The 135589-nt window shown below is 35.1% G+C and overlaps 15 protein-coding genes and 1 pseudogene across 18 annotated transcripts; 11 read left to right on the top strand and 5 right to left on the bottom strand.

Moving 5' to 3' along the window:
• The first annotated feature begins 2622 nt into the window (after nucleotides 1-2622).
• LOC147558944 (uncharacterized) lies at nucleotides 2623-9797 on the top strand. The gene is made up of 9 exons (XM_086660697.1): nucleotides 2623-2928; nucleotides 3036-3262; nucleotides 3644-4015; nucleotides 4092-4351; nucleotides 5408-5549; nucleotides 6046-6417; nucleotides 6527-6658; nucleotides 7120-7248; nucleotides 7376-9797. The coding sequence occupies exons 2-9, from the start codon at nucleotides 3113-3115 to the stop codon at nucleotides 9599-9601; spliced, it is 3783 nt and encodes a 1260-aa protein (XP_086516823.1). The 5' UTR covers nucleotides 2623-2928; nucleotides 3036-3112; the 3' UTR covers nucleotides 9602-9797.
• A 3995-nt stretch (nucleotides 9798-13792) lies between these two features.
• LOC147558943 (DNA (cytosine-5)-methyltransferase CMT3-like) lies at nucleotides 13793-21871 on the top strand. Of its 2 annotated transcripts, none has more exons than XM_086660696.1 (20): nucleotides 13793-14506; nucleotides 14606-14716; nucleotides 14983-15090; nucleotides 15879-16001; nucleotides 16098-16197; nucleotides 16323-16537; nucleotides 17334-17399; nucleotides 17485-17730; nucleotides 18233-18291; nucleotides 18453-18519; nucleotides 18634-18963; nucleotides 19159-19227; nucleotides 19308-19394; nucleotides 19493-19580; nucleotides 19878-19999; nucleotides 20210-20314; nucleotides 20395-20438; nucleotides 20635-20704; nucleotides 20805-20908; nucleotides 21452-21871. In XM_086660696.1, exons 1-20 carry the CDS (start codon nucleotides 14183-14185, stop codon nucleotides 21627-21629), a joined length of 2616 nt encoding a protein of 871 aa, XP_086516822.1. In that variant the 5' UTR covers nucleotides 13793-14182; the 3' UTR covers nucleotides 21630-21871. The 2 variants fall into 2 exon arrangements, with proteins under 2 accessions (XP_086516822.1, XP_086516821.1); XM_086660695.1 differs by having other exon boundaries at nucleotides 13986-14506; nucleotides 16320-16537.
• Nucleotides 21872-44054: 22183 nt separating this feature from the next.
• On the top strand, nucleotides 44055-45106 carry LOC147558942 (zinc finger protein GIS2-like). The gene has a single exon (XM_086660694.1). It carries the CDS (start codon nucleotides 44198-44200, stop codon nucleotides 45059-45061), a length of 864 nt encoding a protein of 287 aa, XP_086516820.1. The 5' UTR covers nucleotides 44055-44197; the 3' UTR covers nucleotides 45062-45106.
• Nucleotides 45107-46631: 1525 nt separating this feature from the next.
• LOC147558941 (F-box protein CPR1-like) lies at nucleotides 46632-48876 on the bottom strand. Its single transcript, XM_086660693.1, has 2 exons — nucleotides 48641-48876; nucleotides 46632-47983 (listed from the first exon to the last, which is right to left on the bottom strand). The coding sequence occupies exon 2, from the start codon at nucleotides 47978-47980 to the stop codon at nucleotides 46802-46804; it is 1179 nt and encodes a 392-aa protein (XP_086516819.1). The 5' UTR covers nucleotides 47981-47983; nucleotides 48641-48876; the 3' UTR covers nucleotides 46632-46801.
• Nucleotides 48229-49729, top strand: LOC147558940 (zinc finger protein GIS2-like). The gene is made up of 2 exons (XM_086659128.1): nucleotides 48229-48238; nucleotides 49048-49729. Exons 1-2 carry the CDS (start codon nucleotides 48229-48231, stop codon nucleotides 49698-49700), a joined length of 663 nt encoding a protein of 220 aa, XP_086515254.1. The 3' UTR covers nucleotides 49701-49729.
• Nucleotides 49730-59895: 10166 nt separating this feature from the next.
• On the bottom strand, nucleotides 59896-60748 carry LOC147558939 (dirigent protein 22 pseudogene; annotated as a pseudogene).
• Nucleotides 60749-63344: 2596 nt separating this feature from the next.
• LOC147558938 (uncharacterized) lies at nucleotides 63345-63875 on the top strand. The gene has a single exon (XM_086659127.1). The coding sequence runs from the start codon at nucleotides 63345-63347 to the stop codon at nucleotides 63873-63875; it is 531 nt and encodes a 176-aa protein (XP_086515253.1).
• Nucleotides 63876-72108: 8233 nt separating this feature from the next.
• LOC147558937 (carbon catabolite repressor protein 4 homolog 1-like) lies at nucleotides 72109-78286 on the top strand. Of its 2 annotated transcripts, XM_086660691.1 has the most exons (13): nucleotides 72164-72480; nucleotides 72622-72910; nucleotides 73702-74458; nucleotides 74968-75054; nucleotides 75140-75223; nucleotides 75308-75394; nucleotides 75524-75610; nucleotides 76533-76586; nucleotides 76676-76767; nucleotides 76867-76981; nucleotides 77067-77214; nucleotides 77365-77530; nucleotides 77858-78286. In XM_086660691.1, exons 2-12 carry the CDS (start codon nucleotides 72753-72755, stop codon nucleotides 77508-77510), a joined length of 1815 nt encoding a protein of 604 aa, XP_086516817.1. In that variant the 5' UTR covers nucleotides 72164-72480; nucleotides 72622-72752; the 3' UTR covers nucleotides 77511-77530; nucleotides 77858-78286. The 2 variants fall into 2 exon arrangements, with proteins under 2 accessions (XP_086516816.1, XP_086516817.1); XM_086660690.1 differs by having other exon boundaries at nucleotides 72109-72910.
• Nucleotides 78287-78822: 536 nt separating this feature from the next.
• Nucleotides 78823-79955, top strand: LOC147558936 (uncharacterized). Its single transcript, XM_086660689.1, has 2 exons — nucleotides 78823-79404; nucleotides 79695-79955. The coding sequence occupies exons 1-2, from the start codon at nucleotides 78871-78873 to the stop codon at nucleotides 79719-79721; spliced, it is 561 nt and encodes a 186-aa protein (XP_086516815.1). The 5' UTR covers nucleotides 78823-78870; the 3' UTR covers nucleotides 79722-79955.
• Nucleotides 79956-84940: 4985 nt separating this feature from the next.
• Nucleotides 84941-90197, bottom strand: LOC147558935 (uncharacterized). Its single transcript, XM_086660688.1, has 4 exons — nucleotides 89632-90197; nucleotides 87121-87733; nucleotides 86758-87043; nucleotides 84941-85835 (listed from the first exon to the last, which is right to left on the bottom strand). Exons 1-4 carry the CDS (start codon nucleotides 89765-89767, stop codon nucleotides 85782-85784), a joined length of 1089 nt encoding a protein of 362 aa, XP_086516814.1. The 5' UTR covers nucleotides 89768-90197; the 3' UTR covers nucleotides 84941-85781.
• Nucleotides 90198-91767: 1570 nt separating this feature from the next.
• On the bottom strand, nucleotides 91768-94557 carry PPD6 (thylakoid lumenal protein (Mog1/PsbP/DUF1795-like photosystem II reaction center PsbP family protein)). The gene is made up of 3 exons (XM_086660685.1): nucleotides 93806-94557; nucleotides 92580-92896; nucleotides 91768-92051 (listed from the first exon to the last, which is right to left on the bottom strand). The coding sequence occupies exons 1-3, from the start codon at nucleotides 94236-94238 to the stop codon at nucleotides 91881-91883; spliced, it is 921 nt and encodes a 306-aa protein (XP_086516811.1). The 5' UTR covers nucleotides 94239-94557; the 3' UTR covers nucleotides 91768-91880.
• Nucleotides 94558-95544: 987 nt separating this feature from the next.
• LOC147558933 (mitochondrial import receptor subunit TOM40-1-like) lies at nucleotides 95545-102163 on the top strand. The gene is made up of 11 exons (XM_086660687.1): nucleotides 95545-96018; nucleotides 97024-97105; nucleotides 97195-97294; nucleotides 97414-97509; nucleotides 97649-97699; nucleotides 98116-98181; nucleotides 98485-98586; nucleotides 100740-100808; nucleotides 100911-100994; nucleotides 101222-101317; nucleotides 101788-102163. Exons 1-11 carry the CDS (start codon nucleotides 95880-95882, stop codon nucleotides 101842-101844), a joined length of 942 nt encoding a protein of 313 aa, XP_086516813.1. The 5' UTR covers nucleotides 95545-95879; the 3' UTR covers nucleotides 101845-102163.
• Nucleotides 102164-106852: 4689 nt separating this feature from the next.
• On the top strand, nucleotides 106853-109395 carry LOC147558932 (WAT1-related protein At5g07050-like). Its single transcript, XM_086660684.1, has 7 exons — nucleotides 106853-107307; nucleotides 107415-107477; nucleotides 107587-107703; nucleotides 107797-108046; nucleotides 108319-108477; nucleotides 108567-108718; nucleotides 108859-109395. Exons 1-7 carry the CDS (start codon nucleotides 107102-107104, stop codon nucleotides 109139-109141), a joined length of 1230 nt encoding a protein of 409 aa, XP_086516810.1. The 5' UTR covers nucleotides 106853-107101; the 3' UTR covers nucleotides 109142-109395.
• A 9813-nt stretch (nucleotides 109396-119208) lies between these two features.
• MAP65-5 (microtubule-associated protein 65-5) lies at nucleotides 119209-126192 on the bottom strand. The gene is made up of 11 exons (XM_086660686.1): nucleotides 124035-126192; nucleotides 123606-123809; nucleotides 123281-123517; nucleotides 122981-123196; nucleotides 122389-122544; nucleotides 122158-122317; nucleotides 121257-121408; nucleotides 120895-120982; nucleotides 120429-120502; nucleotides 120279-120353; nucleotides 119209-119811 (listed from the first exon to the last, which is right to left on the bottom strand). The coding sequence occupies exons 1-11, from the start codon at nucleotides 124119-124121 to the stop codon at nucleotides 119488-119490; spliced, it is 1773 nt and encodes a 590-aa protein (XP_086516812.1). The 5' UTR covers nucleotides 124122-126192; the 3' UTR covers nucleotides 119209-119487.
• A 2419-nt stretch (nucleotides 126193-128611) lies between these two features.
• LOC147558930 (uncharacterized) lies at nucleotides 128612-132646 on the top strand. 2 transcript variants are annotated; one of them, XM_086660682.1, is made up of 6 exons: nucleotides 128612-128950; nucleotides 130894-130966; nucleotides 131112-131205; nucleotides 131560-131676; nucleotides 131768-131828; nucleotides 131972-132646. In XM_086660682.1, the coding sequence occupies exons 1-6, from the start codon at nucleotides 128918-128920 to the stop codon at nucleotides 132419-132421; spliced, it is 828 nt and encodes a 275-aa protein (XP_086516808.1). In that variant the 5' UTR covers nucleotides 128612-128917; the 3' UTR covers nucleotides 132422-132646. The 2 variants fall into 2 exon arrangements, with proteins under 2 accessions (XP_086516808.1, XP_086516809.1); XM_086660683.1 differs by lacking the exon at nucleotides 128612-128950 and adding an exon at nucleotides 129220-130129 and having other exon boundaries at nucleotides 130310-130966.
• Nucleotides 132647-134147: 1501 nt separating this feature from the next.
• LOC147558929 (zinc finger protein 1-like) lies at nucleotides 134148-134849 on the top strand. The gene has a single exon (XM_086659126.1). It carries the CDS (start codon nucleotides 134148-134150, stop codon nucleotides 134847-134849), a length of 702 nt encoding a protein of 233 aa, XP_086515252.1.
• Nucleotides 134850-135589: the final 740 nt, after the last annotated feature.

Here is a 135589-nt window from a genome sequence, read left to right as displayed (position 1 = left end):
CAATGTTCATTCACTCTAGTCAAACTAATAGGCCGCCTGCGTATAATATAAAGGTCGGATGTTTTTAGCAACACCCTTTCGCAATTGGGATCGTCGTTTATTTTCTCGACATATTATTAGTCAGAACTACCAGTGACAACAACAACATTGGTTATGATAATCAATTAGATTAGGTGGCCAATATATGGACAAATAAAATGATTTTTTTGTTGTTGAAGAAAATAAAATGCTTATATAGACAAAAATTTTAAGTGTACAATGTAAAACTTAGAAACCTTATATAAAAATATATAATAGCTGCACAAATATACTACATTTAAACTGTTCTAGAAGATTTATTTTTTAAGATAACTCCATCATCCACTCGTAAACAATAGACTTATGTTTTTTCTTTTGTAGTTACTAAATTCTTAAAGGGAAAAAGTGTGAGGAGAGCACTGTTAAAGGTGACAATATCAAAGAAACCCACAGTTGAAGAAGCTTCACATAGAGAGAAAATTACTTTCTTATCAAACCCAAAACTTCAATCTGCTAGATTATTTCTTCATCTTCATAATTGAGTTTTTGTTGAATAGCTATAACTGTTAAAGGTGACAATATCAAAGAAACACAAGACTTCGAATATTAATCTCTATCCTCATCATGAAGTTTCTCTTGCTTATACTTTTACTCACCTTTTGATGATAGCATTGGCCTATGGTGACCTTATAGATTTAACTATGTTGACTATTTCTGTAACATGTTCACTTCCGCCCCTTTTCGCAATTTTATTGCGTGCATTTGTCGGATTAGCGGAGTATTTATACTTGGGCTATAACGGCGATCCCAATTTCCAGGTGTCTGACCTGTGTCTACTTTGTAAAATTCGATCAGATACGGTCTCTGAATATAGAGAATACTGACGGGATACCCCGGAATCATTCTATGGTTCCATCTTGCAGACACCTTTGTTTCTTCTTGAAACTATGGGTGTATGTTTAATCCATGTTAAGTGTTACCAGAAGTTAGGTACGGGTTTTATCTTTAATACAACCAGACGGACTCTCATGATCAAAGTTTTCTTCATGCTTAAGAAGAGAAGCCAGCTTTGCAACTCACAGAATGAAGAGTGTTATACAAAGCGAAGTTCTATTCTGCACTTCTTCAGCTTTGTTATTTTGGTTTACTACTTTATGTATTGTAATTTTGTGTTTGTGCTTTGGATACTGTATTAGACTCTTAATGTTAATGTATTTCCTTTCAACAAAAAAAAACTATAACAGTCTTGGTTTTCGAGAAAATACTTGAGTTTGGTGATACTCCGAAAATTGGTCCTCAGTCAACTATGTCAATAAGTCAAGAAAATACCAAAAATCCAACCCGTGTTAAAGTCATTAGGGAGGTGAATCTGAAAGAGCTCTCATACTCAAACCCAAAACTTGGGGGCATACACGAGTGTCCTAGGCCCCTAAACCATGCTCTGGATCTAAATACAATTGGGTATGCCTGGACTTTGGTAAAGAGAAAGGAGGTCAATGGAAATGGGGTCGATACCTTAATCCCGAAATATATGGGATAGAAGCATGCCTAATGCTTCACGACTTAAGCCCGAATTTGATCCGAGATCTGAGGCTGCAAAGATCTTAATTTCTTAAATAACTTGGGATACAAGAGTCAACGGGGAGGAAACTTCCCCATAAAATATAAAAGATCGGCAATACGAATATACGATCTACCCGAAAATACTGAATCTCTTTAAACAAAAAAACTTATATCTATCAAATATATAGGATAAACCCAAAAGAGGAATCTCAATATCTTACGACTGCGAAATAACAGTTTCATCATAAGACAGTGGATCCATGCCGCCTCATCATAGCCACTCATCAACAGTCGGATAAACAAGCCTACATAAAGCAACATACTCGCTTTACATTAGGCACGCAGGCATAAGAATCACAAGCTGAACTTCGAGCCAATACAATCAATCGAATGTCCAATTCCTAAACTCGGAACTTCATACTCAATAAGTCCTAACTAACTTGAGTTTCGAAGATGTTTCCGAGTTCTATATAGGTTTCACCCCTAATTCGTGAGGGGGAGATCGAGTTTCAACAAAGCAGTCTCTTGTCTTGATTGATGAGATATCATCACTTAGTTACTAAGGTTTTGGAACCCTAAATACCAAACAATATATTATTCATAGTCACGTCTCGTGAAAATCTCACAAAAATTTGGCCAACTATGAGATTTCCCACGAAATCTCGGTGGAAGAAAAATTGTCAGATTATGTGGCAACTTTACCCCTGACATGGCAAATCATGGAGGGCGTTTATGTTAATATTATTGTAAAAAAATCTCATGCTCTTACTGCCCATGATAAATTTGGTAATAACTAGCATATATATTATTCGCACCTGTTACCATCGACCATGTTAATAATGCAAATTATCAACCATTCAGACGAATAGTAACCAAGTGTATTATATGTGTATCTTTTCTACTATGTAGTGTTACGTGTTTTTTTATTGTATGAATCTGACTCGTCTGACTAATCCGAAACAAATAGGCCTATGATCAATCCAAACAAATAGCCCTCCAATAAATCTATATCAGGTGTATCATATCTGTATCCATTCAGATGATCAAACAAAAAGTTCTCCAGTCAGATTTCATATCTGACTTGGAGATAAAAACAACCATTACCTTCTGAGTGTGTTTTTCCTTCTTACTTACTATCACAACAACACTAGGTAAAAGGAAATACACATAAAGCACACACCCAAATCTTCACAAAATCTGGCCCCTTCCTCATCGCCTCCTCTTTCTTCTGCCCCAATTATCTCCTCCAAAAACCAGATTCCTAATTCTCTATCCGCCATTGATCTAATTGATTCTCATCAAATTTTCAATCTCAACACAACTTCACTCGGTTCACTTTCCCTCACTGTAAGCATCATCAAAACCTTAAGTCTTTGATTTTTTTTTTTTTTATTATTGATTTTTCGTATTCAATCAATTTGTTTTCTTCGTTTCTATCGGTTTTTGATTCGTAGATGATGGGAAATAAAGTGAAGATTCATCAGGAGAGATGAAAGGATTGAAAGAAGGAACATTTTTTAGAACTTGAAGGATGCCTGGACTACAACAAGGAAATTCCCAATTTAATGAGGTTGAGACGGTACAATACTCATCATCATCTTCGTGTTCAGGTGGACCGGTTTCTGCTAATGGAATCTGGTCTAAGCATCGTAATGAAATGACATTTGATCGGCTTCAGAAGGTATTTGATCTTATGAAAGATGTAATTTTAGTACCGAATTGAATGTCAATGATAATTAGAATTTGGAATACGGATTCAATTTTGAATGTTAAACATGTATTATCAGAGTTTAATGTGTGTATATATGAACATCTTATATGGGTTTTTATTAGGTTTTATGAGATTTTATTTGGTTAAATGACTAGAAGCAATAGTAGGAGCTAAGAAAGTGGTAAGACTAGATAAAGCTAAAGCCTCTACCTTAGTTGGTGAATTAGTAAGGGGAAAAAAAGAAATATTTTTTCAAAATTTTATGTTGTTCACTTGTTTTTTATTATGGAAATGAGAGTTTGAGCTAGTTTAGAAAGACTTGAACTGATTGATTGATATCTTTTCGTGTAGTTCTGGGTAGAGTTGCCTCCCCATGCAAGGAAGGAGCTTTTAAGGATTGATAAACAAACACTTTTTGAGCAAGCTCGTAAAAACCTTTACTGCTCTAGATGTAATGGGTTGCTGCTCGAAGGGTTTTCGCACATTGTTTTGTATGGGGTGTCTATGAAGCATGAAGGTGGAGCAGTTATGCATCTTCCCCCTATCAAACCGGGAGCTTTGAGAAGTGATGGTACTATTGGGGATACACCTCATTTGAGCTTTCAAGATGACGTCCAAGATCCATTTATCCACCCTTGGGGAGGACTTACTGCAGCAAGGGATGGGACACTGACACTTTTGGACTGCTTTTTAGAAACAAAGTCATTGAAGGCACTTCAGAATGTAAGTTTTTACCAAATCACTGTCCGTCTACTAGATTGGTTCTTTCTCTTGGTTTGACTTCTCTTCTATTGTTCAGGTCTTTGATAGCGCACGCATGAGGGAAAGACAAAGGAAATTGCTTTATCCTGATGCATGTGGCGGGGGAGATCGCGGATGGATAAGCCAAGGGATGACAAACTATGGCAGAGGTCATGGAACAAGGGAAGCATGTGCCCTCCATACTGCTAGACTTCCTTGTGAAACGTTGCTGGGTTTCTGGTCTGCACTAGGAGATGAAACTCAGCAGTCTCTTTTACGAATGAAGGAAGAGGATTTTATTGAGAGGCTCATGTACCGGTAAGTTTGGAATCCTCACTAGATTGTATTTGTTCACAAGTCAAAAAATGGGATGATGAGAAGTTGCATGGTCACTTTTTCGAAACAATAGCTATCCTGCTGCTCTAGGATTTTATATGCTTGACAGCATTGAATTTTATGTCTGAGGATTGGAAAACCCATAGATCGTGAATTTGGGGTTATACATGACATTTGTGTGAAAAATTGCAAGCATTAGCATTCCATGCAATGTTTTAAAATATGTTTTTACGTTTCAAGGCGGTTCGGCCTCATAAGGCGAGGCAGCGCCTTGAGGCGTACGCCTTGTTGCGTAAAAGATGTAAACTATTTGTTTCTTTGAAGGAAAATGATATCAATTATGTAAAATCATAGCATAGTTTTTATAATTTACTACCGTAATATAAAGTCGTAAGTGTTAAATAAACAAAATACTAATATTTTTGTGTTACCCAACAACTCCAAAATAAACGGTGACTTCATATGCAAACGTTTTAGTCTCGAGTTCAAATACGTACACCTCGAGGCGTTAGGTGCCCGCCTCGCCTCGATTCGCACTCCTGGAGAGTGTTTCAAAACACTGATTCCATGTGGTATATAATGAAGTGTAGATAAACTTCAAAGAGGTCAAGTTTCATGTGGTTCCTTAAGATTTCCCTTTTCCTTTCCTTAACTGTCAGTTTGGACCCTTATTATTAGCTATACTGTAATATTCTGGCTTCTGAAGTTCTACAAAGGTGCATATCAGTTACAAAAAGTGGAAACGCGTATCACTCATATGGAGAAGCAAACAACACAGAGCTACTCTCCTACAATAATTATACATTCCAAGTGCTTAAAATACAAAATCTCAAGTGGTCAAATCTCCTATAACAGTTTTAAAAGAATATGTAGGTTTTGATTGAGCAAACAGAGATACATATATCTCAGTACAGAGAAAACTTGTTTGTTGTTTTGCTTTGAGGCGTCTCAAGGGCCTTTGCCTCGAGATTTTTTAAACTTTGGCCATAATTATCAGGTCCAAGTGAGTAAGTTTAATAACATGCGTTGACGTCACAGGTTTGAGAGCAAAAGGTTTTGCCGAGATTGCAGAAGAAATGTTATTCGTGAGTTTAAGGAGCTAAAGGAGCTGAAGCGCATGCGGAGGGAGACCCGCTGCACAATTTGGTTTTGTGTTGCAGATTTAGCCTTCGATTATGAGGTGTGTTCTCCAGCTTTACTGGCCTTACTACGTTGGCCACATTTACTTACATTTGTTAAAGATTACATTGGAATTTTGGTACACAATCTTCTTTTTTGAGACCATTAGCTGTGAAAATAAGGATTATGAATTTGTGGATCACAAGCTTGAACTAAGCAAGATAAGGAGAAAAAAGAAGGGGGTAATGTAGTATAACGTTAAAGATTCACATAAATTGGTTATGAGGTGTGTTCTCCAACTTCACTGACCTTACTACGTTGTCTGCATTCACTTAAATTGGTTAAAGATTACATTGGAATTTTGGCACACAATCTTCTTTTTTGAGACCATTAGCTGTGAAAATAAGGATTATGGATTTGTGGATCCATTAGCTTGGATTTGTCGCGCACAATTTTGGCATGCCTGTTTATGTTCTGGAAACTTTAATCATAAGTTCAGCATACAACTTACTGAACAGATCCTTTGATGACATTTATCCTTTCTCTACTGTTTTCAGGTATCTGATAACACAATCCAAGCTGATTGGCATCAATCATTTACAGAATCTATTGGAACGTACCATCACTTCGAATGGGCTGTTGGAACTGGGGAAGGAAAATCAGATATTGTAGAATTTGAAGATGTTGGTATGAGTAGAAGCGCTCAAGTAACAGGCCTTGATCTTGGTGGTTTGACATCATGCTTCATTACCGTGAGGGCTTGGAAGCTGGATGGGCGTTGTTCTGAGGTTTCTGTAAAAGCCCATGCATTGAAAGGTCAACCATGTGTTCACCGGAGACTTCTCGTTGGGGATGGATTTGTGACTGTAACGGAAGGTGGATGTATAGGAAGATTTTTCGAGCAAGCCGAAGAGGCTGAAGAAGATGAGGTAATTTGAGGATTGGCTTGTCTAACTTGAGTATTATTTACTAAGTTTGCTTTTCTGAAAATAAAATATGGAGTACTTTTCCATTTCTAAAAATGCCTATACACTTCAGGATGATGATTCCATGGATAAAGATGGAAATGAGCTGGATAGAGAAGGTTCCCGTCTGCAAAAGCATGCGAAGAGTCCTGAACTAGCTCGAGAGTTTCTTCTTGATGCTGCAATTGTTATTTTCAAAGAGCAGGTATATATGATTTACAGGCGGGGACACTGCAATCCTTCTTTTCATTAGTTCTGTACTTCTATATATTCGGATATGCAATTTTATTCAAATCTTCTTAGGGAGCACTCCCAATTTATAGCTCTTAGGTTTATTTTTTCGTCACCCAAGTAAGTCAGTCACCAACAAAAACTCCGAAAAGAGATGAGTGATTGAGATTGTGCCAGATGATGTTAATTACACAAATGAGTTTGTCCAACTGTTCAACTTTAGACAGCTTCTAGAAGTATCCTATTTTAGCTGCGTTCGCAATAGAAAAATCCCTATGAGTTGGGGTCGTAAGGACTTTTTTCTAAGGGTTTATATAGCATGAGCCGAGTTTGTGCATCTTTAGGTAATTTTGTGCATGAAAATTTGAAGGTTATTTTTCGCATCGTATCTTGTTCTATTCTCCATCTCTGAATCTCATATGGTGTATTTTTCAGGTAGAGAAAGCTTTTAGAGAAGGAACTGCCCGTCAAAATGCACATAGTATATTCGTTTGTCTTGCGCTAAAACTGCTGGAAGAACGTATTCATGTTGCATGCAAAGAAATCATTACATTAGAAAAGCAGGTGAATTATAGATTATGTCGATAAGTTCTACAAAGTTTTTGTGTTGGTATTTTAGTTCATTTTGTAATGAGAAGAGGTAGAAGTGCCTTCTTTCTCTAGGTATCCTGATGGGATGTTCTCTCTACAGATTAAGCTTCTTGAAGAAGAAGAAAAGGAAAAGCGTGAACAGGAAGAGCGAAAAGAGAGGAAGAAAACAAAAGAGAAAGAGAAAAAACTAAGAAGGAAAGAGAAACTGAAAGGGAAAGACAAGGAAAATGAAAACAAGTGTGACGAGTTTAATGAAGCTTCCACTGTTCCCGATGTTGCATTGCCACAGTCATCCCCAGATACTAAGAAGTTGCCTGACACTGTCAACTCTGAGGACTCGCATAGTGAATCAGGAGATATAATGCTAGATATGCCTCACTCTCCAGATATCCAAGACAAACAATATCCAAATGGGACATCGAGCATCCAAAATATTAATGATGATAGTGAACAGTTTTCATATGTAAGTGCTGACAGTGGGCATAATTCAAGGGACGTGAGTGGTAGGTTAATGTTTGAGCACTCAAAATCTTCTCACAAGCTGAGATTCGGGAGAGAATATGAACTGGATTCTTCTTCAAGATGGTCTAGCAGAAGCAGGATTAATGATGAGAGTGGTTATTTGGATGATGAATTTGAGTCAAGATCTCGTGGTGATCGCACAGAAATCTCTAATAGACGTAACAACAGCTTTAATAGGCAACCAAGAAATAATACTCCCAAGTTCAATGCTAGAATTTGTGGCTCCAAGTATGGGGAGAAGTTTTACTGTTCAAACTACAGAGTTCGTGATAGATATGAATCCAATTCCAAGGCATGTGGTTGTAATATGCAAAGTGATTGCAGACAAAAAGATGGCCTGAATTCTTCAATCACAACATCCGATCACGATATGGAAACTAAGTCAGAATCTTCATCAGATGTGTCCCGCTCGTTATTCCACAAAAGCAAGTATACCAATGGATATTACTCGCCTGATAGTTGTAGAAACCCCAGAAACAAGATTGTTACGGGCAGAATTACAAATAGAGATTATGTTCATACTAAGCAAGTCTGGGAGCCTGTTAAGTCAAGGAAGGGATGCCCCAGAAGCAATTCAGATCCTGACATTGCCTTAAGGTCATCCAATTCCGAGGTTGATGCATGTAAGGAAGATCAAAATGATAGCAATGAACGCCAGCAAGTTGTTAACCTTCTTCAGCCCTCAGGTATTTCGTCTTCGTACGAACATTCAGAAAATTCGGATAATATTTCGAGTCAGAAGGATAATTGCAGCCCAAACACAAATAAAAGTACGAGCTTTGTGTTAGAGGCGAAGTCACCTTGTGATTCAAATAATTCCTCGCCGGGTCTTATTGATGAAGCTATCAGTGTGATCGATTTGGGTAATCGAAACACAGAATCTTTGCCCATCTCCGCTTCAGACGACGGCACACAACAATCTCAAGGAAGAGAAACATCTACATCTCAGGAAAATGAAACACAAAATTGCTTGAGTTTTGGAGAAGGGAAGTCTGTCCCAAGCAAGACAACTGAAAATCAAGATGGTGGCTTTGAAGTACAAAATAATCTCCAACAAGACCTACCATCACGAATTGTTCATAATCCTGACAATGATAGAATCATGGACCATACAAATTCACAGCAACCATATGTGCTTCCTTCGATAAATAACGCAGGTATATCTTTCCCAGTTTTTCCTGCTCCTTCAACTTTGGCTTACTACCACCAAAGTCCTGCTTCTTGGTCAGCAACACCAGTTAACACCCTAATGTCGTTCCCCCAGCCGGGCTGCTTCTACTTACCTACTCCTTTTGGATATGGTCTACCAGAAAACCAACCTGCACAATTTCACATGCAGTACAGTACTATACAACCAGTTATCAATCTAGTTGACTTCAGTCAACATCCGGCGGTTCCGTTGGTCGAGAAAACAAATATTGTGAACTCTCAGGAGCAAACCAAGAATATTAACCTTACTGGAGTACAGGAATCGGCTACTATACCAGATAGAAGACCAGTTTCAAGTTGCCAAGAAGCACCATTAGGTCAGGGTGGGAACTATGTCTCGTCGAATAAGGACAGTAGTAACTTTTCATTGTTCCATTTTGGTGGGCCAATATCGACAGCAACAGGAAATGACCCGAATAAAGGATATATGAAAGAGAAAACTGTTGGTGATACTTTTTCACACTCACCATCTGTTGATTCTCGAGCTCAATTCGATTGCACTGGGAAAGTGAAGAGTGGTGAAGAATATAGCTTGTTCGCAGCAAGTAACAGTTTTTCGTTCTTACTGAACGAAGTGGTACACGAAGGCTGTTAGATAAGCATTACTTTTATTTAGAACTCATAAATTAGTCAATAATAAACGAAAGTATCTTTGTTTAGTTGATAGATTGATTGATTTTTATTCTGATTATGTTATGTCGTTTTCTATTTGTTGAGTGCCATAATAGCGAAGAGTTTCTGTTTTGAGGCGAGTTTTCTTTTACACTAATGCTGAAGAATATGTTTAAATATTATCATCTTCACTTATGTTTTTGTTGCAATTTGGTAATAGAAAGTTTAACTCCGGGCTCCTTGGATGAAAGAGTTCTCATGAAGTCCTCTGAAAATTGTACATGACTATGTGCATCGCATGCACGGTAGACGGTTATGTCTTGCGCGTTACGCTAATGGGAGCGTGCAACTACTTCGACCGATCGCATGACGCTCAAACAAAATAAACTATCGATATAGGCGGAGTTACTAATTTCTCTTTCTTTTTCTCTCTTTTCGGCCAAGTAAGAGACTCGCTAGCAGATGGTAGATTGATCCTTCTCCATTGGCTCATTTCCATGAGTTTTGAAGAAGAAAAGTATAAAGAGGAAGTTTTTTAAACAAAAGGTGTAACATATATACAGATCGATATTATTTGAAATTCAAATTAGGTAACATATATACAGATCCATGTTATTTGAAATTCAAATTTTGTTTTAGGTTCTCCTTATTGAGACAATTATGTCTTGCACATTATGCTAAAGGGAGCGTGCAACTACTTCAACGGATCACATGACGCTCAAAGAAAATAACTACTATTGATATAGAAGTGATATAGAAGGAGTTACTAATTTCTCTCTTTCGTCGAGTAAGAAATAATTGTTGATGTCAAAAATGGCAATCCCAAATATCAGTCAGGAAATAGAGACTTGATGTTGAATCACGTCTGAATGGTTGATATCCCGTCTGGATGAATCAATATGAATGAATGGTATAGCTCCTTTAGCTCTCGCTCTCCTGGAAACTTGGGAGAAACCTGCAAAGAGTTCGGAAATTCCTCGGACGCTCGAGATAGTCAGATTGCGCTTTGCAGTTAAAGCATTGAGTATTGATTGATCCTTAGGGAGCGTACCTTGGTGAAGGTGATGTGATGCCGTTTTATAGGTCGCTTTGAACCGACAGTAATAGGCGGTGGGATTGAGGTGGTTCGGGTCTACCGTGTTGTATTGAGCTACTATTTCGTAATTAGGGTTTTCTTTTGAGTTTATCTCGTATCTAAGATAATTAGAAATTCTTCTGTTCAAAGATCCTTCGTAAATATTCTGCCGAGTTTATAGATCTTCAAGAAGATGTTTCCTCTTTGAGACTCTTAAAGCCCAAGTTAAAACTAAATCTGAAACGTATAGTAGTTGTACTTGAAACAAATTTGAATTATAGTTACGAGATAAAATAAGCTTTTCTAATTTGTTATATGGAGTATAAAGTTTTCTCCTCAAACGACAGCCCAACACACTGATGGAGACCGGGTAACACTGAATACCCATGTAGTTTTTCTCTTGCTTTAGGATTGGACAAAATTATTGATCAAATGCTCATGTAGCACCATTCAAAGCATCTCCAATGTGTCGCTCAATTTTAGAATCTCTGAGTATCACGTAAATTTTTTTCTTTAGATATTCTCGAATGCAAACTCTATTTGAATGTCTAAGATGATGTAGCGGTAGTTATGTAGAGATATTTCAATAGGGCACTCTATTTCTAGAGAATCCTGTCCAAAATCTCTGATAGTCGAATTCGTAAATTTTATAGATTTGAGTCAATAGGATCAAGTCTTCATATATCATAAATATATCTAATTATATTTTTGCAAGAATAAATATACCACTTAAGTAAACAAAACAAGTTTTAAGATTATGTATAAGGGTCACAAAAACACTGAGGGTATCTGCTCGAACGACTAGAAATAAAAATCTCAATTGGAACTTGACAAATAGGACTAATAGAATTTTTTACGGGTCTTGCATTGGAAATGCCTTGGAACAAACCCTATAATTAGGGGTTGGGCCCCCAAATAAAAAAGGGGAGATTTTATAGGACCCCCTTATTTTTGTTAAAAGGCCTCCCCTCAGTGATAATTTAGCAAGTAAAATGGTTCACGGGGAGGCCTTATAAAACTTCCCATAAAAAAAACTTGGGAGCTTAATCCGTTATCGGATCTGCCCATCAGGAGAGTCCGAAGATGGGTTCCTCGAGAGGTTGGGACCCTTTCAAAGAAGGTCCTCGCCACTTCCAACTAGTCACTAGAAAGGCCAACAACTAGTTTGAGATAGATCCCCTAGAAAATGAGATCCACACCCACTGTTTTTATTTTCTATATTTATTTATTCTTGTTAATTTGTTTTTTGTTTTTCTCATTTTTTTGTCATCTCGATAGGTTTCCCGATACAATCTTATAATTAAAAAGTCAATTTTTTTGAAACAAATAATCAACAAATTTTAAGTTTGGAGCCTCAAAGCCGACCCAAACATTTGGAGGCCCGAAGCAAAAAATAAAAGTAGGGACTCTGTATTCGCATAGTAAAAAAATTTACTAAGGTGTTTTTTATTTTTTTTATTTTTTCAGATCTGAAAACTGGATTGGGTCTCAATTGAATCCTAATTCAGATTTCAGATGTTTGTTTCACAATTCAAGAAAATTTGAAAACCAATCTCAATTCGGCTGAAAAATACCCCACAAATTTCAGACTTCAAAACAAGTCTGAAATAAGGTTTTAACAGCTGAAAAATGTCAAATAACGTTTATATCCCTTAACTTTGAAAAAATCTTTCTCAGTAAAATGTTTCACACCACCACAATAAACAAGAACACCACCACTGCCACCACAAAACCGTCACCACAAAACCCCCACCCGAACCACCGCCACCAAACCATCACCACCTCTGACCACATAATAGACCACCACCACCATAGACCAAACCAACGCTCTGATCACAACACCACCACCACCACCACCACAGACCAAACCAACGCTCTGATCACAACACCACCACCACCACAGACCAAACCAACGTCTCAGATCACAACACCACCACCACCACCACCACCAAATACCACATCACAACAACCACAAATCGCACCACCATCACAAAGGAGAGGAGAACCACCACCACTACCACACCAGAAATCACACGACACCAGAAATCACCACAACAGACACCAGAAATCACCCTCGTCGAATCTGGCGAGGGTTTAGCTTTGATGACCTTCGGCTGGAGAGATTCAGAGAGAGATATTCAGAGATCCAGAGAAAGAGAGAAGGAGGCGGATGGTTTTGGTTTTTGTTGGAGGGAGAAGTGAAAGAGAAACCCTGATATAGGTTTTAGGGTTTCTTTGTTAAGAAGAATAAGAAAGAGATAGGTTTCATTCCTTTTTGTCCAAAATATCAGTTAGGGTATGATTGTCAAAATTTTAAGTCAGACCTAAAAACTCAGACCTAAAAAACAAACATCTAATTTGTAGTATAGTTCAGCTAATTCAGTTCAGCCAATTTCAGATTAAACCAATTCAGACTTAGACACAAGTAAAAAAACAACCAACACGTAAGATTTCAAACAATGCTCGGTAGATGTAGGATTGTAAACGGTAGCTTATCGGATCGGATATAGACATATCCGTATCCGAATCCGATAAGCTATCCGAATCCGATAATTATCCGAATCCGATAATTATCCGATGGATATTAGAAATCAATATCCGAATCCGATAAATATTTGATATCCGAAACTTTAACAAAATTTCAAATTTGTTTTTAAATTTTTTAACCATTAGATCTAAACAATAAATCTCAACCATACATTTTTTTATATTATTATGAATAAATTTAATTTTTTATATTACTTATCGGATAGGGATATTTATCGGATCGAATATGAATGTATCCATATCCGATAAACAGATATCCGATAAGGAATATCCGAATTCGAAATTTCGCATATCTTTTTGAAATTCGAATACGGATGCGGATCGGATGTCGAATATTCGGATATGCATTGACATGCTTAAGTAGATGACTCAAACCTTTAACCTCTTGCTCATGTTCTACGTTCTTAACCATTTGAGAGCCTCTATGAGTCAACCAACGTAGTGGAGCAATGGAGTTGGCTTGTCTGTCCACTTACCCACGTTCGTGGGTCCACGTTACCCACGTTAAAAACAGGCTTCTTTTTATTATACGTGTTCTTAACCCGTTCTTTTGTTACCCTTTCTAGCAAAAAGACAAGATTTCATTTCTTTATATTATCTTTTACTTCCATAAATGTAAATATATCCACTAGTCAAGTAAACAACTTTGTTATATTACACATACCCCCTAATTCTGACACGTATTGAATTTTTGAGTACGGACTTCAATTTCCCTCTAAAAATGAAATATTTTCCTTTCAATTCCGTTTCCCGCCCAATTATTTTCTCTCACAAATTTCAAACTTTTTAGCTTTTGCTATTAATCTCTTCATTCCGCGCCTCTTCCTATTCCTCCTCTCATTTTGCTTTTCCCCCTTGCCGCGTTTTGTGGTCTCTCTTTCTTCTACTCTTCTTAGGGTTCCGGTGATCTTCCGACGATCTTTCGTTCCCGGCGGTTGATCAATGACGACGAAGGGTAAGAAACGTAGTCAACAGTCTTCAAAGAAGAATGGCGAATCCTCTTCTACTTCTTCGAAAAAATCGAAGAGATTGAAGGTTAAAGAAGAAGAATCAGAAAATTTGGTGGATGATTTTGAGATGCCTGAGGAACTATGCGATTTTGATGAATCAGAGCAGAAGAAATTGTTCGCTAATAATGAAGAATTGGTTTCTAAGAAGAGGAAGACAGTTAAAAATGATGATAATTCTGATTGTCGATTATCTGGGGAACCATTTTCAGATGAGGAAGCTAGGAGATTATGGCCTGAGAGGTATAACCCTATAAAGGTACGATTTTTTTTAAAACCCTAAATATTTTAGGTTCCCTTTTCAATTTAATAGTCTCCTTTTTCATCTTTTGAGTTTTTATTGTGATTTATTGTTCAGTTGAAGCAGAAGAAAGACGAGAATGAGGAGATTTTAAAAGTAAAACGCCATTATAAGATGGCTGAAGTCGATGGTTGCATGTTCAGCCTAAACGATGATGTTTATGTCAAGGTGAGTGGATTTGCGTTTCCACCCTAAATTCTAAAATATTTCATTGTGATTTACTACTAAAGAACAATTTTATTTTTTTGGGTATTACTGTATATAATAAGATCTACTTGATTTTCCCTTGAAGGGGAATTCATTCACTAAGATGATAAAGCTATAAAAGTACTAAAGATCTGATCTTTTTAATGCATTTTTATTGGAAATTTTAATTAGCTGGTGATTTATGCCCAATTTTAACAATTTATCTGTTTACCCTTGTTTTCTAACAGGGGGAAGAGGGAGGACCTGACTATATTGCAAAAATAGTTGAATTGTTTGAAACAACTGATCAGGAGCCCTACTTTACGGCTAGGTGGTTCTACAAAGCTGAGGACACAGTAAGGCCGTATCCCTCTTATTGCATATCAAATTTGTTTGATTTTCCCATGGTTAAGTATCTATGAGCTTGTTATCTAGCATATAGTTAGAAAAGAAAATGATCTTTTTGACATTGTTTTGAATTGCTTTATATCAAACAATAACCCCATCTATATCAAATTAGTTCCTTTCAAGTTGAGATTTATTAATGCAACTACATACAACTATTTTACATAACAAAAGCGGAGAAATGAACATAAAAAAGAGTTGCCTTTTTAGCATCTGTTATTAGGGTGGTGGTGGGTTATGGCCCTATGGGGTCTGGCGATGGAACATCTTGTTGTGTGAGCACTTTGGTGCGGTAGTTTTGAAGAGTATGTAGAACTCAAGAGAATTGGTGCTATGGGTATTAATATGGATCTAGTGGTTAGTCAACAATTAGAGATTTTTCTGTTTTCTTTTTTCCAGTTGTTTTTCTTAAAATCAAGTAACTGTCTGGTACAGCGACTAAAAAAACTCTTCGTCTATCTTTGGTTCATAAGCTTTCTATTGGCACACAGTTAAATTTTTCGTTGCATCTCTTATTCAAAATCTTTTTGGTTGCACTACATTTTTAGCCTACTAGATGATATACATGTGTGTGAAGCATATAGAGTAATACACTTGGGCTCAAACATTCAGTTTCTTATGATTAATTTATTAAAGAAACAGGCAGTATGATTGATTTATGAGTTATGACATGATTATACTGTTCTGTAGTATTAAGTTTTAGCACTAAATAGTTTTTATGTTATTTGGATGTTTTCAGGTTATAAACAAGGATCATTCCGGTCTCATTGATGAGAGGCGTGTGTTTTATTCTGATCAAAAGGACGACAACCCACTTAATTGCATCATTTCCAAGATCACAATATTTAAAGTGCAGCCTGATGTATGATTTTCAATTTTACGTTTGTTGACTCCATGATATTTCTGTTATTTTGTTTGTTCCTGCTGTCAGTAAACAATTATATTGTTCTTCAAACAGATAGATGTGGCTGCCAAGGAGGCAAAAATCCCCCCATGTGATTTCTACTATGATATGTCCTACTCAATTGCCTATTCAACTTTTAAAAATCTTCCTACAGGTAACAACTTAATGTATTCAGAATCAAAGTCGTGTTTCAGATATATTTTTGTCGACCATTTATTTTATTTGCTTGGTTTTATTCATTTATGTGCTGTTTCTGTAAATGAACTCAATATTTAGCAGAAAGTGGAAAAGATGGCAACGAAACATCTTCAACTATATCTAGTGAGGCTAGTTGCGAGGGGGCAGCTAATGGAGTTGTTAGTTGTGCAGAATCTTCTGTACTTTCAAGGCCTGCAAAGCCTGATATGGCTCTGCTCGATCTATATTCTGGTTGTGGAGCTATGTCTACTGGTTTGTGCCTTGGAGCAGCATTATCTGGTGTCAATCTTGTCACTGTAAGTTAATTGTGGCTATTTTTTTTCCTTTGACATTTGCATAATTAGTAAAAACCACACAGAAGATCTATTTATGCATGTCTTTTGGAACCGATATGCCGTGAGAGGCTCACACCTAAATAAGACTAAACGAAAGTAAAGCTTCATCGTGACTGATGTTTGAATTGAAGTCTCCATTCTTATCCTCCAAGAGGATGACCTTTAGTTGATTTGGAGTATAAAACAAATTTGAAACTTCCTGCATGGAACCCTCACATTATGATTCACACACAACCTTAGGCCACATGGTTAGCCAAAAGGGGTCCTTCCATAGTGGTATTACGTTGCTACTAGGGAATATGTTTGTAGAGATTAGGAGCTAAGGTATGTAGGAAATCGACAATGTATTATGATACGTCATTCCTATGTGTTTATTTGGGCTGGGCTAGAGGTTGGAACATAATGTTTCTAGACTGTGTTTTAAGGTGAATTACAACATCTGCTTTCCATTGCGATTGATCCTAAAAACCTATATATAGCTTGTCTCATGTTTTAAAATATTTTCGGATGAACGAAAATCCATGTTGCTGTTACTCCTTTTTCTTTATCTCTATTTATGCCTTCTGAATCTATTTGGCCCTGAATAATTTGCTATTCTTTCTCCCCATAAGTGTTATGTTAAAGCATTGAAGCTAGCTTTGATCGCATATAAATCAACTAATTATTGTGCACATTCTAGCACATGCACGTAATTCTTCACATTCAGCTTATTACTGCAAAGTTTTCTCACACAATTGGTTGCTTTGGGTTTGTATAGAGGTGGGCAGTTGACTTAAACAAATATGCTTGTGAAAGCTTAAAGTACAACCATCCTGAGACTGAGGTACAGTGTTGTTTCATCATACTCCCTCAATTCTCTAGTTTGTGCAGGTGGACTTTCTGGAATTTAACGTGGAAACTGGCTGCAGGTTCGAAATGAGAGTGCAGATGATTTCTTGATTTTATTGAAGGAATGGGCGAAGCTCTGTGAGGACCACTCTTTAGTGGGGACTCCACATGTTCGTACTGATGGCTCAATCCAAGTTGAGGAAAATAAGGAAGAAGAGGATGAAGATGACTCTGGTGTTCCATCAGGGGAGTTTGAAGTGGCAAAATTTGTCGGTATTTGTTATGGCGATCCGAACGAACTTAAAAAACGAGGATTACATTTCAAGGTATTGCTTTTATGAGAACTATATCTTTTTTTATTTATATCCTTTTTATACTCTCATGGCTAGTCCTCATTTTTATTCTGCTTATTTAATGCTTGTCAGCCTTATTATTTGGTACATCAGTACTATAACCCTTATTGATTGATTGATGAAAAAAGAATATCATTTTTCATATCTAGTTCATCTTCTAGAGCCTTCATGTTTTGGTTTGAAGGATGAAATACATGTCTGTCTTTGTGACTTACTCATGTGCTTTGACAGTACGTGCTGTTATATGATATTTGGAGTGTCTTAATGTTTATTGTAATGCGGTCGATTGGATTTCTAATTTCACCTGAATCTGTTTAAAATTAATTCTATAAAGTAGATATACACGGACAATCAGATTTTAGCTGGGCTTTCCCTATCAAAGTAGGAAGAATTGCAAGTTATGGTTGCAAATCTTAACATCCAAACCTTGGATTTTGTAAATTCTGAACAGTTTGTTATTTTAATGTACATTCAGGTGAGGTGGAAGGGCTATGGTCCTAGTGATGACACATGGGAGCCTTTGGATGGTCTTGGGTATGTTTACTTATGTAATGAGTTTTTTTGTTAAAAGATGTAATGAGTTTTTTTTGTTAAAAGATGTAATGAGTTACTTAGATGTACATCGTAAAAAAATGTCTATGCTAAATCAATTAGTTTTGCAAGTTGTGTAGTATTAATTTTGTCAATTTCTGCAGCAAATGCGATGAAAGAATAAGAGACTTTGTAACGACTGGATATAGAATGAACATCTTGCCACTTCCAGTAAGTTTGGTGGCATTGACATTTTAACAACTAGAAACCTTTTCAGTGTAAGTGCAAATTTGTTGCTGTTACTGGTGCATTGTTATACTTATTTCTTTCTATATTTGTCTTTAGGGTGATTGTGATGTTATATGTGGCGGTCCACCTTGCCAAGGTGTTAGCGGGTTCAATCGCTTCAGAAATAAAGATAAACCGCTGGATGACCCAAAGAATCATCAACTTGTCGTTTTCATGGATATTGTTAATTACTTAAAGCCAAAGTATGTTTTGATGGAAAATGTGGTTGACATTTTAAAGTTTGCTGGTGGATATCTTGGTCGATATGCGTTGAGTCGTCTTGTTGCTATGAATTACCAAGCAAGGTTAGGCATGATGGTTGCTGGATGTTATGGCCTTCCTCAGTTTCGAATGCGAGTGTTCTTGTGGGGTGCTCGACCTACTGAGGTATTGGGTTAACTTTAGTTTTATCAATTATAACTAGTATACAAGTTTTCTAACAGTGAACATTGAGTGACTTGGTTAAGTAAAACTTTTATGTCGAAGGTTCTGTCTAACTTCAAAAACATAAAGCTAGCTAATGAATAAACAAAAATTTATGGATTACCAACTTGCTTATTCATGTTTTTCTTCCTGTTATAGATATTGCCTCAATACCCATTACCAACACATGAGGTCGTGAGTCGTGGTTTTGCCCCTGTTGAGTTTGAGGTATGGGTGTATTTATCTGGGAACATTTTTTTTATAATACTTTGGTAGGTTTTAACAAATTAGTTTTTCTGTAAATGTAGAGGAATGTTGTTGCATATGATGAAAATCACACTAGTAACCTTGAAAAGGCTTTACTTCTCGGGGATGCTATCTCTGACCTTCCTGCGGTAACCAAAATTTGTTTATTTTTTACACTTACTGTTTATTAAGTTATAAATTTATAATATGTATAAAGAAGCTCATACTTGCCTTGTATTATTTGTAGGTCACCACTTATGAAACGAGGGATGAAATACCTTATGAGAGCGAGCCTTTGACGGAGTTTCAGCGATATATCAGACTACCCAAGCATGGTGAGTTGTTGTTCTTGGCTCTTTAATTACTGAATGTGTGATATAGGAAAATAATATATCTAGTGTCAATCACAAAATTTTCTGCATTATATTTCAGAAATAATACATCAGCTAAACATTCTTAATGCATATTATATTTATTAAAACACAAGTTGAAATGAATAATAGTAACAAAACTATTACCTATATAACAGGTCTTTAAACGATGCAGTATATAAGTGAAGTGGTTATTAAGATAATTTTTGTGAACTTATAGCAACAAACTTTATGACATTATTTGTTCTTTCTATTTTGCAGAGATGGTGGGATTGGCTGCTGCAGGGTCAGTAGCACTAGAGAAGCCAATGCTATTTGACCATCGGGCCTTGCAGTTAAATGACGATGACCAGCAAAGGGTTAATCAAATTCCTAAGAAAAAGGTTCTTATCCCATTATCTTTTTAATATTGTCCACAATTATCTGCAATTAAAGATATGAGTAATATTCTGCTATGTGTTGATTGGTTGGTTCTTTAATTGTTTCTACATTTACTAGTGGTTAATTTCTTTTGCTAGCTGACATACAAGAATTAAAACTCATTAAGATATATTCTTGGATACCATCGTTAAGGATTTTTTTTCTTTTTGTAGGGTGCCAACTTTAGAAACCTACCTGGTGTGATGGTTGGTGCTGATAATAAGGTCGAATGGGATCCGACAGTTGAAAGAGTCCTCTTATCTTCTGGGAAGCCACTGGTAAAACCATTGCTATTTATCTTGTTTCGGTTTTCACTTGTTTTTATGCAAACTCTTGAGTTCTTCTTATGTTATCCTAGGTACCTGAATATGCAATGACGTTTGTCCGCGGCACATCATCCAAGTAAGTAATTACTTCCCTCTTTCTACAACAGTCTACTTATATTGATTAGCCTTTGCTTGTTTAATTAACTGCTTTTTTTTTTTTTTTTAATTGTTCAGCGTGTCTCGAACCCTTGACCTCTAGGGTGGAAGATTATACCTCTTACCACTCCAACCAAGGGTTGTTGACTAATTAACTGCTTTTTGATTGGTTTCAGGCCGTTTGGTCGTTTGTGGTATGATGAGATTGTCTCGACAGTTGTCACTAGGGCTGAGCCCCATAATCAGGTTCTTCTCCTTTCCTCTTCCACCCTTTCCATCCACATCTTATGTGATTGATGTTGTATTTATGAACTAGTATACTCACTTGTGAAATTAAAACTTATAGGCAATACTACATCCGGAACAAGATAGAGTACTTTCAGTTCGTGAAAATGCACGGCTACAAGGATTCCCTGATTATTACAAGCTCTTCGGTGTTGTTAAAGAGAGGTACTTCATTCTCACTCTAAAAGCTCTTGTTAACACAATTTAAAACAAATATTTTAGCTAATCTGTTCTACATAATTTGAAACTTAACCGAAATGGGTCATGAACATAAGTAGTAGTGCAGATTCAGTTTTTTTTGTAAAGATCAGCAGACAAATAAGGGTAGTTAGAACCCATTTACAACAAACAGACAAATAAGGGTAGGCTAATACTCCATCTTTTAGAACAAGATAGATTGCATCAGCAAAGCCAGACTAACTTCCTATTTGCATCCAGTATGGTGGTAAACAAGTGTCCATGTACTATAATGCAAGTAGTTCCTTGCCAAATCACACCAACAATATCTTGAATCAAAATTAAGCATTGCAGCTGTTTTATCGATGTCTTCAAAAAGAATAACTTCGAACCCAATTCAATTCTTATTCGAAAACAAATAGCAGTAACTTTATTTATCTTCGTTGGAAACACCAGCTGCATTTCATGAGGTTTTGCAGTTTACTCGTGTTTCTTGTATTTGACTAAAAATTCTTACTTTTCCTCTTTAAGGTATATTCAAGTAGGGAATGCGGTTGCCGTTCCAGTTGCTAGGGCATTGGGTTATGCACTTGGATTGGCATCCCAAGGGAGTTGTTTAGAGGAAGCCCTCTTTACTCTCCCGCCGAAGTTTCCTTGTTCTCTTGAACAAGAACAAGCAGCTGCTATTGATGTTCAAGATACTGCTTAAGAAGGGCTTGTCTTTAAAACTTTATATGTTCTATCATTATTTCTCCCGATTTGGGTATGTCATTCTTAAACTTTATATTGTTGTTTCACCTAGGACCATCAATTTGGTAGAGTTTGTCAGGAAACAACATTCTCTTAGTACATCTTGCTCCTCATGTTTTAATTTTTTAATCAATAGAGTTGTGTACTAGTACAATTAGATCTTCATCTTATTTATAGTATTGATTCTTCGGAATGATAAAACTGATATCTGTATGATTTCTCAATAGTTGCAGAATTATATCAATCATTTAATTTTGTGAAAATTTATGTGCTTAAAGCCTTAATCTATCTTATAATATAATGATCCTTCAAAAATGAAACCATGAAAAAGAAAGTACCTAATCTGGGTTCCACATTACAAAACCAAACACATTCTGTATGATTTCTCAATAGTTCTAGAATTATATCAATCATTATGAATGTTTCTTAATCCTGAAGAATCAATAGGTTGAAACCACATCTGGATAATATCATTAGCCCTTATCAAAATGCTTTTGTCCTTGGGAGACATGGCACAGAAAACCATGCATGGGAATCAGAAATACATGGGTCTCAAGCTTCATAAGTTCAAAAGTTTTTGATAGAATCGAATGGAAGTTTTTGATGCACATTCTTCATAAGCTAGGATTTGCTGAATCTTTCTACACACTTATATCACAATGTATCTCAACTACTTCAGTTTCAGTCCTTCTTAATGGGCACCCAGGCCCATCATTTTCTCCCACTAGAGGACTAAGACAAGGGGACCCTCTGTCCCCTTGTTTATTATCTGCATGGAAGCACTAAGTAGACTGTTAGGGAAAGCTCAGTCTAATGGTCTAATCCAAGGCTTCAAGTTCTCTGACTCATCATGAATCCTTATTCACCTGTTTTTTGCCGATGATTGCTTACACTTCCTCAAGATGGACATCCCTGCAGTCCACCAACTTCTAGAACTTTTAAATCAATTTGGGAAAGCCTTTGGCCAGGTAATAAATTTCCAAAAGAGTGGTATATTCTTCAGCACAGACTCACACCGTAAACATTGTAGAATTGTCTCTCGTATTCTGAAAGTTATGGCTATAAACAAAGAAGATCATTACTTGGTTATCAATATCTTTATTGGCAGATCTAAAGTTAAATCTTTCCTTCCTATATTAGACAAATTTCATCAAAAACTTAGTGTGTGGAAGAAAAATATTCTCTCTCAAGCTAGGGGGGGGGGGGGGGGGGGAATTGATCAAATCTTCCGTAGCAGCTGCCCCTAGATACCAAATGGCCATTTATGATCTTCCTATCAAGATAAAAAATGCCATTACTTCTCTTCAGAGGGAATTTTGGTGGGGATCAAATGGAAACAAAAAAAAAAAATATATTTCAAGAGTTGGAATACTATCTGTAAACCAAAGTCTCTAGGTGGTTTGGGATTAAGAAACATTCATAATGATAATCTGGCACTTAGAAGCAAACTCAACTGGACTATTAAGACTAAACCAGACACACCTTGAGTTAGGCTGCTGGAAGATAAATATCTTTTCTCTACTAGGCAAAGCAGGACTAGCTCTTCCTGGCTCTGGAAAACCATTAGGAAAAACCATGACAAAGTTGATAATCTTATTGCATGGGATATTGGGGATGGCACAAATGTTAACATATGGACAGATAATTGGATACTTGGAATTTAGAGATTGGGTAGGCCAAATAATTCCCATGGATTCATGATGGTCTCACAACTTATTACTCAGGACCGTGAATGGAACTTACAAACCCTATCCCTCCTTTCCCCTCCTCAAATCCAACAAAGAATACAAACAATTCCTCTCACTGCCCATCATGATCAACAAAAGTGGACTATATCAAATTCAGGGGACTACTCTGTCTTCTCTCTTTACAAACACTTGATATACAACCAAAATACATCACTTGCATCAAGCTTTCAATATTTGAAAGAACTATGGTACCTTAGGGTTCACCCTAGAATTCTCCTATTTCTCTGGAAATTTGTCAATGGTATCCTTCCTGTTAACCAATACCTTGCTAACTCCCCCTCTGTAAGAAGGAAAAGGAAAGTATTCCACACTTCATTCAGAATTGTGAATATGTTAAAAGAGTATTAGGAACCTTTCAAGCGATCTAATTACCACATATCTCTTGCAGCAACTTTCACAAATGGTTTGATCATTTTCAGATGCTAGACTCAGGACAAGATACATCTACACTCTTAGGGGTATCGAAAAAACATCTACTGCTCTTGGCATATATGGAAATGTAGATGCGACTTGGTCTTTAAAGAGAAGCAACCTCATATTGCTTCTTTGGTTATAGAAATTAAAAGCTACCTTCTGTCTCAAACAACAATCTTGAAAGCTCACTCTCTCAGCCAATTGTCCAACCCACAACAAAGGATTCCTCCACCAGCAAGAATTATTAAAATCAATTATGATGTTTCATTTATGAAATCCACTATAACTTCAGCTCTGGCTATTATCATACATGATCATACAGGTAACGAAATCGACCGAGAATCAATCCTCACCAGCTCCAGATCAGTAGATGAGGGAGAAGGGAAACCAGCAGAGCTAGGTGTTTTGTGGGCTCAAAGACATGGAGTGAGAAAGCTTATTTTGGAGGGAGATTCAGTCAACATCAACAAATTTTTGAATGGCTTCGCCAACTCGATGTACTGGACAACTAGACATCTGCTAAAAATTATCAAAGAATACTTCTCTTCGTTTGATATGATAAAATTTTTGTATGTAAATAGAAGCTTCAATGCTAAAGTAAACTCTCTAGCCATTAGCACTAGGAAAAGATGATGAAATCACCTACTTGTCTTCCTAATTGCTACTTCTCTCATCATAGCAACAATGTACCTAACTATCTTATGAATGAATAGATGCTGTGGTTGTTATAAAAAAAAACATGGATACACTAGTTTAAGCTTCCCCTAGGTTACAATATTTTCTTTTTCACTGTTTGTTGTCTTTCATGCCTAAGCGGAAACATCACTTGTTTCAATATCGAAGTTACTCTGTTGTTTCATCAAAAGATTCGATTTTTGTGGTTCATAAGAAGCCATATTTTTCTTAAAAACCAAAAGAAAATAATAGCCTAATTAGGTTACCTAATTCCTAAATAGGTTGGTTAATTGCTTTACATTTTGGGTAGCTTGCCAAATTCATGTTTCAAACTTTTATTCTATATTGTTTACAAAAAATGAAACCATCAAAGATTCAATGGTCTAACTCTAACACCAATGTGGTTTTTTCTTTGTTCATTTTTCAAGTTGAAATTTGAGATCCAGATTGACTCGAGTTAGATTCCAAAATTTTGGTTTTTCAATCTGACCTGCACGCCTTTTTCATCTTAATGGGCGACTGAGAGTGATATTGGGTTTATCTGAGTTAAAAGTAAAACAAACCTACTTTAAGAGCCCATCACCTAAAACATCTACAATTATGATCATGCACTCAAGCAAAATAAATTAGACTCACACAAGTTAGACACAGGTGAGTCAGATTCACACAATAAAAAAGAAACAGATATTAAGTTTGAATTTATAGTTTCATCTTATGTGAACTGAATAATAGTGTTATGACAATTGGGATTTGTTGTGACCTAAATCCAGTAATCCAAAAAAAGTAAAAGGAAATAAAGAACAATCACACAAAATACAAGAGATTTACGTGGTTCGGTTGGTTAGACCTACTCCACGGCAACAACGCCGCGTTGATTTCCACTATTATAAGTAAACAAGTTACACAGGAGATTCGTGAGAATTCGACACAGATATCTCTTAGGTTTTTAGTTTATATAGCCACTAAAACCCCGATCCCACCGTCTCACCAACTCTCTTTCTAAATCCGAAATACACATGGATACGCTAACACTAATAACCGACATAGCTCTGCTCCGCATTCCAGCTCTGCCTCGGAACCCTACTTCACGTACCAATTCTGTCTCAGTAAGCGGATTGGCGGATCGTAAACCGGGTTCGATCTTAACCCATATTCAAGCCACTTTCAACAAGTAGAAGCAAGACATGGGGTGAGTAGTAAAATGGCATCATGGGTTTCTAGCTTTACATTGATATTAAATCCTCAACAACTCTGAGGAGTGAGGAGAGGTTTTAACATAAAATTTGGGTTATGACATCATTGTCCATTTCAGAATGGATTTCCTCATAAGTTTCCCTTTCTAAAAGAAGTTTAGATTGAATGAAAAAGATTGAAACCAACTTCCAAATTCTACCTCCATACAACACATGGAATGATATTATTTCCGTCGGCCACACTACTTAATCTAACATAATGGAGTTCTATTTTACTCCCCCACTTCCAACGTAGGTGAACGGGACTCGCGAGATAAATTGGTTATGTCGTTGTCTGAAAAGTTTAGTTCATGATTTCAGTCTTATGTTATCTTCTAAAATTAGGTAACAACTAACAAGTAGTGGGTGTGGTTCATCCACTTTAAGATTGGATGAATGAAACCAGCCTCATCATCTCAAGTGTATTACATCAAATTCCCACTCTATGGAAATGAAATTGCACAACATTTTTTTTTTTTGTATGTCTCACATTGTCCCCCTCAAAAATCTTCTAGACCTCTCCTAGAGAAGAAATAGGGTCACCTTCACTTTGTTCGTTTAAGGAGCTATCGATCTTTCGCTAAAGATTTATTGTTTATGCTAGTTGACTTACCCGATTAGAAAACGACTTATCTCCAATTCACTTTTATAGTTGTCCTTTTTCTTTATTATAAAATACTAAATCTCATTATGATTTTCACTTGTATAATATAAATGCATTAGGTCCTATAGAATTGCTCATATCTATTTCATTTCAACAAGTTCTTCCTTCTTCTAAAACCTCCATTTCATTTATAGCAAGAAAATGGCCACAAAGTTGGAAATTGAGATACAAATTGGTAAAAGACAACTCTGTCAACAACCCATTTGAAGCATAGGTGAATTATAAAGAAGAGGAAGATATGGGTACCTCGGTTCGAAGAAAATTGAAGTAGATAATGGTTTGATACAAAGCTATTTCCTTTAATGGAAGGAATCACATAATTCAGCAACTTGGGTATGCAAAAATCAGTTCAATAACTATGCAGCATCACAAGCTTGATTCATAAGATTTATGTGTATTTAGGGAAGCTAATCTTAATGAGATTACTTAATCATAGGTTTGATTATGTTATTATCTTCTATTTTGTTCTATTTTTCCTATGAACTTGAGAATATTATTGATAAGGAAACTATTCAAATTTGTATATTAACAACTTCTTCAGTCTCAATTATGTCAGGTTGCAAAATCTAAGGAATACCCAACAAACAAAATCATAAATTTCGATGAAGAATGAAATGATATAGAGTTATTGAAGTTAATTGCTTTACAAATTGAGAGAAAAATATTGAGAAGCAGATCAAAACCCCAATGAATCTATTTTTATAAATAATAGAGGAAATAGAAATGAGAGACATATAGGAGAGGTTTTGTTTGATCTTGAACAGCTTTGAATGGGCGCTTTAGTCTTTTGATCTTTTCGTATTATTTATCTCTTATCATAGCTTCTCTCCAATCTCTTGATTTGATTTGAATTTGAATTTCTGAATCTTTCATGGTGGTTCTGATTGAAGGTCACTTTTTCCTTTTTTGTTGGGAGGAGGCTGTGTTAGGGAAAAAATGTTGGGAGGAGGCTTTGTAGACAGAGTGATGCATCCTGTACCTCCCCTTACACATCTTATTGCACCCTTTTCAACCATGTCACTCTCTATTTATCGTCATATGATAACGGTCGAGTGTGCTTAAGAATTTCAAAATTAACCGTAAAATCTGTACAGGAAGATTAATCGTTCCATGAATGGATATTGCATGATTTATATGTACGAAGGCCCACCCAATTATCTTTGAGGGGTTCCAGGGCCTAACAGATTTTACGGTTGGCCAGACAACCTTTCTTTGACTTGGTGTGAAGACTTGGACCAAGTTTTAGTTAATCTCACGCACCAGGCCATGAACAATAGCTGAAAGAAAAAAGTTTATCCGCAAACCGCTTCTGAAAGAGAGAAAGAAAGAGAGTTGTTGTTGGAAAAAAAAATGAATTTAGAGAGATAGATAGATCATGTTGATGATATTACTAAACCAAATATTGTTCAGTTTTGACCAGTCAAGAAGTCAACATATTGAGATGGGTCACATGTGTCCGAGCTCGCATGTACATGAGCAAGCCCTGATAGAGCTACCAGGGAGGAGAATCAGACAAAGCTTTACCACCTAAGTCGAACTCTAACCAGAGAGATTGTTGGGAGGTCGACATGAGTCTCCTAGACACCTTGAACTCTGCACTGACTTAAAGGCAAGCAAATAGGTGGATTCGAGCAAGCTTTCTCCTTGAGCCCTGCTTAGATTGAAGTGGTTGAGTAGGAAGGTCTATGGAAGCTTGGCACCTTGAGCTCTGCACTGCCTCAAGGGCGAAGCAGAGTGGTGGATCCAAAGTAGTTTTAGCAAAGTAGGAAGGTATGCGGAAGCTAGCTTGACCCCATGAGCTCTGCACAAGTGGTTGACAGTTGTACGGAGGGTCAAACAGTGTCGAAGATCTTCTTTTCATACACGAACTGTTATTATCAAAAGATACGCACATGATTAATGATTATTCTCCTGGCCCTCATACCATTTGTCTGTCACCAAGTCAGTGTGTCACCACCGCATCATCTCAATCGGGATTTTACCACCACCATCCAAACCTATATAAACATATCAGATTTGCACTAAAAGGGGAATGCAATATTTTTTCGTCACTGGGTTACTTCTTTAACATACACACTTAACTGACTTGAGCGTTCTCATCAAAAAAAAAAACTGACTTGAGCGTTGGGTTGTCTTTGTTGGTACCCCCATCCGCCTTCTCAAGTCATCATCATAGAAGAGGAAGAATATTCACGGACGGATTACAAGGTTGATTTTCTAGGGATATCGGAAAAATCACTTTTTAGATTATCAAATATCACTAGGGTACTTCTCCGAGACTAAATACTCTGATAGTTGTAACTCTCAACAGTACAGTACTACTGATCGGTGAAGTTATCTTGGTACTGTCCAAGTAGTAAGGGTTCCACCTACTACTCTAATGTACTGGTAAATTCCGAGGTGTAACACTATATCTTGTTGAGTTAGAGAGGGAGAAAGAGTGAGACATTTTTTTTAAAAGTGAATTGATTTCATTACCACAAAAGAAGATCACACTAGTTCATCACCAAGAAGGCTGGGTAGAGACGTAGAGTGCCAAACTTGAGAACATTTAGCTAACCTAGTTTGCTTAGCCAACAATATCTGCCTTGCAATTAGCTTACCTATTTACAAATTAAGGTCACAATTATGTGATGTTTATAGATATAATGCATACCCATCAAAATATGTAAGAATATAAACATCACATAATTGTGACCTTAATTTTAACCAAATGAAAGTATTAGATAATCAAAACAAAATATAATGCAAGAATTAATCATACCCTTCAAGGGTCAGCTTCTATTGGGTTTGACAGTTCCGCGGTTCGAGGTTACTATTGAAAGAGCTCCAACATTCCGTTGTCGATGGCCAAGTGAGAAACAAATGGTCTATAGATTCTAGATTAGCATAGCACATGGTACATCTATTGGGAATGTTCATGCCTCTTCGTTGGAGATTGTCAATAGTAGGAAGACGACCGCCTTTGCTTACTACCCAGACAAGTATGGAGTGTTTGATATTTGTCCCGAAGTCCTTTATAAGCAATCGGACGTAAACGATTGTCTTTTTCATGTCTTGGTATAGAGATTTCGCCGCTAACCCTGACTACTGTGATTCATTGATGATGAAGCTCTCGGTGGAAGATCCTTTAACTGCAAAGTTCACTTTAGTTTGGTGATACATATGTAAATTTCCTTACCAGGGAAGCCAATTTCTAAATTTTGGGTGTGGTGATAGATGAGTATTTATTACTTGAAAATAATGGGAAGTAAGTGCATTATCAAACAATAATATATCTTATTGCTAGATAACTTGGTCCTATAAATTAACCTTGTTCCACAATAATGTTTCCTTCAGTTTTGTTTCTCCCAAAGATTAAATAGGATACATTACATAAGGAGGATCGAAAATAGGAGATCCGGCGGTCAAGATAAGTTGCAGAAATAATATACGTGTGTAACACGTGTATGTACGTGACGGATCGAGAAGACGAGATCCGACGATCAAGAAGAATTCGGAATATATTTGAAGATACGTGAAGATATTAGAAGATATGTGAAGATATGTAATATTAGTATAATATATTCAGAATATCTCTTGTAACTATCTAATGGTAATATTAGATAGATTTTGTGTTATTTCCTAGTTTAGTAATCAGAAAGTAGGAAACCCTAAACCCTAAGTCATCTATAAATAGGAGAGGGTTCTAGGATTCAAACTCATCGAGTTATGTCTGACCAATGTAACCGATCAACTCCCACATACAATTGTATGTGGTGAATTATTAATAAAGAAGTTGTTCTCCGTGGATGTAGGTGTTGAGTAATCGACCGAACCACGTTAAATTATCGTGTCTTTTACTTCATGTTCATCTATCTCCGATTATTATATAATCGTGAATTTAACATGGTATCATGAGCAGGTTCATGTTCCTGATTTAAGCTTCTGCAAAATTTCCAACGTTCTTTTTTGTTTGTTGTGACATAATAATCGATCAATTACTTTGACGATTCTTTTTAATTCCCAAGTTATTCTTGTTCCAATGATTTTTTTATATATCGTTGCGATTAAATAATCGATAAGTTATTTCGTCGATTTCTTTTCCCAAGTTAATCTTGTGATTTCTTTTCCCAAGTTAATCATATTCCAATGATTTTATGCTTCCGCAAAATTCCAACTTTTTTTTAGTTGTGATTCCTTATTACTCAATCGTCTTGCCGATTTGTTTATATTTTGAAGATTATTCTTGTGCTTCTATTTTCTCTACAAGACGAGAAAATAAAGTGAAAGAAGAAGATATTTTTTTGTACGAGAATTGGACTTGATTTGCTGGAGTTTATTAAAGTTCATCAAATAATCACCAAGGATTTACTCTTCAACAAAGGTAACTTGTCAATTAATATTTTGATTTATTTTTGAATTTTTTCGATTTTTTAAAAAATTTTAAACCTACAATAGGTCTGAAAATTGAAAAACATACTTCTGGAACCAAAAATGTCCAGATCTGGTTTCTTTTCGTTCCAGTCGAAACCAGAACTGAGTTCCGGGCTTCATACTATGCATGCTGACTTAGTAAGCCAATTTTGACCACGCTGACCACAGTCAGCGTGCTTTGACCCGAAAACACCATATACCACGCTGACCGAGTCAGCACATGTTGACCCGACCTTCTTCTTCATCTACCCAGCAAACAAAACCCCCAAACCGGTTCTTTTTCTTCCGGCGAAATACAACTCGCCTATGCAAAACCCTAAGGGTTATTTCCTCTCGGGTTACTTTGATTCGATCGAGATTATCATTACCAATCGATTGATTCCATCGATTTGGACGTTATATACTAACCACCAAAGATCTACCTTTTGATTTGGTGAAGAATCGAGAATTTTATAACCCGAAAATTCATAATTTTTTTGGAGCTTTCTCTCTCTAAAGACTAAACAATCTATTGAAGGTCGTTTTTGACCGAATTTGATAGCTATGGTCTATATCAATCATCGATTTGGAGTTTCTTACAAATCACAGATGATTTTATTGTAAACTTCTTGATTCGGGAAATCCAAATTTTGAGAAATTTCTCAATTTTGATAAACCCTAATATAGAAGTTCTTAAATTCCCCCAAATTAAGTATTTGTGACAGTTTCTCATCCCACTGTTTTGTGACAGCTTTTTTTGCCACAGTTTATCTGTCGAAAATTTATTTTGTGACAGACTTCTAATGTCACCTATAACCAACTTTTTCTAGTTGTGACACAATTTTTCTGTCACTTTCTATTCTATTTGTGACACTAAAAATAGATTAATTTCATCTAATTTTCTTTCCGGATATACCCGTGATATTTCCAAAGTCATACTTTCTTTATGACGACTTTATTTCTCTACCAAAATGTTGGACTTTCTCTTCAACGGATAAATAATTCCTATTTTGGATTTTAATTCCGGAATTCAACCCGCGAAATTTTCATAATCATATTTTTCTTATGATTATTTTATTTCTTCCAATTATATTTTAGATTTTCCCACCACAAATAGAATATATCTATTTTGATCTTTATTTCCGGATTCTCCCGTGACATTTTCCAACTCATACTTAATCTATGATGACTTGTCTTTCCTACCAAATAGCATTTTGGAATATTTCTCCACCGAATAGAATATCTCTTCAATGAATATAATATCTCTATTTTTTCGGAATTATATCGATCTTGCATATTTTTGGCAATGAATTTAATGTTGACCATCTTTTTGGTTGTTTCTTCTCCAATATTTTTTGGCAATTACGACAATGATTTCTTGTTGATTTTAAACAAAACAACATTATTTTGTTGTCACTCCTAAAGTTCATACTTGACGTTTTTATACGACAAGATATTGATCATCACAACCTTTTATAGTTGACATTTTCTTCATACAATGACCAACTTTACATACATGAGAAAAACACATGTAGTTTCGTTGTCATTGATTTTCGCTCAATTTTTTGACCGCAACTACTAACCTTTTGATTGTGACTTAATCATCGTTCAATCATCTTCCAACGCATCCACAATCCAAGAGTTGCAAGAAGACGAATACGACGAATCAAGAAATATTTCCTTTTTCTCTCTCCAAGTCGGACACTTCAAAATTTACGTGCTCCAACTTGCGGGGGGTAATAGGATACGTTACATAAGGAGGATCGAAAATAGGAGATCCGGCGGTCAAGATAAGTTGCAGAAATAATATACGTGTGTAACACGTGTATGTACGTGACGGATCGAGAAGACGAGATCCGACGATCAAGAAGAATTCGGAATATATTTGAAGATACGTGAAGATATTAGAAGATATGTGAAGATATGTAATATTAGTATAATATATTCAGAATATCTCTTGTAACTATCTAATGGTAATATTAGATAGATTTTGTGTTATTTCCTAGTTTAGTAATCAGAAAGTAGGAAACCCTAAACCCTAAGTCATCTATAAATAGGAGAGGGTTCTAGGATTCAAACTCATCGAGTTATGTCTGACCAATGTAACCGATCAACTCCCACATACAATTGTATGTGGTGAATTATTAATAAAGAAGTTGTTCTCCGTGGATGTAGGTCTTGAGTAATCGACCGAACCACGTTAAATTATCGTGTCTTTTACTTCATGTTCATCTATCTCCGATTATTATATAATCGTGAATTTAACAGATTATTTGAGATTTGTGGTTAGAAAGGAATAATTGGTCTTGTTAGTTGTCTATCTTATGGAGCTAGAGAACTTTCTCTTTAGTACAAGTTATGAATTCTACTATTATCCATATCTTTAATTGACCTACTTACTCCGTATGATTCAAGAATGTAATATAATTATTGAGTGATTTTACTTGAGTTGTATGTACTATACACTTATGTGTCTAAGAGATTATTTGTAGTATTTGAATACTTTCTTGACAAGGGACTACTAAAACACCCAAACCATTGTGCTACTAGGGAAAACTATGTTATTTGACCCAGGTCAATTTTGTCTGACCCACATTCTCTCTTTGCACCCAGATATGATGGTGGGCAGTGGCGGACCCAGAAAAGTTTCATTGTGGGGGCACTTTTATTTATAATAAAGTGTAAAACATTTAAAAATCTTGACGTGACATCAGCCAATGATCTCTATACATTACCGTATTATAAGCCAACTCAACTACTATTGAGATACAAGTTGTGTCAGTTTTAACCAATACAAATAAGTAGTCTTATACACATTCGAATTACATAAATAAGTTAAAGAAACATAGATGGCAGACTCATTTTACAAAAATAATTAGATAACACTAGTTAGAAAATAACATTAGTCTTTGATGGGATAAGAATGATATAGAGAAAAATAACTCTACCAACGTTTATGTGAGTCAACAATGAAGTTACAAAGAAAAGGGACCAAAAGATTAACTTATCTTATGATAGAGGGTCAAAATAGAATAATAGAGGGTTGATAGGAGAGCTAATAAAAAATAGGGGGCATATGGACTTTGCCTGTGTGGGTTTTTCCATATTATACAATTTACTCTGTTTAGATTAGACATAGTAGTGGTAACTTTGTACGGGATAAAGGAGTGGTTCATGAGTTTTTATTATGAGTTTATAAAGTTTTAAGTGTTGGTTTAATGGTTTTGATTCTTGGGGTTAATCTCAAAAGTTAGGTTATTGAAATAGACAAATTGAGGAGTCCAAGACACTGTAAACTAAGATGAGGGGTCAGTATTTGATTTAGACGTCTTAATTGAGACAGTTTGGGACATCTCAACCATTCGTACTGGATAAACCGTTTCATATCACAAGCAGTCAGACTGATCCATCTTGAATGGTTTAGATTTTAGGATTTTTAACGTAATATTTTCTTCTTCAAGTGCTGTTGGTTTTCAAGTCATTGTGATTCTTTTACTTCTTACTCGAGATCTGTAAGAAGAGAAATGGATGATGAAAAAGATGTTGAAGGCCAAGAAGAAGATTAATTGGTTGGGCGCGGTTTTGTTTAAATGGGTAACAACCAAGGGCGGAGCCAGGATTCGAAACTATACAGGACTAGCCTAAAAATTTTATAACCAAATTTTTACTTGCGCTAAATATATGATAGCCGAAAATAACATGCAAAGGCAATTTTTTGGGTCAAAGTAAAGTTTTGCATCATTGTTGTCACAAACCACATACGCAATGTTGGATATAGAAGGTGAATGTTCTAAATCTTTTTTGTTGTTTTCTCTTGTCGAAATAAAAATGCGAATAAAGAATTTTTTTTCTTTCGCTTGGGTACTTGAGAGGATTTTCGGACATTTTAGCCTAAAGTTAAATCAACATCAAAACAAAACAAAACAAATTTACATGAACTCCTACACTCAAGTTACAAAAATAAAAAATCATGTATTCTATTTGGTAAAAGTTTTGAGTAAAAATCATATATCCCCTAAACTCATAAAAGCCTCAAGTTTCAATCAAAATTCAAAATTAGGTATCAACAATCAAAGCCAATCACCCAAATGATAAAGATTAGTAGCTCAGTTTATCAAAATAAGTAACTCTTACAATAAAGTAATGGACTATGAATTAATCAAAATCAATAATCCACCTAAAAAATCAAAATAAATAAACTAATTAGTAATACACAAAATAATCAAAATTGAAGCATTAGAAGTTTTAATAAGAATAAAAAAGAAGAGGGAAAAAACATTACTTTAACTAGATAGTAGAGAAAAAGCCTTCAAAGTTGAATCACTTGATTAGTTGATTTTTTTTTCTTGTTAACAAAATAAAAGATGATCTCATGAAGAACCCTAGTTTTGTAGATTTCACTTGAAATCTTCAAATTGCGGAAGCATTAAGCAGAGATGGCAATGTTAGAGGAGTTGGGATGAAGAAATTGATGGAATTCCTTTAATCAAGTATTCGGATTTACGATTCTCTCCATTTCTAGGGTTCCTCTCGACTTAGAACCAAGGAATCAACTCTTTGTCTCTCTAGTTCTTCTCATAACAGATTAGTAAAAGAAAAAAATGAACCCTGGCTGCTTTTACCAAAACACCCCTATCTCTATGGGAAATTAAAGAAACTACCCCTGACTGTAGCCAGGGGTAGCCTACTAGTGGATCCGCCCTTGGTAACAACCGAGCTAACGCCCTTATCCTTCCCCTGAGGTCAGCGGGTGCTTGTCCCAAATGTTGGGTGCTTATAGAATTATTCGAAAATGCTCGGGTGCTATTAGAGCTTTCCGCTTATAGCCCTAAGTCCGGGTGCTTTTAGCAGCACACTCTTGCCAATCCTCAGTCTTGAGTTTAAACTCTTGAACAATAGCTAATTACCTATTTGCAGGTAGGGTTTTAATGAAAGGGCTTCAAGTAGGTTTTCTTATAAACCCTTGTGGCTTATTGACAAGGGCGGATCCACTAGTAGGCTACCCCTGGCTACAGTCAGGGGTAGTTTCTTTAATTTCCCATAGAGATAGGGGTGTTTTGGTAAAAGCAGCCAGGGTTCATTTTTTTCTTTTACTAATCTGTTATGAGAAGAACTAGAGAGACAAAGAGTTGATTCCTTGGTTCTAAGTCGAGAGGAACCCTAGAAATGGAGAGAATCGTAAATCCGAATACTTGATTAAAGGAATTCCATCAATTTCTTCATCCCAACTCCTCTAACATTGCCATCTCTGCTTAATGCTTCCGCAATTTGAAGATTTCAAGTGAAATCTACAAAACTAGGGTTCTTCATGAGATCATCTTTTATTTTGTTAACAAGAAAAAAAAATCAACTAATCAAGTGATTCAACTTTGAAGGCTTTTTCTCTACTATCTAGTTAAAGTAATGTTTTTTCCCTCTTCTTTTTTATTCTTATTAAAACTTCTAATGCTTCAATTTTGATTATTTTGTGTATTACTAATTAGTTTATTTATTTTGATTTTTTAGGTGGATTATTGATTTTGATTAATTCATAGTCCATTACTTTATTGTAAGAGTTACTTATTTTGATAAACTGAGCTACTAATCTTTATCATTTGGGTGATTGGCTTTGATTGTTGATACCTAATTTTGAATTTTGATTGAAACTTGAGGCTTTTATGAGTTTAGGGGATATATGATTTTTACTCAAAACTTTTACCAAATAGAATACATGATTTTTTATTTTTGTAACTTGAGTGTAGGAGTTCATGTAAATTTGTTTTGTTTTGTTTTGATGTTGATTTAACTTTAGGCTAAAATGTCCGAAAATCCTCTCAAGTACCCAAGCGAAAGAAAAAAAATTCTTTATTCGCATTTTTATTTCGACAAGAGAAAACAACAAAAAAGATTTAGAACATTCACCTTCTATATCCAACATTGCGTATGTGGTTTGTGACAACAATGATGCAAAACTTTACTTTGACCCAAAAAATTGCCTTTGCATGTTATTTTCGGCTATCATATATTTAGCGCAAGTAAAAATTTGGTTATAAAATTTTTAGGCTAGTCCTGTATAGTTTCGAATCCTGGCTCCGCCCTTGCTTATTGATACCCCTAAAATAGTTTTTGTAGTCAGACATCTCAACTACAAACTCCACAAAAAAACATAACCAAGGAATCTCCTTACACTACTACTCTACAACTAATTTTTTTTATAATTTAATAGTAAACTTACTAGTTTTAAGATAATGGAGTAATTAGAACTTAACAAAGAGAGTACACACTATTATCAATTAAAGTAAACAGTAATACATTTGTCAATATTCTCAAAATATAGGAAACCCTAAAATGAGGAAAAACAAATAATTGTGGAAGACTTCCATACTTAGTTTTATTTATGATAAGGGTTTTAACTTTATCATCATTTATGTATACCAAGTACCTATCAAGGGTCCTACTTTCTGTTTTACACACATTTAAAGGAGAAGTCAATAGGTTGTTGTTGCAGAGATTTTAGTGTTTAAAGTGGTCATGAGTCTCTTGACAATTTATGCCAAAGGGCATTGGTTAGAAAGGCAAGTATCATGACCCACCAAGTTCAGGTACCACTGGCCCCACCATCTGCTCTTACTCTTTACTTGTCTCTATAATTTTATTTGTACCACAACTTCAACCACAAAAATATCACAAGATTCTAGTTCAATTAGCTATCTATTAGGTATCCAAGTTCATCAAAGGCAGGCGAAAACGATTGAGATTAGTAGTAAAATTACAAAAATGTGCTATGAGTGACGTTGTTGCTCACCTTTTTCTTTTATCAGCCGTACAGACCGTAATAATAAGTACGAACAATAACAACAATATACTTTCTTTCATAAAAAAAAAAACAACAATATACTTTAATGTATATGTAATTTATTTTGTGTAATTTGATAAAGCAGACTCATTTTGATGAGATGCTTTATGTGAAATTCTCAAGAAGAATAAAATTTGAATTTCACCACGAAAATGAATGATAAGAAAGTAAATGTGAGTATAAGAGACAAATAATCTATTTACACATAATTGAGGTTAAACTAAAAAAGAAAAAGGATTAGAGTGGGGGGTGGGGGGGGGGGGGGGGGGGGGGGGGCATTCATGATTCATGGCCCAATGGGATAATGATGGCCACATAGATACTGTAAAATCTGAAAAGAACATGCTACATTAAGACACCTTTAAACCTTGTTCAATCTCTCAACTTCAAGATGCCTTTGTGGTCCTTACTTCAATTCCGACAACATGAACATTATTGTCATTCTGGACCTTCATACAATATGACAATCTAGCCTTAATGAGTTTGATAGACCCTTTCATATATATTATTGATATGACAAACTTTGCTAGGGTTTTAAATGATTATAACAACAATCATGGTTATCAGCGTAAAATTCCCTGCTTACAAAAATTTCATCTTATGGGACTTTGTTCAATTTCTTGATGCATGTACATTTTATAACTTATAATGTGACCTTTCAAGGTTGACACAAGGTGATTCATAGAGCACTCCACATTGTTGTAAAATCGTTAGGACAAATGGTTGTGATGGTACCGTAGATAAAAGTAATAATTGTGATAGATGCAGTAAAATGGAAGTGCTATGGCCACTTGGGGAAGTTTTTTTTTTAAGTTAGGTCTAAAATCCGACTCGAGGTTTAAATTGACTCTAATCAAATTTTATAAAGATTACAACGTTTCATACAATGATAGAAAACTACAACACCGTCAATTTAGACTTTGATTCTGAGTCTTAGTCAACTTAGCTAATGACACATAAGTTTTTTTTAACTTCTATTCTACATTTACATGACATTAATATATATATCATGAATATAACATAACATATACATCTATATAACAAATTAGCTAGGTTTTGGTGCCATGTCATAACTTTGATTTATAAATTTCGGTTGTCCAAATTTCGTTTGTAAATCACGACCCTTCTTTTAAACGGATTTTTAAAAGATAAAAGTGTAAAAGTTAGAATAACTACCCACTCCTTATAAACTCTCTAACTATTTTTTTTCTCTTTCTTCTTTTCTCCTTTCAAACAACTCAATGTAATCTCGGTTATTATTTTTAATATATATTTTTATTACTTCAAAATCTGTAAAAGACCAAAATATTTAATAATTTTGTATAACATAAATATAGAAATTTCCAGGGCACGGGCTATACCCTAGTTATGAATTAAATGAACAATATAAGACCACCATTATTAAGACATCTTGCCCCTTACCTCATATAAAAACTCTTAAAGTCATTATGGAGGGCTTGAAAACCCATACATCCTTACCTTTGTTTATTGCCTTCATTACATAGGATAAATGATAAACCGTTAATTTGTACCGAAATTCGATCACAGGACTTCATAGACTTAAGAAGGGGTGTCCAACCACTGCACAAAAAAGTGACTGACAGATTCTTTTAACTTTAAATCATCAAAATTTACGAAAATCAAGTGATGAAAATATTTAGTATTAAAAAGTACATAAGTTCGTATCAGCTTAAACCCTGAGTAAAACTAAATGGATAAATGGTATCTCTCGTTTTTCCGTTGTCTGCAGCAAAAGGGCTCTCTACTAGCGAGTCTTCTACGTTTATCTTTTGTTTTGGACTTGATAAGAACTTGGTGCCAAGAATTGGACTTTGACCAAGCCAAAGATGGATGCCGCTTTGGACTCGGAAAGCTGGTAGCAGATATGTTCTCAAGTGAGATAAGTGATTAGTATTGGAGGAGTAATAAGTGAGCTCATAGTTGGTCAAGCCATCTCTGTATAACCGTTTCCACCGAAATTCGATCACCTGATCTCATGTGCTTAAGAAGGGGTGTTCAACCACTACACCAAAAGGTGACTGCCAATGACAGGTTCTTTTAACTTTAAATCATTGAAATTTATGAAAATAAAGTGATGGAAATATTTAGTATCAAAAAGTTCATAATTTCATATCAACTTTAGAGTAAAACACTTAAACCCCGAGTAAAACTAAATGAATAAAAGAAAGAACCATTTTGGAATTAAAGAAAGAAAGTATAGAGTCATCATCAGATCAGATGGCCTGGAGCACTCTTACATCAGTTGTGATATATATGTTGGTGTGTAATGAATAACAATCACAGATACATAGGGTGTGTACTGTAAACATCAAAATATGGTCGTGGCCCCAAACTTGACAAAAATAACTCAGAGAGACAGTGAGAGGCAAAGTCTCCTTCAACGCCAACTAACCGAAAGGATGAGAATGTGACAATTCCATCAATAAAAAGCTTCAGCATCTCTTCTAGTGGATGATGGTCATGAATGATGCCATGCTGAAGAATGGCAGTAGAGAGAAAGAAAGCAATCCTAGAGAATTAGGGTTTCTGAAGACAGTGACCCATTTGGTGGGGAAATTAACTCCAGTATAGCTAGCTACCTGTTTCAGTTCATGATCATCAACAACTCTCTCTCTCTCTCTCTCTCATCACACTAACCAAAAATTGGTCCCCCCCAAACCCCACTTCTTATAGCAATAACTTCCTTTAGTTTGTACAATAAAGTTGGATGAATTCCTTACTTGATTGCCTCCTCGACCCTCACAATCGATATCAATCATATTCGAAATTAAATACCACCATCTCCATAAAATAACAGTACTACAAAAATTTGATTTTACGATATTTTTAATCAACTGTTTTGTGAAAATCTCAATAAACAGTTTGTATAATAGCTATATTGAGGGAGATTTTGAGCCAAATTCTAAATATTAAACGGGGTCTTTTTCTTTTTAAGTTAATTAAAAGAAGTCTTGGGTCTTTTGTTTTATTCTGTAGGAAATGTTGTTGGTATTGGGCCATATGCCCTTAAAAGAAGGTACTGTCATTTAAGCAGAAATATATGCTTGTGACCACAAACCTAAGATAGGTACATTTTAGAGAGAGAGAGAGAGAGATACATAGAGATAAATAGATGGGGATTGGGGACAGTGACTTGTCTTTGGATGGTTTAATATATTGAAAGAGCTAGATTTATCTATGTTTAGATGTAAACAGTTGAGGCTAAGAATAAATATTGTAAAGGTGAAACAGGCACAATTAAAGCAAAATATATATATATATATATATATATATATATATATATATATATAGTTGTTTGAGAGACTCTTTTCTTTTTCTTTATATCATTAAATAACTATTTCAATTTCAAAGACTAAAACCCATGCATGATTTCAAAAAACACCTAAAATTCCCTAAACTAGAATTACTATATATGAATCCAATAATATAACAAATTGTAGGTGGATAATTGTTACATCTAGACATCTAGTTATGGGCCAAAGATAAATATGCAATTGCATGTTAGAAATGGTTAGTAAAGTTTTATGTGAAATTTTGTTGAGTTTGTGATCATCTAACTCAAAGTCAATTGACAATGATTGGAGAAAACTTAGACATTATATATTGTAATTTGCTAGATAATCCTTCTCCTATGTGGGACTACTCTCACACGTCCCCTCACGTGTGGGGTGGTTAGCCTAGCACGTGTTTTTTTTTCGGATGACGTGGAAAACGTGTGTTCATAGCTCTGGTACCATGTTAAGTTTGTGGTCATCTAACTCAAAACTAATTGACAATGAGTGAAGAATACCTAGACATTATATTTTGGTTTGCTAGATAACCCTTCTCCTATGTGGGACTATTCTCACACTTTTTACGTATAAATATTATACTATATGTTTATACGTTTTTTGGCACCACCAACAATATTTAGTTAAACATAGGATTACAATATTTACTTACACTTTGGTAGCCATTAGAAGAGTGCAATATGTGACTCAAACTTGGGAGGAATTAAAATTTGGGGGACTCATTTGTAATTATAAATAGGATTACAAGGAAACTGTAAAGGCAAGTGACAACTACTAGTCGACTGAGCTACAAATTCAATTCATAGGTTTCTTTGAAAAGCGCAGGGACCCACCATTGAAGTTAATTCGTCATTTCTTTCTTCTGCAACTTAAGGAGCTTTCTGGTTGACTGATAGATACAAGTACATGAAGGGATCATAGGAAGAGAGGGAGAAATAAATAGAAGGGTAGTTTAGCAACGAAAAGTGCCTCTAAGGAAGTTTGAACCGGTTTCTTAGAAGAAGGGTCAAGATTTAAATTGGACAAACCAAGGGACCAAAGAGGCCCCAAGTAATAAATTAAGGACCAAACACGAGAGGCGGACCAAACACGGGAGGCGGACCCGTTGGTGCCTCTAATAAGTATCTCAGTCCAAGAGATCGGGTTTTATTACAAATGACATTCATACATTAGAATCAAACCCGATCCAGAATTTTGGAGTACATAAATTACCAACTCAGCTATCAGTTGTTGGTCAAAGAGGTTAGCGTTACAATTACTAATTCACCACATTACTTTTGGTTTTGCTTTTTTTTTTTTGGGTTAGGTGCTGTTTGTTTTTTTAAAAATTCAGATCTGAAAACTGAATTGATCCCGATTCAGATTTCAGATGTTTGTTTTTCTTATTTACAAAAATCTGAAATATTGGCTGAATTGTGTAACTGTCTTAATAGGCTGAAAAGTAGCTCACACTTTTCAGACTTCATAACAAGTCTGAATACAAAGGCCCAAATCTGAAATAAGTTAAATGACACTAATAGCCCCATAAAATATAAATATTCTCATATAGCCAAACATTTACAGCCACCACCACCACCACTGGAACAAGCCACCACCACCACCGGAACAAGCCACCACCGCCACCACCGGAACAACCACCTAAAAAAACCACCGAGACAGGAACAATACTCTCCTTCCTTTTTTTTCACTTTTCAATTTTCCATTTCACCCCTTTTCTCACTTCAACAAGTTAACCCTAGAAAAAGCTTCATACCTCTTCTTCTCAACCAATCCAATATCCTAAACTTACTGCACTGTCTCTTTTAACCTTGGAAGCTTTTGGTTTACTCATATACTGGCGAGTTGGTATAGCTGCTGCTGGATGTGTTTCCACCATTGTTGATGATCATTTAAGCACCACCACTGCACCAGAGCCCATCTCTACCAAAACCACCACCACCACCCAAACTATTCATGAAATGAGTGTTGAAGAGGTTGATGAGGACGGATCTTTCTTTGACTTGATATTTTAGAGAGAGAGAGAGAGGGTTCACTCGCGGATCTAGAGAGAAAGAGAGCTCCATAGCCGGAGCTCCATCCGTTAGAGAGAGAGTCTGGGAAAGAGACGGTAGAGAGAGAAATGGTAATTAGGTTTAGGTTTTGATTTTCTCCTTATTTCACTCAAATGAGAATTGAGAAATTAGGGTTTAGGCTGTAGGCTTTGTTTGTTTAGATTATGAAACAGGGTATAAATGTCAAAATCTTAAGTCAGATTTTGTAATTCAGATTTAAAAAACAAACATCCAAATTGTAATATAACTCAGTCATTTCAGATTCAGCCAATTCAGATTCAGCCAGTTCAGATTCAGACCCAAAAAGAAAAACAAACAGCACCTTAGTCTTCTTTTAGCTGTATATTTTCTCATCAACTTCATTTTGACCCATACATTTTTATAATCTCAAATTTGCCCCCTCACGTTAGTATAAGTTAAACTTAATTAGTTTGAGTCACTAGTTTTGTCATTTTGTTAGGATTTCATCATTTTATATCTCTTTACATCTTCAGGGAGTACATTTTCACAACAACTAATAACATGAAACTTCTCTTCCACAAAAAAAAATTACATGAAACTTGAGTATCTCGAGAACATAAATGAAAACCATATTAATACAAAACAATTTTAGTGGCTTATACATCAAAACAACTATTGTTACAATAAAGTTACAACAATATGTAATATGATTCTATTTCATGCATAAAAAAATATATTCTATTTATGTAAGCACAATATTTTCTCTTTTAATTTTTCTTTTATTTAAGAAAAATATGTTGAAAATAAACGGAACCCTCCAAATAAAGTTTATTATGAAACTGTTGTAATTTGTAAATTTGTTGTATCAATAAAATTACTGCAAGAGAATATACTGCACCTATATGTCACTGGAGATGTTTCAAACAAAAAAAATGTCACTGGAGATCTAATTATCCTTGTGGTCCTGTCAGGTTTGTCCTCCATTGGGTTAGCTCCCATTGTCATACCACTCCTTTTATGATGATGTCCTACTATTCCCCTCTCCCTCTTTATCTACCATAAAAAGAAGTCATTAGTAAGTCCTCTCTCTCACCCTCTTTCTAGCTCTCTGTATCCCTCAATATCTACTCCCTTATCTCTATCTCATAATACACATTCTATTCCTTCATACCTTAAAGAAACATTGAACTGCACACTTCATTTATATCCCCTTTCATTTCTCTAGTAACTCAAAAATCTCCATGGACAAGACTAGTGAAAGTCATGATTTCATGAATGTTGATTCTTTTTCTCAACTACCCTTCATACGTTCCGCCCCGTCCGTTAAACCTCCGGAGAAGAGCATTCGTCTTTTTGGTATTGAATTTGGAACTAAAGCCCAAACCAACAGCACAAGCAACACCACAATCATCACTACTACAGATCAAGACTGTCAAGAGTCATCGTCTGGTGGTAGTGGTGGTGGTACTAATGTGAGCCAACATGTCAAAGATAGCGAAAACAACAACAGCAACAACATAGATAGTAGTAGAAAATTCGAGTGTCATTACTGTTGCCGTAACTTCCCAACTTCTCAAGCTTTAGGTGGTCATCAAAATGCACATAAACGCGAACGTAAACACGCTAAACGTTCCCACCTACAGTTCACCACCACGTCTCAGAACGCCATCACCGCCAATTCTGACGTCCGCCACCACCACCACCTCTACGGTCTTCTTAATTACAGCAGGATTCCTACCTCACAGATATCTACACCTTACCCTTCTTGGAATTGTGTCTCCACCACGGCGTCTACCCCCACCACCACCACCACCAACAACAACAACAACAACAGGTATAATGGGTTTTGTGAAAATAATAGAAGTTCATTTGGTTTATGGAAAACCCCAGATGTTCATCAAAACAATTATCAGAGTTTTAACGGAGAGATCCGTCGGAGTCAGGTAATTAATCCGTTGCCGTTATCCTCAGGTCACCATCATCTTAGTTATCATAAAGATTTGAAATCTATGCAGATGATCCAGGGTTCTGATTTATTGAACAGACATGTATATGAATCAAAGGCTAATGTACAAGATCATGTGAGTTTGGATCTTCGCTTGTAATTCATTTTCATTGATAATAATTTCTATGCACACCCACCTTCATAATTTATTGAAGTTTAGTTTATTTGTTTAGTTTTAGTTTGAATTTTGACCTAAACAAATGATTTCAATCACATTAATTGCATATACCACAACCACCATAGCTGCCATTACAACTGCCACTGTCATCGTCACCGCCACCACCACCAGAATAAGACATTGTTATTCGGCCGAAATCAAGTAGAAAAAAATAGAAGTGAGGTTAAAAGAAAATGACGAAAATGGAATTAAAAAAATGGGATATTATTATTATTTATAGGAAAATGATAAAGTTACAAAAGATTTTGACAAAAAAAGGTTCCCAGCTGATGTGGCGGGTGTGGTTTCAAACTTTGACCAAATCTAGGCCGTTGAGAGATGAAAATCACAACCGCCACATCAGCTGGGAACTTTTTTTTGTCAAAATCTTTTGTGATTCAAGCATCTCTCTTATTTATAAGGAGATTTAGTGATGATGAGATAGTGATGGTAAAGGAGGAAGCATCCAATAATGGCAACACTAGGTAGTATGCATCTGCAGTCAAATTTGTCTTAGATAATCTCTCAAATTTTTTACCTTTATACAAGAAGATTACGTCATTTTAATACAAAAAAATTCTTCCATTTATTTTCTTGCTCTTTCTGAAAAATGCAAGGTTAGAAGGAACCTCTAGATAATAGCCGCATATCGTTACAGAATGTAGGAGTTCCTTGGTTGGACTTTTGGAGTGGTCACCAAGTTTTTTTTTTTTTTTTTTTTGTTGAGGGGAGTGGTCACCAAGTTGATTTCCACTTTTTAGGTTTCCGGAGACACAAACATTATATTACTTTTCTTAAAAACACAATGTGAATGTCGATAGACAAGTAAAAGAACTAGCATCCATATAAAAATTGAAAGATATATTAGACAAAGCTCAAACTTTGAAGCGTTCTTTCAAGCTCACTAAATCGAAGTAATTCTTAGTTATGTTTTGAAGTGAAGTAGGGTTTGTAATTATTTTGCAAGAATATAATGGGAAATTTTGTGGAAGAGTCAAATTTTAAATCTTTGTAGAACGAGCCTAAATCTCAACTAAACTAGTCGCCTGAAGTCCTGTGAATCGAACCTAGGACCTCTAGGGTTTTGGAGTACATGCACTATCAACTGAACTATAAATTGCAGGCCAGTGTCTAAATAATTGGAACATATAGAGGTCACAGCGACCACGATCAATATGGGTTCTCGGAAACCCTATAGGCGCCTCTTAATATGTTTCTTTTCCTTTCCATCCATTTTTGAATCAAGGTGTTCTGTCTCTTGAGAAATTTTAGACGCCTTCCATTGAAGGTAAAACTCGATGACTTTGATCGCGGCCAACCACCACCCTCATGGTTCCTTGACTGGTTGGCACTCCGTCTGCATGGTCGAACCCTAAATTTCATTTCGAACCACCATTAGATCATTACACATAAATGGAGCATTGGAGCTCATATCTCTGTGATGATTTCAAGTTTCATTTTCTAAAGGAAAACTATAGACTAAAATCAACCTTTAAAGTATCTCCTATCAAAATGCTAGAGAGTAAAACCATTTGTACAAACTTAGAAACAAAAATGTATGTACAATCAATCTCATATACTGCAAGTAGAAAGAACAATAAATTCACAATACTAATCAACAACTTTTTCTAGATTTCACCACAACTCATTATAACTTTCACCATTACAATTTCTTGTTTTCTTCTATGCCTTCTTCGACTTCTTTCTCACTGGCTCTATTACTTCTTCTCCTTGTTCTTCCTTGACGTAAGTACGTGAATTAAGTGAAACTAGGCTTTCTACGTAAACAATTGTATCCAAACATCCTAATATACCACCCACTTTTGCTATGCTTGTAATACTCTCTTCCTTTTGATTGTATGTAACTAAAGAATTGCACTTGCTCTTCCCTTCTCCAAAATCCGCCTCAAATACGATATCACCATTTTTATGAATATACAATGGCCTTGTGAAGTCAATCGATTCAAAACATCTTGGTTGAGAAACAGTTAACAATTTACTCCAAGATTCGCTCACTGTGTAATCCTTCAACACCCAAATAGCAACATTATTGATCTCATAAGAACTGCAACACACAGAAAGATGACCTCCCAAAACACCCAAACTTGTCTCCCCTGTGGTGTCATCATCAAAACAATTATAAGGCAGTGGAAGTTCATAGAATCTCTCTTCTCGAAGATCGAAAGAAACTATAACTCCTGAATTTTCCGAAATCCAATGAAGAGCTCCATTAACAAATACCCCAATGTTATCAAAAAAACTATATGGAATGGGTTGAATGTTTTTCCATGTATTTGATCTTAATGTATAGACTTGAACTTCGTACAATCTAGTACAAGTAGTAGTAGTATTCACAATTCTTACCAACTTATAATCCTTTTCTCCGTCATCATAACCAAAACCATATACCTCTGCTTTCGAAAGGCTAATTTGTGGTGGAGACAGTATTACCTTGTATTCCTTTGTTGCTGGATTCCAAATACATAGAAAATTTGGCAACCCTTTTATACAAATCAAACCTTGACAAGAACCAATAATATCAACAGAGAGATGATCACGCTTCATTGGGTAATTGATCTCATGAGCATCAACATAAGATGATAATGATATTGCATTATGATTTAGTGAGTAGAGTTGTCTAGCACTAAACATGAGATGAAAGTCTTGATTTCGTTTAGCAAAGTCATGGTGTTTTTGAATAAAAGTCGGATCATCAAACAACTTACTCCATGATTTGCGTACGCATCTGGACCGTACGATGTATTTTACCGGCAACCGTAAAAGAATATGGGTCATGATATCATCTCCCAAGATCTCTGCCATAGGTAACCTCTTCTTGCTTTTCTTAATCTTCTTCTTCATCTTCTGCAATTTAAGATATCAATTTAGGTTTAAAAATAAAACCACAACAGTATATATATATATATATATAGGTTTTACCTTTGATCCGAGTTGAATTTAGAAGTAAAATCTTAAAAAAGGGTAGATTCCATACTAATGTCAAACACTTATCCACAAATGGAAGATTAATAAGAAGTTTCTAATTAAAACCAACGCGTTACACTAGTAGTTGGTCATACTCTAGTCGAACGATTTTATTGTGTTCTAACATGATAATCGGTATGTACACAAAAGACTGGTAAGTGTTGGTTTTAGTGATGAAGCCTAAATGAAGACTTGCAGTGAGTGAATACCATAAAAGTTCACCAAAATTTCTTATATTAACTAGGGATTTCTCTCACTCACAGAAGGTTAACCCAAAACTCTAAGATCAAAACTGACCAAAGACTACCATATTGACAAAGATCACTTGACCAACTCAAAATTTAAAGAAAGAATAACAATCAAGCAGCAGGAATTATTACTTAAATTCAATATCTAATTGTTGAAATGATAAGTAAAATTTCACTATAAGCTTCGGATTACAAGTAATATTGGATGTTCTTTCGTAGTATAACATCATACGAGACAAATTTACAAGCAAATAAAACCCTAAAAAAAGGATGGAGATATGATGTATACCTTCCTTATGAACTAGCATTCCCCATTTAGAGAGAGAGAGAGAATGGCCTAAAAGGCAACATAGTTGAAGAAGAAGGAAATCATAGGGTTAAGAATGGGCTTCCAAATGTTAGGGCATATTCTCATTTTCCTTGTCTATAAGGAGGTCCGAATTCTAATATCTATGTACAACTATCATCTAATGGCAGCTAGGCTGCACATTTGTGAAGACTTATAAAACCCTAAGGTACCAAAGCAAGCAACAATACTATCAAAATATCAACCTAATGGCAGGCTAGAGGATATGATAGCCTACAACAGGGTGTAACTTTAATGTATGAAACAAACCCACATTTTAATGGGCATGTGTTCATAAATGCATTGACATTCTTTAGAAGAAAACAAAATTACTTGAAACACACACAAAGAAAAGGATTTAGAAACAAATTGTAAGAGCAAATTCCATCTTAACAACAACAACAACAACAACAACAACAACGCACATAGTAGTAGAAAATTCGAGTGTCATTACTGTTGCCGTAACTTCCCAACATCTCAAGCTTTAGGTGGTCATCAAAATGCACATAAACGCGAACGTCAACACGCTAAACGTTCCCACCTAGAGTTCACCACCACGTCTCAGAATGCCATCACTGGGAATTCCGACGTCCGCCACCACCACCACCTCTACGGTCTTCTTAATTACAGCGGGGTTCCTACCTCACAGATATCTCCATCTTACCCTTCTTGGAATTGTGTCTCCACCACGGCGGCTACCCCCACCACCACCACCACCACCAACAACAATAGGTATAACGGGTTTTGTGAAAATAATAGAAGTTCATTTGGTTTATGGAAAACCCCAGATGTTCATCAAAACAATTATCAGAGTTTTAACGGAGAGATCCGTCGGAGTCAGGTAATTAACCCGTTGCCGTTATCCTCAGGTCACCATCATCTTAGTTATCATAAAGATTTGAAATCTATGCAGATGATCCAGGGTTCTGATTTATTGAACAGACATGTATATGAATCAAAGGCTAATGTACAAGATCACGTGAGTTTGGATCTTCGCTTGTAATTCATTTTCATTGATAATAATTTCTATGCACACCCACCTTCATAATTTATTGAAGTTTAGTTTATTTGTTTAGTTTTAGTTTGAATTTTGACCTAAACAAATGACATTTAATTTCTTTTGATTTTATGTTAAAAAATTAAGTATAATTTGTTAAGAAAATATTAAATGAACAAATAATTTCAATGACATTAATTGCATATACCACAACCACCATAGCTGCCATTACAACTGCCACTGTCATCGTTACCGCCACCACCACCATAATAAGACGTTGTTATTCGGCCGAAATCAAGTAGAAAAAAAATAGAAGTGAGGTTAAAAGAAAATTACTAAAATTACGAGAATGGAATAAAAAATGGGATGTTATTATTTATAAGGAGATTTAGTGATGATGAGATAGTGATGGTAAAGGAGGAAGCATCCAATAATGGCAACACTAGGTAGTATGCATCTGCAGTCAAATTTATCTTAGATAATCTCTCAAATTTTTTACCTTTATACAAGAAGATTACGTCATTTTAATAAAAAAAAATTCTTCCATTTATTTTCTTGCTCTTTCTGAAAAATGCAAGGTTAGAAGGAACCTCTAGATAATAGCTGCAGATCGTTACAGAATGTAGGAGTTCCTTGGTTGGACTTTTGGAGTGGTCACCAAGTTGATTTTCACTTTTTAGGTTTCCGGAGACACAAATATTATATTACTTTTCTTAAAAACACAATGTGAATGTCAGATAGACAAGTAAAAGAACTACCATCCATATAAAAATTGAAAGATATATTAGACAAAGCTCAAACTTTGAAGCGTTCGTTCAAGCTCACTAAATCGAAGTAATTCTTAGTTATGTTTTTAAGTGAAGTAGGGTTTGTAAGTATTTTGCAAGAATATAATGGGAAATTTTGTGGAAGAGTCAAATTTTAAATCTTTGTAGAACGAGCCTAAATCTCAACTAAACTAGTCGCCTGAAGTCCTGTGAATCGAACCTAGGACCTCTAGGGTTTTGGAGTACATGCACTATCAAGTATAAATTGCAGGCCAGTGTCTAAATAATTGGAACATATAGAGGTCACAGCGACCACGATCAATATGGGTTCTCGGAAACCCTATAGGCGCCTCTTAATATGTTTCTTTTCCTTTCCATCCATTTTTGAATCAAGGTGTTCTGTCTCTTGAGAAATTTTAGACGCCTTCCATTGAAGGTAAAACTCGATGACTTTGATCGCGGCCAACCACCACCCTCACGGTTCCTTGACTGGTTGGCACTCCGTCTGCATGGTTGAACCCTAAATTTCATTTCGAACCACCATTAGATCATTACACATAAATGGAGCATTGGAGCTCATATCTCTGTGATGATTTCAAGTTTCATTTTCTATAGGAAAACTATAGACTAAAATCAACCTTTAAAGTATCTCCTATCAAAATGCTAGAGAGTAAAACCATTTGTACAAACTTACAAACAAAAATGTATGTACAATCAATCTCATATACTGCAAGTAGAAAGAACAATAAATTCACAATACTAATCAACAACTTTTTCTAGATTTCACCACAACTCATTATAACTTTCACCATTACAATTTCTTGTTTTCTTCTTTGCCTTCTTCGACTTCTTTCTCACTGGCTCTATTACTTCTTCTCCTTGTTCTTCCTTGACGTAAGTACGTGAATTAAGTGAAACTAGGCTTTCTACGTAAACAATTGTATCCAAACATCCTAATATACCACCCACTTTTGCTATGCTTGTAATACTCTCTTCCTTTTGATTGTATGTAACTAAAGAATTGCACTTGCTCTTCCCTTCTCCAAAATCCGCCTCAAATACGATATCACCATTTTTATGAATATACAATGGCCTTGTGAAGTCAATCGATTCAAAACATCTTGGTTGAGAAACAGTTAACAATTTACTCCAAAATTCGCTCACTTTGTAATCCTTCAACACCCAAATAGCAACATTATTGATCTCATAAGAACTGCAACACACACAAAGATGACCTCCCAAAACACCCAAACTTGTCTCCCAAAAAAAATATTTGTGAAACTAAAATATTACGAAAAAAAAGAAACTTGTGAAACTAAAATCTATTCATCTTCGTGTTAGTTAATAATATATACTCATAGTTCTCGATTACATTTCCCCAAAAGATGTTAAACACGTGTGAAACTAAAATCTTACGAAACTCAAAAAAGTAAAACTAAATAATAATCATAGGATCATCAAAACTTTCTATCGGACCCGTACCAACCAAATCCTTATAACCACCAAATTCTGCTTCAAATAACTTGTACCAAGCCCAGTAATGTTCGTTTTTAACTTTTTCGTAGAAAGTAAATGGTGGGACAAAAGGCAGAGCTAAAAAATTCTTCAAAGTGACCCAAAGATAATGATCATTTTTATGATGAGCAAGAACGATCGTTTCACATTTGTTGTAATTCGATGGCCCAGTCAAAGTCGGCAAAAATGTGAAATTCATGTTGATTGATAATATCACCACCGGACGTGCAAAAGTCTCTGCTACAACAAATCCACATAATGGCATACAAAACCAATTTTTTTGGGAAGCAATATCATCCGTGCACATGATAACGTCTTTTAGTTGGGAAATGATATCATCATGCCACATTAACTTGTAAAAAGCTTCATTCGCGACAATGTGATCATACATCTTACGTCGAATTTCTTTACCCAATGTTTGACGTCCTTCAGTAATTGCTTTACTTACAACATGAAAGCCACAATGCCCGTCCCCCGGGACATTCTCTATATTGTAGATAAATGGTTGCATGTGATTAGGGACTGATTTCAAAAATTCAGAATCTATCATTGGAGGATATATCATTCTCGACTGGCATCTTTGTGGAATGAGTTTACGTCTTTCAAAATCCTCTCTCTTGTTTTTTATCTTCAGATCAAGTTCTTCTTCATTCATTTGGCTAAAGTGGGTAATCCTATTTGATCCTTTTATATCAGACATAATCTCGGCATACCCTTTTCTTTGCACAACATCATCATCATCTTTTTCTATTTTTATCTTCACTTCTTCTCCCTTTTGCATATCCACCGTTTCTTTTTTGGTTTTATCCTTTGCAATCTTTTTATCTAATCTCTCCTTTAATGCTTTTTCTTTTTCTAATTTCTTCTCTAATTTCTCTGTTAACGCTTTCTGTTTTTGTAAAATCTCAAAGCTAGATGGATTCCTTTTAGTCGACCTATCATTCTGACTTTGCTTTTTTGAAGGCCGACCTTTTCCAAGAATCGGTTGTTGAGGTTCTCTCATGTTTGTCGTTTTAGGAGCACCGACTAACCGTAGGTCAATTCTCATTTGCTCCTTCTCTGGTTGTGAGGCTTTCCACCACCTTTCTCTGACAATCATATGTTCAGGTAGGTCATCATAGTTTGTTTGCTGGACCTCAATCAAGACGTCGTATGACAATTGTCTCCAATATCTATCGATTGCATCAAGTGGTATAGGAACATTACTAGCAAGTTGCTTCATCAACTCATGTTTACAGAGTAAACCATGCGTACGCCTAAGTATACAAAGGCAAACATTCTCACCATCATAATCAGCTCGATTCAACTCTTTCAACATCATATCCATCGCACGGTGTGCAACCACGTTCCTTAATTTGTCGAAAAGCTTAATTTGATGGGCATGCAACACCTTTCTCAAATTATTCTCAAATGAGCCCGTGAGGCCAATAAACTGAACATCTAAGCACTTATGAGCAGCTTCCCAACATGAAACAAAATTTCCTAACGAATTATTCAAGAAACACTTGAGCCTCCCGTGTTCTCCCTCAGCTCTACTTGTTGATGTGGTGCCGTAATGTCGTATCTGGTTTGTCCAAAAATTGACAAATCTCTCTTTGTAGAGTGACAACCATGTATCTTGACAATAACTTACTAACTCTATGGAGAATTTTCTCCATTTCTCAAAGAGTTTATTAACCCGAGTCTTGTATAGTTCCTCGGTATCTGCCCACGTGACAAGCTGCCATTCATTGAAAAACTCATCAACCATTTTATCTTTCTCAAGTTTCTTCTCTTTTGCATCCATCTTCTTATCCTTATTTACAATCTCTAAGTATTTTTCAGCCTTGGCCCGGACATTCTTGTTTATATGCCATATACAAAGCATATTTTTCGCATCCGGAAATATGATCTCAATTGCATTCATCAATGCGAGTTCCCTGTCAGTAATGAATACAGTAGGAGAGTCACCAACACTATATAACTCTCGCAAACATTCCATAACCCAAGTATAATGTTCCGTCTTTTCGTTGCTTATAAATGCGTTTGCCACTACGAAGGTCTTCCTAGTCGAAGTAGCTGAGACTACCTGGAGCAAAGGGTGTTTGAACTTGTTGGTTTTATAAGTGCAATCAATGACAACAAACTGAGGGAAACACAACGCAAGCTGAACACTCCTAGGGTGTGCAAAAAACAAGTCCTTTACCTCTTCGGAATTTTCATAGCATCTATGCTTGACTACATAGTGGTAATCCATGCACAACTTCATAAACTGTTGCATTGCTGACCTACCTTCACTTTCCTCACACTTTAACTTTCGTTGAGCATTGTACACAGTCCTCATTGTAGAAAAGTTAGGCCTATCTTTCTTCATTTGTTTTATATGCAACAATATATCTTTAGGGCGTGATCCACTTTTAGTTAATGCAGTAACTAATTCTAGCTCATCTATTTTAAACCTAGCTGCATATGGATGACCTGTGAGGCTCTTCTCCAACGGGTGGTTGTGGTGTCCATCGAGTAATTCAACAATCCACTTGTCGTGAGGTACGCTATATTTTACCTTCATACCAAATGGGCAATCACATTTAGAAGAACCCGTACGCCTCCTTTTACTTGGTTCCGTATTAGAAACCCAATTTTTTCCTTTGTGGCTACCAAAAACACCGCTTCGACTACAACGAAACAAGGTATACGATCCCTTTCCTTCATTGTTTACTGACCTCACTCCTTTTTTCACAATAACAAATCGAGCTTCTAAAGTAGTTTCGGTACACCAAACTATTGCGTCATTCCTCGAATCAAACAACTGCGACATATAAAAAAATACATTATGTGTTTCACAAGAATGAATCGATAACATCGGTAATAACGTTAACAAGGTGTACCACAAATTACATACCATGCCTTTTGGAAATAAATGTGATACATCGACAAACACTGGAATAGGTGCTGCATCTCCGGACATTGAAGAAGCATTTGAATCAAGTTTAAAAGACTGACAAAAGAATGAAACGGAAATAAGTACATACAAAAACTAAAGGAAGTTAAAAGTGCACTGAACCATTTCGTGGAATGAAAACCCACGAAACAGTTCGTGTACACGAAATGGTTCGTGGTCCTGTAACCCACGAAACCACGAAACTTCTCACGAACCAGCTGGGGGTTTAAGGAGCTGGGGTTTAAGGGTTAAAAAAAAATCGTAAAAAAATCATTACCTCTTCAATGTCATCTAAACCCAACCATGATTCTTGGTCTTCTTGATTGATGTTATCATTAGCTATACTTCCATCACCATTATCGATTTTGTTAGGGTTTTTCTCCATATTTTAGGGTTTTAGATAGGGTAACTAATCTGAGATTTTTGAAGAAAAATAAAGTTGTTTAATGGTTCAAAGATGAAGATGAATAGTAGTTATTAATAAAAGATGACGAAAAATCATGGAGATGAAGAACTTGAAGAACATTAATGGAGGTTTAATGGGGAAGTTTTAAAACACAACTTGCCTTTTTGTTTGATCCCTAGGAAGATTTTGTAGGATTTGTTTGTTTATTGAAGTCCATCCAAAATTTGTATTTTTTTTAAAGTCCCTAAATTTATTTCCCTATAACAACTTACAAAAGAAATAGGTCAACTCAAAATTGACCAATTTTTGACCAAGTCTTCACACCCCGGAAACTATTTAGCTTTCCCCAAAGCGCTGGCCTAAATCATTCGATTACTAATCAATCATTGTAACGAATCACCACAATTGTGGTTAATAAAGTATGTAGCCATTCTGGCTTTCTCCGAGGATGTAGGTCGTGAATGTCCGACTGAACCTCGTTAAATATGGTGTTCTTTATTTATGTTCATCTATCTCCAATCATCACATTTTCGTGAATTTCTACAGATCCAACGCGAAGTATAAGTGAAGTTTAAAGGATAGCATTGATGTTCATGTGACCAATTCAATAAGTTGCTCAGACAGTCACTTAATCGACCCTAACCGAACCGAGCCACTGATGAAACTGGTTCTTGGTTTGACTTCATTAGTAAATTAATTAATACACTTCCATTTCGAATTAACGGAGATAGACTAAGAAAGACAACAATTCAATATCTTTCGTATTTTTAACCAATAGTATCCGTTATTCAGAACAAATGATTCGTAGTCAAAGTGCACTATCAATATAAAATTGGAAAGAAGAATTATAGTCTTTATGTGTTTTTTGATTGATTAATTATAAATCAGTAGACTTTTTGATTCAAACAATCAGAATGTCATTGATGTGAAAATCAGTAAACTAAAAGAAAAAAAGAAACATCGAAGGATTAGAAAAAAAATGTTTTAGTCGATTTAATTAATAGATTTAACAGGATGCTCTTGTAACTAGATTCTAGACATAGGGGAGTGCTTTCGAATCTATACCCTAGACATACTAGAATGCCAACATAGTAAAAATGCCTACATATGCCTTAGATTCCATGTTCTTAATTACATCTTCTGAATGAAGGCTTATATTTCATACACACGTGGAACTCTTAGGCCATGTTTGGCGCGCGGGAATGGAATGTCATTTCCGGGAATCACATTCCCGTAATGCGATTCCCGGGAATCAGATTATTTTGGTTTAATGTTTGGTTCAACCAGGAATAGGAATTCCATTCCCGATGGATTCCTAACTTGTTGTTTGGTTTGTGTAGGAATAGGAATGTAAATTTTACGAAAGTCCTGTTATATCCTTTTACTCAAACTACATAAATTATAGGTCAACTTTGTTATATATATTTTAAATAGTATTGTCTATTCAAATTTATAGATATGAAATAATAACGCAATACACTAATTTAAGTTGTATTTAAAGATTTATTTAAAATAAATAAGGTCTCGACTAATTTTTTTAAACGTTATGAAATCGATTTTTAACGAACAAAGAGCAAGAGAGAAGAAAAAAAAACTAGAGATATGGAGAGAGAGTTACGTTTGAGCGAGAGAGGGGGTGGGAGAGAGAGAGTGTGTTGGTATGGTGGTAGTTGAAATCCTAGATTTTTGAATTTTTTTAGTAAAAATATTATGAGAATTCTAATATTTTATCAAGGATTATTTTGTCCAAAAATATTAAATGAAATCATTCCCGGGAATGGGAATCACAAACCCACCCCCTCCCTGGGTTTGCTATTACCCCATTTCGGGGGAATCCCATTCCTCCGGGAATAGGATTCTCCCTACATTCCCGCGAGCCAAACAATAGTCGGGAATGTGATTCCCAGGAATCACATTCCATTCCCACGCGATTCCCGCGTGCCAAACATGGCCTTAATATATTATAAGAGGATAGACTTAATGGAATGCGAAAATGGAGTGGTATTGGGCCTTATTTAAAGGTTTCGAGTGAGTATATAGCAAATACGTGCACCTCTTAGCTTTTGGAAGGACTATTGGTGGTTGTGGGGAGTAATTTGGTGATTTTCGGGCATAAAAAAGATAGGTTGCGCTATGATGCGTTGGATCTTAGGCAAATCACAGAATAAACGCAATTCGTTATGTCCTGACGAGCAGAAGAGTCATAAGATCGCACGCTTCGGGACCTTCTAGAAGGTTGTTCGAAGCGCGAATGCATGTCGTCCAATTTCTTGCTTCGAGCGACACTCTATCAGACCAATTTACCAATTACTTGATTTCTCTTTGCCCCCATATTAACTATTCCACTTTTCCATTCAGTCCCCAAGTTCACGGAACTTGGTTAACTTTAACTATTTTTCATCCAAACTAAAAGTTGAATATCTCATTCATCCGGTTTGGAATTGAGTGATTATTTGCTCTAAACTTCAGAGCTCCACGAACGTATTGACGAGTAACGCTTTTGACTTGACGAGTGAACAAATCTTAAATTAACTATGATTCCAATAATCCCCCAAATAAATGAATTGAATGAATATTTGGGTTTTCTAAACTATACTGACAATAATAGAGTTCATATGCGGAACTTTGATGCATCGTAAGAAGGTGGACTTTTGACTTTGAACATTTCCTATGAGTTTCTATAAGGTCTACACCATCGGCAGTGAACTATAAGTCTTGAACTGAGTTCTGGTTTGTAAACCAATGTAGCTATTACACAGGTAATGCTAATCCCTTACTTAGGTTCTCGATTGTGTTCATTTTGACTCTGAACAATTGCAGTTTCGTGTGTGCTCTAGAGCAATCGGCCAATACGACATTCTCACAGTACAGACACTAATTCACACACATATAGATTATGCATAATAAGGTATCATTTTATACCTCATGTTAGCATCAAGTTTTTGTTGATGTTAGAATCGATCTAACAAAACTATCAGATTTTGTACACATTACATACTTTGGATTGATTACTTATTTATCTTCTTGTATGATAAGTCTTACTGGAATTCAAAATAAACCATCTATATATCTATTTATCTATTTGGACTGATTATCATCTATTTATAGCATCTCCAATGCAAAATTCAAAACAAAATCTTAATTGATCCTCTTTGTCAAGTCTAATTGAGATTCTCATTACTAAGTGGCAAAAATAGAGATCCTCATTTCTTGTATGTCTCCAATGCAAAACTCAAAATTTGTTTTTATTTATTTATGTGGAATGATTAATTTTGTAAAGAAACAATTAATTATTTCGGAAATATATGAAAACTTGATTTCTATTGGTTCAAATAAAAGAACGGATGAGTTGGACAATCAGAGATATCTCATCTCTATTTGACCCTTGACACTTCATCTTTGAGATCTTAGTTAAGTTTTGCATTGGAGAGGATTTTTATAAAAAAATCCTACGGTACTGTGACGCCCCAAGCCTTAGTAGTTGCCACTATTGTCACCGCTTTAACCACCTCACACAGGTACAAGGTTTTGTTCTTGGCGAAGGCACTACAAACCCACCTAAAAGGCCTCGGTGTATGGGTGACGACATACGATTTGCCCGACCATCAGAGTACGCAACGACATCGTGGACCCCCACAACAATATTGTCTTCACTTTAGCCACCACCTACCGTGGTATGAGGTTTTGTTCCTACTGGAGGCCTCGGTACTTACTAAGCTTGAGCGTACACCTATAGCCCAGTCTCTGGACACTCTTGCGAGCAATGAGAGACTATTACAATCCCTCACCCTTAGCGAAGAGCCGTCCTCGGCTTTGATACCGCTTTGTAACACCCCAAGCCTTAGCAGTTGCCGATATTGTCCCCTCTTTAACCACCTCACACAGATACAAGGTTTTGTTTTTGGCGAAGGCACCACAAGTCCACCCAAAGGACTTCGGTATGGGCGACGACACACGAATAGCCCGACCATCAGAGTATGCAGCGGTCGTGGAACCCCACAACGATTTTGTCTTCACTTTAGCCACCACCCACCGTGGTATGAGGTTTTTTCCCCATATGAGGCCTCGGTACTTAATAAGCTTGAGCGTACACCTATAGCCCAGTTTCTGGGCAGTCTTGCGACCAATGTGAGACTATTACACTCACGTTCTCTAATTTTTAAGATTGAGTTTTGCTTTGGAGATGCTCTTTATCTATTTGTCCACATTGGAGAACATGGTGAAGTTATGATGGATCCTTGGGAAGAAAACTTTCCTAAGGAGCTAGGGACGATCTTGCTCAAAGACAGGGGTGAGCCTTACCTTTGTTCATGGAAAATCAAGTAGAAATTAAGTTGTTTTGTAAGTATTCAAGTCATGATTTTTTCTTCATAATGAATAGATAACCAACAAACTTTTCTCATGTTTCATTGTATTTCTAATCTTCTTTTTGTAATTCCTCCACAATGAATAGAGAAATGAAAAAAGGCTGAAAATTAGGAAGAAATTCATGCTCTAATTCCCCAAAGTCCATCTAATTAGTGTTTTTTCCCACATTCACTGATATTGGCTGAAATTTAGAAGAAATTTAGAGTTTATATGTTGCATTGAAGATGCTCTAACAAATCTTATATTCACCAAGTATGAAACCCATAAGGAAATTACAAACATATCAGTAAAGGAAAGACTCAGCTGAAACAGATTTCTAAAAATCAATAATGGAAAACATAAATATTGTACTCAACAATAGCATCACGAGTTATAGAGTTCACTTTGTAAGTCTGGGCCTGGACATATCCCCTTGCAAATCGAAAAAGCCCACTTCCACCAATAATCGACATCTCCCTCACCTTTGAAAACACCGCGTTTTTCCCCATAATACTAATCGTACTTCCATTATATTTTCCTACCATGAAAACAAAATTCATGTTCATAAGTAATCCCACATCATTTATGGATGAAATGGCGTAGAATCCTTGGGCCCGTCCGACTTGTTTCGAGCTTAAACTTGGACCTTCCGTCAAAGGATCATCGATCATAACCAGAGCACCAAACCCGGTTGCCGATTTATTCGTAGATGGAGCTTCGGCTACTTGAATCGCAGTTGGATTTGGACCACTAACAATATCATGCCAATAGACACGAAAATGACTAAGTTTTTCTTTTCTAAGTCCTATTTTTATGGGATCTAAAACTCTTCCAAAACTATTGGGTTTAGCATTTACCATTTTATGGGAGATGAGGATGAAGGTGAATAGAATAATTAGAGTGGATATTAGTGTAGATTTGGAGTGAATGATTTCAGCCATTGAAAGTACTAGGAGGAAAGAAAATGGAAAGGTAGAGTTGAGAATTGAGATCTAAATTATAATAAGAGTTTTAAAGAGATGTGGGAAGTTAGGGCTCTTACAAGGTTAAGAGATAGGGAAAAGTAGGTGGGCAGATGAATGAGTGGAAAAATATATAATTCATTTTAGGTTCTTTTGGTTGTCAAAGTCTGTCAAATATATAATTCATCCATAAGACATGTAAACTAGAATACTCTTAAAAATAGGTCACTAGTCAAGTTCTTTTGATTCAACTCTTTGTCTTTCCAAAACTCAATAGAGTCCAAGCTAAAAACTTGACTTGAATCACAAGTTAATAATCCAATCATTGTTGTCAATAGTTCAAATTCTTGCAAAATATACATGGGTATTATTATTAAATACTCTAAATTGAGAAAAATCCAAGATCAAATCAAATATGAGAGAATCAAAATAAAATGGCATAAGTTCATACGGGAGAAGAAATACCAACAAAACAAATATAATGAAGTGAAAGAGTAAAATGCGGGTTAGGTCGATTCTTTTTTATTTTTTATGTTGAAAAAGATGGCTTGATGGGGTAGTAATAATGTTTGTGTCCATAAAATTGCAAGGAGAAATAGTGAAGTCATCATTCATCTCGGTGTTGCGGTGGGTGGAGAGAGTTGGTGAGGTTTAAAAAGGGAGATTGAAGTTTTAGGAGGGAGATTGAATTTTTTTTTTTTTTTTTGGTTGAAAGAGATTGAAATTTCTTTGACTCATCTATCCCAACTAGTTCTTTTTTATGCTAGACTTTTAAGTGGCCGATAAATGTAAATTAAACCTAAATGTTTCTTTACTTGGTCTCTTAATTGGAGTTTGACATTAAAAAAAAAACTAACGCGACATCTTCCTGATTATATATTCTTATTGGTTATTTGTTAAAAATACATATTTTGTCATTCATAAATTGAGTGATAATTGTTGAGGACTTACTATATATATTGGGGTTTTGGGGAATAAAGAAAAATCTCTAGAGAATAAAGACTTAGTCAACCATGATTGACTTAGAGGGGCACATTTATTTTTTTACCCAAAAATAACTGACTTTTTTCTTGCCCCCTAATCTTCATCTTCCTCAAACCTCACCTACTACAAATTTCGGCCACCAATAATTTCGGTCACCCCAGCTGCCATCTTCATCTCTCACCTTCTTGCTTCTTTCTCTTCTCTCTCCCTTATTCTTCTCTTGTCCTCCTTTTTTTTTTGTTATAACCCACCCGTTACTCATGCACAGTTTCTCGGTATCTTCTCGTGCAAATAGTATCGTTGATTTTCTCCCTCTTTTGCTTCCCTTTTCAAAATGGAACTTCAGGATTTCTTTGAATCTCCTTTCACGAGAGTTGTTATTTAATGAGCCAATTAGTTTGTTAGAAAAACCCAACCAAGAAATAAAGATAAAAAAAATATTACTCTAGTTGATGCTTAAGAGAGAGAGGGAGGTAGAGACAGAATGAAAAAATGGTGCATTTGAGAACTCTAGTTCTGGGTGAATTGACATGAAGTTTTGGTATGAACATCGGAACACCAATCTGGTGAGAAACCCCTTCACCTCCATTAACGGATGAGATGAAGGGAGTTCCCCTTCATCATCTTCTTCAACTCAGATTTGAGTTGAAGGAATAGGCTTTAGAAAGAGGAAGGGGAAAAAAGGAAGACGAGAGAAGAAGAAGGGAGAGAGAGAGAGAGAGAGAGAGAGAGAGAAAGAAAACGAATATAAGAGATAAAAGCGGCGGCAGGAATAACTTGCGGTGGATGAAGTTTGAAGAAGATGAAGATTAGGGGACAAAAGACAAGTTAGTTAATTTTTGGATAAAAAATAAATATGTCCCCTAAGTCAGAGCATCTCCAATGCAACACTCAATCTTAGAAACTCTTAGTGCCACCTAGGATTTTTAGAGTTTTTTCTTAAAACTCCTCTCCAATGCAACACTCTATTTGGATCTCTAAGATGACGTGTCGAAGGTGGAATAGAGATATCTCAAGAGGACACTCTACTAGAGTGTCCTCTTGAGATATCTCTAACTGTACAACTCGTCAATATTTGATTTTCAACCAATAGAGATGAGATCGAGTCTTCTGTATTTTCTAAAATAACTAATTATTTATTAACAAAAATAACTATGCCACATAAGTAAATAAGATAAGTTTAGAGTTTTGCATTGGAGACAAAAAAAATTGAGGATCTCTATTAACGCCACCTAGGAGTGAGAAACTCAATTAGAACTTGACACATAGGATGAATAGAGATTTTTATGAGTTTTGCATTGGAGATGCTCTCGATCATGCTCGACTAAGTATGTATTCCCTACATATTTTTCTTTATTTCAAAGTGACGGCCACAAATTGTCCAATCTCGTGGAAGATATGTTTTTGAACTTCCAATCACATATTTAATTTATTATTAAATGTTGTTGATTTGACATCAATACGAATTGCCCTAATTGCAATTCCATCGAATCTATTGAACATGCTCTGTTACACTGTGCACTAGCGAAAAATATTTGGTTCCACTATAACATTATCTCGGAGAACATCAATTCCGTTACGGATTGGATCTTTTCCTGGGAAACCCACCCTGATAGATGTCAAACAGAGGAGAACGTACACTTTTCTACTATTCTCTGGATCATATGGAAAACCAGATGCAACCACTGTTTTCAATATGAGATCAACGGTATCCAAAGAATTATAAAGACGATAGACAATTTCCCTAAGATGAATAAGAATCGGTCAAAGAAAGAGCAAAAACCTAAAGACACATGGAAACCCCCTACCAATGGCTATATCAAGATTAATGTGGATGCTTCATTCACCAACCTTTCTTCCAGCGTTGGCATTAGTATGATTGCTCACGATGAGAATGCAAAATTTATTCAAGCCAAGGTGGAAACTACTAGAGGCAGAAACAGCGAAGAGTGTGAAGCTAAGGCAATCCTTTTGGGAATGGAATGGGCCAAATCTCAGCAGCAAAAATCAATTATCATTGAAAGTGATAATTGTAATCTCATCAAACATCTTTGCAACAATCACCACACAATCCAATGGCAATCGCTGATTCATATCAGGAAGATCCGTGATAGCGAGAAGGAATTTAACGAAGTTCAGTTCCACTACATTCAAAGAACAACAAACTCAATTGCTGACAAACTAGCGAAGTGCGCAAGAAAGCGGAATAGAAGCAAAGTATGGGACAATATTCCTTGTATTTTAATTGACAGATATTGTAATAACGCTTTAAGTCTTTAATGCATTTTCAGTTCAACAAAAAAAAAAACTACATTCTTGATTTGGCAATTACATATTTCATTTGTGAATTATTAGTGGGATTCTAATGATGGGGCATAAGACCAAAGGGAATTTAATTGGAAAGTTAATCATTATTAATTCATGTTTAAAATTTGAATGTGAGTTGTCCATAATCATTATCGATTTTCCAACTCGATTTTCATATGAATCAAGCGGATCTAAACATTTTAGGACATTTTTTTGTTGAAAAACATGTTAAGAATTGGTATAAGAGGAATGTGGAATCTTGATTCGACAAAAACAAATATGGTTACGGACTTAACATATATATGACATAATATTAGAAGATAAGAGTGAGGAAATACCTATAAATGAGAGATTCCTAACCTTCAAAGTGTACAAAGAAAAAAGAAATTAGAAACCAAATACTACTTCTTGAGGCAAAATATGAAGCTGTTGGGAACATCCTGTGCTCTGCTTGCTCTTCTCCTCATCTCCTTTGGTAACTATCTACCTAGTCTCACATACTTATTTAGTAAGATTACATATTAGTTGGTATTAGAATACCTTATATGTTTGACTAGTGACATTTATTTTTTTCGAATCGTATTTGTGTAGTTGGAGATATCGAGCCAACAGCAACACCTGAATTTCAAACATGTACCATATACTTGGACATAAAGCCGTGTGAGAGGTTCAAATGTTCAACAAAGTGCGATGAATACTACCGAGGAGTAGGACGATGTGATGAGAAGGGATGCCTTTGCTCTTATAATTGTTGATGATTGATTGTTATTTCCAGTTTGTGTGTTCACTTTGAATTTTAATAAAAATCCGAGTATGGTCGTAGTTTTAAACAAATGGTGTCCATTGTGTTTGAGGAGGTTGATTAATTGTGTTGAACTAAAGAAGGAAAATGTTCAAATAATCAAAGACGAAGTTTGATAGCGATATAGACTATTAAAACTTTCAATTGAATATAAAATTAAACCCAAATTCAACTTTCAATTGAATATAAATTAAACCCAAAGTCAATAGAAGAAAAAGAAATAGACAAAAAAGCAACATAACCGAAAAATTCGGTATATAAAACTCGTGCTTCTATCTTCGCTAAGCCTCGATGATTTGTCTTATGGGGCCTTGAATGTCATGTTTATCGATCGAATAAGTTGAGATAAAATAAAATTGTAACTGTAATCGTATATATAAGAAATCTATGGCTCTTCAAGAAATCTTGCATCATGTTATGCTCATGGAGGTAAAGGAGAGGGAGAAAGGAGTGGTTGTGAAGAATATTAATTAAGGAGTTGAAGTCTTTGTGAAATCATTAGAAATCTGAGATTAGAGTTCAGAGTGGGCCTTATAAGGTTGATATGTAGGCTTGTGTTTTGAATTTAGGCAGGCTTAGGTCTTACAACTTTTGACTAGGCTGTAGTTCGAGAGACCTTTCGAGAAATATTATGGGCACACAGAATTTTATACGTTGTCCGTACATGGATAAGGGCAGACTACTCTAATTCAGATCTTTGGACTTCATAAGTACACTAATATTAGAAATATAAAGTGTTAGAAATGATGGAGTTAGTCAAAGTGGAACTGTAAATAAGACAGCAAGTAGGGAGTTTGTTGTGCATGGAGACACTGCCTTAAGAGTGATTTCAGAACAATCTTGGTGTAAATTGTATTTTCCGGTCACTCTCGAATGATTTACCACAATTTCTGTCTTCTTTTCGGACGGAAGAAAATAGTTTTTCAAGGAAAATCACTAACTCCTCAACAAAAAAAAGAAGGAAAATCACTAACACATGTGACCACCTTTTGTAATTCTTTCCATCAAGTAGACTCAACTTTGACATATCACGTAACATTTTCAGATAAACAACCGTCATTCATTGGATAATCACTTTCAACTTGTTAGAAGTAATGGAGTAGATCAAAGTGTCATTGTAAATCAGAAAACTAGTAGGAAGTTTGATGTCTAGTGTTATGGAGTGGCCTTGAAAGTGATTATGGAACAATTTTGGCGTCAATTGTATTATTTATTCCGTCACCCCCCAAAATTTTATCACTACTGTTGTCTTCTTCTCGCACTGAAAAATTAGTATTGCAGATGGAGAAAGTCTACTCGGTATTGAGAAGATGTAATTAAATTACTCTTTGTTATGTTCTCTAACTTAATTTTCCTTTTATAGCTGGCTAAACCCTAGCATTTTTCAAAGGCGGAATCAATTTCAAATGGCCAGCGTTTTGGGGAAAACTAAATAGTTTCCGGGGTGTGAAATTTTAAAGGGAATATGTAGAGTTTTAGAAATTTTCCGGGGAAATAAATTTTAAAGGGAAATAAAAAAACACTCCACCTCACCTCACTCTCTCTCCACCTCGCCTCTTTGTCTTCTCCGATTAGGTCGCCGACCGGAAAATTTTCCGGCCGGCGGCCATGAAAAAAAATTCACTCTCTCTCTCTAAAAACTCCGGCGAAGGGAAACCCCTTCGTCGGAGTTTTTAGAGAGAGAGAGAGAGTGAATTTTTTTTTTTTTTTTTTCATGATCGCCAGCCGGAAAATTCCTAATCGGAGAAGATAAAGAGGTGAGGTGGAGAGAGAGTGAGGTGAGGTGGAGAGAGAAAGAGAGAGAGCTGAGGTGGAGAAGTATTTTGCTTTCCCCCTAAATAAAATTGTCAAACAAAATTGACCAATTTTTGACAAAGTCTTCACACCCCGGAAACTATTTAGCTTTCCCCAAAGCGTTGGCCTTTCAAATTGGGAAAGAATCATGAGAGGAATCTGACTTCAAGTCTGATTAGTTGTCAAAACCACACTTTTGGTCTCCAAAACAATTGATCATGTAAGAAGGTAACTTGCAACGACGGGAGGCTACTCGTTGGAGCATCTCCAAACGTGCTCTAAATATGTATATGTAGAGTTTTTCAAGCTCCAAATGAAGCTCTATTACTCTATAATGTAGAGATTTGTGAATAGTAGACCTTCACATTTGAAGCCTCACTACATCTCTAGATTATAGAGTTGTTGAGACATAATATATTTTTGGTCATTGGTTCCCATAAACTTTATATTTGAGTCCTTAATATGTTTTATAAATTGACACTTTTGTCCTATTAGTTTTGTATTCTAATAAACTAATAATACTATTTAATTAATTATATAATTATAAATTACCATAATTAAAATTTTATTACCAAAATAAAAAATTAGATAATAAATAAGATCATATTGTCTCGTAGAATTTAATCATTTTTCTAAGACGAAGCATCACCCATTTTGCCCATAAATGCTCAACCAAAGCATTTCAACGCGTAATGACCTTCTTTATCTTTAATTTTTTTTTTTGTCGAGATATCAATTGTGTAAACAGAGATGGATATAGAAGTGGAGACGGAGGTGCGGAGTTATCAGAGTACTAAATAATTTTACATTAACAATATTAGTTTATATTTTCGTATTTTGTAGTAATGTACGCATTGTAATATCTTATATTATATATTTTTCCTAATATAATGCTTTTATATATAATCTATATTAATTATATTTAATTTATCAAATTTTAGAAGTTATAATAAATAAAAATAATAAGGTAGCGATTTAAAACTAATAAAATAACAAAGATGCCAATATAGAGACTTGAATATTATTTTGTGTTTTGAGTAAAACTCTGTTTAAGGAGTAAAAATATAGAGGTTATGTCAATATAGAGCTCCAACGTTTGAAGATGCTCTTAGAGCTTCCACTTAAGTTTCGTGAAAAGTTTAATTAATATGTTTGTTGCAGCGTTTGAAGCTTATAATAATTTAACGAAAACCGCAATAAACAATGGTTTACATGCGGAACCCCGAGGGTTTGTTCATTACAGTATTAATCTACGGACCATTAACTAATACATACAATAGTATAAAATAGAAAACATAATTGTCATTCATCTGCATCATCTTCATCTTCTTATTCTTGTTTGTTTTATTTTTGTTCTTTTACGGCTACTACAAGTAAGCTACAGTTTCAACCACTTCACTATCTTATTTATTGAACTCTAAATGGACGAGGAAGATAAAGAATTTTTGGGTTTATAGCCCAAAAAACGGGTCCTAATAAGACATTTAGTCCTCTCTAATCCTATAAAGGGTTTCAAAACCAAAAAAATAATATAAATGGATATCTAGTCCATTTGGTGTCATCTAGAGAAAAAACACAAATCCCTATAATACCAAATAAATCATAATTCCTAATCTAACCTTCCTCATATATTATAACTGATTTATCTTCAAAATCCATAAAGATCTTCCATTTTTATCTCCCACATTCTCTCTCCAATCACGTTTTTAAACAAAGAAATATATATTATAACTAATTTATCTTCAAAATCCATAAAGATCTTCTTCCATTTTTATCTCCCACATTCCCTCTCCAATCACGTTTCTAAACAAAGAAACGTGATTCATTATTTTCAGTAACCGAAATCTCTTTATTCTCTCTCTCTCTAAATCCGATTCACATAACAAAACCTCCATTAAACTCAGAAATCTTGTTTCATCTTCATTAGATTGTTTTTCAAACATTCGTCTTCTAATCCAATACACAAGCTCAGAACTCCATTTCCATTTATGTCTCTTCATATCAAGTTAATCAGGTAAAACATAAATCAATATAAGTTTTTGTGATTCTATTTCAGTTTATAGTAGTTGATTCTCTCTCTCTACATCTTAATCTACTGAAAATCTTCCATTAAAACAAAGAAATTGTTTCATATTCATTAAAGTTTTTCAAAATCAGTTTCTTAATTGTTAATCAGGTAAACAAAATTCTTCTTTAATGATTCTGTTTCAAATCGAGTATGTTATTATTGTATTTCTCTTTCTAAAAGTTTCTTTAATGATTTCGATATTGATGAGATAATCCTTCATTACTAATTCCTAAAAATTGAGTATACTTATTGTTGCAATCAATCATCATATCAGATATCTTTAGATATGTAGTTTAAACCTAATGATATTCGTACTTTTTCTTCAGATCTGGTTTTCAATCCGTACAGATTTATGAAACGTGGTTTTTTCGTACTGTTACGGTTCCTCATAACAGAATTAACAGTACATGTACTTTATCATAAATTACCATAATTTATAGTAAATTATGCAAACATCTCCCGTACAATGTTTTTCAAAATGAGAACATGATATATGTATTTTCTGACAAATTATATATACTTTATCACGAATATCATGAATATTATATGGAACATTAATTATGCTTTAATCTCAAAAACAGTACTCGTTTCATTATTAGAACAACTTCGCTTATATATGTAAATCCCGTGTACTTTGAAATAAATTACATATAATTTACGTAAATGTTCATGTAATTTATTGTAAATAATATACTTTTTTATATAATTTATATGTATTAATCTCTCTCCATTTGTTATCACAGATGGAGTTCCAGGCAGAATCATCAAATCAAAATAAGCAAATCAAACTTGAAATACTCTTGTTCTTGTTACTTGACTTTTTGATTGGCTCCTCGAAATATTTTATAACAAATGCACACTTGAATGGATCTTGATCATGATTCCTTGCAAAAGCCTCATATTCGGCCCCCTCCATTAGCATTCCAAACAATAGGGCAACATGGATGGGCACCATTATTGAACCAGAGAAGATTTTGTACGTTTTTTTGTAACAGAATTTAAACGATGTGTTATGTAAAAGAAATTATGTGTAATGTAAAAGAAATTATGTGTAATTTACTGAACAAGATCCAAATACATTTGATAAATTACGTTGTATACTTGACAAATGATGGTTTATTCGTCATAAATAATACATAATTTACGTATTTATTTCATAATTTGTATTCGATGAGTATTTATGTATGAGTAAAAACGAAAATAAATGCTGCTTTAATGTTCCCAGAAAAATATACTATTTCCAAAACTAAAAGTTAAGTGAGAGAAAGTGACATATATGTTTTGTATATTAACCCCCAAATCACGCTAAATTGATCCTAGATTATATACTATTTCTAAATCTGAAAGTTAAGTGAGAGAAAATTGTTTTGAATCGAAAAAAAATTTACATAGTAAGATAGAGAAAATTGATTTGGTTTCCAAATCTGTAAAGAAGAGAGAGAAAATTGATTTAGAAATATCCGTGGTGATGACGTTTTGGTTTTGGTTAGGATTTTGATTTCTGATTGATTCGGATAATAGAAAAGAGAAAATTTGATTTCCAAATCTGTTTAGAGGAGAGAGAAAATTTGATTTCCAAATCTGTTTAGAGGAGAGAGAAATTATGATTTGTTTCTATCCATTTGTTTACAATAAATCTCCATATTTTTGGCTAATAAATCTCCATATTAAATCTGTAAAGAAGAGAGAGAAAATTGATTTGCAAAAGTTTGGATTTTGTTTCTAAACAGATTATAGAAGAAAGAGAAAATTTCGTGAGAATCTATCTGTTTTTTTCTAAATTTATCCTAAAATCAAGGTACATTAAACCGTTTGAAAATTTTGTCCGGCCCCACATATTAAAATCCCGCGAAAAACGACTGGGACATGGAAGGAATTATGTAATATATATTAAGGGTTTTTAGTCCCAAGAGCAAAAGGACTAAAAATCCATTTTTTGGAAAGATTGGACCCTAAATCCTTTTTGAACATTATTTTGGGTTATATATCCACGGACCCGAAGATAAAACCCCTCACTCTCCACTCAAAGAAGAGTTTCTAGTCGTTTCTATAGTAGGAATCAATGATATTGATAAGGTAAAACCCTAAGTTTTATTATTTTATTTTGTGTTAGTTTGGAAGAATACAAACGATTTCATGAGCAAAATCCGAAGTGAAAGAGACAGCTACCAGAATTTCGTAGAAAACCTACGAAAACTTACTATTTTTTCAGGGTTTTCCCACGACAATATAGGCAGATTTCTTGTAGTTTGTCACGAAAATATAGGCAGATTTCTTGTAGTTTGCCACGAAACACAAGAAAATTTGTTTGTTGTTTTGGTACCAAAAAATCAACTTTCTAGGTTTTATTTTTTTGTTTCAAGGGGTTCCAGGGTTAGTGAAGAAGACCAGATCTGCCATGGAATGGGTTGATTTTGTTCAACAATTCATATTTGGGAAAGATTCTTCAGTAGTTTCATTTGATTTTCTTGGTGCCATGATCAACAATGTTTCCAAAGTTTCTCTATCTACAAATTTTGTCGGTGATGAAGTAGAAGAAGAAGTAGAAGAAAAATAATAATGTCTAAGATTTATGGAAGAAAATAGGACCAACTTAAGAAAAAAACGCTAATTTTTAGAGGACGGGAGTGAAAAATAATAAAATGATGTCCTCTTAAAATTGATTGTCCATATCTTGACCACCATTATCCATTAAGAAGATACTCTTTTACTGCTTCAAAATCATTGTTGAGCGATTGTTTTGCTACCACTTCATACATCTCAACTTCTTTAGGATATTTGGAATAGATGGATAAATTGTTAGCATGGCATTAATGTTTTTCTCTCATTATATAAACTGTATCAGCATTAGTATCTTAAAAACTATTCTACGACCAAGCTCAAAAACATTGTCAAATTAACACAAGAAACTGAGTTCCATCGAAAGCTTTTAAGCCTCAGAAAGTCGAAAATAACTTGCTTTGCAATTCTGATAGGTCATATAAATTATATTTGTGCATAATTACATAATGTAACGTGTATTTCATGATAGAAAAATAATGTTGGGTTGTTGAATTTGAGTTATTAAGGTATAAATAATGTTGTTGGGCTCTAGGTCATATTTTAGTTGGGCCATAGGCTCGTTCTTTGTTAGAGTTTGAATTCCGCAGTTTTGTTTTTATCACATCTTTGATGTATCAATGCGAATGTATTAACTATCGTAGATCGTAGTCAATTTCCAAAAAGAAAGATAGACAAATTGTACAACAAACCAATATCTTCGTTCTTTTAGCAACCACTACAAAATTTCAGGTAAACAAACATGACGACCACTACAAAATTTCACTCGTTTACGATTCTTTTTGAAATTGTTTCATTTCTAATTAATAGTTTTTCAATAACTTTGGAAGGTCGGGATCATCAACCTGGTGACAATTGCAAATAAGAAAAACATCCACAAAAATTGTGAAAAATGAAGTAAAACCTTAATTTCTTGTGGAATGAACAATAATTGCTTTTAATCATATTATGAGAAGTCAAAAATTAATAGTCACTAATCAAATGAGAAATTAATTGTTACTATCAAATATTGCCTAAATTAAAACATCTAAAACCATTAAGAAAAAAAATGATTCATTTTAAATCTAGTGGTTCAGGTTACTCCTCATTATCTCTAATCATCATCGGTACGTCCAATTGAGGAAGAGAGAGAGAAAGAAATAGAGGGTCAAAACTCTCATTGTCTTGTACAGAAGAGAAGACACAGACGACCAAAGAAAGAGATTTTAGAGAGAGAGAGAGAGAGAGAGAGAGGGTGAAATCTAAATAAAACCCTAGTTTCAATTCCGTCTTAGATTTTCTCATCTCGAGTTTGATCTAATTAAGTTCAATCTGAACTTTTAATTGCTTATATTTCGATCGAACTCTCATTTTAGGTACTTCTAATCGAACTACTGTACTTTATCTTCTTCTCTGATGAAAAGATAGAGAATTTTTGGAGTAAAAATCTTAGCTTTGTATTAAGTTTAAGGATCTTCTCATGCTAGATTGAAATTCAAATCAATTTCATTTTCTAGGGTTAAGTTGAAGTTATCAATGCTGACGATTTTAAAGGTGAAGTAATGGCGGATTCGCCTGGTTTCCGTCACTCTTACAGATTCAAATCACAGGAGGTTTCATTAGGGTTAGGTCTTGAACTGAGGGAAGTATGCTGAGTGTGTATCGAGTTCATCTTCCGTCTGACATTCCAATCGTAGGTTGTGAGCTAACGCCATATGTACTTCTGCAACGACTTGATAATTCCATCACCACTGAGGATGTTTCCGAATCTTCCCCTCTTGATGGTTACTACTTGAGATATAAGTGGTATGATATCATTTTGATTCTCTTATCTTTGAATTGTTTGATATCATGTGCAATAGTTGTTTTTTTATTCATTATAGTGTTCTTCCTGGGATAGAGAGTTGGTTTTGCCCTAGTTTTGTTTGAAATCTTTTAGTTTGATTGTGTCCTGTGTCCTTCCATTAGCTGACCTTCTGTGGATAAAAGAAATGAATTTGTTTGATGTATATTCAAAATGTGTTTTTCCACGCACGAGATTTCTTCGAATCCTAAAGGGGCAAATCGGAAGTAGAAATATGTCAGTCAATTATAAAACTATTTTGGTAATGGGAAATATGGAGTTGCAAAATTTGTATGGATGTAAACTACTTATCTGTTGAAACTAAAAGTAGTAAGAGAAGAATAACGGTTACTCATTTTACGTAAATACTTATAATGTTAACATGGAAGGTCAATATCAACGATACGTGTTATCTGGGTATCAAATTTTTATAGTTTGGGTTATATTTGGAAGTTGTAAACCACTAAAGATCGAATTCTTGGAGGTAATAGACTACATTCACTTTATTAGTATTAAGAAATTGTCTCATAAGTTATTGACTGTCTTAATTTCGTGCTTGATATTAGTTTCTATGTAAAACTTCATATTTGTGGTACCGCTAGTTCATCACAATCACTTACATAAGTTATAATCAACGGCTTCTGGTTTTATCTTACCAAGTCGCTGAAAATCCTAATTTTATACCATAATGTCTGGGCTATTCGTGCATAGTCAGATGTGTTACATGTCGGCTTCTTTCTGATTTACATGACAGGTATCGCATCCAGAGTGACAGAAAAGTTGTCGTTTGCAGTGTACATCCATCTGAACAAGCAACCTTTCAGTGTCTGGGTTGTCTTAAGGCTAAAGTGCCTGTTGCCAAAAGTTACCATTGTTCTTCTAAGTGCTTTTCAGATGCATGGCGGCATCATCGTATCTTACATGAGAGGGCAGCTAGTTCTGTAAATGAAAATGGAACGGAGGAGGAAGAGCTATTTGGAAGATTAAATAGTCAGGGATCTGGTGTTAGCAATACTAGTTCAGCATCAAGCATAGGGTATAACTCAAGTACAAATAATGGTTCTACTACTTTATATCCAATAACTATAACAGAAAAGAGCGGTGGTGAAACATGGTTTGAAGTTGGACGTTCGAAAACATACACCCCCACGGCTGATGATATTGGTCATGTTCTTAGATTTGAATGTTTAGCAGTGGATGCAGAAACTAAATTGCCTGCTGGACATGTTAATACTGTTTTGACATCTCGTGTCATCCCAGCTCCTACCCCTAGTCCTCGACACTTGATTCAGGTTAACAACGTTAATGTGATGGGGCATTTGGATATAGAGAGTCGTCCTACATCCTCAGAAACCTTTACTGTGCTCTCATACAACATACTCTCTGATCAGTATGCTACAAATGATGTATTCAGTTATTGTCCCTCTTGGGCTCTTTCTTGGCCTTACCGTCGACAGAATTTATTGCGCGAGATTGTGGGTTATCATGCTGATATTGTTTGTCTTCAAGAGGTACTTGAAATCTTAAGTCATTTACCGCTGTATGGTTGCTATGGTTGCTTCCTATGCAACCAGAACCGCAAGTAACTCGTGAGTCGTGGCTTGGTTTGAGTTTGCCCTTGGTTTTAATGTCTTCATCTTTTTGTTTATTCATTTTTTTTTTAGTATGGAACTGTGGATTGTTAGTTCAATAGCCTCTTTGCCATATAAGAACGGTTGATTATGTTATTATGTATAGAAGTATTTATCCAAAAGGCCTTGGTTAAGACAGACCCGAGTCTGAAACCAACGACACAGGTTTATTATAGAACTACCCTACCTGATGAGGATGGTTAGTATATGAATAATGAAGAACTAAGTGAGAAATTTTATGAGATAGTCCTTATATGCTTAAATAACTAATAAAATTATTGTGGTCATATCACGGGATAATCGCTGTTATCTGGGTTCAAGATAATCAGACCTCTGTAATGGTTTGATTTGCACATTCCATTGAAATTCTTTACGGCTTCTTCTTTCAGGTTCAGAGTGACCACTTCGAAGGGTTTTTTGCTCCCGAACTTGATAAACATGGTTACCAAGCTCTTTACAAGAAAAAGACAGCAGAGGTTCTTTCCCGGATCTGTTTCTATTTCGGGTGTAACCTCCTGACCTTTTCATATATAAACTCAGGTTTCTTTTTATGTGTTGTAGGTTTTCACTGGAACTGCCTATGCAGTAGATGGTTGTGCAACCTTTTTCCGTAGAGACAGATTTACCCATGTGAAGAAATATGAGGTATGGAGATGTTTTACTATTAGATTTGTCTTTCCTGTTCGTACGGAGGTTGAAGTGTTGAACAGGTTTAACGCTTGCACGCAGGTCGAGTTCAATAAGGCCGCACAGTCATTGACTGATGCTGTGATCCCATTCACACAGAAGAAAGCTGCACTAAGTCGGCTTCTTAAGGTGTCTTTAATGTATTATTAATTCTGTCTTCATCCATTAGTCATTTTTGTACTTAAATTCTTTTGTAGGTTCCCGTTAGTCTCTCATAGTCTGATTGCTTTCTGACAAATGACAATTCATTATGCATAGGATAATGTTGCTCTTATAGAGGTTCTGGAGGCAAAATTTAGTAACTACGGGGTTGATACTCCTGAAAAACGACAACTTCTTTGTGTGGTACGCAAACTGACCATTACTTCCTTTCTCTATTTTATCCTGCACTCTTCTCATATGATTCAATTTTCTTTAGTTTGAGTGTCTGGCTGCATTTTATTGTTTCATTTATGTGGTTTTTATATAGGTTCTACTAACATATTTAACTTCTTATACTAATTATATGAAGTTGCTAGTTTATTTCATTGCCTTAAGTCAGGGTTATGACTTATGCATTCATAGCTGGCCTGTAAAGTTGCTGGCAGGGCTGAGCCTGTAAATGCATTGATTATCTTATAATCAGGCAATCAGCATATCTTTATTTCTTATGTTCCTTGGATATGTCGAACGGTATAGACTTGAACTTGTTCCGTCGGGGAGGTTTTACCAATTAATGAAAAGCATATTTTGATATCATTGAAAAGCACTTACGTATCAGAAACACTTCCCAAAAAACGATATTAGAAATGGATACCTCAGAATGTTTTGAGTGAACTTTTTGAGTGGTTTCCAATGATGTCAAGAAAGCATGAACGGATGTCTTATCATTGATTCCAATTTTTCAAAAAGTATTGAGGGAAGAGGTCTGAAAGCAGTGAACATAAATGCTGTGTTAAACCACCAATGCATACATTTGCTCTTTAAAATTAAAATATTGTTCCAAGTGTGAAATGTCGTATGATGACATCTCAAGAACGGGTGATTTTAGGTTTCCAAATGCATAAATATCTTAAGCTGTAAACGGTAGTTATATTTATTTTTCTTCAGAAACTTCTCATAATTAATTTCATAACGTAATATAGTCCCGGAATAGATTTAGCTGACACATGCAAGCTAAAATAGTAATAAGCTGTCTGGCTACGACTAAAATATACTCAATAAAGCATAGATGTTCTCATTATCGAGAAGTAATTATTTTTTTCTTCTTTCTTTCACCGGAGAACAGGCCAATACACATGTGAGTGTTGACCAAGATCTAAAGGATGTTAAGCTGTGGGAGGTTCTTATCTAACACTTTCTCTTCCTACAAAGGTTATATGGTTTGCATTTTAAGCGGAGCCTCTAAGGGCTCTTTTTTTGTCATAGTAGGTTCATACTCTCCTGAAAGGTTTGGAGAAAATAGCTGTGAGCGCCGAAATCCCAATGATAGTTTGTGGGGACTTTAATTCAGTTCCTGGGAGGTATAAAACATGGATCTTTTACCAATAAAACTCTTTAAAGTAGGTAACGTGTCCCAGGACAATCTTGTGTCTCAATGGAAGTACTAAATTTGATTGCAGTGCTCCTCATGCACTTCTTGCGATGGGTAAAGTTGATCCCATGCATCCTGATTTAGCAGTAGACCCTCTTGGAATCTTGCGCCCTGCTAACAAGTTATCTCATCAGCTTCCACTGGTAATCTTGCTACCAGAAAAGTTGCTCCTTTACAAAGTGATTTGCTGCTTCTATAATTAACTACTGAAATCATTTCTTTTAACAGGTGAGTGCTTACTCATCTTTCGCAAGAATGGGTGTTGGGCGCAGTTTGGAACAACAAAGGAAGAAAATGGACCCGACAACAAATGAACCTTTGTTCACAAATTGTACCAGAGATTTTATTGGCACACATGATTACATATTTTACACAGGTAGAATTTTTGTGTGGCCTCGTGCTCCGCTGCATATATATGTATATATTTCCTTTTTGTGGGTACACGTAAATTACAAGCTTGAGAGTTGAGACTCGTGTGGAGTATTGTTGAAAAGAATATCTAATATGTCAAGTCGTGGTTTTTCAGCGGATTCTTTGACGGTAGAATCCTTATTGGAGCTCTTGGACGAGGAAAGCCTACGGAAGGATACAGCACTCCCTTCTCCGGAATGGTCCTCTGATCACATAGCATTATTAGCCGGATTTCGTTGCAAGCCGAGGACAAGACGTTGATGTTATAGGATATATATAGGGTATGCAACTGATTCTTCAAAACCTTCCTATCTTCCGATGTTAATTTTATACTCAAGTTAGTTACGGTGGTTCAATTTATGATTTCAATTTGCCGACACAAATTAATACACTCAAATATTAGTTCAATACTACAATTTGCACCCATCAATGGTCGGTTGTTGGGTTTCGGCCACGCCTAGGCGATACTATTTACTGTACCCATGTCATCTAATGACATATGAAAGGATTGCAGAACTTGTTCTCGTTTTCAGCCTTGTCTCTATATTACTTGATGTAACACTATTTGATCCATCTCTGATTTCACCATTTCATCTTGTAATATGCAGGTAGGAGCTTCAAAAGCTGACCACCCCGGATAGGAGAAGAGGATTATGGACTAGACTAGACATCATAAAAAAATGTTGGACAGGAGAACGGATCTCAATGATCCCCCATAGTTTCTTGTCAGTATTTCAAGATCGTTTCGGGTAACAACCATTAAGGATCTACTTACCTGTTTGTATACTAGTGTATGTCTGTGTCAATCGATAAGTTAATGAGATATTCTGTTGTGACCTCACCCAACCCAATCATCTTTTTTCTTCCCCACACTTCCATTCAAATTTTATGCTCTTGGAGCTGTGATCCAATGGGAAGTGTACCAGAAAAAAGAAGTTTGAAATAATCATTATTAATTTTTTTTTTTATTGGAATTGTGATGGCTCCTTTAGATAATGAATAATTAATAGTTGCAATTTACTGAGAATTTTGGAGAATATCTGCAAATATTTTTTTCAATACTATTAGCATTTCCATTTGGAATTCTAATTTTTAATTTTTTACAACATATGCATCTAATGTTACAGAGGATATACGATGGTTAATTACTTAATTCTACGTTTAAATTATCAAATTTTGTATTGGTCTTGATTGAAGAGATGTTTTTATTTTATTTATTTTTTCACTCCAATTTTATGTTCAAATTTTTTTTAGCCTTGAGCACAAGCCTATGATTTAAACCCATGTAAACACATATAAATCTATGTTGATGATTCATTGTCAACTTCTTGTTCATATTGAATCTCTTCGATCTTTATATTACTTTTTTTGTGCGAACTAAAAATTATCCTTACAAAATATTACTGTCTGTTTTCTTCGGTAAGATAATACTGATGACCGAACATCTAAATCAGAGGTATCTTTTCGATTTAGCGCAGATGGAGCCGGTAAATGCCTTACTAGCACAAATTTTTTTTTACCAAAATTGATGTTTGACCTGTGAGCTGGTGGACTCTTTTCCTCTTTGGTTTTCCCCTTCCTTATTCTTCTTCTTTCTTCCAACAACTACATAGAAAAAAAAATGGCATTTTTCCAGAGACTTTCTCTCTCTAAAACACCAACCATCCTCTGTATTTTATCTCTCTTCTTTCTATCAACAACCCATCATCACCAAGCTTCTATCATTTCAGAACCCATCTCAATTGAATTAAATTCAAACCCATCTAATAATGTTCACGAACTTCTCACTAAATTCGGTTTCCCAAAGGGTCTTCTTCCCGATTCTGTAAAATCCTACTCTCTTTCTGAAAATGGAGATTTCAAAGTCGAACTTAATAGCCCTTGTTATGTTCACTTTGATTATCTCACTTATTACGATAAGAAGATTACTGGGAAATTGAAATATGGTTCAATTTCAGATATTACTGGAATTCAAGCTAAGAAATTGTTTTTATGGGTAACTATTAATGAAATTGAAGTTGATTATGATTCAAATTCCATTGAATTTCATGTTGGGATTTTATCACATAAGTTACCTTTAGATCAGTTTCAAGAAATTCCTTCTTGTAAGAACAAAGCTTGTCATGAAAGTAATCATGGTGATTTGATCTCTGAGGTAACTTCACAACTATAAAGTATTTTGATTTTCTGATTAGTTTGTTGAAAATTGTTGTAGAATTTTGTATAATTAGATGACAAAATTTGGGGATTTGGAATTTTGAAGGTTTGTCTTGATTTGTGCATCTGACTTATCTGACTCAAATGAACCAAAATCAACAATCTAGTCATACATGAGTCAGACCTTGAGTCGGGTTTCAAATCTGACTTGGAAAAAAACCACTACCTTAGATGATATTTATATATGTATGATTTGAAACATGAACATATTTTGAACTTGGGTTGTAGGGTAAAGGTGGTATTCTCCTATCATAGAAGTTTGAATATTTGAAGTTCCATTGTTAGATAAGGAAGCTTGGCAATATGACCATGTATGTGAATTCAAATAAAAGAATTTGTAAGTTTTCGATGATGAAACAATAGTGTGAATACCATATTTGTTGTAGAATTATACGATGGAAATGGATATTAAGTTCTTTCATCATTTGTGTAAAGCTTGGATCGTCGAATTTCTCCTTTTCATCAATAACTTCAAATTTTATCTACCAAGCTCTATCTGTGAGAAAGAAAGGAAGATTATAAAGAAGGTGTTGTAATGATAGCTTGTGAACTGTTTTTAATCAAGATTCTCCATTTGTACCCGAAACCATCTTCACAAAGGAAGTCCTAAATTATTCTGTCATTAGCTTAATAAAGTGCGCCTTCGTCATCACACCTCCACAGGTTATTGACACACGATACCGTAGTCTCACTCAGCCCCCAAAACTCCATTTAAGATCTGTCTTCCTCCCACCGAGCCCCCTGGGAGGGACAGCTTAAAAAGCCGGCTTTCTTAGGAATCAAAACCATGAAATTTCATTATCGCTCTCTCTTGATGAAATCAACGTGAATCCAACCTGTTGGATGGCGATTCACGCCGCTTTCACGCCAAAAATGTCGGTCCCCCTATCACTTTTGTTTCATTATAACGCCAATCCAAGTTACTAGAGAGGTCGCGTTTGGTTTAGCTTAAAAGCGGCTAAAAAGCAGCTTTTCAATTATTTTTAAGTGCTTTTAAAATTTAGTCGCGTTTGTCAAAAAAAAGTACAGCTTTTCAAAAATTATAAAAGCACTTTTTAACTAAAAAGCAGAAGCCACAATTTGTGGCTTCTCAAATTAGCTTTCTCGGGAAGCTGGGACGAAGTCACGGGCGAACAGAGACGTCACGGGTTCGAGAACATAGACGTCCCTCTCAATTCAATAATTAACCTCACTTCTATTTTCTCTCTCTTTGTTTGTGCACTTTTTCTTTCTCTCACTAAATCTCATTGGCTTCAATGACTTCTTCACACTCCCTCTCTGTATATCTCTCTACACTTTTCTTTCTCTCATTAATATTCACTGTTTTCAATAACTCTAGGAGTTATTAATGATTCTTAAAACTTTATCAACTTTCTTTACTTTTGCATCCCTCTTGTAGTATTATTTGTCTTTCTATTTTTTTCTTTCTATGTTAAATTGCATGTACAACATTTCATCTCTAGGATTCAAAAAAAAAAACATTTCATCTCGTTTTAGTTCTTTTAATCTATGTAGACCAAAATCTAAAATAATTTTGATATATACAAAGGAGTGGGGCGTATTCAAAAGTAAATGTAATTCCAACACGAAAAATAATTTTTTTATTGTTGAATATGTTAATGTAGCATAACGTCATATAAAAGTAAGAAACTAGAGAATTATTTTAAGAACTAAGTTATATCACACCTATAATCGTTATTTGTATCCTTTTTTTGTATCATATATTTTCATTACTAATAACTTTAGAAATCCGTATTTTTTGTTTTCTCCTCTCTTTCTTAATTAATTAACTAACTTCGTTATCTAGCAATAAAATTAAATTATATTATAATAATGTGATCGTACAGTAAAAGAAAATAAATAGTTTTGTCGGTTAGTTATTATCAAAATAGTTAAATATGTAATTGTCGTAGAAAAGCACTTTTGACTTATTTTGCCAAATGCTCCATATTAATTTATTTTTCTAAAAGCGTTTTTTAAAAAATTTAACCAAACGAGTATATTTAGTTTTTTTTAAGCACTCGAAATTAAGCGCTTAAAGAAAAGCAACTGCAGAAATATTCAGCTTGTCCAAATGATATAGAAAAAACATGAGTTCTATATTCATCTTTTATAAACACAGTTTTTTTAATTTCACTTTTTGGACTTAACCGCCACTCCTAAGCGTTGCAACAAAAAAAAGAACTCGTGCTGAGCACACTAAATGGATGCCAAAAGATATCACACTTGTTTTACCCATCATGCTAAATTAGTTCCCTTCTCTCTGTAAGCTTTCACACTAAAATCTCTTGTACAAGCCCTCCACTGCTTATAAACAATTGTCACGGGTCTACATTTACTTAAAGACTTTAAATATTAAAACATAAGTTACATACTTTTAAGAGTGAAACTTTAAATGGTGAAACTTTTAAATTAAAACTTTAAATGTTAACATTTTTAAGATTAAAACTTTAAATATTAAAAAATTTAAGATTAAAATTTTAAATATTAAAATTTTTAAGATTAAAACTTTAAATATTAAAAATTTTATGATTAAAATTTTAAATATTAAAACATTGAATATTAAACTTTTAAAATTAAAACTTGTAAAATCTTAAAAAAGATCTAAACGAATAAAACAAAATTTTAAAGTTCTTAAATAAAAGTCTGAACCAATAACACAAAACTTCGAAGTTTTTAAAAAAAATGTCGAAACTAATAACGCTAAACTTTAAAGGTCTTAACAACTTTAAAGGTTTCAAAAAAAAAAACTTTAAAGATCTTATAAAAGTTCCGACTGAATAACCCTCACCAAAAACACCTCATTACACTTTCAAATATCCCTAAATTTTTATTTTGTTCACTTTAATTTTCAGGAAGTTTTTGTCGATGGAAATGTTGAATACTTAGTCCTCTTGAGTGAAGCGTATGTCTATTTTAAAACTTAATTTTCAGGAAGTTTTAGTCGATGGAAATGTTAAATACTTAGTCTTCTGGAGTGAAGCGTATGTCTATTTTAAAACTTAATTTTTAGAAGAAAAATCTATATAATAAAACAGAAGGGAAAACGATGACTGAGACAAACATCATTTTTTTAATAAAATATATTGTCTAGAAGTCCTTCCCAAAATTTAGAATATGGTCATTCTTAGAAATAAAATAACCTATTTAAAAAAATAATTGTCCGGAAAAGTTATTTTTAAAAGAAAAATCTATTTTAAAACTTAATTTTTAAAAGAAAAATCTATATAATAAAATAGAAGGGAAAATGATGACTGAGACAAACATCCTTCTTTTAATAAAAGATATTGTTAGAAGTCCTTCCCAAAATTTAGAATATAATCCTTCTTAAAAATAAAATAACCTATTTAAAAAAATAACTGTGTCTTTCTTGGAAATAAAATAACTAATTTAAGAAAAAATGAAACAAAAGATCTTGAAGCGGTTAAAAAGATATTGAAATATCTCCCAACTTCTCAATAAAATAACTAAAAAAGAACCAATATGTAGTATACCAAAACATTATGTGTGCTCAATAAAATAACTAAAAAAGAAACATTGAGTAGTATACCAAAAAACTATGGGGCTTGGAGAACGGTTAGAGCAATACTATGGGATATGGAAACATTTGGACTAGATTTTCATTATAATTATTATTTTGGCTTAAAAACCTATATTAATATTATTTTGGACTATAAACCCTAAATTTTTGTACTAAGAAATATTTTACGCCAATAATGCACTTTGGTCGCCAAGGCTGCCCTATCCGGCTATCCCGTTTGCACGGGTCAACCAAGGTCGAGAATGCACTTTGTCTCCCTTCTCTAATTATTATTGTTTTGTATGGAGATGGAAACATAGGGATTTGTGTTTTATACAGAGATGGAAACATTTGGACTAGATTTTCATTATAATTATTATTTTGGCTTAAAGTCCTACATTAATATTATTTGGACTATAAGCCCAAAAATTATAGCTAAAACCCTAAATAAATGTTCCACCCAAAATTTTGTACGTCAGAATTTTATTTGGTTTTCTAAAAAGTTGTAAGTTAAACAACAAATGATTTTCAATTGTTATTCACGCCATTTAAGTTAAACAATAAATGAAATCAACGTGAATCCAACCTGTTGGATGGCGATTCACGCCGCTTTCACGCCAAAAATGTCGGTCCCCCTATCACTTTTGTTTCATTATAACGCCAATCCAAGTTACTAGAAAAACTTTTGGAACATAGCCAACACAAAGAGTCCTCCATAGGAACCTAAGAATTCCAAGATCAACCTATTGACCATCACTCCCACTTCCTCTCCTATCTCTTTTTTTTTTGGAGACTCCTCTCCTATCGGATTGCCCTTATGTTATCAGTCTCTTTTGTTGAAGGAGCCTTGAATATGTCGAAATCCAATCCACCTTAACCATCCCTATTCCCTCCCACTTTCTCTCCTATCTTATTTCCCTCATATCTCACTCTTTTGTTGGGACTTGAAAGTGCCCTGAATATGTAGAAATTTATTCTATTGTGGATCCGAAAAACAATTTTCATTTATATAAATTTGCTCTAATCTTAATATCTTATAGTAGTTGCTACCAATATAAATGGTAGTTCCTATTTTGGTTTAGTGGAGAATTAGAAACAATTAAATGCTAAAAAAACTACAAATATTAAAACCCTCAATAGTATTTTATTCTTTATTCAGAATGGCAATCAAGCTTCGTTTTTCTCAAGTGAGCTGAGTTCACCAACCAAACTACGTTAATCTCTTATATTTGTGTGATTGTTTTTTTTTTTCTTTTTGAATTGTCAGCGTATCTCGTATCTCGAACCCTTGACCTAAAGTGGAAGACTAAACATCTAGCTGTGAGATTGTTTATTTCTATTATTGTTTGTGAAGTTCTTGTGATATTAAAAGCACCTCTTTCACCAACAATCACTCCCTCATTATTTGCCTTTACAGGGGGACCTCTAACACTATCGGGGATTTGCCGTTAAGGGGACACCTCTACCACACTGGGGTCTTTTTAACTTCTTTATTATTTTTCTTCATTTGTTTGTTCTTCGTCGTAACATCTTCCCAATTTTCACTCTGTCGCGCGATGTCATTGAACATGTGCAAATAAGTGGAAGATATCACCGATACCGTTTTGAATTGTCCACATTGTTACAAAGTTGACCTAATTGAACGTAACAGTTGTTTCTAGTTGTATAAATGGAGAGCTCTCTAGTAATCTAGTTGTATAAAAGGAGAGCTCTTTCCCTATGAGGATTTTAGAGCATCTACAATTGAACTCTCTTTTTTTTCTAAAAAATCCTAAATCTACGTGTGAAGAGTGAACTTCTAAAATGTGTCTTTCCTGCTTAGTCATTTTGAGATACGACTTGTCTAATGCAACACTAAAGAAAAACTCCGAAATTTATATCTTTAACTATAAAATTAAACGAACTAATCAAAAGGTCGTTAAAAGAATACTCTAAATTTAAAATATCATTTTGAAAATCACTTCATAGTTTCAAGCTAAGTTTTGCGTTGGACACTATTTTCATGGACAATCTCTAAATTTTAGATTTGAAAATTTTAGAGTTTTGATTGTTACAAAGGAGATGCCCTTTCTCAAAGTTTCACCTCAAAGGATCATTCACTTCATGATCATACAACTCACTCCATGTTCATCTTCTTGGTCATATACAACTCACCCCATGTTCATAGTCCTGGCCATACAACTCAAAGAGAATCATTATTGCATTTTTTTATTGCTCTTTTTGTTACAAAAATGACTCTGAACCTCCAAGTGCTAATTGTATAGGAAGGGTTCTCTTTCTTTCAGAGCTTTGCTCTGAACTTGATTCAGAAATTTGAACATAAATATAAGGGCAGAAAGCACCTGTAAATAAGGGGCAAGCTGCAAATGGCCCTTAGTTTAGGTCCATCCCTAACCCCTAACAGAAAAAACTAGATTGACTCATTCTTTTGGAGAAGGCTTGTCTCCATTGGCCAACAGATGATAGCACAAGACACTAACAGGAGATGAATATTTCCCAATCCCTTTGGTAAGAGCATGGGCTGCACGCGACTGTTTTACCATAATTTAGACATTGATGGAGGGGCATTCCGAAGTCCGATAAATATACTTAGTAGTAGCAGTAGTAGTTGTTTTTTAATAAATGGGAACAAAAATCTTAATTTGAAAATAGAGACACAGTCATCCATAATAATAATCTTAGACAAATGTACCTACTGCCACTATAGTAAATGAAAACCCTAAAACAGAGAATCATGATGTCCACATCTAAAATTCAGATACAATAATATTTTACCTTCTTTCACCAATCTTCTGTTAATGGTGATTTTGTGAATAGTCAAAGCTCAGAGGTTGCGGGTGAAATGGAGCCTGCAACAACACATCAAACAAATCATTCCAAAATATTCATACAAATAAAACATAAAACAACAATGGTCCTAAAACCATACAGTTCACAACAATAATTTGATCAGTAATGATTGACACTGAATGCATATATATATATATATATATGATCAAGAAATAGATTAGATCAAGGCGAACCAAGGATTCCAAATGCTTATGCCAACTGGGAGATCAAGAATGGCAAGTAATAACAAACTTGTTCCGTACTTTATGCAAGAAATTAGGAATAAATCACAGCTTTTAAGAAATATGGCATGGATCTCAAGTCATCCAGGCTTGAAAAGCTTGCTTGCAGATTTACCTTGGAGATAGCATGTCTGAAATGCTAATATGAGTGCAATCATCCTAGTCGGATTGGCTATGAAGTGTGTACTCATATGAGCAACTCAGACATGACGAAGGACATGGATATGCAAGCTTCCAGTAGCAGTGGACAGATTGGCTCTTAAAGGCTTAAAGATTAGCAACTTTTTACAACAAAAGTATCTTTTGAGATTATATGGAAGGAGGGCCAACACAAGGTCCAATTTTACTTCCATATTCTCGAGGACTCGGCTTCTTTAGGCTTCTTAACATCTTTATCTTTCAAGTCACAAAGGTAAATTGGCTTAGATGTGACGATTGACGAATTTGTGTACACTGTAATTGCTCTATTCACGACAAGTGCTAGATGATGGACCAACATGCCTATGCTAGGGACCCTAACCACGTAATTGTCTCTTAATCACGAGCCGCCGAGCCCCTCATCTTGTGACCTATTTTCTGACTTGATTCTGCTTTATCAACTGAGACACCCATGTTGGGATTGCTTAAGAACATGTTCGATTCCTATAAATGGAATTTAACTTACTAGTAGCTACATCATTGAAGGGCTGTTGAAATATACCTGGTACATAGCATGTCTGAGTTGCTCATAGGACTGTGAATACATCATTGAAGGACTCGGCCACTGCATGTAGACAGCATCTCCACAAGGCTGATTTAATCCAACAGCACAGAAAGGGCTCATTACTGGGCTTGGGGAAGGTCTGTAGACAAGGGGAGTTTGGCTCCTTGGCAAACGACTAATCTGAGGAAAGCCAGTTTCATACTGTGCAAATGACGGTGAGAAGGTTTGCATGTTGAATGGGCCCAAACTGAAATTCTGATTTGGCGGAAGGCTAGGAATATACCTGTAGCAGTTCAAGGAGAACACTTAGTTTAGAGACTTTGCCACCACCATTTCAGATCTGAAACAGAGATCACATACCTTTCATAACTACGATCATAGTCTGGATCGCTAAGGTCCTTCTCCCTGTCTCGGAAGATTGCAATCCTGGAAGCATTACCGGGTGTTTTATCTAGTTCATTTATAGCAGCGTTTCTGAAAGCTTCACTCTCATTGCTGCCCAAAGACAAGCTTCTTCCTCCAATAGAAGCATGAGAAGGTAGACCTTCAAGGTCAGGACTACTAGAGCTACTGAATATACGTGCTCGTGCTTTATCGTACTCCTCTAACCGTTCTTCGACAGATCTCACTGGACTACGTTTGTTACCATTCTCATTCATATCGTTTGGAGAAGCTCTGTTTGGTCTCCGCCTTATCGAGAGCTTGACCTGTTCGGGTTTATCATTTTCTGACTGTTCTGCAGGAACTTCAGATAAAGATATGCCGGGGTGTCTGCTTTCAGATGTTTTTCTCACCACAATTCTGGTTCCTGATCCATCCACACTTGTATCCAGTACCATAGATTGCAACCCATAGTGTTGAGCAACACGATGTGCAGCAAGTCTAAGGTAGGAAGTAGGGAAATGAGGAAGCTCAAACTGCTCTTGATCAGTATTCTGCATAAACTTCTGAATATCCAACTCCATCCGCAAAACTAACATTTATCAAGCAAAGAGAAAATCAATTTCAAAGAGGGGCTTATATTTAAAACAGTAGAGCAAAAAGAATATCAACTTATCAAGTACAAACATTTGCACTTCAAACCCAACTTTTCATAAATTAAGCTGACATCTCACTAATAAATGAACTTTGTAAAGATGAGAACTGAAATCATCAGACTACTAAAACAGTAACACAACTTGTTGAATTCAAGGGTGGAAAGAGCACATACTTCACCCCCTCAAATCAGTGACTCCACATAGTGAACAGAAAGCCAAAAAACTAAGCGGTAGCAGCAAGTAGCAAGTGAGAAATTAAAATACCAATACAACACTATTAAAAAGCATTGTGATGGATATGAATGAAATTGATTTACATTGCTTCGTCATCTTTCATTCCTTGACATATACTAGCTTCATCGTCTTCTATCTAGACATATACTAGTGATCCTGCTTCTAATCTTCTATTTAGATAACAATTGTTCTTTACTGTAAAAGTACAATCATATTAAAGAAAACTCATATCATAAATTGCTAATTTGCTATAAAGAAAAGGCAAGAAAACTCATATCATATACTAGTGATCCTGCTTCTAATCTTCTATTTAGTAATGATCATACACATCAACTCCAGTGATTATTCAAAACTTCATCCTCTTCTATTACTAGACATATACTAGCTTCATTGTCTTCTATCTAAACATATTCTAGAGATCCCACTTCAATTAAGCTAATAATCGTTCTTTACTGTGCAAGCTACACTCATATTAAAGAAAACTCATATCATTAATTGCTAATTTGCTAAGAGAAATTGTCGAGAGAACAGGAGCTAGTTAGTATGAACAATTATATATATCAACTCCAGTGATTGTTCAAGGCATATTTGAAACAAATGGCCTCAGGACGAAATTTATGCTACTCCTCAATCCTCACCCATCTTCGACTAGAAGGTGCGCGCCTCTTTACCATGAGGTTTCGGTCTCACAGGGGGTGCCTTGAGAATGATAACAAGTGTGCAATTGGTACAAACAGGTTTTATCACTAGAATGTCTTTTGCATTGAGATCTATCTAATGAAGATTTGGATCTACAAATAATAAATCTTATCGTCCACTCACCTGCTAACTGTTCACTTACAAAATTTAGCATACGTTATATGATCTGGATTTCATTCTGTACAAACAGGTTTTATCACTAGACATTAGACAACTTGTTTTATCATTGTTAATTACACTCCGTGTGGGGTTCATAAAACTGTTGCTTAGATTGTTAAAGCTGAAACGTAATTTGAGACGTTTCCGGAAACTAAGTTAGGTTTCACAAGAGAACTCAAAATAAAATCTAACTCTAACCTCATATAATGCAACTGGGTATTGCTTTAAATAAATGTTGCCGGTATATTTACAAAATTGGGCATATATGATAAGGATTATACAACAATCTTTACCAATTCAAGATTATATCTAAAGAGCTAATTTTCAAAATCGATCTGATCTGAGGCTCTCGCCGTTATCCTGTATCATAAACTAGAATTTACCTAAGATAGCATGGATTAACTTTCCCCTACATTCTGAATTGAAATCAATAGGCAATTTCCTAATTAACCTCGAAACATATGTCAATTGAGAAAACCCTTCAATTGAACCATAATAAACGAGCTATAAACCCTAATTACCCTCTCATCTGCCAAGAATTGGCACCAAAAGATAACACAAACTGACAAACCAACCAAAACAAGACATAGATCTGTTCAATTGATACCCTAACAAAATAAATGTTGAACCTTGACAACATAAACTCAAACCCTAGACAAAAAAATCCCAATTCTATCAACAACACAAACAAAACAAGTAAAACCAAAACTCAAAGAAAGAAGAAGAAGAATAAAAAACCTACTGGTTAAGCGGTGACGGGGATTCTGAAGAGCTTCCTTCAAGAAAGGATCTACGGCAGGAAGAGATGAGAAAACCTCCTTTTCCTTCTGGACAAAGTTATCTTGCGCCGGTGGTGGTGGTGGAGTAAGACAATCCATCTTTGTTTTGAAGAGAAGAGAAGAGGAGAAAAAGGAAGACAAAAAGCCCTTATTTTCTCTCTCTCTATCTCTCTATCTAGAGTTTCTCTCTCTAGATTTTCTCTCTCTATCTCTCTCTTCTCGTTGTCCTCCCTTTTTTACAGGAAAGGATTAAGACGAAGATGACGACGACGAAGACTTCCTTCTTCTAAGCATCGAGAATTTCTATTTTTCCTATCCGCTCGAACCAAAGAGGAGGATTTCGGAAACACATTCTTCCACCTTTATATTTCTTTGCCCTAAATCCGATTAGATCTTGAATTCGAGACCATAAAATAATGACCGATATTTTTCACTCGATGTCATGATCTTGACCGTACACGTTTTGACCTCGATGGTAGTTGATTCCAGGTCAGATAACTTGGACCGCTCGTTTTGCTTTGTTGCCATTAGGAAGGGAAAGAAGCTTCTAGGTTTCCCATTTAAATAAACTAGAATGCTTCTTGCGATATTTTACGCGTTCGTACTTTTAAAATATCTGATACTATATTTTTGAACGTCCTATACTAAAAATAGAACGAATTTCGCTCGTACAGAAAAAAATGAAGAGATATTGAAGTATCAATTTAGTTACATACTATGAAAAATACACGAACTTGTTTGCGGTCAATTCTTCTTCGACAATGTCAGTTTATTAAAAACATCCAGCCACTGTAATTGAAGGAAGAATTAGGTGGCTATCTTCCTATATTATGTATCTCTTGTATTTTGACAGTGATATTTTATTAAAAGGTGAAGATAACTGCTCAAAAGAATTTAGAGTATTTTTAAGAGTAATATAACCACTAATCAGTAACAAAAAACATTTTTAAGAAAGGGAATGAAGCTACGCAAGACAAATCTGGAAAATCAAAGTGGTGTGAAAACAAGAGATACAAGCGAGAAAAGCTAGAAGATTTAAAACCTTGTAATTTCACGGTATAACTAAAGTATACTTTTACAAAATTGAGAAATCACAAGTATAGGCTACTTCTAGAAAAACCGATGTTGATTTCACTCAACGACCCAGATTAAAAGATGATTTGTTGACATAAGGAATTGATTTGAAGATTAAGTGTTATTTAGTGATTTGATAGTTTAAACTAATTTCATTTCCATACTGAACCTGACCATATTGGAACAGAAAATTTGTGAAGATTGTTATCACAAAGAACTTGTTACAAAGATTTGTGGGATTAACAAGGCAATAACTTGCAAGGCAAGTGGTTATAGTGATCAAGTAAGGCGAAAACTTTTTATGGGGGTAGGTATAAGAAATAGTCAAATATGGAGAAAAGGAGTTCTAGTGGACCAAAAGTCCGTAGCCGTCTAAGGAAGGGCGACTTGATCACACTCTTGGAGGATCGTTCGTGTGAAGAAAGACCGCTGATGAACTCATTCGAAGAACTATACCAAATAGTCTCTATGAAGAAAGGAGACATAATTAAGGAGATCTCATGGTGATCAAAGGAGGAATCGTATTTTACTGTGAAGTCGTCGGAGACATCTCCATTTTATTGTCTGGGCCAACTACTTCAGCGGAGGGATCAAATGAAGGGATGAAGCATATATTGGCGTTTCGACCCTAGGCAAGAGTAATTTTATTTCAAAATCTATTACTTGTAGACACGCAGAGAGAATATTAAACACATTTTATTGGGTGTAAATAATCTTCTTCGCTTGGAGACACTTTGAGGCTCTATAGAAGCAGAAGAACATCATGACTCTTTCGAAGATCTGAAGGCTCACACTCACGTGAAGCAATCGTTACAGAAACCAGATATAGTGTATTAAGGGATTCTTTCCTCACTTGGATGTTCTCTCATTAAAACCTCGCCTTTTCACCCAAAAAAAATCAATACTTAAGTGAAACAAGCAAACCCGAAAAAGCTAAAACAGATAGATTCTAAACCATCATTCCATTCATGTGGGGTGCTGAATTATATCATACTATATACGTTGAAGAATAGAAACCGGAAACATTTGAAACCACAAGTATATAAAGAAGTTGAGTATAATATCGATGTTCCAAATGTAGATTATGAACAAATAAATTGAATGTAAGATTCCTAAGTCAAGCAAGAAATAGAAGAGATTACACTTGGAAGGAATCAAGCATTGATTTCAGAGTATTCTTAGATGACGACCATTGCTTATCATTAGCACTCACCACAAATAAGACTACTGTGTTTCCTTTAGCGGTCGCTTTTGCCAAATTGTGTGAACCTGTTAATGCAAATGGAGTCTCGAGCACGTACTTGTAATACTGCATCAAAATATACGAATATAGAACAATATTTAGTCTCTTCAACAAAGAAGCTAGGCGATACTAGCTAGTAGTCCTCATTGACATTGTTCATTTGTTAAACTACTTTCATAAACTTCACAGACCTATGGTGTTCGTTATTTTTCCGTAAATTGAGTCTAAAATCTGATTTGGTGTCTAAATCGACTTGAGCTAGATTTTGTCTGACTCGTCGAAATGGCTATTCTAGTTCACTATTCGGTCTATTTGGTTTAGACATAAATTAAGTCTAAATTAAAAACCCCATTGTCTATAACATTGATTTATGACTCAAAATCAGCCTTAGTCAATAGTAAGAGACTTGATGTTTATGTCTTTTAACTTAAGATCTAACTCATCTAAATGGTCTGGCTCCAGTTGATTTCGAAATGTTGGTTTTCCATCTGAATCGTCTAAAAGGTCTGACTGAGGGCTGATTTCGACAAACCAACATTTATAATAAACTAAACTATGGAAATAGATAAAATACGGAAGCGAATATATATGTACCGTTTGATCACCCTGTTTTTCGACAGAAATCTCAATAAGTTCATCAGGATCTAATGTGTTTCCAGTGACAAATGGTCCGAGTGAAGCGATCAGTTTCTCTGGGGTTCCAATCTCTTCAATGGTTGCATTTGGTTTGTTGGTTAAACGTATTAATGGAGAAGCCACCACTTGAACTTTTCCTTGCTTTTCACCTTCAAATTTTACTTCTACCCATGGCTCTGCACATTTTGGTTGACAGTAATTCCCTGATAATATATTGGCTACACGCAATTGCTTCCAACTGGGTGGAAGTAGAAACTCATAAGGTTGCACATTTCCTGCAAAACCATTTGATTCATTTTAATATTAATAGAAACTACATTAGAAAAGGCCAATAACCCTTGGTTGAAGTGGTAAGAGGTTTAGTCGTCCACCCTCGAGGTCAAGGGTTTGAGGCACACTGACAATTTCAAAAAGAAAAATAAACTACATTAGAAAGAGAGATATACTATACAGTGTGTGAGGGAGAAAGAAGGACTATTAGGTAATTTTCTTTAATTCAGACCTGACTCGTCTGAAATGGCTGATTCGTATTGATTTCAAAATGTTGTTTGCATCTTACTCAAATGAATAGCTGATATGGACTGAATTTTAGACTATTTGTGTCGCGAAGTAAGTTTGAATTAAGTAGTGGTCGATTGAAATAACTTGAAACTTTGAACAACTATTATGTGCCTTGGACTGAATCGGGTTAAATTTGGCCAAATCAAACTCAAATGAATCGGATACAGATAATGAGAAAAAACAAACAAACGCGACTCTCGGTGATTTTTTTTTTAATTTGGAAATAACTCGAATATCTGAATCAAATGGATCCAAAATCAACCCAAATTAGTATGACAAATCAACTCCAATTAGTAGAATTTGACATCACAAATAATAGGAGAAAAACACTATGAAATCTTACTCCAGTCAATTCGGACCATTAGGTGTTTTTTTAATTCGGACATGAGTCGTCTTAAATGATTGATTTAAATTGATTTCAGAATGTTGTTTTTATCTTACTCACCTGAATAGCTAATTCAGACTGAATTTTTAGACTATTCGTTTCATACATAAATAAAGTATGTCCGAATTAAGAAGTGGTGGATTCGAATAATTTGAAACTCTGAAACCACTATTGTGTGCCTTTACTAAATCAAATGGATCAAAAACCAACCCAAGTCGAAAGAGAAAGAGAGAGAGACCTGCACGAAGAGCAGGAGTATCTTTAGTAGAAGCCTTGAAGACAACAAAAGAAGGATCAGATGGTGATGGAGGAAGATAAGATCCAACTTCAACCTCTCGAGCTTCTGAAACTAATGGTTCTTTCAAGAGACTAATGACTGAAAGCAATGAAATTCCCCCACCCATGATTAATTCTCTTCTTCTACTACTACTAATACTAGTAGGTAATGAAGTTTGATTGAAATCAGAGGCGCCATTAGTACTAGAGATGAGTTTGATGGAAGAAGAAGTAGTGTTAGTGGTAGAGATTTGTAATAATTGGGGTTCAACAAGAGAAGGTGGGGATGAGAGAATACATGGTGGGTGGGATCTTGATGTTGAGGAAGAAGAAGAATTACTACTTGGGGTAGTAGAGAATTTGTAAGAGATTGGCGTAGCAGAAGGAGATGCCATTTAGATAGATGAGAGAGAGAAAGAAAGGGAGATGGAGAAATCTAGAGAGAGAGAGAGAGGAGAATGTGAGGCAGTCAGTGTATGGGTAAGTATTGTTTGAAGAAGGTTGGATTTGGCTTCACTTCCCGCTTTTATCTGTTAGATTAGACTCGACAGGGAGATACTCAGATAGATGAACAAATGGATAAGAAATTAGTTTTTCTTAGGTCTGTGTAGTACGTGGCAGAAGCGCCATCTTGGAGAGGATAGATTGCCTTCTCTACACTGGGCCTGAATTTGGGGTGAGAAAATGGGATGTGATTGAGAAATGGTGGAGAACAATGCAAAACTAAGGAGAATCATGACATAAATCTTATCTGGCTTACCCTGACTGTTTGGTGGATCAAGACAATCGAAAGTATGAATTACATCAATCCATATAGGATTTCTGCTTAGAGTTTATCTAGTTTTTGTTGTTCTCTAGCATTTTTAAATGTGATTATCACAAGACTAATGTTTTGGGAAATAAGAATATTTTTCGCGGTGCTAAGACTTTGTCAATAATTGGTTAACTAAGTTGACCAATTTATTGTTCAAAAAAAAAAAAGTTGACCAATTTATTTTCTTATTGTTGTAGGGAAACAATTTCTTCTCCATGCAGGTAAGGGTCAGCGGTAAACTGTCGTTTTCAGCGATTTTTTTCATATCTTTCGCTCTCATATTATTTCTTCTGATCACCAACTCCGGCCACCACCTCCGACTACAGTTACTCTCATTCTCTATATCTCTTTGTCGCTCTTTCTCTCTCTTACACAACTAAAATCAGGGGTTGTGATCGATCATTCATCATCATCTTCATCGATGGGCTTTTGGGTGTCTCTACAAGCCAACCTAGACACTGCCCGATCCTTGCTTTTGTTTGGCGTTTGATGCATAAGATGCAACTTTTAGTCAATGGAGCAACTCAAGTCTCCATAGTTTGTAGCTTCAGTCAGAGTTCAACAACATCAACTTGTTATGGTTTGAAATAATACTTGTTTAGTGGTTCTGATTATTATTCTTCAGTGAGATGACAAAAGAAGAAACATTATCCAAGTACAATGTTTATGTAGATTTTGATATAAGGGTGTTGTTTTTTATTTAGATCACAAACAAATTCTCCGTCTTGGTAAGATTAGGAGTTTGGGGTTTTTGAGTATTGTTCCAGCTCTCCATATGTATAGATTTGAAAAAAAGTAAAATAGTGGTGGTGGTTGCGGTTGAAGAATGTTCGTTTCTCACTAAAACTTTATATCTAAACATTTGACAAAATTCACATTTTCTCTTTAAAATTTTGGATTTCTAGAAATTCTTGTTTCCCCAAAGCACCGACCAGAATAACCATTCAGAACGTATTAACTGCATTACCCAATGGGCAATGGTTGGGCCGGGTGGTGGTGGTGTCCTGTAAGGAGCTCTTGCCCAGTTCTGGTAGCCCTAAACCCGGGCTAAACCCTCCGCAGTTCTAATGATCTAATCAGACTACTCAGTCGACTAGTCGGTCGACTCTCTCTCTCTCTAGCATTTCGTGCTTCTTCTTCTTTGATGCCGTGAAACTTCTTCAATCTCTTCTTTATCATTAGTTTCTTCCCCAAATCTTCCATCTGATTCTAGGGTTTGAAAATGGGATCTCATGTTGAAGTAATCCCTCCAGCTACTACTCATCCAAAAAAGATCGAAAATAACAAGAAGGAAGAAATAATCGATTATTTGGATCTTCCTTGTCCAATTCCTTATGAAGAAATTCACAGAGAAGCTTTAAGTGAGTCTCTTTCTTTATTTACATAATTTTTGTGCTTAATCTGTGTATATTGTTTGTTTTTAAGTTATGAAAATCTAATTTGTGACAGAAAGTTATGAGGTTCAAATGTAGATTAATTTGTGTGTGATTTAGGTCAACTAGGGTAAGTTTTAGGGTTTAGTTGGACTGCTGGTTTTTGTTTTGAAATGTGTCAAAGGATTTCTGGAATTAAATTTCATATTTTTGCACTGAAATGGTTGGGAAGTTAGTAGTAAGTGAAAAGATTACCCAACTGAAATTGCATTTTGAGAAGTTTCAAAATTTCGAAGTTGGGTTATGTTTCAGTCAGTGAAATGAATAGCTAGACTCATAGGACTTGTTTGATATGTTTGATTTCTGTTTAATGCATTAGTTTAATGCTCTAATTAAGTGGGGTTTCCTTCGACCTCGTTACTTGATGAATCGATTGAAGAAAGGCAATGATTTATCTTTGTTTTACGCGAACGAATAATTAGGGTTTCACTATGTCACTTTCCAACATTCACTTTTAGGAATCGGAGTTGTCCCCAAACGCCCCCAGAGGTATCCCCCAATGTTTAGAGATTCCCCAAACATCGGTAACGATAGTGACTAGTGTTTGAAAAAAGATTTTAAGCCTCATGGAGGTTGACACTAAAACATGAGCGAGGGAGTAAGAGGTGCAAATCAATCTGGAATAAGTTCAAATACTAATAATTCATAAAGAAGAAAAAGAACAAACAGCTTGCTGCTCTGCTACAATAACACTAAATTACTAGAATAAAAAAGATGATAAAAACCTAGTGATCCAAGTCTTCAATTCAAGGTATTGGAAAATGTAGTTGTAAGTCCTAGTTGAGCTCACTCCTTGCCTTTAGGCGCATCTGAAGGCATATGGCTCAACCCTCTTTCAAGTTTCAAAACCTTGATGATATGAATTGAACATCACAAATTGTAAGGCTAGGGTCTTCCCTTACGAAACTGTATTTGTTATAATTTGTGGTACAGTGTCCTTGAAGCCTGATCTTTTTGAGGGAATGAGGTTTGATTTCACGAAGGGTCTCAATCAAAGATTTTCGCTCAGCCACAGGTAACTTACCATGTTTATCCTTTATGTGCCTAGCTTACTTTCGTAGTCGTCCTCACTCCTGACAACTTTCACTCACAATCGTTAATCAGTATGCTCATGGGACCCATGGAAGTTCCTTCTCAGTCAACTGAGACCATCAAAATACCTACTTCTCACTACGAGTTCGGGGCTAATTTTCTGGATCCAAAGGTTGTTTTTTTACCATCTTTATTGGTCTTTGGCCCATCTCGAGGCTGAACCGTTATATTAACTGTTTAATCATATGATCTCCAATAATGATTTTGGTGGTTACCATTGTTATTCCACAGTTGATGCTTTTTGGGAGGATTATGACTGATGGGAGGCTTAATGCACGAGTCAAGGGTGATTTGACTGATAACCTCACGTTTAAGGGTAACGCTCAGGTATCTCCCTACTTCCTGTGGCTCTTGAAGCGCCCATTTATCTACTGATGGACTTCTTGTGCACTCGGTTTACTAGGCAAAAAGTTGTCTACTTCATGCTGTATTCTCTTTGTTACATCTTCTTTTGCTTGGATTTCAGCTTACATCTGAACGCCACATGTCTCATGCAATGGCGAACTTCGACTACAAGGTATAACATTATGTCCAATTGCACAATGTTTTGTCCTGTTCTTTGGAATATTTCTTGTTCTGATTATGATGGATTAAACACATTTATCTTAAACAGACAACATTTCAAAAAGATTGAAGTGGACTCTCTAACCATTACAAGAGTCAGTTTTAGAAGATTCTTCTCTAGAATATTTGGTTGAGGCCACTGATTGGCATTATGACTGCAGAATCTTTTCCAACTCTTATATTACACGGCCTCCTTGAGTTGGGTTCATTTAATGAGTGGACGCTAATTAGTCTACCTAATAATACTTGGATTTGTTGCTTGATAACATTTATGAGAAAAAGGTTGATATGTTCAATGAGCACGATTCTCTTCCCCAAGTTGAGTAGAACTTCGCAACAGCCTAACATGTTTGCTTTCCTGTTGCACAGGGTAAAGACTATAGGACCCAGTTTCAACTAGGGAATGGTGCATTATTTGGAGCTAATTATATCCAGGTAAACGATCTGTTGAAAAGAAATCCTGTAGGTTGACTTTTTAGTTTGTATAACCCTTGTAAGTTGTATCAACTGTATGGATGGTTATGTCCATTATTCTGATTTTCTTATCAGACGAATTTGTATATAATATTTAATTGTGTGTAAGGAGGGAATTTGGTACTTTCACTATCAAACCTGTATCTCTCCAGTTGCCTTCCTTTGACACATTTATTTCGATATTTCTTTTCTTTGAGAGGGTGTTTCTTGTCAACCAATTTAATGTTCTTTTATGTTCTAAGACAGTCATTTCCTGTTCTGCAGAGTGTCACTCCACATTTATCTTTGGGCAGTGAAGTATTTTGGACTGGTCAACATCGGAAATCTGGTGTTGGTTTTGCTGCTCGATACAACACCGATAAGATGGTAATACAACCTAGTCCCCGTTTCTCAATAATGAACAGATGTTAATTTTTGTTTTAGCATACTTTAGTTGCTAGAAGGAAATACAGGCATATCGACAAACTTGCTACTGGTCTCTATGGGTTGATACTGGTTTTAGAGGTGTATTGATGTGATTGGTCGTTATAAGAAAGGTGTATCCGGAATTTAAAGGAGTCGTTTTTCCCGTCCTCCTGAGATGAATGGGTAGCTGTCACCAGAGGACCACCGATTTTCTGACCAGGTACTGCATCCTTTAGAATAAAACCATTCAGTAGGTACTTTGAACCGATTGAACCTAGAGTTTTCCATCTATTCAACTTATCACATTCTTTTTTAATGGTACAGGGTTCCAGCAACAATTGCTATTGTGGAATTACTCATCAATGTCTGTCTAATTGCAAATTTAGTCTCGTTGAATCTTATTGCAAGCTAAACTCGATTCTACGATAACATTATCAGGTTATCTGTACAAGCTGCCAAGAGATTAACCTGCTTGGACACAGTCCTATAGATTTATTGTCACAATAAGTAGGTAACCGATTATTAGATATTGTTTAGAGTTTCCTCCTTTGGGAGTATGAGGTCCTTGATAGTTGATATGCTCCTTGATATAGTGATGCAGTGAGTGGTCAAGTTAGTATCTTTCAGGAAAAGCTTTCTGGTTGCATTGTTGCTTCAAGGCTTTTGTAGGAATTAATCCGAATTTAAATTACATGAAGGTAGTAGCTAAGCCAGACAGAGTCTTCCCTGAGATAGCCCACGGTGCAGTTGGTCAACTAAGCCTGGCAATGGATCGGCATAACAAGCTAGATCTATGAAGAAAAAGTCGGGATTAATCCCCGAGTACACCCCGACTACTCCTCAGTCCCCATCTTGCCGACTCGACTAGGAGCCAAAACCCTAGTCCCGTGGAATTCCGAGTAAATCCCCGACTTGGTCCGACTAGGACCAAGTCGACTAGTCGGGCCAGTCGGGATTATTTAGCTGAGCCTTTTTTTCTTTTGCTCAAATCGACAAAGGTGGTTTAGGATTTGCTCATTCGGCTTTTCACCCTTCCTCTCCCCTCCAAATATCATTATAACCAGATTGAAGTAATTTTGAAGTTTTCTTGCTCTCCAAACAAGATTCCAAGTTTCTCTATCTTCTCAATCTTTTTTTACTATTTCTTTTTAGAACCCATATTCTACTCTTCTTCTCTATAAACTCAAATAAATGTTAGTTGTTAGTGTTTTATACTTCATTTAATGTTGTAGAACTTGTTGATAATTATGTGTGCTTCTTAGGGATGAATTTTTAGTGTTTATACTTCATTAAGACCAAATACTTATATTTATACCTATATATAATTATATATTTATATTCTACGACTAGTCCCGTGTAAATACGACTAGTAGCGACTATGCCTAGTCCCAAGTCCGCCGACTAGTCCCCCTTGCCGACTTTTCCAACATAGAGCTAGATTATTGGAATAGGTTTTCATAAGCTCCATTTTCTTGTATTGATTGATAATTAGAGTTTTTGTAAGTTTGTTTGTTGAAGAAAAGGCCAAGCTAGAGACATCAACGTAGCTGGTACTGTTTTTTTTTTCGAAACGGCCAGGATAGGGACATTAATATAGCTGCGGCTAAAATCACGAGCATACATACTTTGACACATTATCTGGGGTACGCAAGACTCCTAGGTACTTGGGGATGATATAGTTTAAAGGAGTGTGGGGAAGCTCTTGCTTATTATCTTGAAATTTTGCAATTCTTGAAGTTTAAACTGGATGCTTGAGAATTGATATTTTGATAAGTTTAAGAATGTATCCTATATTGATGTTGTAGTTAATTGGGAGGCTTGGATGTCGTGAGATATCCGTTATAAGCCACCCATCTCTCTGTATATGGTTTTTTTTCCTTCAATATATTCATTCTAAGTTTCAAAAAAAAGAAAAAAACTGGATGCTTGAGAAACTTCCAAATTCTTCTTCTCTTGTACCAACCTAAAATGAAAGGAAACTTCAATTTTCCTTTTGAAAATGAGTAGGACATCAACTAGTGTACATAAACCACATTTCCATTTCTGAATTCCACCTATAGAACATATGTTATTAAGAAAAAGTGTTGGGTTAGTAATGACTCGGTATATTGCAGGTTGCAACAGGGCAAGTTGCAAGTACTGGGATGGTTGCACTTAGCTATGTTCAAAAGATATCTGAAAAGGTAATAAAGTCGACTGTCGAAAAAAATCCTTCTGACCTGAATGTCTCTAGTGTTACTAAATAACTAATTATCTGCATATTGTATTTCTTAATCTCCGTGCAGGTTTCTCTCGCAACAGATTTCATGTACAACTACAGGTCGAGAGATGTAACAGCTAGTGTTGGTTACGATTACATACTTAGACAGGTGATTTCTGTAGCAAGCACTTCAAATTCAACCTTTTCGTTCTGATCTTTTTGTTGCATCATTTAAGTCTTGTTTGGTAAGATTAATTAGTATTTTATTTATGTGATAAGAGATCTGAAACTTATATCTGTTTCTTTGTTGAAGTTTATTTTTATCTATATGCAAATAAGAAGATAAATGGATATCCGTAAGGTTTTATCTTGATTAATACTTGATATTGTTTACAGTCTCGTCTGAGAGGGAAGGTTGATTCCAACGGATGCACATCTGCTTTTCTGGAAGAGCGACTTAATATGGGTCTCAATTTCATTCTTTCTGCAGAGGTATGAACAACTTCCCCCTTACTGCTTATATCATATTACCTCTCATCTATCTTCAAGGGGAGTGGCAAACCTTTCTTGAAGCAAAGTCCTCAGAGATGCAAATCTTAGTTGCGCGGAGGAGTAAGATTTAGGGGGTCAGAGTAAGAGATCTTTTCCATGTGAGACTACTCTCACACGTCCCGCGTCCCGCCTCATGTGTGGTATTTTTTTAGCCCAGCATGTGTCTTTTTGTGGTGTGAAGTGGAGCAAATGTGGCTCTTGGGCCTATCATGTATGGGCCTCGCTGTGAAACTGTGTTAACTTGTACCATCTAACTCAAAACTCATTGGCAATGATTGGATAGGACGTAAAAATTGTAATCTTGTTTACGCAAGTAGCCTTTTTCCATGTGGGATTATTCTCTCTTCTCACACACACATTTATGTGTATCACTACAGTTTTTTATTCATGGACATTTTCTCACCTTGCAGATCGATCATAAGAAGAAAGACTACAAATTCGGGTTTGGATTAACAGTTGGAGAGTAGGTATAAGTTATATTGTCGCATTATACTCTGCTGCTGGCTTCACAATTTTTCTCATTAGTTCATGAGTAAGATATGAACTTGTCAAATCCCAGCAGCTTACAATTTTTCCACAGACCCATTAGAAGGTGAAGAAGAAAGAGAAAACTTATCTTAATGTTATTCTTTATTTAGTTATTGTTCTGTGCTTTTCCTGAGCTATATATCTGCAACTATAGCAATGAGATAGATAACATTGGCAGTCTGAAGCCAAGATTTTTGTCTGTCTTCTTTGTTGTGATGATGATAATAAAAATTGTTGTATGTTTAAATTTCTTATAAATTTTTGGAGATGACAATTCCCACATTCTGTTATTGAAAGATTTTAAATCGATGACACGAAGTATAAGCATAAAGATTGTGAACTGTGTTTCAGAAAGATTTTTGACACTGGTTTTAGCTCTGATTATTTTTTTTTGTCGAAAAGGTTTTAGCTCTATATGAGTGTAGGTATTTGTCTATCAAGATTTTCTAGGTTTTTTTTTTTTTTTTTGTTGAAAAGATTTTCTAGGTCACCACCTAGTAAAAATAAAAATAAAAATAAAAAAGAGAAGCTGGCTTTGAGTGGGTAAACTGATTGAACATAAAGATTCAAGTATTGGGTCACAAGATGAGTGAATCTTTGACCAAAAAAACTTTATGACTAAGAATCTTACATCATTCACTAAATTATAGAGACTTTATATAAAAAGAAATATAAGGGTTTATTTAGAGCTATAAGACCCATACTATAAGAGATTTAGAAAGCTAATGTAAAGAAACTATGTAAGAAAAGCCCAAGATTTGGGCCCAAATACGAAAAAAAACCCACTCGGGAATAATAATGTAAAAAAAAACCCAATTTTTAAACTGTTGGCAACACTTTTGAAACTATTACAACACTTTTGAAACTGTGACAACATATATAATTATGTGTGAACAAAAACAAATTTGTTCATACATTTACAAAATTGTTGAGAGCAAATACAAAATTGTTGAGAGCAAATTGTGTTTTGTTCAGAAATTTTCATAAATGTTTTGTAATTTCAAAATTTGGGTTTTTTTTGCATTATTATTCCGAGTTGGGCTTCATTTGCTATTTTGACCCGAATTTTGGGCCTTATAATTTTCCGGCCCTAACCTAGCTAAGGTTGATTTAAAAAAAACATTGAACTCTTTTTGTTTTTAGATGACTTTTCACCAACATTTCATAAAATCTTGCAGAGGGTGCATAAAGATGCATTTGGGTGGAAATAAAAGGAGGGTCTTTTACATTTTGGACCCTTTGAAGAAAACAAAATTTGGTATAGATGGTGAATTAATTGTTTAAGGACTACTTTCAAATGGGATGTTGGTTTCATGAATTCCAAAGGTGCATAATATCACCATACAAGTAAAAAAAAGAAGAAAGGAAAAGAAAGATGAAATGATCCTAATGTAATAAAAAAAAAGGTGAAATTATAATATAAAGTTATATATTTCTATTTTAATACGATAATAATTGTACTAGATGATGTAAGAGTGCTATAATATAATTCATTAAATACAACAAATGTCGTGCACGAAGGCATGCAACAAATGTTTCTATAAAGAAGCTACTAATATTTAATAGGTTAAACTTTATCGAAATTATAATTTAACAAATATTAGTATTGCACGAGTGGTGTATGTACGGTCTTTCAAAAAAAAAAGTGTATATACTATTATAAAATTTGTGAATCACACTTTACGTTTTCTGAATCCCATTTCCATTAGATTGTAATAACATAATTAACTTCATATTGTAGAGACAAGGTTCAAATTTTACCGTCCAAGAAAAATCATGAAAATGGAAGAGAAAAATAAACCAACAAGACAACGGAATATTCGGAATATCTCATCTACTCTTTTCCTACCACTTTCCATATGAAGAGTTAAATCAAGTGGGCTTCTGAAACCATGAAAATCATCATCATTATCACCACTATGCCTAAACCTTTACTTCCCAAAAGTTCTTTAATGGAACCTATATAAACCCTACTGATTCATCATTCACGCCCAAACAAATGAAAGAAAAAGCAGAGTTCAAATGAGGAAGGCAAGAAATGAAAGAAACACACCATCATATCTTATCTTTCTCCAAAGAAATGGTGTTACAAATCTCATTTAAGTCTTGTCTTTCTTTTTTTACCCTTACAAATAGTCTTTCCATCATTTCACTTTTGTTGGACACTTACTTCACTCCATTGTGATTAAGCTACCCTCATCTAGTCTCCTTATTTGTTTAGATTCACTCGTTCTACGTGCCACAAAATGACATGGCACAAGACCAGTAGTGGAGAATGACTGGGACTACCATTCCTCTTCAGTTAATCATCTAATGTTCCATCTAACTTATATATCTACATTTCAATTTGTTTTTTTTTTTTTTGTTTAAAGGTGTTTACGACAGTATAAGCCTATAACAACTATAAAGGGTTGCTTTGGAGGGCTCTGTAACCTTCAAAATCAGAAGAAAAAAAATCTAAGAGATAAACTGCTTGCCCATAGACACTTATCGCCTTTGATTCATGAACTGGGTGTAGACACGATTCGTTTGGTTAGTCGTATGATTAAAAGATTCTAGTTTACCTATCAATATCCGATAATCTAGATTTGGGAAACTATAGATAGATCCCAACCACCTTGGTTGCATAAACATCTTCCTTTATATCTTCTTTCTCAATAATGAAATGTTCCTACTCTAAAAAGAGGATAGGTGATGTTTGGTAATAGAGATAAATGGAATTAGAACAAGTGCTTTCCATACTATAAATATGAGATTTTATGGTCATCCTAAACTACTTGAATTTCCAATACAAGCAAAGTAGTGGAGTAATATATATGCCAAGTCGGTCACTATAATCTTTTATCTTCTAAGTGCAAGTATAACATTACAATTAATTTTTTGTCGACAGTCATTTTTTCTTGTAAAGGTTTATAATTCCGCCAGTTGGCATTCGGAAAAAAAGTACTTTTACTAAAAGATGTTTTTTTTAATTCTCCCTAACATGGTACAAGAGAAATTCTTATCTGAAATTTTTTACTAGATCGATGCTGGATTGCTGCCTTGATGCCAATCAACCACTTTATCGCTTCCAACATGTGGTTCATTTTGATAGTTAGAGGGTTAGATAGCCTCCGAAGACACTGTTCAAACCTGAAAGAAGTGGTTAATGAAATTTTAAGCTATGTTAACTAAAATGTTAAAACTTTAATTGTCATCATAGCTAGAAAGAACGAAAAATAAAGCAGAAAAGGAAAGAAAAAAAACTTAACTACACCAAATATTCTTAAGAATAGTTTTGATGGTTCTTTATGAATGACACAGAATGTCAAGCCATTGGCTTCCTTGTGAAAAATAAAAGGGTTATTTCCCTAATGGCCCCCTACTTTGTGACCAGCTTCCCGCCTGACCCCCTACTTTACAAAAAATACCCATATGGCCCCCTTCCGTTATAACACCGTTACTCTCTCTCTTCCATTTCTTTTCTCTCTCCTCCAACATGTTTTCTCTCTCTGCCACCTCGTTAAAACCAGCCACATCATCGTCTTCACCGGCAGGGTCGCCGGCCGGCCAAATTTCCGGCCGGCGACCTTCAAACTTTTTTTTAGAGTTATTGGCAATGAGTGGAGTGGATCTACACATTATATTCTTGGTTTTTAGAGTGTCTTTTTATACGGTACTATTCTCACATAACCGAAGGCCGGCCGGCGACCTTCAAACTTTTTTTTAGAGTTATTGGCAATTAGTGGAGTGGATCTACACATTATATTCTTGGTTTTTAGAGTGTCTTTTTATACGGTACTATTCTCACATAACCGAAAAATTAAACATGTACAAATATATCAATCTAATTTATGCATCAAGGTTTCTAGTCGACTATCTACTAAAAATTGTAAACAATGTCTCTAAAGCTAAACAAGTGAGTATATGGTATGACTTTAACAATATATTTTTAAGTGAAAATTATTGTTGTCTTTGTTCTGGCCGCCTCTCTACCCAGGATGCATCCAAGTCGCCGCGTCAAGATGGAACTCAGATGTGACAATACATATTTGAGCATTTCCCACTTGAAAGAATAAGAAAATCATAAACAGTTGATAACATCAGCATGCACCAAACACCCCCTTAATTGGATGACTTTCCAATCAGTTACCACTAAACCAACTCACTGGACCCCACCTTTATTTTGTACTTTTCCCTTTTTTATTATTTGGAATAAAATTGATTTATGAAACATATGTGAAATAAAGGAAAAAAAAAACACAAACACACAACACAAAGTACTTACATAACAAGAGCATATAGAGCTTATTGTGAAGGCATGGAGAGAGTGATTAAAACTTATTCTATCGTAAAAAGGTCTAACCTTTGTAGATGTAGTCGGTACTGATAACATTGTGATAATTTTATAGGCGTATCTAACTCCGGTAGAGAGGTGAGATAGTGTCTTACACGTCTTACGCATAAGTGCCTAGGGCATAAGTGCCATAATGCTTGCATGAAACATGTCTTATCTGATTGGAAATACAACTTGCTAAAACATTTAGCTTATAGGAAATAAAATACTAAAGAATGCAACCCTTAGAGTGGTTTTTAGATTACCCTCAGAACCTTAACATAGCTTTCGCATACTGATTTCATTAGAATATCGAATAATGGAAAAGTAAGAGTATTTGCCGATTCATAACATAATTAGGGTTGGCGGATTAGAATAGAAACTATAAGTATGAGTTTGGATTATTACTTCTTGCAATTTTATTATCTTAAGCAACTACTTTTGAAAGCAGATTTTAGATTAAGGACCGATGCTTCTGCAACTACTTTATTTCTAAGTTGATTGTGGAAAAGACGTAAAATTAAAAGTACTTCAAAACAATCTAATAGCAATACGAACCAAGCCTAAGTCGAGGCTAGGGTTAAGAAGAATAAAATATAGGTAGATGTGCTTTAACACATACATTTAAAAATATACTCATGAGCCACTAACACAAAAGAACATTCTACCTTTGAGAAATGATTTAGATAGGTTCCTCTTCTCATCACTTTCCTCCATTCTCCTCAAAAACTCATATAAATATGTGATAACATCTTCCTTATTTCCTTAAGAGAGACACAATCAAACATCTTCTCTTCTTCTTTTTCTCTCTTGTCTCCTTTGCTCGTTTTCGAGTACTAAGATTATCCTTCAGTGAATAAGCCTCATTATTTGCTGAAATAATGGAGAACCAACAAGGAGCAAGTAACACCTTTTTTCAGAGATGCAAACCTTATATTGCCATGTCTTGTTTACAATTTGGCTATGCTGGAATGAATATCATCACAAAAGTCTCTCTTAACCGTGGCATGAGCCATTATGTTCTCGTTGTTTATCGACATGCTTTTGCTACCGTTGCTATTGCTCCCTTTGCTATATTTCTAGAAAGGTACATATACATACATATATATGTATGTATAAAGACATATAATAGTGTGAATTTGGAAAAACAATATATGCAACTCTAGCCTAACTTGGTTAAGATTTTGTTGTTAGGAAAATTCGACCCAAGATGACATTTGGGGTTTTCATGCAAATATTTGTGTTAGCTCTCCTTGGGTTAGTATTTTATTGTTATTAACGTCTCATCTTCCGCGAACTAGCGTACAATATGTCATGGAAAGTAAGAGTCATTATTTTCTAATATTGTTCAATGATTGATTTACAGACCAGTGATCGATCAGAACTTCTACTATGCTGGACTAAAATTTACTTCTCCGACATTTTCATGCGCTATGAGTAATATGTTACCTGCCATGACGTTTGTCATGGCCGTCTTATGCAGGTATTCCATACCCGTCACTATCACCATCACAATGACCATACGAATTAGTACAATTCTTTTTACTAAATTGAGTTGAATTCAAAATGTATCTAGGATGGAGAAAGTAGACATAAAGAAAGTGAGGTGCCAGGCAAAGGTAATAGGAACAATAGTGACAGTGGCAGGAGCTATGTTAATGACTTTGTATAAAGGACCCATTATGGAGATGGTTTGGGCTAAACATAACACTCCTCATACACCATCAGACACTACAACTACTTCATCAGCTGATAAAGATTTTCTTAAAGGCAGTATTCTTCTTATTATTGCTACTCTTGCTTGGGCTGCTTTATTCATCTTACAGGTATATATTTTTAATTAATTACTAATTAATTGTAATTAAGAAAATAGTAATAGCAAATTAAGAAATATACACATAGGTCCGCCAATTCAACCCACTAGTTATACAAATTTGGACGTGACCCGTACTATTTTGAATGACCATTCAATACAAACGACACGTATCTTGGTAAAAATCTCTTGAATAGTGACCCGTCTAACTAGTGATCTGAATTGCTGGGTTGTTTAGCATTTTTCGAAGTTTGGGTTTTATATTGTTTTGTTAAACTTATGCAGGCAATAACACTGAAGAGATATCCAGCCCATCTTTCTCTTACAACATTAATTTGCCTTGTTGGTACACTTCAATCTATTGCTGTCACTCTTGTAATGGAACATAAACCTTCTGCTTGGTCTATTGGTTGGGATATGAATCTTCTTGCTGCTGCTTATGCTGTAATCTCTCTCTCACTCTCTCTCACACGCGCGCACACACACACACAGTCTCTAAGTATTGATTTTGATGAGGACATTTTTATGTATAGGGTATTGTATCTTCAAGCTTAGCTTACTATGTTCAAGGAATAGTGATGAAGAAAAGAGGTCCAGTTTTTGTGACTGCTTTTAGCCCTTTGATGATGATCATTGTTGCCATTATGGGATCTTTCATTCTTGCTGAAAAGATTTATCTTGGAGGGTAAGTTTCAATTTTCTTTCCCAATTTATTAAGAGACCCACCCAAGTTCTGTATGTTCTCTTTATATCCCATGGGTATTTTTGTAATTTCACCGCTCGTTCGTATTTTATATGTAACTGATTATTTTCTTTTCTTCACAGTATTCTTGGTGCTGTTTTGATCGTACTAGGTTTATACTCTGTATTGTGGGGAAAACACAAAGAATCTAAAGAAAAAGGGATTGAAGAAGTTGTAATCTCAAAATCAATTAAATGTGCCGAAGAAAACGAATTAACTTCGAATAGTGAAGACATTGAAATGGGAAAGAATGTCGAAATACACAAGTCAGAAGCCAACCCAGTGGCTCCTGTTATCGTTACAATACCCGTAGCGAATCTCGATTTAAAAGCCAAGGAAGAAACATTAATCAACCAGGCTAATTAGAAACTAACTTAGGGAGATGGATAAAAATAATATAGAATGCGATGGAATTAGTTGGAGATGGTATAAAGAGAGATGGGCAATTTTGTCTTCTCAATCTGGCTATTTTTCTACTTTTGTTGTGGTTTTCGTTTTTAGTTTCGATTATCACTGTGTTTTTCATGATTATGTAAGCTGATGTTTGAGAAAATTATCAAGAAAATGAGGAGAAAGTTCTATCTTTTATTAGATAATAATGTGATTCCTATCCCACTGAATGATTCTTGGCATTTACTTTTAATTCTTTAAACAGAATATATGATCTCAGTTGAATATTCTAATTAAGTAGTTTAGGGCATCTCCAACGGGTCATTCTACTGAAAAACTCTAAAAGTCAAGAGCAACTCCGACGAGACATTCTAACAAACACTCTAAAAGTCTAGTTGTCAAGTGTCAATAAAGATTCAATTTGTGTCAATCTAGAAACACTCTAAAGTTCTTTTGTCTTCAATGGAGAACTCTAAAATACCTCTCCTTAATGCACATGTCACTCTTCAGTTCAATAGATAAAAAGTGTAGTTAAAAAACAAAGGATTCTATTAGTTAGAATTTTAAAGTGACAATTAGAGAGTCTCAAAGAATGTCTCTCTTGAAAGTCTCTATTAATAAATGCTCCACAGAGTGTCTAGTAGAGTATCCGTTGGAGAAGAGTTTTTAACAAAATCTCAATAAATCCTAAGTGACACTCTAAGTTTTAGAGTGTTTGAGTGTCCCATTGGAGATGCTCTCATAGTTATCAAGTGTGAATTAAGATTCTCTTTCCTAAGTGTCAAAATAGAGACACTTAAACAAAACTTTTGTCTCCAATATAGATCTTCTAAAATAACTCTACTTAATACACATATCATTCTTGAATTTTAGAGTGACACTCAGAGAGTCTCAAGAATAAACTCTAATTTAATAGGGGTGAACATTGGTTAGAAAATCGACTTTTTGAGTCTCAAGAATAAACTCTAATTTAGTCTGACCCAATGGATCGGTTATTGTAGATCTCAATCTGAAGCAATTTGTTCATGGTTTGGTTCGGTCATCGAACCAAACTATGCATGCATGGTTTGGTTTGGTTGGATAACCTAACCAAAGATTAAAATTTTACCAAGAACAAAATTTCGAGTTTTCAACTTTAAAACATGCTACAATTATACTTAAGATGTGCTAAAAATTAGTATTTTCTCACGAACCATTAAGGCTACATTACGTGATTGATTCAACATAGTTTATCAACATTCGGGGAAGGTAAAAAAAACGATAAACAATTGAATCTCCACCATCCATCATGCCCAATCATATATTCTTACATATATAATAAGGAAATTTGGCCAAAACTCCCTAAAAAATTTGGGCTGGTTAAAAAGGATCAGTCAATTTTTTTTAGTTCCCAGCTCCCTGGGTACTTTTTAATTTGCAAATACTTGCGACAACTTTGCAACACTTTGCAACAGTTTTGCAAGTCCTTACGACGATTTTGGAGTGTCTTGCAACCGCTTTACAATAGTTTTGGAGCGCCTTGCAACGCCTTACAACATCTTTGCAACGCCTTGCAACACCTTTACAAAATAGTGGATTTTTAACCGAACAATGTACAAATATTTGGGGTTTTAACGAAAAAAATATAACTTGTCTTTTTAACTAAAAAACGTAAAATTGGGTCTTCGGCCTGATTTCCTGTATATAATATAAAAAAGATATTATAAATGGCTTGCTTCGATTTTTTCGGTTATCCGTCAAACAAATTCATGGACCGAACCAAACCTCTCGGTTTTGACCTTTTAGTATCCGAACAAATCCAGATAACCATTGGATCGGTCTCCAAACCACCCAAATATGTTTGGATCGGGTTGGTTTGGTCGGTTCGGATACTAAGTGTACACCCCTATAATTTTGAGTTTCTTTCTTGAGAGTCTCTATATTAGTTTTTTCACATCATCATGAAGTGTCAAATGGAGTGTCGCATCAGAGAGTTTTTTTTACAAACCTCTAAAAATCTTAAGTGAAACTCTAAGTTTTAGAGTTTGAGTGTCCAACTGGAGATGCTCTTAGTGGTTGATTTTTTTAGTACACTCAATCTGAGTCTTTCCACTGGACTCCAAAGGGGTTGGGAGCCTCCCCCATATTCCAACGACTATATTGGTGAGGTTCCGATATAAAGATGAACCAACGCATTTCCACCTTACTTCGTTTCTGACTTTCTGTCATTCTTCTCCAGCTTTTTTTTTGTTAATTTTAAATTTCAAATTTTGAATGAAACAAATTTAAAATTCAAACAATTTTACATTTGAAATTTTGGATAAAATATTCGCAAATGGATATAACATAACACAAAAAAATTTGATTTTAGAATATCCTGTTGGAATTGAGACCCAAAGGACACCAAAAAAATTTAAACTCCTAAAAGTGAAGGAATTACTTAGCAGAAGGGTAAAATAGGTAAAATCACATAAAGTGTAGATTCCACCTCTATTAGAGCATCTCCAATACAAAACTCAAAAAAATCTCTATTCGTTCTATTTGTCGAGTTACACTTGATATTCTCACTCATAGGTGGCGAAAATAGAGATCCTCAATTCTTGTATGTCTCCAGACTCTAAACTTGTTTTTTTTAATTATGTGGCATTGTTATTTTTGTAAGAAAATAATTAGTTATTTTGGAAACATACGAATACTTGATTTCTATTGGTTGAAATTTAGATATTGATGAGTTGGACAATTACAGATATCTCAAGAGGACACTCTTCACCCTCGACACATCATCTTCGAGATACTAGTTGAGTTTTGCATTGGAGATGATTTTTTAAGAAAACTCAGAAAATCCTATGTGACACTTCAAGTTTCTAAGATTGAGTTTTGCATTGGAGATGCTCTTATATAGATTCTAAGACTTCCGGAGTGTTGGAGTATTGGGTACACTACCAACTAGGTCAGGAGTTGTTGGGATAGTTTTTTGTTTATGATATATTTGTTGTGATGCTCCTTTTATATTACTAGGGTATATCCCGTGCCCTGGGGCACGGACTCTTGAATCAATCAAATGCCACGAAATTTATTTGTTATATTTTATTGAGAGAGATTTTTCTTAGTTATTATTTTTTTGCATTATTTTTTTTTCTTTTCTCTTAAATTAGTTATTATTTTATTTAGAGAGAGATTTTAATTTCTTTTTTTAACCCATGAAATTTATTTTGTTTCTTTTTTACTTAAATTAGAATTTTTATTTCTAAGAAGGAAACAATTATTGTTTTTTAAATAGTTAACTTTATTTCTACGAAGGACTATATTTTAAATTTTGAGAAGGGCTTCTAGACAATATCCTTTATTAAAAAAGGATATATGTCCCAGTCATCGTTTTCCCTTCTGTTTTATTATATAGATAACTAGGGTATATCCCGTGCCCTAGAGCACAGACACTTGTATCAATCAAATGTTACGAAATTTATTTTATATTTTATTGAGAGAGAGATTTTTATTAATTACTATTTTTTTTTTTGTATTACTTTTTTGTTTCTTTTTTCTTAAATTAGTTATTATTCTATTGAGAGAGAGAGGGAGAGATTTCAATTTCTTTTTTTTTTATCCATTGAAATTTATTTTGTTTCTTTATTTCTTAAATTAGTTATTTTATTTCTAAGAAGGAAACGATTATTGTTTTTTAAATAGGTCACTTTATTTCTACGAAGAACTATATTTTTAAATTCTGAGAAGGGCTTCTAGACAATATTCTTTATTAAAAAAGGATGTTTGTCCCAGTCATCGTTTTCCCTTCTGTTTTATTATATAGATAATTAACAAGTTTGTTTCTCGATAATTATAAGAGTTATTTCTTTGTCGACCTCCTACTTTGTAATCAGCTTCTTTTTTGGCCCCATATTTTTTGTTAATTCAAAATTGAACTTATTTTGTTAACACCGTCAATTAACTTTAATGATTAACTTTTTTGTTTCTATAATTCCTTCTTATAAAAGTGATCTTGTAAATTTAAAATTAGTCCCCTTTTGAGTATGGGTTAATTCTCAAAAACTCTTAATTTTTGTAAAACTAATTTGGAGGCAAAATGGAATTCATTTAAAAAAACATTAAAGACACATCTTCTCTCCCTCTCTCTCTCTCCTCCATTTCATCACTTCTCTCCTCATCTCTCTCGCCACCTCATCATCTTCTCCGGTGAAGGTCGTCAGCCGATCAAATTTTCTGGCGACCTTCAAACTTTTATTTATTTATTTATTTCTTCTCCTTTCTCTCTCTTCTTCTTGGTTCTTCTTCCCTCCCTCTTCTTGCTACTCTCTCTTCTTTCTTCTCTCTAATTATAATAGAGTACGAATATTTTTCAAAAATTAATTTTTAGTGCTCCAGTTGCTAATTTGGGAATAAATGCTACCCCCATCCACTTCATATTTAATATTCCAATTATTCTATTCCATTCCTTGAATTAGTTTATGAGCTTCTCTGTTGATAAAAACATTTTGTTCAGAATCCTATCTCATAGAATCGGATAATATTTGAGTCAGATTAGTAAAGTTTTAAAATTTAAATTTTTAACTAGAATTGTCAATGGCAAGAATAAAATCTTCTAGATGTTGTGTGAAAAATCTAATCGTATCATATGTCCAAATTGAAATAGATCAAACAGTTACAAAACTTTTTCATGTAAGGACGGACTAAAACACGAAAGCGAATATACATTTTCAAGAACTTAAAATATTTATAAGAAGCCAAGGTACGTCTGAACTACATAAAGTTAACTAGTCCTTTATTCTATATGTAGGCTCATAGTATTAGTATGGAATCAACTTTGAGTCAGCTGATTTGTATCTTTAAATGCTTATTAGATATGCACCACACACTAACTCAAAAAGCTAGGGTTACCAAGTTGATGTAATTACATCCTCTTCAAAAGGATCTTGAAATGAAACTATTTTCACAATCTCTTTTGTTTATTATTCTTCATTAGCAAGATAAAAAAAAAAAAAAACTATTTTGGGTTTTCATGATCTTATCCATATGTATAAGAGATAGACCCCATTTCACATATATGGTAACTGAGAAAAGAAAATGAAAAAGACATCCAAGTGATTTTCAATAGGTTATACAAGTGGAATCACAACAATGTCTTCGTAAAATAAAATAAAATAAGAGAGATCATTTCATTAGTACGTTGTTTTTTAGATATTATATGGCCTTTCGTAACTGACATTTTTTTCCTAGAATTCGGTTGAATCCCTAGTCTATTTTTTTTTTTTTTTTGTTGAAATGGTTGAATCCCTAGTCTATGATATGAGATATATTCGCTTCCGGACACACATATATAGCCCCTTTCCTCACTGGGTCGGAGTGTAACCGCCTACACCAGTATACCTAGTCTATTCTAACTCGACCAAGTCTTCACTAATTAGTCCCACTACTACTAAATTATGAAAATATACGACAGATTAATAATGGTGATTACTCATCAGACCATCACGAAATTTCGAACCCATTACCTATTATAAGGCGCAATATTAGATACCCTTCACTTATTTCAATTGAAAAAAAAGATCAAATCTTAGATTTACAAGAGTTGGATGTGGGAAGCAATAACATTCATAAACATAATAGTTCATGTCATATTCATGAAATGGATAATATCATGACATTCATATGAGTATCCCTAGTATGAAAACAAATGGAGATAGTGGTATATTATTTTTTAGAATGAGGAAATATTAACCATCCACTTGAAAAAAGAGGAAGTTATTCTTGTGCATGAAATCATCAAAGCACAAACAAACAAGACATGATTAAACAACAACGATTCTCCACAAATTTCTATAACTTTTCTTCTTTTTTGTTTGGATATTGAAAGGTGCTGTTTGGTAGCTCCTTTTTGTCCTATTAAGTGGAGACACTTAAGAAAGTGAGTATCAATATCTAGCTTTATTAAATTATTTGTATAAAAATATGCAATAAGCACATTCATGTTTTGGTGTTGTGAGTTGTTAACTAGTACTTCAAAAAAAAAGATTCTTCTTGTAATATATTGGATACCATTTTCAAAAATATAGTATTATTTAATAAGAAAAAGATTTCGGTGTAAATGAATATCTCATCCTCCTTATTGTCTTACGTATATTGGATAAGAAAGAGTAGAGTATGGTTCTGAGATAGGGAGATGCTAGAGCTCGGTGCCCAAAAGGGTGCCCAGCTGACGTGAAATTGCCAGTTTACTTTTAAATATTTATAATGACCATATTTTTAGAGATGTTTTTCCTTTTTAGAAAAATCAAGATATTAACAAAAAGAAATAAGAAACACATAGAGATCAAATTCAAAAACATAACATCATGTGAGTTGGAGGTGGGGAGTTGGTAACAAGGAAAGGGCAGAAAGTGTGTGTCCCTTAGAACTTGAATGCTAAGTGTGTAGGATCAGCAATTACAAGAATGAATCTATAACTTTATAAGAACCCAATAAAGTGAAGAAAACTAAAAGGTGGGGTGGAATTAGAAGGAACCAGGCAATGATACATCAATATTATTGGTGTGTGACCAAGCAAACACTTAAACCAACCCCCTCTTATTGTTCTTCTCTTGTTGTGTTCTAAACCACTTCTATTCCATCTCTATGATTGATTAAAAAACATAAGAAAGTAAACCCTAACGTCATGTTTGGTGCACGAAACAAGACCGCGATTATCAAGAATATCAAGTTGTTAATGTACTTCCTCGTAATTATAACACTTCCATTTACAAAGTTTGTTTTGGTCGTGTCATAAATGATTGTATAGATTAGTTTGTTTGTAGACTATTTAATTAAAGTTTTCAAAAGATAGATGATTACAAACTTACTCCTCCCTAGGTTTGGATTCCCCTCTTAAGAAAATTTTATACCTCTTGGAGTTGGATTCTTGATGTATTCTCGTTTAAACACCATTATAATGTGATTTTTGGTAATGATATTTTATTCTCGAATGGCCAGACATAACTTAATTTAATGAAGTTGGGGGAAAAGATATATTTTATGGTTTGTAGAGTTGATTTGAGTTTGAAGGATCATACTAAAACTTTAGTTGGTTGATCGATGATTTGCTAATAGATTTATACAACCCTCATCAACAATTACGTCACCTTAAAACATCTAATTCTATTAAAATATCAAGACTCGCAGGAAGGTTGCCTTCAAAGGTTATTTAACTCTTAAACCAAAATTCATAGCTATGGAAGTCTTAGGATAAGGTGGTTTCATGTAATATGTGGTAAGAACCACCAATAGGTTGGTTGTGGTTAAGATCTTTGGGGGACACTATTTATTTTTGGTAATTTGACTTCGATGTACAATAGTCATTACAAGGCGTTGATATATCAAGGATGTGATAAGCACGGTAGCTGCCCAATCAAACAAGAACTGGTCTAAAACCCATCTAAACTACTGGCCTAGAGCCCATCTACATTATTTATGCCTTAATAACCTCAAGTTCAATAATCCAGAAATTCCACCTTCTGTGGGGATCGAACCGGGACCTCCAGAGACCTTTGGAGTAACCAATTTAACCACTCGGGCAACCAAGTTTTTAAGTTTGGGCTGTTTGGCGGACACTCTTGAAAGCGATACAATCTAGACAAAAATGTTTTTGTGTTTTCTTGGTTATACTCTCTCTGTTTTACTTTCTTAAAAGAGAGTCTGTTTCTGAAAACCCTTCTCTGACTTGATAGATAGATAAATGATAAGTTAGTACTTACTAACATTACACCCCTCGTTAGAAATTAAGGGAGAATCCAAGATAAAATGAAAGATAGTTTAGTCAAGGTGAGAATAAATTCTAATTTCTTAAGACATTTTACACCTCTATAACAGTACCAACAGTCGAGTGTATGTCCTCCCAGGATCCGACACGTTTATAGGGTTGTGATGCGGCTTCACACATCTATAGTCCAGGAATCTTCCTAAGCAAAATGAATTCTTTGACTTCTTCGATTTTGATGCTCTTGACTTCTGACTTGAGTTCTAGATGAACTAGAATGCTTATGTCTTCTGACTGTCTTTTTTTAGACAGAATAAGTTGCTCCTTACTTCGTTAGGTCATCGTTAAACTAGAATGCTCCTAACTTGATATTCTGGACGAACTAAAATCTTTCTGGCATTCCCCATAGAGGTGCTATTCTGGACACATTAGAATGCTCATAGCTTTCGTCATAGAGTCGATATTCTACACACACTAGAATGTACAATTTTTAATGAATGCACTATGAAAACGGACTGCGTTTTGGAGTTCATTTGGATCCAATTCCTGGGAATTGAATAAACACATGATTCAGGAACTCAATATGTTGGTTTTAAGCACACATCTCTTGGGAAGAGTGTCGGTTTAGATGTTACTGTCCAATCTATGGCCGGATGCACTTTTTTCTTTAAATAGACTCAAGGGTCATTACATCATCACATGGGGTAAATATTCATGAATTGAATAAGCTCATAACTATCATCCCAAAGATATCTTGGCATTAAGGGTCATAAAAAGTCTTTTTAGGTCATCATGTATGGCCTAAGAGCCCATTCATTTATAAATCTACCTTATTTATAACTAAGTTCAATAAATCATAGGTTTTAACTTCCATGGGAATTGCTGGTAGGTGGCCACGTCGGTAGGTGGCCGCGTCAATGAGATGCAGAGTAGGTGTCCAACTACTACACCTGACGATGGTGGACACACTTTTGGCTATTAAATCTTGCTTCAAAATGTGGAAGGACATAATCCCTTAAATTTTGCTCCTACTCTTCTTCTTCTTTGCTAGAGAAGAATGATGAGGTGGCGAGATGGAGAGAAAAAAAAGTGGGTGATAAACACCAAGAAAAATGAGGTATAAAAAAATTGCGGGTGATAAACATCCTAAAAGATAAGCCTGTCAATGGATATCCGAATATTCGACATCCGATCAACATCCGTATTCGAATTTTTAAAAAATATCCGAAATTTTGGATTCAGATTTGGATATTCCTTATCGGATATCGGATACGGATACACTTATATTCGATCCGATAAATAACCGTATCAGATAAGAAATATAAAAAATTAATAAAAATTTAAATTTATTCATAATAATATATAAAATGTATGGTTGAGATTTATTATTTAGACCTAATGGTTAAAAATTTAAAGAAAAAAATTTGAAATTTTGTTAGAGTTTCGGATTACCCGATATTCGTTAATATTATCGGATTCGGATATTAATTTCTAATATCCGTCGGATGATTATCAGATTCGGATAGCTTATCGGATATGCCTATATCCAATCTGATAAGCTACCGTTTACATGCCTACTAAAAGATTAAGGTGAAAATAATTGACTCCAACCATACTTGGTCTAAGATTAATGTGAAAATAATTGACTCCAACCATACTTGGTCTAATTGTTTTGACTAAGTTTTTGGTGAAAACCACATTGTTTCTAACAAGTACTGATGTTGCCTATAAAACTTCCCTTATATAAATAAGAAAAATTGTTAGGAAAGAAACGTTCGCTCAACCAAGTGGTTAAGGAGTTAGGCGGAAGACTCCAAGATGACGGACCAAGAGGTCAGGAGTGAAAATTCCCGAAAAACGTTCCTTCTAAATGTTGAAAGGGGCTACTTAGCTCCTAGGTATCTTCGCTGTGGTACCTAGTAGGTTCATGTGTGTCTATTTAGAGTACATAACAGAGATCAAGTTGACTGAGCTTCCTTCAACAACAAAAGAACAGAAAAGTAAACCCTGAACTTCTTTAGCACCTCCGGTTTAGCTATAGGAACTCAGAGGGCTTTGACTTGGCCCAATATGGGTACCCAAGTGAGATGGACACCCCACCCCGTTCACCAAGACGGACCCAGACTCAGTCCAAATTCACAAATTACGAGGCCTTAACTTCAGACCCAAAGGTGCCCAGGGTTCTTCCTATACCCAAATGATGAACTGCCCACTCAGAAAACATTATCAAGATGTAATTCTTACCCTACAGAAATAAAAATAAATAACAGGGAGACAAAGAAACAGTTAACAATATTTCTGTCTATGATGAACGGAAACATGTCTAAAATGACGACTTTTATGATATGCTTTATACAGGTATACATGTCTAGTCATGTTGGTTCTGAATGAACAAGTATAGAGACGACATTCTAAACAAACTTAACTTGAAGTTGATGGGGATTCTTCAAAAGTTCTAACAACACAAAAAGAGACAGATCTAGTTTATCTAACAGCTAACTATTAGGCAAAAGAGTTTCAGACGTTTCTATAACAACCTCGGGTCGCATTTCTTAAAGTAAAAAAATCTAAGGACTTAAGAGAGAGAAAGTACAGGTGATTAGCGAGCAGAAGAAAGATCATTTGGTGATGGAGATGCAGTAGCTGAACTACTGGCAGGAACAGGTGGTTCATCCTTCGCGAGAGCAACATAGTTTACAGGTATTACAACAGCAGCTCTGGAACTCGGTCTCCGTTCTTTAGCCGATGAGAAACCATGCCGTGATAAAGGAGTTGTCACATTCCTTCCTGATGGAGTTCCAATGTTTGAATTGTTCTGTCCCAATGGCTTCTTCTTCGACGTTGGACCCCTAATTGGACTCGGCCTTGACCCATAGAGTGTCTCTTGTTCTACCACATGCTGCTCTTGCAACCGTTTCTTCTCCTATAAAAAGCAAATCCCCAAAACAAATAACGAACCCAAAAAAGTGATAACAGAAGCTGACACACTACTAAATGAATTATTCATTTCCTTAAGAAACCAAATCTCCACATTGTAGAAAAAAAAAATATCTCGAGAAGAACCCAATTTTGACCTCATCATGCACACCACAGTTGAGTTCTATACCAATTAGTTTGCGGTCAAGAGTTTCGGCCAAACATGGTCAGTATTGATTTATTGATTAGGAGCAAATCAAGGGAGCATGGAGCAATACAGAGTCTACATAATATGAAAGTCGTCCTATACAGAAGAACTTAACATTTAAAGTGTCTGCATTCTTCCTTACAAGATAACATCAGCATATGTTGGACATTTTAGGCATATAACCATGATTTAACCAGTGAACCACCTTGGATTCATAAATAACTTGAATGAAATAAAGAATAAAGGTAGCGAAAAGGCAAACTTACTTTAGATTTACGCTTTTCTTCTTCTCGCTCCTGACGAGCCACATTATATTCCCGCAAAGTCTCCAATATGGGAACCTGAAGTAAATTTATTGCTCAAGAATACAAGTATGCTTAAGAAAGTAAAGAGAAATATGAAATACAAATTCCCACCTTGTCATACATGAACTGGCCTTCTTTTTCCTCTTCCCAGGCATTTACTTTGGATGTCAGGTTGTCGACGAGAGCTACAGAGAAAAACAAGGTATTTTCTTCAATCATTAACAAGGGGAAAAATGGGTATATTGCCTATACACCATTAAATTAAACCCTTACCACCTCATGAGAATATTGAAGTTAAATCAATTTTATAAACTATGCTCTGAAGGTACTACTGTTTAATGGGTTCATGGCATGCACTTCAAAATTTCCAATCAGGCAGAGCAGCAGTTGTGGAGTATAGAGATGAAACATATGTTGCCAATTCCAAACAATAAAAGCAGGGAGTCAAAGTATCCAACTAAATGGCCTCAGCTACTGGATCATTTTTTAAGGATTGAGCAACCAAAAATCCTAAACAACAAAAAGTAAGTTGGTCATATCAACCACTTAAACTAAAAGATGATGACGATGGGCTCACATGGCATCTTGCTGACCAGTATCCGTGCTTTCTCTGCGCGTTTCAGATTTTTATGAGCTCCTCTCCCAGCATTATAACGATTTTGATCCTGTAAGAAGAAAGCTGTGTTACAAGTTACATGATTTCATTACAAACGAACAAGCTAACAAAGCCTGGCCAATTAGACAAAGAACAACATAGAAATGACCCAATTATACAGTTTTTTCTTCCTGCCGTCTATTGAGTTGACCTACATAACTTATGAGCGAAGACTCCTATAGAGTTTAATCTGGTTGCTGCATATATAATACCCTAAGCATTACGTGCTAATACAATTTCCACGCTGCTTACTAAACTCTGTTTGCATCATTGATTTGCATTACCCTTTCGTAGTCATCAAGCCAGGCTTCCTCCTCAACTGCAAATTTCCATTTGTCAAATTTCTCCAAAATGTCCTTCCTGCCAAGTGCTTGCTCTTTTGCTTTCGTAATCTGATCATCCATGCCAGAAAGCAGATCAGATAGATCAACATCCCCTGTAAACATTCACAAAGAAGCATTCATCACAAATTGTGAACTTTGATTAGCCCAATGTATTAAGAAACTATTTTCGGACTCGAGGGAACACCAAGATTTAAGCCACATTTGATGTTAAAAGTGTAAAGCATATTAAATCACACGCCTTAAAACTTCTTATTCCATTATTTCTTTCGGTTAGCTTTCAATAGCTTCATGAAGAAAAATGAGCAAGAAATGTACAGTACAATTACACATTAAAAAAGAAAAAGGAATGGCAACGATTCATTAAGGCGGCATTAAATTATTGAAACATTAACATCAGAGCGTGAAGTGATAAATAGCATCCAGACTAGCCTCGAAGAGCATGCTTCAACCCTTTTATGAGAGTCTGGGTTACCTTGAAATAGGGTTGCAGCTGGGAAGTTAGGTATATATCAACAAGTTGTTTGTTAATGATGTCTGTAAATAGCCCGCCAAATGAACAGTTCTAAATAAGATTAATGACAACGGAAATAAGCACATGACTTTAAATTGGATATATACTATCATTCACGAATTGACAAACAAATCACTTAACACGACGGGAAAAAGTAGTAACATGATTTTTCAGTCTTGCTACTTCACAAGATGCAAAAATTAATTCTCCACATAGATTCTATATACTTCAAGCACTGTGATAGCAAACTCACACTCTTGTAAAAATATGGACTTTCTTAGGACTCCAAAAAATTTAAAAGGATCAGCTGAAATAGTAGTTTAGACAAACCAGAATCTATAAGATTGATGAGAATCTTCCGCTCTGCATCTGTGTCAACATTCATATGACTCCCCTTGTATATTTCCTCAATCTCATACTGCTTCTTCAACACCAGCTCTTTCACCTTGCTCGCTTTCACAACATTCAACCTCGCTACTTCAAGCTTCGTCTAGCAACAAAAAGAAATGGGGAATTATTAAGATCATAAACAACTTAGTAAGAGCAAGATAGAAGGTATACCTGCTCAATGACATCCAGAGCAAGGCATCCTTGCCTTGAGACTTCATCAACAGACATAGAGATCAAGCAGGTAACAGTATGAAATTTAGCCTGCTCGTCCAGTGGCGTATCCATAAGATTCCACAATTCCACGAGTGTGCTCCCCAGATCTTGAAGCTACAGTAGAAACAAATGAAATAAGTCCTAATCAAATATATCTATTTGGAAAACTTAAGCAATCATCTAAAAGAGTGTCAAGCACTACCCAATGTCTCAACACTCAGTACAACTAAACTGCAATATCTATTATGTAGTAACTGATCTATCTCACTGCACACAGAGTATATATATATATAAGAGAGAGAGATGCTTGCTTTTATATATGCCTGCAACGTGTGTATGAGATTAGGAGTAATGAACACTATTTGATTTGTCGATTTAACAGCATCTTTTAATTCATTTAATAATAAACAATAAGAATAAGAAATTGAATACATATGGAATCAGATGGGATATTTATCATTACAAAACAAAGTTGAACTTCACATGCCCGATCAACGAGTTGAAAATGTAATGAACTGAAGAGTAGAAATAGAACAAAAGTTTTGTATACCTTTTGAAGCCTTTGCTGTTTCTCCTGCCTTAGTTTATCAACCACTCCTGCTAATTGAGCAAGTGTATCATCGCTAATGCTCTTCGACTGGCCATTTACAGAATCACCCAAGCTTGGATGAACCTCATTAACCGTTTTAAAGAAATCAACTAACATCACAGCAGATAGTTCGTGAATAGTATTGATATGGTCATGAACCCTTTGCAACCGAACACTCTACAAACAGGATACCAGTGTAAGTAAAAAAGAAATCCATTTTAACAAAATTCTAGCATTCTCCAACAAACATAAAAAAAAAACCTTTTCTTTTTGTAGATCTTGGAGGTGAGACTTCAATTGTCCCAATTTCCCTGCTGTCAAGTCACGTTCGTCTACTTCAGGGTCGCCCGGATTGAGATTTCCCTTAAATTCTGAAATTAACTGAAAAATTTGTGACTGGACAGACAAAAACTCTTTGAGTCTTTCATCTTTCTTTCTCCTCAAATCCTCCAACCGAGGCGTTATTGCAGAAATTTGCTCCTTCAGAGTGCCCTTTATCTTATCCAACATGAAAGGAAAACGAATAAGAACTATATTACAACAAATAACCTAGGTCTAAGAGAGAGAGAGAGAGGGAGAGACTCACTCTGGGGAAGGAGGCCTGTAATCCAAGAGCTGAAACAAGATTATCAACCTCAGATTCTGATTCAGCCAAAGACCGACGTAAATCGGCCTTATATTTGCTAGTTTGTTCTACTTTTCTTCTGTAAACTTCCAAACATTCTTGTTCAAGTTGTAAAAGCATTTTATCCCTTTCATTATCATTCTCCCCAATTTCATCCCATATTTTCTGAAAGTATAGATTAAAGTTCGTTCATTTGTGATCATCATCGTTTTAATCATATCCATGAAAGAACAAAAGAACCACAGAACTATATAAATATGAAAAACATCAAAGGAATTACTACTCAAATCTTCGTTAAAGAATTGAAATTTCAGTAATAGTTAAGTTTATTTGATAATAGTTGGAAATAAAGAAAACTGAATCAGAGTGAGAGAAGTCATTATCGTAAACCTGAAGTTCTTGAAGAAGGGAGCCGCAAGTGGTGGTCTCTGCAACAGGTGAGGAGAAGATCTTCGAGGTCCGGTAGTTAACAGACATTCTTTAAAGAATAGAAACACGAAACCCTAGAAATGAAAACGAGGGTTTTCAGAGAGTTCAATGGTTGTAGTGATAATTGAAGTAAGTAATCTTTGTTAAAGAAAGAAATAGAGAGAGAGCGTGAAGGGGATTTTAGAGAGAGAGAGAGAGGATTCCGGGGAGTGAATATAGAAATGATGTCAACTACAGTATGTAAAATAATTAAAAAATTGGGGTTTTGGCGCGTCTTTCAAAGCTGATTTCGTGCTTCGAATATATCGCCAGTCAGTGCTGTGTGTGCTAATTGGTTGTATGTATCCATTGTATATTCCCTCGAATCCCATCCGTCTGTTACTGTAAGGGGGGGCGCTTTCGTTTTCGCAATGATGTTCTTTGTTCCGGAGGATGTCGAAACGTAGTTTCTTCGGTTATATTTCCGATGGTTGAGATCTCTCATCGAATAATGAACTCTTCGTTAGATTCTGATTGAATTCAGGTGACCAAGTGTACAAATAACACAGAAAACACTGTAACGCTCAAGACAGTGAGATGTTTTCACTAAGTATGATTGTAGAAGATGACCTTCGATCCGTCGGTTCAATTTTACCCAAGACTATATGTTCTCATGTGTAGGATTTGGTTTTGATCAGCAAACGCATCCATCAGTTTGTGAACTATGGAAGTTTTACTTACCATTAGATTTATATCGTCTTGATTTCACATAAAATGTATGCTCCAACTGACATTTGGTTTTGATCAGCAAACGCATCCATCAGTTTGTGAACTATGGAAGTTTTACTTACCATTGGATTTATATCGTCTTGATTTCACATAAAACGTATGCTCCAACTGACTTCTGGTGAGCTTGTATGTATGTTTATCACTAAAAAGAAGAACATGCACATACCAGTCACATCCCACTCCTTTGCATTTGAATCTCAATTCTGACTTGGTACATGCAAATTGATTGTCAATTGTATTATCTCTAATTTCCAATCAAGCTCGCTCAATTGTTGCCCACGTCTATCTAGGAACCAAGTCCTTTTCTGTTCAGCTCCATTTCCTTTTTAGCCCGCTTTCCTCATCAGTGTTATACAAGTCTTCTTCTGCCTAAAATAATCCAACTTCTTCAAATCTTGGATTCTAATGATTAATATCTTCACCCTCACTAAAGCATACGTCTTCTCCCCCATCCGATCTTTCTCCCAGTTTAAATGATATCTTTACTCAGGAGTCATATCACCCTCTAAGTCCTATTTTTCATTCTCTTGTGTACTTGTAATCCATGTTGGATTACATTCAGTTACTTCTGATTGTAATGAATTCAATAAAACATCTCTTACTACCATCATTTGTCTCAAAGGCTCCCTCTATTTTTCACCATCAGACACCATGAATGTCTCCCAACCAAATATAACCCTATCAAAACCATTCGTATTTTGATCCCTAGTTTGACATAGAGCCTGGAACTGACAACTCACCCATTTCCTTTTGCCTAGCTGCTCCCGTTGCAATTTTGGAATCCATCTGAAAATCAAGTGGATCCCCATATCTATTTCAATTCTTCCTTGATCCATTTCAATTTCACCTTTTGCATTCTTATCAGTCATGTAAAGACGATCGATTACTTCATCATTTACCCTTATTTTCCATCTCTTTACAACAACCTATTTAGGGTTTGTCCCTCCCTTAACAGACCATTGTCGATTTTGCTCATCATAGTCTTAGAGCTTATCCTATATGCTCTGCAGGTGGAGGACATGCATGTCAATCGATCTATAGGTGAATAGGACATATTTGTGGATTATCTTGTGGGGTTCTGACCTCAAATACTATATTCAACCCTGTATCGTCTATAACCGGAATTAGTTCTACCTCGAATACACCAACATGATTCTCATTATTTAGAATGGATTAAAGATTAATAATAATACCCCCTTTTAGCCCCACTTTCACACTGATTATATCCATCAGCTGAAGCAACGTAAATTTGTTTGAAAGAGAAACTTGAATGTTTGGATGAGGAATATCCCTCCTTCATTGTAATCTGAATGACTCACATCAATCATCACTACATTATCCCTCCACTCTCATTGAAATGAACAATAATATTGTCAATCTTCTTCATTTCAATCTCACAACAAACCCTCAACAAAGCTAGAGAACCCTATACGAAAAACACAAAAAGCCATATATTAGAGACGTGGCGTCGGTTGAATGAACTAAGAGAAGAAAACTGAATAGAAGAAGAAGAAGAAGAAGTGGTGTCACTTGCACAAACGGAGAAAAGAATAAGTAAATAAAATAAAAATAAGGAGAACTGTAATCATTTGAACAAACTGGCTTACGAATAAAGGGGGTATGGGTCATATTATTGGCTTGAGATTTGACAGCTCGAAAGTTGGTATTGGTCTATGGGTGATTAGGTCAGAGGGGTAGCTTCGGAAGAAGAATATACAAGTCAGAAGTCTCTGACATAATAACTGACCGAAAGTACCCTCAGAGGCCAGATCGAACTGCAAAACACTTACGGGCCCAAGACGACGAGTTGGTCACAAATTAGAGACTAAAACAAAACTAACCCTACGAAATATTAATTTTTTCATCTATTAAATTTAACAGTATGTTATATTATTATTATTATTATTATTATTATTATTATTATTATTATTATTATTATTATTATTATTATTACTATTATTATTATTACTATTATTATCAATTTCAATATTTTAAACTTTATTACTGTGGTAGTTATCATTACAAAGAACAACAAAACACTCCAATAAAGGAACCACTTCTTATAAGAGTTCCCCGTGGAAGGGGATCTTCCTTTATCTTGGGAACCCATTCTCTGTTAACAAAGGGGAGCCTTTTTCATTATTGTGTAATGCACGTGTCTTTTCTTTCTAGAAATCTACATTGACGAAAGTTCTTAGGGCAACTCCAAAGTAGGGGCTTGGGCACCCAATTTTGGGAGCCCCTGAATTTTTCCAACTCCAATGTCGGGCTCCCAACAGGGACTCCTAAATCCAAATTATGTATGTGTGTAATGTACGTGTGCGGGCTTTTGATTTCAATTTTCAACTATAAATTATTAATTTCAAATATAAAATTTGATATTATTATAGAAAGGTAGAGAATTTTAAAAAGATTAAAAAAATTAGAGAAAGAATTGAAAAAGAAAAGATTTAAAACAATTACATCTTTTAAAAAAAATAATTAAGAATTAAAAAAAATACATAAAAGATTGGGTGGATCCCGTTTTTAGGTGATCCACCCAATTTTGACCGACCCTCCAACGGTCACATTTGGGGTTGGGAGCGCCCCAGTCCCTGGACTCCTAAATTGGAGCACCAAGAGACTGGATTGTGTGAGAATTTGAGAAAGATGAATGGAGGAGACAGGAAAAGAAAAGTGTTACTGTTAACTTACTATAATTATGGGCCAAATCAAAGGTCACATACTGGAGTGTCCAAATGAGTGAATAAAATAAGCAAAATGAATGGGGGACTCCACAAGGCATATTCCCAAGTGTACTCCCCCTCACAAGACAAGGCCATTTTAGTTTTTTCAGCCCGACAAAAACTGTGAAAACACCAAAATGACCTTGTCACTGTGAAGGGGATCACACATGCGAGTATGCCCAGGGAGTCCCCCAATCATATATGTCTAAAAAGGTGTATATGTGACCCCAAATGAAATTTATCACTTTCTTTACTTTATGATGATTTCATGTTTGACCACCATATATTACCAACTTGTAGTATTGGTCCCTTAACTAACAATTTTCGTTAAGAGAATGTTAACTTTATATTTTCTTCAAGCTTTGCCTTTTTATTTTTCTAATTTTTCAGTCAACACTCTTCTTCTTCTTCAAGCACTTTACAGTAGAAAAGAAGATCAAACGAAATGTTGCGTAAATAGAGACAAAATCTCATGTTCCCTCGATTTATATCTTTCTTCAACATACACATATGCCCCCTAAAGTAACAACTATCTAAATCCCCTTTTTTTGGTGTTTTTCTCTTTTGCGTTAATGGATCAAGAAGGATAGATTAATAAATAGTGGTAAGAAAAGTAATTTTATCAGATTCATCACCCAAGAGTTAAACAAACACCTTTGACAATCTAAGAGACCAAACGATGTGTCACACCAATCAAGAATTAATCCTTTATTATGGTAGTATTAAATCACTAATAAGAAAATATGTTGTTTGTTTTTAACTGTACTAAAAGTTAGAACTAATACAATTTTAACCCCAAGATCATGTAACCAACGCACCATATTTTGTGATCAACGGAGGACATAGAGAGAAGAAGAGAGAAAAGTTAAGAAGAAACAAACACTAGGAAAGAAATATCAAACTCAGTTTTCTTAAACGAAGTTCGTTGGTTAGAACGCCTATCGGACCGTTTTGACAATTTGGGGGCCAACACAGAGAGTTGGTCATGTCTTAAGGTCAAAATGAAAATAACCCTATAAAACTTTCCCTCCCAGTCTTCACGCCGGATTTGGATAGTCAATCCTGAAACAACTTCCTCAATTAAATCGGTCAAACAACCCAATTATCTCATTGGTCCACATTTGTAGTTGAATCCGAAACTACCGGTTTTCTAGAGAGAGCGGATGAAGCAACTTCTCTCTCTCTCTCTCCTCTGTGTCTAAGCAAATTTTGATCTTCTCTGCAAATTTCTTCGGATCTAGGGTTAGGTATTTTGATTATAAGATACAGGGAAACTAGGGAGGCTTGATTTGTATTCTGATACGTTTTTCATTTCTATGCCCTGAACCTGAACCTGAACCGGACGACGCCATGAGGAAGAAGCTTGATACTCGTTTTCCGGCCGTAACTCTCTCTCTCTCTCTCTCTCTCTCTGAACATATATATATATATATATATATACCGTAACTCTCTCTCTCTCTCTCTCTCTCTCTGAACATATATATATATATATATATATATATATATATACCGTAACTCTCTCTCTCTCTCTCTCTCTCTCTCTCTCTCTCTCTCTCTCTCTCTCTCTCTCTCTCTCTCTCTCTGAACATATATATATATATATATATATATATATATATATATATATATATACGTATACTTATATCATAGATAAGGTTTCCTGTGGTCGTAATTGAGTAATAGATTGATTCAATTACCTCATCTTCTATTTTGTTTGTGATGTGTTATAAATAATGTGTGTTGTTCAGTATTTGTATTGATTTTACTTGTTAGGTTTATGATTCGTTGCTCTTATGCAGTTTGTTTGTTTGTTTTACTTGTATAGATTTTGGATACTGTTTTTTTAAAAACTTAATTTTAAACTTAGGGTTCTAAATTGGATTTTAGGCAGATACATATTAAGGTTTCTTTCATTGAAATTTTTTTGTGCATGTAACTGGTCTGAAACCCTTTCAAGCAATTGAAACTAGAATTTGAATCCTTTTTTTTTTTGTTAAACGAATTTGAATCTTTTGTAGTAGAAATTCTTCTTACAGCGTCTGGGGCGTTTATGCGTTGACATTTTAGAAAGTAATCAGTCTCTAACTAATGCCTTAACACGGAGTTTGAATGCTTTATCTCTAACTCTATATATTATATTCCGTGGGTACTACAATGTCTTTTTTGTAGTTTCGAGTAGAAATACTCGTATTGAATACTTGAGTCCTTGTTGGATATTCATTACTCACTGTCACTGCAATGGGTATAATATGAGATTCTGTATGTATATTTTCAGACCACTCGCACAAACTCGCCTTAGGCCTGTAAGACCCCTAGGAACTACAAGATCACCTAAGGACGCCTTCAGAGGAGTCAACGACCGACCATAGAACCTTGTTCAATAAGTGGAATGCATTAACTGTCCACTCTCAGATTGGGTCATAAGGGTCGGATTGTTTGGTTAATGTTATCTGTGTATAATTTGACAATTGTTGTTCCAAAAGTGAAAATATTTATGTCCGTGGACGTGTCCCTGTTGCTGGATTTTTTAGGTTGTTGTATTCTGACACCTCATATTATAGAGTCCAATACCAGTACCACTCGGTTTCCATGTTATATTGGTTCTTATTTAAGAAATGGAGTTGCTTTTTTGCACTTTTTTATGGTATGCCGAAGGATTGATGAGGAACGCATTAAGTGTCCACTCTCAGATTGGGCGGTAAGGGTCAGATTGTTAGGTTAATGTTATTTGTGTATAATTAGACAATGATTGTTCCAAAAGTGAAAAGTTTATATGTCTGCGAACGTGTCCCTGTTGTTGGATCTTTTAGGTGTTGTATCTGACACCTCATATTATAGAGTCCAATACGGCAATACCAATACCCATAGGCCATAGCAGTTTCCAGGTTATATTGGTTTTTAGTGAAGAAATGAAGTTGCTTACTTTTGCACTTTACGAAGTGTGCTGAATGACTGATAAGAAAAAACTTGCTTTTTAATCCTGAAGATATTACATACTGTGGATTTATTAATGGGTTACATCAATGTACACTTTCCATGGGGTAATATCAGTTTTTCTTCAGTTATATGTGTAGGTCCTGAGCGATGACATGCGGGATTGTTTCAACAATCAAGCGTTAAATATTCCATGCTTGCTTAGGAACATAAACAGATTAACTATCTGTTATCTACTAGTTTTCGTGGTGGTCTAATTCTTTAATGCCTGAAGATTTCACATTATTAATCTTCTACATCTTTTCCTTGTCCGCGATGATAAGAGTTAGTCATATTTTATTGCATGTGATTTTTGACAATGGTCTCTTATCTGACAAAGATGCTTTTTTCAGTCACGGATTAAGAAGATTATGCAAGCGGATGAGGATGTCGGGAAGATTGCTATGGCCGTGCCGCTTTTAGTATGTGAGTTTAGCTGTTAGAGCATTTCTGCTTCAATTTTGGATACCCTGATTACGGTTTCTGCTTTTGGTGAGTGGCTGCATGCACACACCAACACAAAGCCATCTTGGATCCCTCTAGTGTTAACCCTTTGATTATTCTCTTGCAGCTAAAGCACTGGAACTGTTTCTCCAAGATCTCTGTGATAGAACATATGATATTACCCTCCAAAGAGGAGCAAAGACAATGAGTTCGTTACACTTGTAAGTGAATCTTTTAATCATTTCCTGTGTTTGTGCTGAAAATAAATATCTGACTATCAAAAGTAACTCATCTACTCGATTGCTCATCCTCACGTTATTATTCAATAATGCAATAAGCTGGTTCATTTTCAGGTCAATCAGATAGATATAATTAAAATGTTTTCTAAGCTCTCTTTCCATCGTTTCTGTTTGAGCAATTCCTGTGTCTCAGTTTTTGCTTCAATAGTTTCTCCATTTCGGGGTTTGAAGCCGCGTAGAATATCGCGTATCTTTAAGACGTACCCGTTTTCTTATAGTTGGAAGTTTCAATGGTACACTGAACTTCATCTTCGCAAATTTTCCTTGAAATTACAGAAAACAATGTGTGCAAAGCTTCAACGTGTTTGATTTCTTGAGAGAAATTGTCACTAAAGTTCCTGAATTAGGTGGCTCTGATGCTGCTGGTGAGGACAGAGGTGTTGCTAAGAGAAGGTAGGAATTGCTTTTCTTCTTACTATTCCGTTTTTTAGATGGTTGAAGTACCTGAATTGTCAAATCTTTTCATTACTGTTCGTTCCTACAGAAAAGCTGTGGAAGATGAATACCATCATGACAGCGACGATGAAGCAAAGAGAAGTAGGACGGTATTTTCACCATAAACTCATCTAATCAATTATTCTGCGAACTTCATATGAGAAGTTATTTCCTTCTCTACTCTTGAGGGTTTCAAAAACTCTTTCTTACCTGAAATCTGTCAGGATGTTAATCTTTAATGACACTGTTGCAGCATGAAATCGGTCACAACAACAATGGAAGAGGCAGGGGAAGAGGAAGAGGGAGAGGTCGTGGAAGAGGCAGCAAAACAATAGAGAAGGAATGTGTACAAGTTGACAAACGCGAAGATGATCAGGACATGTCTCCTCAAAAAGAGAAGCAAACAATGGACCATGGAAGACTAGAAAATGGGGCAAATAACAAAGATATAGAAGATAAAACAGAAGTTTGTACTAACAGGACATTACGGAACTTCGATTTAAATATAGAGTTACCAGACGGAGACAATTCAATGTTGACACCATCACAACATTCTACACCTAAAGATCCTCCGAAGTTGACGGACGAGGAATATCCAGGTTGGTCTCTCTCTGAAGTGGACAAGATGGTACTTGACCCACTGCAACTTGCTCAACTAAACCAGAAGATAGATGAAGACGAAGACTATGATGAAGAAGGATAGCCTTAGGTAAAACCGTGTAGGTGGCTCCACCTCACGTCAGGTTAGCGGCAACCCTTTTGTTTTTATACATTTTTCTTTACTTTTCTCTTGTTGAGAAGAATACTAGGGTACTCAGTTCAGATAACCTAAACCTAGGAAAAAGCGTAGAAGGATAACACATGTACCTCTAGGAATTGTATTATAAGTTTGCTATATCAATGCTAACAAGAAAAAAAAAGTTTAACATCCTTTGTTCCTTGTATTTGTGTTCATCTGAATGTATTTTCTTCACTCCAACGACAGCTCTCAGTCACGATATAAGTCTGACACTAACAGAGCCCTTCTAATTCTTCGGCTCTTAAATGGCTTCAATGTCGCATACACAACTGAAGACAACCCAAGGCTTTTTCTCTTATTACTTGCTACAATTGTGCTGGTTGTTACAGTACTTCAAAGTTTGACCTAAACATTATTTATAGCACTGGAGAAGCTCCCGAAATAACTAAGTAATATAAGATCTCAATTCTGGGGCGCTCTACAAAAGCGTCCCATAAAACTAATAACTCTTGTAGTCTTCCCTAAAGTTTATTATAATATCATCTAACTATGCGAGACAAGAACATAAATACTTTCACGTCCGACGCTGAATAACGTCAGAGTAGTTTTTCACTTGAAAGCGTAGCCCTAAGTAATAGAATATCTCAATTCGCAGCCGCTTTACAAAAGTGTCGCGTAAAACTAATAATTCTTGTAGTTTTCCCTAAAGTTCATTATAATGTCATGTAACACGCGACGAAAACTTAGATACTTTCGTGTCTGATGCTGAACAATGCCAGTTTTTTGTCCGAATGCGTAAAAAGATCATGATTAAAACATGTTTTAATATTTAGATATTAATTACCATAAATTAAAGCAATTAATCTCTTAAGCAAATATCAGTTTTATATGCCAAAGTTTAAAGGTGTTAAAATATAATTAAGTAAATCACTATACATAGTATCAAGTAAAAATATTACCAAATGTCCATTTATTATCTCTTAAGTATATTATAATCTTTGGAAGTTAATTAAGAATTAACCCTAATTAATAATGGAGTATCTCAATTCACACAACCTCTAATGAAGGAAATTAAGTATTATTAACTAATTTAGCTGAATCTAAATATCCATCCATCTCTGTTCAGAGTGTTTATTAGTGTTTACAACTATACACCAAAAAGACATAAATATTTTCTTGTCTTACACAATATAACATTAAATGCATTTCCTCTTATTAGTAATTTTTGTTTGTCTAAATGGGTAAACGAATCATGATTAAGATACATGTTAATCCAATATTTAGATATTAATCACCATAAATTAAAGTTTATTCTTAAAATATCAAAAGGATATTTAAACATTAATTAGAAACAACTCATGCACTTATTTTGAACAAAAATGTTGTTACTATATATATTGATTTTGTTCTATGAACTTGAGCTGTATTTCTATGTTTATATATGGTCAAAATGAAAGGATTTCATTTCCATTCTTGAATATTTAGTATTCAAATTCTCATTTATTGGCTAAATATTTTCTCTTCTTACTTATATATACCACAACTCATGAGTTCATGAAACCACAAACTCAAGAAACTTACTTTCTCTCTCATGGAAGCTTCTCTCTCAAAAACTTCAACCCTTTCTTCCTCACTTCAAGAATCCAATTCTTCCAAAACTTCCCAAGTCATGAGCCAGGGAGAAAACAAAATGGAGATCAACTCTAATCATTTTCTTGACCTAAAGCTCTCAAACAAGCATGTGGAATCCGGGTCGGAATCTAGGATCCAACCAAACCTATTTGGGGAACTCGGTCTGGTTTCGTCTGAATCAGACGAGTCGTTTGCCAAATTTCTCAAGGAACCTAGGGTTTACTACTGCAATTTTTGTATGAGAAAATTCTATAGCTCTCAAGCTTTGGGTGGTCATCAAAATGCTCACAAGCGTGAACGAATTATGGCTAGAGGAAGTTATACTTACGATAAGTCGTCGGGTTTTGGGTACCATAGTTTCCTAAACCCAAACCCGAGTTTTGGGGCATCTTCAGTTCATTATAGTGGGTCTCATTTTAACCGATCTCTTGGTGTCAACCCACATTCAGCAATTCATAAACCGCATTATTCACGGCCTAGTGCCCTAACTGAATCACAATACGACGTCAATAATTGGTGGAGACGACCCGGTCTCACGGATCAATTTAGTCGGGTCAATAGGGTTAGACTCCAAAACTCTGGCTCGGACGTGTCCAAGGGTGATGATGCTAATGTCCACTCAGCAGCTACTCCACCTAGAGTATTTTCAAGTGAAAGGGCTGCAAACCAAGTTGAGGTAGCTCACCCGAAGAATACTGGTCTTGAGACTAGTCAAAAGGAAGACGAAGAAGAAGAACTCGATTTAACGCTAAGACTTTAGGTTTTATTTACATATGTTTCTTTTATTGTTCGTATTTGCGTCTGTGATTGTGTTTGTATTTGTTTTTGTGTTCCGTCTTCGTATTTGTTGTCTGTGTTAGTGGGTTTATTTCTTAAATTCTTTATTCTTGTGATAGGATTTTAGACCATTTTATTTATTAATTCAATTCATTTTACAAATATGCAAGTTGAATACAAGTTCATTCCAAAGCCAAATTTTGTGAATTCTGAATTCCAGTGGTGATTTGTACATAAATTATAAGCTGTAAGGAGTCGAAAATATATCTAAAACTGTTTCTAATAAGAAATATGGAAGGAAAATCCCTAATGACATGCCAAATCCCATAAATATATGTTTTTTCCTTATAACAACCCCACCACTATAATCTCTAGGATTCTCTTTTCACTCCACGGTCGTAACGGTTGGGTTTCAACAAAAGCCTCGGAAACCAATAATGATCGTCAATACTTGGTTGTCCAAGTGATTGATAGTATTGACATAAACTCTAAAACTCTGGAGTCCCCTGGTTCGATTTCCAGAGGAGGTGGAATCCATAGATATTGACTATAGGTTATTAAAGATATAAATAATGTAGTAATAAGTTTGTCGAACATTATGCCTCTTTTATCATTCGTTTAACTTTGGCGGTTATCGTGCTTATCACATCTTCATGTTGTGTCAATGTCTTGTAACAACTGACGTAGATCGTAGTCGATTTCTAAAAACATTGGTATAAATGC

Source organism: Eschscholzia californica, unplaced genomic scaffold (assembly GCF_041429995.1).
Source record: "Eschscholzia californica isolate CP2 unplaced genomic scaffold, dmEscCali1.0.p SCAF_2, whole genome shotgun sequence".
NCBI classification, from domain to species: Eukaryota; Viridiplantae; Streptophyta; class Magnoliopsida; order Ranunculales; family Papaveraceae; genus Eschscholzia; species Eschscholzia californica.
The sequence above is the reverse complement of the archived record's forward strand: the minus strand, read 5'-3'. Positions and strand labels throughout refer to the sequence as shown.

Excerpts from the sequence above, each read along its gene's own strand:
- LOC147558944 (XM_086660697.1), top strand. The coding sequence starts at position 3,113 with ATGCCTGGACTACAACAAGGAAATTCCCAATTTAATGAGGTTGAGACG. Across the intron at positions 4,352-5,407 it reads ATTGAGAGGCTCATGTACCG|GTTTGAGAGCAAAAGGTTTT; the intron begins GTAAGTTTGGAA and ends TTGACGTCACAG. Across the intron at positions 7,249-7,375 it reads TCATTACATTAGAAAAGCAG|ATTAAGCTTCTTGAAGAAGA; the intron begins GTGAATTATAGA and ends TTCTCTCTACAG.
- LOC147558943 (XM_086660695.1), top strand. The coding sequence starts at position 14,183 with ATGACGACGAAGGGTAAGAAACGTAGTCAACAGTCTTCAAAGAAGAAT. Across the intron at positions 18,964-19,158 it reads GGGGTGCTCGACCTACTGAG|ATATTGCCTCAATACCCATT; the intron begins GTATTGGGTTAA and ends TTCCTGTTATAG. Across the intron at positions 20,909-21,451 it reads TTCGGTGTTGTTAAAGAGAG|GTATATTCAAGTAGGGAATG; the intron begins GTACTTCATTCT and ends TTCCTCTTTAAG.
- LOC147558942 (XM_086660694.1), top strand. The coding sequence starts at position 44,198 with ATGGACAAGACTAGTGAAAGTCATGATTTCATGAATGTTGATTCTTTT.
- LOC147558941 (XM_086660693.1), bottom strand. The coding sequence starts at position 47,980 with ATGAAGAAGAAGATTAAGAAAAGCAAGAAGAGGTTACCTATGGCAGAG.
- LOC147558938 (XM_086659127.1), top strand. The coding sequence starts at position 63,345 with ATGAATAAGAATCGGTCAAAGAAAGAGCAAAAACCTAAAGACACATGG.
- LOC147558937 (XM_086660690.1), top strand. The coding sequence starts at position 72,753 with ATGCTGAGTGTGTATCGAGTTCATCTTCCGTCTGACATTCCAATCGTA. Across the intron at positions 75,055-75,139 it reads ACAAGAAAAAGACAGCAGAG|GTTTTCACTGGAACTGCCTA; the intron begins GTTCTTTCCCGG and ends TATGTGTTGTAG. Across the intron at positions 76,768-76,866 it reads TTTAATTCAGTTCCTGGGAG|TGCTCCTCATGCACTTCTTG; the intron begins GTATAAAACATG and ends ATTTGATTGCAG.
- LOC147558936 (XM_086660689.1), top strand. The coding sequence starts at position 78,871 with ATGGCATTTTTCCAGAGACTTTCTCTCTCTAAAACACCAACCATCCTC. Across the intron at positions 79,405-79,694 it reads ATGGTGATTTGATCTCTGAG|GGTAAAGGTGGTATTCTCCT; the intron begins GTAACTTCACAA and ends CTTGGGTTGTAG.
- LOC147558935 (XM_086660688.1), bottom strand. The coding sequence starts at position 89,767 with ATGGATTGTCTTACTCCACCACCACCACCGGCGCAAGATAACTTTGTC. Across the intron at positions 87,044-87,120 it reads TATGATCGTAGTTATGAAAG|GTATATTCCTAGCCTTCCGC; the intron begins GTATGTGATCTC and ends GAACTGCTACAG. Across the intron at positions 85,836-86,757 it reads TCAGACATGCTATGTACCAG|GCTCCATTTCACCCGCAACC; the intron begins GTATATTTCAAC and ends GTGTTGTTGCAG.
- PPD6 (XM_086660685.1), bottom strand. The coding sequence starts at position 94,238 with ATGGCATCTCCTTCTGCTACGCCAATCTCTTACAAATTCTCTACTACC. Across the intron at positions 92,897-93,805 it reads TACTCCTGCTCTTCGTGCAG|GAAATGTGCAACCTTATGAG; the intron begins GTCTCTCTCTCT and ends ATGGTTTTGCAG. Across the intron at positions 92,052-92,579 it reads AAAAACAGGGTGATCAAACG|TATTACAAGTACGTGCTCGA; the intron begins GTACATATATAT and ends ATTTTGATGCAG.
- LOC147558933 (XM_086660687.1), top strand. The coding sequence starts at position 95,880 with ATGGGATCTCATGTTGAAGTAATCCCTCCAGCTACTACTCATCCAAAA. Across the intron at positions 96,019-97,023 it reads AATTCACAGAGAAGCTTTAA|TGTCCTTGAAGCCTGATCTT; the intron begins GTGAGTCTCTTT and ends TTTGTGGTACAG. Across the intron at positions 98,587-100,739 it reads GATACAACACCGATAAGATG|GTTGCAACAGGGCAAGTTGC; the intron begins GTAATACAACCT and ends GGTATATTGCAG.
- LOC147558932 (XM_086660684.1), top strand. The coding sequence starts at position 107,102 with ATGGAGAACCAACAAGGAGCAAGTAACACCTTTTTTCAGAGATGCAAA. Across the intron at positions 107,308-107,414 it reads TTTGCTATATTTCTAGAAAG|GAAAATTCGACCCAAGATGA; the intron begins GTACATATACAT and ends TTTTGTTGTTAG. Across the intron at positions 108,719-108,858 it reads GAAAAGATTTATCTTGGAGG|TATTCTTGGTGCTGTTTTGA; the intron begins GTAAGTTTCAAT and ends TTTTCTTCACAG.
- MAP65-5 (XM_086660686.1), bottom strand. The coding sequence starts at position 124,121 with ATGTCTGTTAACTACCGGACCTCGAAGATCTTCTCCTCACCTGTTGCA. Across the intron at positions 122,545-122,980 it reads AACAGCAAAGGCTTCAAAAG|CTTCAAGATCTGGGGAGCAC; the intron begins GTATACAAAACT and ends TTTCTACTGTAG. Across the intron at positions 120,354-120,428 it reads GCCAGTTCATGTATGACAAG|GTTCCCATATTGGAGACTTT; the intron begins GTGGGAATTTGT and ends AATTTACTTCAG.
- LOC147558930 (XM_086660682.1), top strand. The coding sequence starts at position 128,918 with ATGAGGAAGAAGCTTGATACTCGTTTTCCGGCC. Across the intron at positions 131,206-131,559 it reads ACAATGAGTTCGTTACACTT|AAAACAATGTGTGCAAAGCT; the intron begins GTAAGTGAATCT and ends TTGAAATTACAG. Across the intron at positions 131,829-131,971 it reads AAGCAAAGAGAAGTAGGACG|CATGAAATCGGTCACAACAA; the intron begins GTATTTTCACCA and ends ACACTGTTGCAG.
- LOC147558929 (XM_086659126.1), top strand. The coding sequence starts at position 134,148 with ATGGAGATCAACTCTAATCATTTTCTTGACCTAAAGCTCTCAAACAAG.